Source organism: Littorina saxatilis, linkage group LG13 (assembly GCF_037325665.1).
Source record: "Littorina saxatilis isolate snail1 linkage group LG13, US_GU_Lsax_2.0, whole genome shotgun sequence".
Classification (NCBI taxonomy): Eukaryota; Metazoa; Mollusca; class Gastropoda; order Littorinimorpha; family Littorinidae; genus Littorina; species Littorina saxatilis.
The window spans coordinates 4,665,981-4,808,480 of NC_090257.1; the positions used below are offsets into that span (position 1 = coordinate 4,665,981).

Consider the following 142,500-nt stretch of genomic DNA (forward strand, 5'->3'; position numbering starts at 1 on the left):
TCCCTTCCTTCGTATGGTGCACTATAGTATGAGGGGGCATCTTCGGATATTCCCGGCGTTCTGTTACTATTTTTAGAAGGTCACCGCAGTGTCCAGAACGTAAATTGGACCCGTAAATTATCCTCACTGTAAAAGTGCAAAGGTCGAATCAATTTATAGCCACGCGAAAAATACACTGTCATCTATCTCTCTATATATACGGCTTCTCTGTGTTTGTGTGTGTGTGTGTGTATGTGTCTCTCTCTATGTGGGCAACACCTGTGGATTGTTCAGTTCTGTTTGTGATGTGGTCTGGCGGCTTTTGTGTATTTGTATGTACTGGCCTTCCTTTGAGAAGCCATAACAGTTCAAAAGGGCTTAGAGATAAGCTCTAAATTGCTCAATCCTGAGCAGTGAGAATGGTTATTTCCCTTTGACCAACGGGGGTGTTTTTCCTATCGGAGGAATTTCTTGTTATTATCATTATTACACCCCCGGTATAGGGGTGTGTATAGGTTTCGGTCGATGTGTTTGTTTGTTTGTGTGTTTGTTTGTTTGTTTGTTTGTGTGTTTGTTTGTTTGTTTGTTTGTTTGTTTGTTTGTGTGTTTGTTTGTTTGTTTGTTTGTGTGTTTGTTTGTGTTCGCAAGTAGATCTCAAGAATGAACGGACCGATCGTCACCAAACTTGGTGAACAGGTTCTATACATTCCTGAGACGGTCCTTACAAAAATTGGGACCAGTCAAACACACGGTTAGGGAGTTATTGGTGGATTTTGGTTTTTTGGGGGGATCAACTACGGCATAACTCTTCCTTATCTTCTCCATGTTTTCAGCGTTTACCTCCCTTCCTTCGTATGGTGCACTATAGTATGAGTGAATCTTCGGATATTCCCGGCGTTCTGTTACTATTTTTAGAAGGTCACCGCAGTGTCCAGAACGTAAATTGGACCCGTAAATTATCCTCACTGTAAAAGTGCAAAGGTCGAATCAATTTATAGCCACGCGAAAAATACACTCTCATCTATCTCTATATATTTATACAATAGATATAGATATATATATATATACGGCTTCTCTGTGTGTGTGTGTGTGTGTTTGAGTGTGTCTGTAGAAAACACCTGTGTATTGCACAGTTCTGTTTGTGATGTGGTACCTAGGGCGTCGTCTGTGTGTGTTCTTAATCTAAGACAAATGTCGCCAATGTTTTTACAGAGTGACGTTAAATAAACGATTTTATCATTTTTATCGACAAGTATGGGACTCGACATGATATGATCAGGAATGGCATTATGGCCCCTGAATCATGTTCGTGCTGTTACCATTCCACGAGTCTGGAAGGGACCTAAGCTTGACGGGTCCATGGTTCGAAGCCGGCGTACAGTGCGCCACTCAAGCCGGGTATTCGGCTCTACTTGCTACCCGGCGAAGCGGCAGATACACCCCGGACAAAATCTGGTCGATGAGATATTTCAATACCTGCTCTCAGCGCGCAGCGCAAACCGATTTTTTTTTTTTCGGGATCTTTTGTTTTCTGTATGCGGTCAGTAGGTGTTACAGAAAGAGTTATATTGATTTGTCTTTTTCTCCGCCTGTCTCTTTGTCCACTCAATCAACTTATTTTAACCACACTTGTTAGCAGTGCCTTCTCAGTTGGTGGCAGTGAGAATGGTAAGGACGGGGGTGTTTTTCCTACCTCGGAGGAATTTCTTGTTGATACAGTTATTTATCGGGGGCCAAACTCGTGCCAACGTTGTCGAAATGCGCAGCGAGAAACAAAGGTGGCAAAGATCTGCAGTAGAAAATCTTTGACGGTGGGTCAGACATACATTGACTTACAAGTGTTACTAAAACTGTACCCATAGGCGTGTATATATAAAGTTTGCAGACAGAGCAAAACCGAACAGCGGAGGAAATGGCGTGCTTGTAATTAGCATGTTGAGTAGCAACCAACTGGCTGAACAACAAACAACGCGTGTATAATATACGTTGATAGTGTCGTTCGTGTTGACCTTCGAGTCAAGGTCATCGCAGTGGCCCGAAGGAGCTTTTTCAGTCGATCTTTTCTCGCAAAGTACTCGGTGGAAGTTGAGAGTTTTGACTGGCTAATCTTGGTTGTTGATGTTGTTTCAGTGGTGGTGGCGGTGGTTGCATGACTACCTCGTCTTTTTACGTTTAGTCAATACATAACTGAATATATTGGGGCAGACTGGGAATAGACGGATTCCGGAAATAACTCTGTCGGGTTTGTATTGGTTGTGAAAGAGTGAGTGCTCTTGCTTTTGCTCGGAATTCTTCTTCTTCTGCGTTCGTGGGCTGAAACTCCCACGTACACTCGTGTTTTTTGGACGAGTGGAATTTTACGTGTATGACCGTTTTTTACCCCGCCATTTAGGCAGCCATACGCCGTTTTCGGAGGAAGCATGCTGGGTATTTTCGTGTTTCTATAACCCACCGAACTCTGACATGGATTACAGGATCTTTTTCGTGCGCACTTGGTCTTGTGCGTGTACACACGGGGGTGTTCGGACACCGAGGAGAGTCTGCACACAAAGTTGACTCTGAGAAATAAATCTCTCGCCGAACGTGGGGACGAACTCACGCTGACAGCGGCCAACTGGATACAAATCCAGCGCGCTACCGACTGAGCTACATCCGCGCCCCAGCTCGGACAAATATTGACATGTGCTTCCTGTACACATGTTTGAGACACACCCTCTCGCTAGTGACTGGCCTGTAATGTCACGTGAAAAACGTTTCCCCAGGTAACATTATCTCCCACGTGCCGAAGGGGTGTGTCTCAAACACGTGTACAGGAAGCACATTACAATAGTTGTCCGAGCAAAAGCAAGGGTACTCACCCTTTCACAACCAATACAAATCCGACAGAGTTATTTCCGAAAATCATATCTTGAGACTGTAGACGAGACGAAAGTGTGTGTGCGTGTGTGTGTGACTGTGTGTGTTAGTGTGTGTGTCAGTGTGTGTGTGTGTGTGTGTGTGCGGTGTCTGTCTGTCTGTCTGTTTGTGTCGGTTTTTGTTTATGTGTGTGTGTGTGTGTGTGTGTGTGTGTGTGTGTGTCCGTGTGTCTGTCTGTGTCTGTCTGTTTGTGTCGGTTTCTGTATATGTGTGTGTGTGTGTGTGTGTGTGTGTGTGTGTGTGTGTGTGTGTGTGTGTGTGTGTGTGTGTGCGTGTGTGTGTGTGTGTACGAGCGTGGGTGCGTGTACGAGCGTGGGTGCGTGCGTGTTTATGTGTGTGTGTGTGTGTGTGTGTGTGTGTGTGTGTGTCTGTCTGTTTGTGTCGGTTTCTGTTTGTGTGTGTGTGTGTGTGTGTGTGCGTGCGTGCGTGTATGTGTGTGTGTGCGTGCGTGCGTGCGTGTGTGTTTACGTGTGTGTGTGTGTGTGTGTGTGTGTGTCTGTCTGTCTGTCTGTCTGTTTGTGTCGATTTTTGTTTATATATATGTGTGTGTGTGTGTTTGTGTGTGTGTGTGTGTGTGTGTGTGTGTGTGTGTGTGCGCGTGTGTGTGTGTGTACGAGCGTGGGTGCGTGCGTGCGTGCATGCATGCGTGCGTGCATGCGTGCGTGCGTGCTCGCGTGTGTGTGTGTGTGTGTGTGTGTGTGTGTGTGTGTGTAGGTGTGTGTGCACGCGCACTTCAATCTCAGTTCACTTAGACCGACAGATTGACTAAAAATGTTGACATCGTCATGCGCGATCTGTCAAAGGTCTTTTCTCTAATATTATTGTTTCTTTCTAATTTTTCTGCAGCCGTGACTTGGACCAAGGACTAGAAACAGATCGAAAGGGACGCTTCATCACGATTTGAATTTTGGTTCAACTGTCATCATGTCGGACCTTCTGGCCACAGTGCGGGCCTCGTGTCGAGAGGCTCTCGTCACTGTGAAAGACGTTAGCCACAGAGCCCCGGGCTCCCCCACGACCCAAGCCTTGCTGGTGGGAGCCCTGGTGGGGTTCCTGGCCTACAAGGCAACCCAGAAACGCTACCGCCTGCCCCCCGGCCCCTTCGCCTTGCCGTTGCTAGGCAACGTCCTGTCCATGGCAGACGCCAAAGAAGCCTTCTACGTGAAGCTGCGACGCTGGGCGAAAGAGAAGTACGGGCCCGTCATCACGGTGTACTTGGGTCCCATCCTCTGCGTCTTTCTCAATGATGCCGACGTGGCCACAGAGGCCTTGGTAAAGAAGGGTGAGCCTCATGGTTTAAAAATATATATATATATACATAAATACCAAGACATGGAGTGCATGCTGTGATAAAAGAGCACAACATGATGCACGTATAAATGTGCTCTTAGAAACAAAAGAATAATGTAGATAATTGTGACCCTCCACCACGGAATGAGTCGCATGTCACCTTTGCATAATGTTCATATTTTTACATTTTCATAAAGAGTTGTTTATACTCTATCCAGTGGTGAAACCCGTTTTAGAAAAGAGCGAAAACTGTTTGAGTTATAAGCCTGTGACTAAGGTGACCTTCACACTGTTACCAGGCACCCCCCGGACTTATATTAAGCCTAGCGCAGAACCGCGCGAGGTGACATGCGACTCATTTCGTGGTGGAGGGTCACATATGTTAAGCATTAAAGAGCGAAGCAAGTAGAGGTTACATGCCGAGTCTCTGTGAATATTAAAAATAATGGTCGAAGTTAGCGGATCATGAAACATGCGAGCTTCAGCAAGCTTTTTCATGACCGCAAACTGATACCATTATTTTGTTATATTCACTGAGACGAGGTGTCTAACCAATTTATTCCTCTTTTATTCAAATTGTCAAAGAAAAACGGTGTATATGTGCCAGAGATTGATCTAGTCCTAATCACTCTGCTAGTGTAGATACCTACGCAAGTACGTGATTAATGCGCTGTTGAATAGTTCAGCGAAAATCATTCAATTCTGCCAACACTTTACAGTTTTGGGAGTGACGAAAAAAAGAACAGGTCGGAGTGCTATGTAAATTATGAGCAAATCTTCCAAATCCATTTAAAAAATATGATACTACCAGACTGTTTCCGCATATTGAGCCAGAATTTTTTGTTATGGCAAATCGATGTTGCAGTTCCGGAGCAAATGATCAAAATTTCTTTGCGAATTTGCGTTCAAACGTGTTTTTCCCATAATATAACAATGCACAGCTCGAAAATATGGCCAAGAACAAATCTACGGTACTTAGAAGAAAGAAGAATAACAACATTCTTGTCCATTACGACTTGCAATTTACCGTGTGCGCTGTTAAATCTCCCTACTTTCAAAGCAGACGAAAAGCAGACATCTTCATTTTCTTCCAAGGGAGAAATCGTTGGTCATAAAGTCTTGCAGGACCCAAACATACTTCTGCACGCTTTCTTTTCTTGTCAAATTCAGTTGCTTCGCAAAAATAAAATGTCATTGGTTTTCTCAACTTGTCAAATCAGTCTAAACGACCGCAGAACACAGAACTGGAAAATGACACTGATTGAAATACGAAAGACCTTCGATGACGAAAGTATAAATGACGTCATGTGGTCACACCTATCTCGAGAAGTAAGCGTCGCTCAGAACGAGCGAACTTCCATTATTTGTGAGATGGAGAGTCAGCTTCATGGGAATCGATTTTTGACTTTTTTGGTGTATATCATATGCGTTTCGTAAGAAACTTGTAAATCATTTTGTTTGATCAGATCCCCCGCGGGTTAGGGGGAAGAATTTACCCGATGCTCCCCAGCATGTCGTAAGAGGCGACTAACGGATTCTGTTTCTCCTTTTACCCTTGTTAAGTGTTTCTTGTATAGAATATAGTCAATTTTTGTAAAGATTTTAGTCAAGCAGTATGTAAGAAATGTTAAGTCCTTTGTACTGGAAACTTGCATTCTCCCAGTAAGGTCATATATTGTACTACGTTGCAAGCCCCTGGAGCAATTTTTTGATTAGTGCTTTTGTGAACAAGAAACAATTAACAAGTGGCTCTATCCCATCCCCCCCTTTCCCCGTCGCGATATAACCTTGAACGGTTGAAAACGACGTTAAACACCAAATAAAGAAAGAAAGATTTGTTTGATCAGAACGGTTGTTCGGTACCATTAGTAACCATTCACAGAACCATTACTGAATTCCACCTTACGTTCTTTTTTAGTTTCATCATTCTATCACCCTGAAGAAGCCTCCCGTGGGGGCGAAAATGTGGATCATCATTAATAAACATATTCTATATGCTACAGATCCTACCACAGATGCTACCGCCAAACTGGTCACTTCCACCATTCTCTCACGTCTTGACTATTGTAACTCTCTCTTGGCGGGTCTTCCCTCTTCTTCTATCTCTCGTCTCCAACGCATTCAAAATAGCTCTGCCCGTCTTGTCTTACGAAAGAAAAAGAGAGACCATATCACCCGGCCCCCTCCTAAATCAGCTCCACTGGTTGCCCGTTCCTGCCCGTATCACATACAAAATCAACACTCTCACCTACAAATGCCTCCATGGTCTCGCCCCTGCCTATCTCTCTGACTCTCTCTATATATATATGTCCCTTCACGAGCACTCAGATCATCTGCCGACTCCCTTAAAGCTCAACATCCCCCATACCAAACGCAAAACAGCAGGTCAACGCTCATTTTCTTTCCAAGCACCTAGCCAATGGAACACACTACCTCTCCCCCTCCGTCAACAACAGTCCCTCGAATCATTCAAATCTGCACTCAAGACATTCCTTTTTTCCAAATAATCCATGCATTCTACACTGCCCACCCCATCCCACCCTGAATAACTGTACATATTTAATGGTTGATGGTGTGTGTGTGTTAGTGACTTTAAGTCTCCGTGTGTGTGAATGAGTGTATGTGCGCCTTGAGTCGCCTGTTGGTGAGACGTGTGCGCGTTGCGAATGTTCGTATTATTATTGTTATTATATGCGTGTGCATGAGTTGTTGATGCGAAAGAATGTGTATGAGTGCGCCTTGAGTCGCCTTGTGGTGAGATATGTGCGCGTTATAAATTCTCGTATTATTATTATTATTATTATTATTATTATATTCATCACAACAACTTTTGAGGAGATTGTTTTTAAATATTTGCCTATTTTAAATATTTGCCTAGAGAGAGAGAGAGAGAGAGAGAGAGAGAGAGAGAGAGAGAGAGAGAGAGAAAGAGAGAGAGAGAGGGAGAGAGAGAGAGACAGAGAGACATAGAGAATACTACATGGCTTGCTGTGTCGTACCAGATTTACACGAGTTTTTTTTTTAAATATTGAACTGCGAGCGAAAGCGAGCTGTTCACTATTTGAAAAAGCAACGAGTGTAAATCTGGTACGGAACAGCAAGCCATGTAGTATTCTGTTTATCCTACATACTGTACTTACGTGTATTTTACTGAAAATGTCCTGCATTCGAGGCAGCTAAATTGAAGACGCTTGTTTTAGAACCTCGATCTCTTCTAAAGCCTCGTGCAATCTATTACGTCAAAGCAAAGAAACGTCACTCTGAAAGTGTGGCGTGACGTGTTAGTTCTAAAGATTCATCGAGGGTAATTAGCGAGCGCAATTTGTGTTTCTATAATGACGTTTGTCTCGGTGACTTTGGCATCATAAGCAGTGGAAAAACAGGTCCCTGCCAGACTTGCTTCACATGACCTCATTTACATGATATACACACGTGTGATTTGAACGATTATTATCTCACGGGTGTCTCTCTCACGTATGTAGGATAAAGTTGAAAATGCACGGCGCAACGTGACAAGAAAAAGGGATGGGGGTCGCAGAAGCCCGATGAAATGTAAGGCCTGGTAACACAACGACAAAGAGTGATTATGAGAGAGAGAGAGTGTGTGTGTGGTAATAGGCAGGTGAAGAATGAAACACTATTTGTATTGAGAATGGTCAGTATCAGGTAGTTGTCGATCAGCCGTGTTCAGATGGAGCGAGTATCAATGGAGAACGATCGAGGCCAAATGATAAAAAGAATAAACTCGAACTTTTCTTCTGTATATTTTTCTGTTGCCCATGCTTTTGTAGGTGACACTTTTGAGATTCCTGACTATGGTAGAGCGGCCAAATTGAGAAAATGCGCTTAGAAAAGTTACTTTAAGGCACCGGTTTTGTATACTCGATAACCACTGGTTTGTGTGTTTATTTTCTGCAGGTGAAGACTTCGCGGGCAGACCCTACATCCACTCCATGGACCAGATCACCGAGGGGTCCAAGAACATCGCCTTCGCCAACTACTCCCCGGTCTGGAAGCTGCAGCGGAAGATCGCCATGCAGGCCCTCAGGCATTACATGAGCGGCAAGTACCTGGAGAAGGTCGTACACCAAGTCATGGACATGGTGTCTGACAGAATGGCGGCTGAGCCGGGAGCCTTTGACCCGCATCTCTACAACTCTTCCCTCATGTTCCACATCATCGCCACCATTTGCTTTGGAGAGGTCAAGGCGTACGACGACCCGGAGCTCACCAGAATGAGGGAACTCTTTGACAAAACCAACTCTGAAATTGGTAACGGGTTGTTGGAGGACCTGTTTCCGCCTCTCAGGGCCTGGCCCACCAAGAAGTACACGAGAGTCATGGGCTACCTGCGAGAGTTTCTCGACTATCTCTACAAGAAGATCGACCAGCACCGTGCCTCCTTCTCCCCCGACAACATCCGGGACCTTACGGACAGCATCCTGCTGGCTCAGAACGAGGCTGCACGCCAGGAGAGTGCAGAGGCCATGGCCATGCTGACAGACAAGCACTACGGGCAGACGATCGGCGACATGTTCGGGGCAGGCGTGGACACGTCAAGGATGACGCTGGACTGGGCGTTGCTCTACATGGCCGGACACCCAGAGGTAAGCTTATTATATCAATTTTCTTTTTTATTCTTTTTTTTTTTTTTTATACGTAAGATTTTCACACACACACACACACACACACACACACACACACCACACACCACACACACCACACACCACACACACACACACACACACACACACACTGCTTCGATGATTCATGATTCTGGACGATGCTTAGCCAGGGTCTCGATTAGTCTGGACATTTATTGACCTTCTAATGCAGAACAACTGTGATTTCGATTCAAATTCAAAGACGTATATATATATACCCAATGGTTTTGTGAAAATCGCCGTGAGCTCAAGCGGGAACTGGAAGAGACGATTAAATACTGTTCATTATCATTATCATTATCCGTATTGTAGTGTTTGTTTTGAATTTATCTTTGTGTCACATTCTCCTTGTAAACTGTTCCGAACTTGGTTGTTTCAGATCCAGAAAAGAGCGCAGGAAGAGATAGACTCAGTCACAGGCTCACGGATGCCGGGAACTGGCGACAGGCACAAGCTACCCTTCACACAGGCCGTTCTGTACGAGACTCTGAGGCTGGGTGTCGTCGTTCCAACTGCCCTTCCTCACAAGACTCTCTGCGACACCACCGTCGGTGGATACGACATCCCTAAGGTAGTACACTCTTCAGCTTTCCACTTTTGAACACACTTTTTGTATCCAGCTGTGAACACTGTCAGCGGCTAAGACGTGTCCAAGGTAACTTGATCAAGGGGGTTCTGATTTGGCCTATATGGTCCGCTGGACCCAAAAAGCAACAACTAACTAACTAACTAACTTGAACAAGGAATGACTGTTTGTAAACTCTATACAGTCCTAAGACTTCCGCTGACAATCCCTGCGTTTTTACATTTAGTCAAGTTTTGACTAAATGTTTTAACATAGAGGGGGAATCGAGACGAAGGTCGTGGTCTGTGTGTGTGTGTGTGTGTGTGTGTGTGTGTGTGTGTGTGTGTGTGTGTGTGTGTGTGTGTGTGAGTGTGTGAGTGTGTGTGTGAGTGTGTGTGTGTGTAGAGCGATTCAGAGTAAACTTCTGGACCGATCTTTATGAAATTTGACTGGAGAGTTCCTGGGTATGATATCCCCAGATGTTTTTTTCTTTTTTCGATAAATGTCTTTGATGACGTCATATCCGCATTTTGGAAAAGTTGAGGCGGCACTGTCACACCCTCATTTTTCAATCAAATTGATTGAAATTTTGGCCAAGCAATCTTCGACGAATGCCGGACTTCGGTATTGCATTTCAGCTTGGTGGCTTAAAAATTAATTAATGACTTTGGTCTTTAAAAATCTGAAAATTTAAAAAAAAAAAATATATATAAAACGATCCTAATTTACGTTCATCTTATTCTTCATCATTTTCTGATTCCAAAAACATATAAATATGTTATATTTGGATTAAAAACAAGCTCTGAAAATTAAACAAATTAAAATTATGATCAGAATTAAATTTTCGAAATCAATTTAAAAACACTTTCACTTATTCCTTGTCGGTTCCTGATTCCAAAAACATATAGATATGATATGTTTGGATTAAAAACACGCTCAGAAAGTTAAAACGAAGAGAGGTACAGTAAAGCGTGCTATGAAGCACAGCGCAACCGCTACCGCGCCAAACAGGCTCGTCACTTTCACTGCCTTTTGCACTAGCGGCGGACTACGTTCAATTTCATTCTGTGAGTTCCACAGCTTGACTAAATGTAGTAATTTCGCCTTACGCGACTTGTGGTTTGTAAACACTGTACAGTCCTAAGTCTACCTGTAATAATCCCTGCGTTTGTAGGGTTTGTAAACTCTATACAGTCTTAAGTCTACCTGTAATTTAAATCTACCTGTAATAATCCCTGCGTTTGTAGGGTTTGTAAACTCTATACAGTCTTAAGTCTACCTGTAATAATTCCTGCGTTTGTAGGGTTTGTAAACTCTATACAGTCTTAAGTCTACCTGTAATAATCCCTGCGTTTGTAGGGTTTGTAAACTCAATACAGTCCTAAGACTACCTGTAATAATCCCTGCATCTGTAGCGTGGAGTATTTGTACTCGAGAATGTGCATGTATGGTTCGCCATAGAACTACGGCGCCTCATCCATGACGGGTCCTGGGTTTGTTTGTTTGTTTGTTTGTTTGCTTAACGCCCAGCCGACCACGAAGGGCCATATCGTGTACACTACATTGGGGTGTGCACGTTAAAGATCCCACGATTGACAAAAGGGTCTTTCCTGGCAAAATTGTATAGGCGTAGATAAAAATGTCCACCAAAATACCCGTGTGACCTGGAATAATAGGCCGTGAAAGGTGGATGCAGCGCCTAAAGGCAGTCGATCTACTGGCCGATGTGAATGCGTGATATATTGTGTAAAAAATTCCATCTCACACGGCATTAATAGGTAACATGCGCCTTGAGTCGCCTTGTGTGGTGAGATACGTGCGCGATATAAATCCTCGTAAATAAATAAAATAAATAAAATAAATAAATAAAATATCAGGGCGGTGGGTCCTGGTTTGAACAATACAGTGTACTAGATGATCGAACGTGTAGCAAAGACCTGTACGTGTAGATATTTCGTCACCCGTGACTCATTTTTTTCTCCAATGTTCCAAATGCATACGTTGTTTTGCTCCCACCAAGACTGAAGATCTTGGCAAACGCGTGACGTAAAAACTAGATTTGATGACGTTACCCGTACACGTTCCCGTACACGTCCTCAAAAGTGCCACATCTAGATCTTGCTAGTGAAGGATACAACCCAGCACATGGGCGTTTCACAGCGCAGTTAACATCTCCTCTCATCCCTCTCCCTGTGTCATCCACAATCTCTCACCCCCCCCCCCCCCCTTAGTCTTAGACTTACAACACATTCTTTGATTGACAGTGTTTGAATCGAACATACCAGGACTGTGTTGCACGAACCGAAATTAGGTAGGCCTATGTACCACCAAATCGGGACAGAACCGTGGGGTCTGTTTTGTTGAAATTTCGATTTATACCAATCCAACGCCGTGACTGGCTCCTGACATGACCGGTTGGTAACTTTCTCGTAGCTCCCATGGGGTCGCCTTCACGCGGCGGGAGTGTTTCCACAGAGCTACCCCACCCCTTTACTTCTCTTCTTTTGTCTTATTTCTGCCTTAACAGTCCTTTCACCTATATTTCCTTCCAAGAAAACTCTCCCTACTATTCCCTGCTGTTTTCCAATTCTTTTCTTGTTGTCTTATTTCTACCTGACTGGATCCATCACCTTTATTTCACTTACCAAAAGTCTTCTTTTCCACATCCTGATTTCTCTGCACCCCGCATGTCGTAAGAGGCGACTAACGGATTCTGTTTCTCCTTTTACCCTTGTTAAGTGGTTCTTGTATGGAATATAGTCAATGTTTGTAAAGATTTTAGTCAAGCAGTATGTAAGAAATGTTAAGTCCTTTGTACTGGAAACTTGCATTCTCCCAGTAAGGTCATATATTGTACTACGTTGCAAGCCCCTGGAGCAATTTTTTGATTAGTGCTTTTGTGAACAAGAAACAATTAACAAGTGGCTCTATCCCATCTCCCCCCTTTCCCCTATCCCATCTCCCCCCTTTCCCTCGTCGCGATATAACCTTCGTGGTTGAAAACGACGCTAAACACCAAATAAAGAAAGAAAGAACTTTCTCGCACACCTCAACCATGGACACGTCTTGGCATTATACTTGTGTTCCTTCTGTCACCGTCTTGTTACAGTTTCTGTGGTTGTCTGTTGTACATTTTCACTTTACTGAAAAATGTATGAGTTGCAGAGAGCGCCCACGGTGTAGATTTAATTGTTGGTATGGGACCACGTGGGGGGATGGTTGTGAGTTGCAGAGAGCACCCACGGTGTAGATTTAATTGTTGGTATGGGACCATGTGGGGGGATGGTTGTGAGTTGCAGAGAGCACCCACGGTGTAGATGTAATTGTTGGTATGGGACCACGTGGGGGGATGGTTGTGAGTTGCAGAGAGCACCCACGGTGTTGATATAATTGTTGGTATGGGACCACGTGGGGGGATGGTTGTGAGTTGCAGAGAGCACCCAGGGTGTTGATATAATTGTTGGTATGGGACCATGTGGAGGGATGGTTGTGAGTTGCAGAGAGCACCCACGGTGTTGATATAATTGTTGGTATGGGACCACGTGGGGGGATGGTTGTGAGTTGCAGAGAGCACCCAGGGTGTTGATATAATTGTTGGTATGGGACCATGTGGAGGGATGGTTGTGAGTTGCAGAGAGCACCCACGGTGTTGATATAATTGTTGGTATGGGACCACGTGGGGGGATGGTTGTGAGTTGCAGAGAGCACCCAGGGTGTTGATGTAATTGTTGATATGGGACCATGTGGAGGGATGGTTGTGAGTTGCAGAGAGCACCCACGGTGTTGATATAATTGTTGATATGGGACCATGTGGAGGGATGGTTGTGAGTTGCAGAGAGCACCCACGGTGTTGATATAATTGTTGGTATGGGACCATGTGGAGAGTTGGTTGTGAGTTGCAGAGAGCACCCACGGTGTTGATATAATTGTTGATATGGGACCATGTGGAGGGATGGTTGTGAGTTGCAGAGAGCACCCACGGTGTTGATATAATTGTTGGTATGGGACCATGTGGGGGGATGGTTGTGAGTTGCAGAGAGCACCCACGGTGTTGATATAATTGTTGGTATGGGACCATGTGGAGAGTTGGTTGTGAGTTGCAGGGAGCACCCACGGTGTTGATATAATTGTTGGTATGGGACCATGTGGAGGGATGGTTGTGAGTTGCAGGGAGCACCCACGGTGTTGATATAATTGTTGATATGGGACCATGTGGAGGGATGGTTGTGAGTTGCAGGGAGCACCCACGGTGTTGATATAATTGTTGATATGGGACCATGTAGAGGGATGGTTGTGAGTTGCAGAGAGCACCCAGGGTGTAGATGTAATTGTTGGTATGGGACCACGTGGGGGGATGGTTGTGAGTTGCAGAGAGCACCCAGGGTTTAGATGTAATTGTTGGTATGGGGCCATGTGGAGGGATGGTTGTGAGTTGCAGAGAGCACCCACGGTGTTGATATAATTGTTGATATGGGACCATGTAGAAGGATGGTTGTGAGTTGCAGAGAGCACCCAGGGTGTAGATGTAATTGTTGATATGGGACCACGTGGGGGATGGTTGTGAGTTGCAGAGAGCACCCACGGTGTAGATTTAATTGTTGATATGGGACCACGTGGGTGGATGGTTGTGAGTTGCAGAGAGCACCCAGGGTGTAGATGTAATTGTTGGTATGGGACCACGTGGGGGGATGGTTGTGAGTTGCAGAGAGCACCCAGGGTGTAGATGTAATTGTTGGTATGGGACCACGTGGGGGGATGGTTGTGAGTTGCAGAGAGCACCCAGGGTGTAGATGTAATTGTTGGTATGGGACCACGTGGGGGGATGGTTGTGAGTTGCAGAGAGCACCCAGGGTGTAGATGTAATTGTTGGTATGGGACCACGTGGGGGGATGGTTGTGAGTTGCAGAGAGCACCCAGGGTGTAGATGTAATTGTTGGTATGGGACCACGTGGGGGGATGGTTGTGAGTTGCAGAGAGCACCCAGGGTTTAGATGTAATTGTTGGTATGGGACCATGTGGAGGGATGGTTGTGAGTTGCAGAGAGCACCCAGGGTGTAGATTTAATTGTTGGTATGGGACCACGTGGGGGGATGGTTGTGAGTTGCAGAGAGCACCCAGGGTGTAGATGTAATTGTTGGTATGGGACCACGTGGGGGGATGGTTGTGAGTTGCAGAGAGCACCCAGGGTTTAGATGTAATTGTTGGTATGGGACCATGTGGAGGGATGGTTGTGAGTTGCAGAGAGCACCCAGGGTGTAGATGTAATTGTTGGTATGGGACCACGTGGGGGGATGGTTGTGAGTTGCAGAGAGCACCCAGGGTGTAGATGTAATTGTTGGTATGGGACCACGCGGAGGGATGGGTGTGAGTTGCAGAGAGCACCCACGGTGTAGATGTAATTGTTGGTATGGGACCATGTGGAGGGATGGTTGTGAGTTGCAGAGAGCACCCACGGTGTAGATGTAATTGTTGGTATGGGACCATGTGGAGGGATGGTTGTGAGTTGCAGAGAGCACCCACGGTGTAGATGTAATTGTTGGTATGGGACCATGTAGAGGGATGGTTGTGATTTGCAGGGAGCACCCACGGTGTAGATGTAATTGTTGGTATGGGACCATGTGGAGGGATGGTTGTGAGTTGCAGAGAGCACCCACGGTGTAGATGTAATTGTTGGTATGGGACCATGCGGAGGGATGGGTGTGAGTTGCAGAGAGCACCCACGGTGTAGATTTAATTGTTGATATGGGACCACGTGGGGGGATGGTTGTGAGTTGCAGAGAGCACCCAGGGTGTAGATGTAATTGTTGATATGGGACCACGCGGAGGGATGGTTGTGAGTTGCAGCTAGCACCCACGTTGTAGACTTAATGTTTGATGTTTGGTATGTGACCAAGCGGAGGGGTGGTTCTATCCCGTGTAACAGCCTGGCCAGATCTGAGATGACAAGCCAAAATGTTGTGACGGGAGGGAGTGTGCCATTTACATTGGTTTTTACATTTAGTCAAGTTTTGACTAAATGTTTTAACGTAGAGGGGGGAATCGAGACGAGGGTCGTGGTGTATATGTGTCTGTGTGTGTGTGCGTGTGTGTGTGTGTAGAGCGATTCAGAGTAAACTACTGGACCGATCTTTATGAAATTTGACATGAGTATGATATCCCCGGCCTTGTTTTTCAGTTTTTCGATAAATGTCTTTGATGACGTCATATCCGGCTTTTTGTAAAAGTTGAGGCGGCACTGTCACACCCTCATTTTTCAATCAAATTGATTGAAATTTTGGCCAAGCAATCTTCGACGAAGGCCGGACTTCGGTATTGCATGTCAGCTTGGTGGCTTAAAAAAAGTCATTAAAAATCTTAAAATTGTAAAAAAAAAAATAAAAAAAAATTTTTAAACGTTCCAAATTTACGTTCATCTTATTCTTCATTATTTTCTGATTCAAAAAACATATTAATATGTTATATTTGGATTAAAAACAAGCTCTGAAAGTTAAAAATATAAAAATTATGATCAAAATTAAATTTTCGAAATCAATTTAAAACCACTTTCATCTTATTCCTTGTCGGTTTCTGAATCCAAAAACATATAGATTGAAAACACGCTCAGAAAGTTAAAACGAAGAGAGGTACTGAAGCGTGCTATCCTTCTCAGCGCAACTACTACCCCGCTCTTCTTGTCAATTTCACTGCCTTTGCCACGAGCGGTGGACTGACCGTGCTACGAGTATGCGGTCTTGCTGAAAAATTGCATTGCGTTCAGTTTCATTCTGTGAGTTCGACAGCTTGACTAAATGTTGTATTTTCGCCTTACGCGACTTGTTTTCTCTCTCTTCACGACAGGATACGATGGTGTTTGTCAACCAGTGGGCGATTCTACACGACCCGAAGACATGGGATCAGCCTGAGGAATTCAGACCAGAACGATTTCTCGACGATCAAGGTAAATTTGTGCTGCCTATGTGTCCTTTCATGTGCGTTGTTAATTTGTATAGATTTGACGAACACGCATATCAACTTTTTTTTAACGTCAAACTGAGGAATTCAGGCCAGAACGATTTCTCGACGATCAAGGTAAACTTTGTGCGGCCTATGTGTCCTTTCATGTGCGTTGTTAATTTGTATAGATTTGACGAACACGCATATATATCAACTTTTTTTTTTAAACGTCAAACTGAGGAATTCAGGCCAGAGTGATTTCACAACGATCAAGGTCAATTTGTGCTGCCTATGTGTCCTTTCATGTGCGTTGTTAATTTGTATAGATTTGACGAACACGCATATCAACTTTTTTTTAAACGTCAAACTGAGGAATTCAGGCCAGAGTGATTTCACAACGATCAAGGTCAATTCTGTACGGCTGTATGTCCTGTCGTGACCGTTATCAATAGACAACAAAACGTAGCTTAGGCCAAAAAAAAATTGTCTGTTTCTGGTAACATGGCTAAAAACAATAGGGTCGGTAGGTAGCGATTTTTTTTTTTTTTTTTTTTTTTTACCCCAAATGTAGACCAATAAAACTAACTTTAAAAATCGCGCAAAGAGACTGGATTCACTATACATAGAGACACGACACTCAACACATTTACAAATCGTCAGCGGACTTTCGTTTTCACACGTTTTTGTTGTTCATTTTCTCACCCTGTCCTTTACCACCAAAAAAAAAAAAAAAAATTTGAGTTTGGAAAAAAAAAGTTTAGGGTCGGCGCCGAAATTTAGGGTCGGTCGGGTGACCAGAAACAGACAATTTTTTTTTTTTTTTGCCTTACCAACGGAATTTTAAAAAGTAAGCTAGATCTCATTGGAGATAGGTTTCAGTTTACGTGGGTTTCTTCTTGAAAGGAACCCGCGATTCTGTTGCTAATAAGAAACGTGAATAACCACACAGACACTAGAAGTATACGTATAACTCGCGATGCATTTTTGTCAATTGAGAAAACACACGAAGACCGGTTGCAGCATTGAACGACACAACTTTCGGTTCTGGAAGGCAGTCAGGCAAAACCTGGAGTTTTAACCGCGTAAGATTCAAGGCAATTCACCGCTAACTATATAGGGAATAGGCCAATTCCGAAAATAACTCCGTCGGGTTTGTATCTGTTGTGGGAGAGTGACCTTTTCTTGCAAAACCTCTGCCACTCATTCGAGGGGCCAAGTACTAGCGCACTAGCGACGCAAGTGTTGGTAGTAAGAAAAGGTCACTCTTCCACAATCCATACAAACCCGACGGAGTTATTTCCAAAACTCGTCTATTAATTGCTTTGCTTGCAAGCAACCTAAGGAAGATTCATATTGCTTGACGTTTGAGTGTGATTAAACATTTACGAGGGGTGTTGTTTATGCTTGCAGGCAACTTGAAGAAGATAGATTGCTGGACGCCGTTTTCCGCCGGACGCCGAGCGTGCCTGGGAGAGACCGTGGCCAAACCGGAACTGCTGCTTATCCTCGCCTGTCTGCTCAAGCGCTTCACAATCTCGCTACCAGAGGGCGCCGTCTATGACCCGGAATACAATGTGGAGACCGGTATAACTATTCACGCGCCCAAACCTTACAAAGTCGTCGTCCACAAGCGCTGAGACACCTTACAAAATCGTCGCCTACGAGCACTAAGAAACCTTACAAAATCGTCGTCTAGAAGCGCTTAGAAACCTTACAAAATCATCGTCCAGAAGCGCTGAGAAAACTTACAAAATCGTCGTCCAAAAGCAGTGAGAAATGTTTCCTTGGGAACAACTTCCGCAGCAATATTCAAGAACAATGGCGTTCACCTCCAACTGAGCCAGCTATTCATACTTCACTTTGTTGAGTATTCTCTCTACTTCGTAGTTCAGTGGTTGACATTAGTCATGTTTAAGGTTACAGACCCGTATTGTCAGTTAAAAAAGAAAAACCTATTCCCTTTTGAATAGGGGACTTACTTTGTACAAAGTAGACCATGGCCCGAGGGAGGCATCCCTTTCTTTGAGTAAAAGCACTTGATATAAAACCCAATTAATGACAAGACATAATTATGCTTATTCACAAAAAGCATCCGTTCATTTACAGCTGTGCAATGTTACACCCCCCGTGGGTTAGGGGGAAGAATTTACCCGATGCTTCCCAGCATGTCGTAAGAGGCGACTAACGGATTCTGTTTCTCCTTTTACCCTTGTTAAGTGTTTCTTGTATAGAATATAGTCAATTTTTGTAAAGATTTTAGTCAAGCAGTATGTAAGAACCCCCACCTGGTGCACTTACCTTGATCGTGGTGTGGGGGCTTGTGTGCCTTGACAACCTCCGGAGCTATGTCGGCGGGGACCTCGTGTCCCTGGTAGGTCCAACCATGCCGAACAGATCCGCGTGAGGTAGAGGCCAGACTAAAATGTGTACCCTGGTCCTCCAGGTTGGGGGTTCAGCTTAGGGCCAACAACTCTAACTGGTAAAACCGAGTGAGTTACAGAAACAGCGACAAAGGAAAACAACACTGATGTCGCTGCCCTACACGCCACCAGGCGTGAAAGGCAGTAAGTAAGTAAGTAAGTATGTAAGAAATGTTAAGTCCTTTGTACTGGAAACTTGCATTCTCCCAGTAAGGTCATATATTGTACTACGTTGCAAGCCCCTGGAGCAATTTTTTTATTAGTGCTTTTGTGAACAAGAAACAATTGACAAGTGGCTCTATCCCATCTCCCCCCTTTCCCTGTCGCGATATAACCTTCGTGGTTGAAAACGACGTTAAACACCAAATAAAGAAAGAAAGAAAGTGCAATGTTACCTTTAATGTCACACGAATTGTTCTATCGTCAAAAAGGGTTTGTGAATAAGATTTAAATGCCAAACTTTTTTTAAAGCTTTATTTCATTAAAAAAAAAAGCTTACATTGGAAGAAGTTCTTTAAGAAGTGAGTGACAAACATTGTGAAAATTAATTAACCCTTTTCACTAACATCTATACATACGGTCACACCACCTATCGATTATATTTTGTGGATAATCATTCAACAACATTTGAATCAAGAGGATTTATAACATGTACGACCGGCACGGTTGGCCTAGTGGTAAGGCGTCCGCCCCGTGATCGGGAGGTCGTGGGTTCGAACCCCGGCCGGGTCATACCTAAGACTTTAAAATTGGCAATCTAGTGGCTGCTCCGCCTGGCGTCTGGCATTATGGGGTTAGTGCTAGGACTGGTTGGTCCGGTGTCAGAATAATGTGACTGGGTGAGACATGAAGCCTGTGCTGCGACTTCTGTCTTGTGTGTGGCGCACGTTATATGTCAAAGCAGCACCGCCCTGATATGGCCCCTCGTGGTCGGCTGGGCGTTAAGCAAGCAAACAAACAAATAACATGTACGGGTTGTCGTCAAGATAAAAGGGTCAGAGAAGGAATAAAACACAACAAATCGATGTCTTAATTCATATACTTGTTCTCAATTGTTAAAAGTGTATAGAACAGACAAATCATGTCTAAAACACGATTTTTCAAAATAGTTTTGTATGTGTTTTTGTTGAAACGTTGTTCTTTTGAACTAAATTCTGGTTTTCTTGTCAACACTCGCCATCGACGTGTACGTCCAAGCGTATGTCCAGTGTTGGTAAATGGTTGGTTGGCTGTTGTTTGTTAAAGTCCCTTCAACTGATATGGCTTTGTTGGACCGATACAAGTTTTTTTCCTTTCTTAGTTCACATGGTTGTCTCAGTGTTTGAAATTATTTAACTCATTGTCTCCCAGGTACGGATATATCCGTCCCCGCTCATATGGCTATATCTGACCAGGTACGGATATATCCGCTCAGACTGTTAGCTTCAGTCGCTTCCTGTAACGTTGATCTAACGCCTGCATTCCAGCGTGTTGATACACAGTTACTACACAGTTGCTACAATTCCGAGTGACCTGCTGCAGCACAGCTGGTCTCGGCTAAAAAGACCTTGGTCAACATAGGTGGGGTAGAAAGTGTTAAGGCATATCACTGTAAAATAAAGAAGGTTCTGACTTGTAATATGAACTTTAAAACTTAATCTTTTCAAAGTTAAAACATCTGGCGCGAGGCGACATCCCGGTATAAACCGCTTGTTCGACAGAGGTTACCTAGCTTCACACAAATAAAGATCTAATGAGATGAACAACAGTAACGTCAGGAAACAGTTTCTTTTCCAGCGCGTCACGACTGACGGACGTCAGACTAGGTAAGGTCAGCAACAGGCGGCCGAACCTTGCTGTCATAACCGCCGCATTTGACGCGTTCTGAGTCGATGACGTCAGGGTTGACGACGACGTCACGCTGTTGTTTGCGGTGAGGCTTGATGACGTCAATGATGCCGAAGGGGGAGAATGCGCGTGCTGCGTGTAGTGCGCGAGAGCAAGCTGGGCTTGTTCCTGAAGCTGCTCCAGACGAGTGGTGTCGGCGTGGGCGTCGTGGTGCTCTGCAAATCAAACCGTATGAGTTAACAAGTCTCACTGCCCGGTGCCGAAAGTGTATTTTGCTTGTTGATTTTTTTTCTCCTTCGTTTTCCCTTCTACAGTTCCCAGTATCGTCCGCCAAACCAAATATCATATTGCTTTTAAGAGCACGGTTATACGCTTTGCTTGTTGTGCTCCATTTACTGATTGATTGTATGCGGCTTTGTTGTATGTCATTTTGCTGAATAAAATTGTTTAAACCAAAGAGGAAGAAGAAGAAGAAGAAGAAGAAGAAGAAGATGAAGATGAAGATGAAGATGATGAGGTGACACCAGGCTGGGACATGGATACCGTCTCTGAGTTTTCACATACAATTAACTCGTTTCCTATCCGGCCTAGATTCGAACCCACGACCCGAGGATCGCCAGCCAATTTCTCTACCTATTGAGCAACCAGGGCCCGCATGATAATGATGATGATGATGATGATTGATGATGATGATTGATGATGATGATGATGATGATGATGATGATGATGATGATGATGATGATGATGATGATGATGATGATGATGATGATGATGATGATGATGATGATGATGTCGATGACACGCCGAGCTAAAAGCAAGCATTTGAGATTTTGTTCTGTGTTTTCTCTCAGTCGGTGTCAAACCGATGGTGATTTCTGCAAATCGCCCTTTTAGCCTCATCAACAACCATATAACAGCTTGTGTGCGACTGAACCAGAACCAGAAGGAGTCAACTTTAGTCTTTTGCTTTCTTCCGGGACGGTTTATTTACTCGTTTCCATTAAGAGTATAAAAAAAAACTAAACATTTTTTAAATAATAAATAAAATCTGTTGTATAGCTCCTGAATTCTGACCTTGACGTAGCAAGACCAATGTTTCCAGAAAAGGCAGCTCTGTGACGTCAGCATGCAGAGAGTGGAACGTGCCGATCACCTTCTGTACTGACGTCAGCACTGTGTCGTCATCAGTTTCTGTGTTCTGGATCACAATGAAAAGCTTTGTCACAATTCATCGCAATTTCACTGGGAGAATTAAAAAGTATTATATAAAAACATTAATAGAATCAAGGCGCGCAGTATTGAAAACAGTTTACTGCTTAACAATACACGGTATCATCAAGGCGCGCAGTATTGGAAACAGTTTACTGCTTAACAATATACGGTATCATCAAGGCAGCCAACGTGACAAGGTAAAATAAGACGAGACTAGCAACAAAAGCAATGGAAACAGGACGACAACGTTAAGGGCAGAATCATCCTGCGCAGTTTCAGCGGCACAGACGACGCACTGCATAATTATTATTGATTAGATGAATACCCGCTTCGCCGGGTACGGCTTCGCCGGGAAGAAGTCGAACCGAATACCCGGCTGCGCCGGGGACCCGGCTTTGCCGGGTGTACGCCGGCTTTGCCGGCGCACCGCACGAAGGAAGGGAGATAAACGCGCAAAACACTGGAGAAGAGTAATACCCGGCTTCGCCGGGACAGTGACCTTCTAAAAATAGTATAACGGGAATATGGTTTGAGCGTTGTCGACAGTGACCTTCTAAAAATAGAAACGGGAATATGGATTGACGCCACACGAAGGAAGGGAGATAAACGCTGAAAACACTGGAGAAGATAAGGAAGAGTTACTGGGAATGGATCCAGAGAAAAACCAAAATCGGTTCAGCGCTGCGCGCTGAGAGCACGTGTTGAAATATCTCATCGACCGGGTTATGTCCAGGGTGTACCTGAATATGGCCACTAAATTTGAAACAGATCCATCCAGAACCTTGGGCGTGCATCGCGAACACACAGACACACACACACACACACACACACAGACACAAGTCGTATATATATATATATATATATATATATGCTGCGATAGGGATTATGACGAGTACTTGGCCTGTTTTCCTTTCACGCGGGCTGGGATAATCTGCAGTGCGTCGTCTGTCCTGTTGAAGTTACATAGGTGAGCGCCAGGCCTAACGTTGAGAAATCATAGTTGGCCTGACAGTCATGGTCTATATGACATCACATAATAATACAAAATAACACACACACACACACACACGCACGCACGCACACGCACGCACGCACACACACGCACGCACGCACGCACACACACGCACACACACACACACACTCATGTATATCAATATGCCAATATTAACCTGAACCTCATGCACAAAACAATACAAGATTCCGCAAACAAAACTCACGGATGCAGACATCCGGAGGACCCGCGCAATAATACAGGTGATGTCAACCGGCCAGTGCGCAGCTGCAAGAAGAAATATCTCGGCCCAGCGGCGTTCTAACTGCACTATTTGCTGTGGCGGACTTAGGGCTTTGAAGAAGTAGTTGTGCTGCGCCCTCCGTAGACAAGACAGAAGAATGTGCTGTGCTGTGCTGCGTAGGAATATCTTCAAGTCACGTGGTTCGTCGAAACGGCCTGAAAGTGAAAACAAAATGTGGACCCCACGCCAGCAATGCATTTTCAAAAGAAGTTTGATGGAAGACGAGAGTCGGTAAATGCATATCAAGAAACCTCTGAAGTACACTACTCGTCATACAAAAATGTACAGATGCGTTTGAGGGCAGATCTTTCTGATGAGGCCGTTTATCGTAAAACCAATTATATGACTGGAAAGACCGTTTATTCCCCTAACTTATTCAGAAAACAGATTGAGTTTACATGACGTGGTGTCGAAGCCGTTTTAGCGGGTAATGAGACAAAAAATGGTACAATTGAGTAACTCGCAAACGCATTGCCTTCAAACTATCGGAGATGTGTGCTAACACATGTTGTAAAGTACATACGGAATTTCAAGTCATTTGAGACATTAGGTTTGCTGTTATTTGTCATGTCAAAAAAAGTTCTTAAATTGACGGTAGGTTTTTGCTGACTCATTGAAAACATTTAATTTGTTGAAATCTTCAAGAACAATGACAGATGCGCCACATACTCAAATGTCATGTACATATTTTATCAGACATGGGTAATATGAGGATTTCAACGCGAAAGTAGTTTTTAAGAAGTTGACTCATTCAGAGCGCTGAGCGCAAATGTCGGCCTACGCCTGGCAAAGCTCACTGCCAACACGCTTAACTGATCAATGGCTCTTGAAAAAGCATTTTCCAAAAATGTTTGTGTGCGTTTAAACAAGTGCGCTGTGAACAGCCATTGTTGAAACTGTATTAAATGTAAGGGTAAATTGAAGCTTTCATTTTTCTAAATGCATGCTAATTTTTTTTTAAATTCTGTTCAATCGGACAGGGTACATCTTTATTTTTAAAACTCTTTCTGGCATGTCGCATAACAGCAGAACTAATATCACATGACTTGAGATTTCGTGTGTAGTTTACGACATGTGTTAGCACACATCTCCGAAAGTGTGAAGGCAATGCATTTGCGAGTTACTCAAATGTATCATTTTTTGTCTCATTACCCGCTAAAACGGCTTCAAAAACTGCCTTTTATGCCTGCTGAGAGAATTAACACCTACACCGTACAGCATGCCATAGCGTCCATGTTAGACATGATATGTGAACAAAACTGACTGATTTGGATGCAGATTTGATTGTTCTGTCTAAGGACATGCTAAACATGTTTCGATTTAGTTGTTCTGATTTTGTGTCGATTTTATCGCGGGAACCTTGATTTTGCGAATTTGATTTTGGGGGTGTCTGTGTTGTAGGTTCCACTGTATTGACACTACGTCATGTAAACTCAATCTGTTTTCTGAACAAGGTAGATGAATCAATGGCCTTTTCAGTGATATACTTGGTTTTACAATCAACAGCCTCATCAGAAAGATTTGCCCTCAAACGCATCTGTAAAGTTTTTTATGACGAGTAGTGTAGAATCAATCTTGCAATCGCTTTGATTGTTACTGCTCTGTTTTAACGGTTTATTCATGTTATGAAATTCATTGCTGACGTTTCATTATTACATCTGAATGACTGTATTGTTCGCTGAAAAAAATGACACACTTTTATGTAGTCAGATGTTGATCAACAACAAAAGCAAAGCGTACGCTTCCTGTCTTTTAATCAGTTTGAGCAAACCCCAACAGCCGATCATATACTTGACTGTACATACGACGGGCGCAATGGCGTGGCGGTAAGACGTCGGCTTCGTAATCGGGAGGTCGTGAGTTCGAATCCCGGTCGCTGCCGCCTGGTGGGTTAAGAGTGGAGATTTTTCCGATCTCCCAGGTCAACTTATGTGCAGACATGCTTGTGACTTAACCCCCTTCGTGTGTACACGCAAGCCAAGACCAAGTGCGCACGGAAAAGATCCTGTAATCCATGTCAGAGTTCTGTGGATTATGGAAACACGAAAATACCCAGCATGCCTACTCAACGAAAGCGGAGTGAAGCTGACTATGATCTCAGAGTATAGTTTGGGGAACCCAAATGGGCAAACGAGCTCACACGTAACCAGAAAATTCTGGAACGCTGAAGAAGAAGAAGAAGAAGAAGAAGAAGAAGAAGAAGAAGAAGAGACTGTACATACAATGCTTTAAGCCCCCATTAGGGGCCGTGACATTTTGGATTTTATCCATTTCCGATGTGTATTCCACGTTAAAGAAATAAAACACACACACAGGTCTTCAAAGCCCTAAGGAACTAAAACGGAAAAAACATTGATTTAAATCAGTAACCTTCCAACAAGGTCCATAAGGCATAACTTATTTGTTTAAGAACTCTTAACACTGACACTGGTCCTTGCATGATGAAAAACTGATTCAATTTATATATTACTCAGATCTGTTTAAATCAAATAACAATTCTGGATTTTTTTGTTTGTTTGACTGTGGAGTAAGTAAAAATGGGCAATGAAAAAAAAGTAACCTTCCAACAACAAAAATAATGCCTTACCTAAAGAGCCTCCACCACTTGAAGAAATCTCAGAAGCAGAAGCAGCTCCCACGTTGCCTAGCAACAGAGCCGGGAAGGCAGCAGGCATGGACCACGTCAACCACGGATGCAGCGAAGGCAAGGGAGGCAACAACCCGCCTCGTGGAGCCACGGGTCTGAACGCACTCATGCACGGGCTCCATGGCAACGTCGCTTCGTGCGCGTGCACCCCAGCCAGTCCAAGGGACGTGACTCTGTGCAAGGCCGGATGGTCAAGAGAGGCGACCCTGTGTGTGTTGGCGACGGAGGCAGGAGTGTGAAGGAGGGAGGGTGGATGGGGTTGGGAGGATCTCCTGAGAATGACGGAGGGTCTCCTGGTTCCTTTGTTCTTGCGCGGACCTCTTTCCTCCTGCACCGCTGGCGAAAAAAGAAAACAAATCCACGGGTATTCGGAGTGATGCATGTGAACTGATGGCCGATTTTCAACGGATTGTCAACCGACTTTTTTTTAATTTTTTTTTTAGCTCGAAGTCGCTTAGAATGTCAAATTACTATTAGTCGGGATAGTTAATTGTTATAGTTTTATGGTGGGTTTTTTTTCATTGGATATTTCACTACATTCTTCCGGCAGTAACGGGGTTCCAAAGAAATCCGTTCTTCTGACCGGTCAGACTGTTAAATGTTGGTATGTGTCCAGACAAAAGAATGATTTTATCCCATGTAACAGTCCGGACAGATTGAGCTATGCTGGGGGCCCGGTAGCTGAGTTGGTAGAGCACTGGACTTGTGATCGGTAGGTCGCAGGTTCGAATTCGGGCCGGGAGGGACACGGGTCAACTTTATGTGCAAAACCAGAGACGGAAGCCATGTCCCAACGCGGTGTCACCACGTAAAAGATCTTGGTCATTCTTCCATAAGTGCAGATGGCTGATACCACCTAAACACGCATACACGTGTGTATCTCGTCAAAAGCCGTGAGGGCGTAAAACTCGAATGATATATAACCCGTATCTTGTCCTTAAGAGGCGAAATATTTAGCCTGTAGGACAGACAGCATTCTCTCTTTCCCCTCTTTCTTTCTATGCTGATAGTAATGATCGCTTTTTACAGAAGAAGGACTGTGCCTTTAACCTTCACCGGATCACGCGTTGGACTACACAGTCTGGGTGATGTTGGTCGTGTACGACCCATACTTTAAAGTCAGGATTTGTTCTTTTTTTATTAAAATGTGATGTACTTGTATTCCCCAAACATACTGTGGATTTACGGTACGTGTGTGTGTGTGTTTGTGTGTGAATGTGTGTGTGTGTGTGTGTGTGTGTGTGTGTGTGTGTTTATGTGTGTATTCATGTGTTTGGTTGTGTGTGTGTGTGTGTATGTGTGCGTGTGCGTGCGTACGTTTGTTTCCCCCCCTCCCCTCCCCCCCTTTTTTTTCCCCCCTCTGTCCCCCCCCCCCCCCCTTTATGAATGTGTATCACTTTTAGTCTAGTATGCCTGTGCCCATGACATCATCCAACCACTTCTCTCCCCTTTCATTCATTTCCGTTCCTAGAGTTCCTTCCCTTTTTTGCGTGTTTCCCCTCCATTTTCTTTCAAACCTTGTTCGTTCCGTGTTGCGTCTGCTTTTTGTTATATTTAGTCAAGTTTTGACTAAATATTTTAACATCGAGGGGGAATCGAAACGAGGGTCGTGGTGTATGTGCGTCTGTCTGTCTGTGTGTGTGTGTAGAGCGATTCAGACTAAACTACTGGACCGATCTTTATGAAATTTGACATGAGAGTTCCTGGGTATGAAATCCCCGAACGTTTTTTTCATTTTTTTGATACATGTCTTTGATGACGTCATATCCGGCTTTTCGTGAAAGTTGAGGCGGCACTGTCACGCCCTCATTTTTCAACCAAATTGGTTGAAATTTTGGTCAAGTAATCTTCGACGAAGCCCGGACTTCGGTATTGCATTTCAGCTTGGTGGCTTAAAAATTAATTAATGACTTTGGTCATTAAAAATCTGAAAATTGTAAAAAAAAATTAAAATTTATAAAACGATCCAAATTTACGTTTATCTTATTCTCCATCATTTGCTGATTCCAAAAACATATAAATAAGTTATATTCGGATTAAAAACAAGCTCTGAAAATTAAATATATAAAAATTATTATCAAAATTAAATTGTCCAAATCAATTTAAAAACACTTTCATCTTATTCCTTGTCGGTTCCTGATTCCAAAAACATATAAATATGATATGTTTGGATTAAAAACACGCTCAGAAAGTTAAAACAAAGAGAGGTACAGAAAAGCGTGCTATCCTTCTTAGCGCAACTACTACCCCGCTCTTCTTGTCAATTTCACTGCCTTTGCCATGAGCGGTGGACTGACGATGCTACGAGTGTACGGTCTTGCTGAAAAATGGCATTGCGTTCAGTTTCATTCTGTGAGTTCGACAGCTACTTGACAAAATATTGTATTTTCGCCTTACGCGACTTGTTGTCTTTTGTGTTCTTGTTTTTCCTGATGAAGCTTCCATAAGCGAAAATTCGTACCGTCTTGTCTCGTTCTTGTATTGGTGAGTACAGTATTCCTTTGTTTTTTAACTTTTTTTTATTATTAAACTCTTTGCAGAATATAGGACGCACATGACCCACGCCATCCGAATAGGGATAAACATCGTAAATTCTTTCTCTCGTTCCATATAGGTCGCCCAAGACCCACATCATCCGGACTGTCCAGTTCAAATTACGTCATCCTTCACTTGTTTGTTTACGAAGATAATCCTTCTGAAAGTGGTCGATGGGAAGGTCCTATGGTGTTTAAGAATTACATGAAGTCTCAATAATAATAAAACGTCCAACGGTTTCACAGACACAGACACTTTTGTGAGGCTGTGGGTCGTCCACGACCCAGGAAGCACGGTGAAGGTTATATTAAAGGCACAGTAAGCCTCCCGTAAACCAACACAGATACGGTCATGCTTTTACACACAGTACAAACACACTTTCGTTTAAACACTCACCGCTTGAGAACATCCTAGGTGCCCTACGTAAAGAGCGAGCAATTTTCAAAGAAAATATTTTCGTGGACCGTCTGATCGGCAAATCAAGCGCCTCGTTTTGGCGCCAGAACTAACTGTTAAAATCTAGATAATAAATTGACAGCTTGTTACACAAACATTCTTAAATCATAAAAGAATTTTTTTTTTCATCAAGACAAGATCAGTAGGGGAAAGTCGCTAAACCTGGAACAGTTACGGAGAAACAGCCGTACCAGACAAAAAAAATGGATATTGCAAAGCGTACTTTATATTGTCACATACTAGACTCTATCAGTAAATAAACGAACCACATAAAATAAAATAAAAGTCACGCAACTCATCAGACTGATCATAATAAAAATGTCTGCATTTGTTCCAGGTTGGACGCATGGGTGTGTAAAGTGGAACACTGTGTTGTCAAACTCGGAACACATACAAACACACCCTAACTCTCTTTCAAGCTCTGTCTGTGTCTCACACACACACATATACACCCACACACTCTCATTCACACACAAACAAGCACACATTGCCACACACACAAGATAAATAAATACGTCATAACATTTTGATTAAGCCATTTTATGTAAATGTCTTTTTTTCAACATCATATTTTGATTTTTACCAAGAAAATAACAAATCGGATAACAATTTAAGCCTTAAATGTAAAACAAAAAGATAAATAAGGGCTAGGTCTAAAAAGGACTGAAAAACAAAACCTTGAAAAAAAAAAAAAAGAAATTCCTCCGAGGTAGGAAAAACACCCCCGTCAAAGGGAAATAACCTTCTCAGTTGGTGGCAGTGACTGAGTGAGAATGGTTATTTCCCTTTGACCATTCAGATGTCCCTCTATAAGTCCTTGTATAATTTTAATCCACCAATAACTCCCTAACCGTGTGTTTGACTGGTCCCAATTTTTGTAAGGACCGTCTCAGGAATGTATAGAACCTGTTCACCAAGTTTGGTGACGATCGGTCCGTTCATTCTTGAGATCTATATGCGAACACAAACAAACAAACAAACAAACAAACACATCGAGCGAAACCTATACACACCCCTATACCGGGGGTGTAATAAAGAGGAAACAAGTCGCGTAAGGCGAAAATACAACATTTAGTCAAGCTCAGTCGAACTCACAGAATGAAACTGAACGCATTGCATTTTTTCTGCAAAACCGTACACTCGTAGCATCGTCTGTCCATTGCTCGTGGCAAAGGCAGTGAAATTAACAATCCAGCAAAGCGCGGTAACGGTTGCGCTGAGGAGGATAGCACGCTTTTCTATATCTCTATTCTTTTTAACTCTCTGAACGTGTTTTTAATCCAAACATATCATATCTATATGTTTTTGGAATCAGGAACCGACAAGGAATAAGATGAAATTGTTTTTAAATCGATTTCGGAAATTTAATTTTAATCATAATTTTTATATTTTTTAATTTTCAGAGCTTGTTTTTAATCCAAATATAACATATTTATATGTTTTTTGAATCAGAAAATGATGAAGAATACGGTAAACGTAAATTTAAATCGTTTTATAAAAAAATAATTTTAATTACAATTTTTAGATTTTTAATGACCAAAGTCATTAATTAATCTTTAAACCTCCAAGCTGAAATGCAACACCAAAGTCCGACCTTCGTCGAAGATTGCTTGGCCAAAATTTCAATCAATTTTATTGAAAAATGAGGGTGTGACAATGCCGTCTCAACTTTTACAAAATGCCGGATATGACGTCATCAAAGACATTTATCGAAAAAATGAAAAAAACGTCTGGGGATATCATACCCAGGATCTCTCATGAAAAATTTCATAAAGATCGTTCCAGTAGTTTACTCTGAATCGCTCTACACACACACACACACACACACACACACACACACACACACTCATACACCACGACCCTCGTCTCGATTGCCCCCTCTATGTTAAAACATTTAGTCAAAACTTGATTAAATGTAAAAATAGGCAAAGAACCGATGTCGCAGACAATGTCCTTTGTCTTCTACTATCAGAGCAGTCATCGTGGGATTACTGTGTGCACTTCTGGCACTATAACATATTCTCAGGGGGGTTGGTGCCACACATGAAGCAGTACCACGAAATTTCGCAGCTTCATTTGTACCCCTCTTCTGTTGACAAATAGATATAAAAGGGCTACCTGCCCAATTGACTAAATGTAAAAAATCATTGCGCATAAAGTCTCAAAGCAAGTAACTAAGAACAGATTTAAGAACTGATTTTGCAGACACACAAAAATTGCTAAGTACAGATTTCGAAGTCCTTTTGTCCGCTGCTGTCAGCGCAGTCCTCGTGTGCACCTCTGGCACTGTATCATGTTCTCAGGGGAGTTGGTGCCACACATGAAGCAGTACCAAGTGCTTTCCCCCGGGATAGAACGCATCGTCGAGAAAGTTCTCCTTTTTTTCCTCTGATCAGAAGATATTCCCCTCTTGTTTCTCTGAGCAGAAGATTTTGTAGCTTCATTCTTTCCTCTTTTCTGTTGACCTGCACGCCTTATTTACAAGTGTAATCTCCAGCTTTTGCTTTTAAGGAGAAGATTGGTTTTTTTCGTGATGATCTCTTCGACGAGCTTGTGGTTGTGCGTTGCAGGACATCAGCAGCAGGTAAGCTTACATTTGCTGCTGACACCAAGCAATCATAATGACCAGAATCTCCATGTACAGTGTACAAAAAAAACGATGGGGGTGACGTTGGCAAATTTATTTCAGCTTCAAGAATGTTATTGATTAGTTCTTGTTCTATCTCTGGTGTTAATGTAGAAGGTCTTCTTGTGAACTTTACTTCTTCTTTTGCAAATTTCTTTGTTTCCTTCAAACTGACTCAAACCCATATCTCCGTTTTTCACTGCCGACAAAGCGCAGCCCATTTCTTCTGGTAACCACCGCCGTTCGGGTCTCATAATAGCCTACTGTCAAACAAATCAATCAATCATTCAATAAAACTTATATAAAGGAAAAACACTACAAAACCGAAAAGAGAATTGAATACGTGAATAAAACAGCAGTGTTCTGTTTATTGTTTGATGAGGGTAAGATGGAACAGAATGCTGCAAAGCTGGAACACTGTTCCATGTTTGCCTCTCTCATGTGTTCCATCATTGCCACATGCCACCTGCATGGATTTCGCGTTTTTCTGTTGGATACACGTGACGTTTCAAATCTTTTTTTCCGTTCAAGTTATTGCAAATCTATGAAGGTTTATCACAGAAATCAACATTTTACGTGAACGTACATAGATAAAGAGTAATAATACGAATTGTAGACGGTAGAAATAAGAAGAAGAAGGAAGAAAAGTTTTTAAAAAACGTACCTTTTTTTTTTTTTTTTTTTTGCCGCGGTAGTCATTTTTTTTTGCTGGAATAATATCAAGGAATGTCACTAGACATTTCTGCAAAACAATTGTTAATGAATTGTTCCCCGTTGATCGCATATTGAGGTGTTCCAAGTTGGCCGACTGTTCCGGGATTGGCGACTTTCCCTTACAATTCGAAGTTTTGAAAGTTTTAAAAAAGAAAAGCCCGGAAACGTGTCACACAAACCGTCTTTTTCGTAGCAGTCAATGGTAATGCCTATCGCCCGTTCCTCTGAACGGTCAACTGCCACCGCTCTATAGTTCGTGTGAATCGCAGCCGTTTGTTGCGTTTAGATGAGAGGTACACAATAACGTGCTATTGCAGATAAGCTTACAGCGAGTCGCATCGACATCACAAACTGACGACTACATTGTGAAAAAAAAAGAAACTGGATCACACGGGTTCGCGATGGCTCAGGGGTAAGATAAACCACGCAAAAATAAATTCTTTGAAAATTGCTCGCTCTTTACGGAGGGCACCTAGGATGTTCAAAAGCGGCGAGTGTTTAAATGAAAGGGTGTTTGTACTGTGTGTAAACGCATGGCAGTATCTGTGATGGTTTACGGGAGGCTTACTGTGCCTTTAAGCTTAGTGTTCCATAGCTCTGGCCGATTTATAAAGATACTAACCATTTCTGTTCATGTTGACGGCGAAGCATTTCTTCAGTCGACAGTACGGACACCAGTTCCGCCTTGCCTTGTCAATCACGCAGTTTCCTTTGCCTGTCAAATACAGCACAACATTAAACTTCGGTGTGTCTATATAGCTATCACGCTTACACGGGAGATTGTGTTCTCTTTCTAGAAAAAAAATCACTTTCAGTAAATAAATCTGCCGCAAAGAATTAGAGAAAAACATGTAGGAGAGAGAGAGAGAGAGAGAGAGAGAGAGAGAGAGAGAGAGAGAGAGAGAGAGAGAGAGAGAGAGAGAGAAGAGAGAGAAAAGAGAGAGAGAGAGAGAGAGAGAGAGAGAGAGAGAGAGAGAGTATACTTTTTCCACACACACATATCGCTTAAAGGAAATATATCGGCTGCGAAGAATAAGAGTAAGGCGTAAAAGTTATGGGGTGTTTTCTTTCCAGAACAAAATCCCTTTCAGTAAATAAATCTGCCGCAAAGAATTAGAGAAATATATGTAGGAGAGAGAGTGTATTCTTTCCACACAAAAATAAAACTTAAAGGAAATATATATCGGCTGCAAAGTATAAGAGTAAGACATGAAGGTTATGGGATGCTTTCTTTCCAGGAAAAAATGCTTTCAGTAAACATGTCTGCCGCAAAGAATAAGAGTGTGTGCATGTGTGTGTGAGAGAGAGAGAGAGAGAGAGAGAGAGAGAGAGAGAGAGAGAGAGAGAATGCACCGAGAGAGGGAATGAGAGACAGAGAGAGACAGTCAGGGATACAGAGAGAGAGAGAGAGAGAGAGAGAGAGAGAGAGAGAGAGAGAGAGAGAGAGAGAGAGAGAGAGAGAGTACTCAATCCAGTGAGAGAAAAAAGTTACATCCAGTAAACATAATTATCTACTTCAAAGAATAATTGTAAGGCATGGAGAGAAGAGAGTGTGTTCTTTCTAGAAAAAAAATCACTTTTAGTAAACATATCGGCTGCAAAGAAAAAGATTTTTTAAAAAAATGTATAGGGTACATAGTGTATTCTTTAAAAAAAAAATTCACTTTCACTAACAAATCTTCTGCAAAGAATAAAAGAAATACATGACAGGGAAGAGAGTGAATTCTCTCTAGAACAAACATTCCCCCCGCGGGTTAGGGGGAAGAACCCCCGCGATTTAGGGGGAAGAACCCCCCGCGGGTTAGGGGGAAGAATTTACCCGCTGCTCCCCAGCATGTTGTAAGAGGCGACTAACGGATTCTGTTTCTCCTTTTACCCTTGTTAAGTGTTTCTTGTATAGAATATAGTCAATGTTTGTAAAGATTTTAGTCAAGCAGTATGTAAGAAATGTTAAGTCCTTTGTACTGGAAACTTGCATTCTCCCAGTAAGGTCATATATTGTACTACGTTGCAAGCCCCTGGAGCAATTTTTTTATTAGTGCTTTTGTGAACAAGAAACAATTGACAAGTGGCTCTATCCCATCTCCCCCCCCCTTTCCCCGTCGCGATATAACCTTCGTGGTTGAAAACGACGTTAAACACCAAAGAAAGAAAGAAAGAACAAACATGTCACTTTCAGTAAACATAACTTGTGCAAAGACTAAGAGCAGGACGTGCAGGGGAGGGAGTGTATTCTTCATAAAAAATATAAAAATAAAAACATTTCCAGTAATTTTGTTTAGGCCAAATAAAAAATATATGTTGGTTTAGGGTAACGTGACCAAAAAGATAACGTCGGTCGGTCGGCTTTTTTTTTCTTTTTTTTTCTTAAATTTAGTTACTTCTTATAGTCTCGATATGGTTCACAAAATATGCCAAAAGTGTTGTTTTTCTGAGAAATGAAGAAAACGTTTTAGGGTCAGCGGGAAAAAAAATAGGGTCGGTCGGGTTACCCTAAACCAACGTTATATTTTTATTTGGCCTTATTGTTATTGTATAGATGAAGAGTACAAACACTTACCTATGCAGGTGTAAGCGATGTTTTTCCTGATGCTGCGTTTAAAGAAACAGCTACACCCGTCACAGCAATACACGCCGTAATGTTTCCCGTAACTCTTGTCGCCACACACCTCGCACGAAACTGGGACGGGCAGCGTTCGACCTGAACGAAGATGAAAATTAAGCTAATACCTCATTGCCAATGGAGATTAAAGAAAGATAAGTTAATTGAACGTTCAACTAAAAATACAACATATACAACATGAAAATACCAAACAATAATGTACGCACGTTTTACAAAGAAGACGAAGAAGAAGAAGTTCGATGCATGACAAGACAACACTACAGTTTTCGAGCAGTCGCCACTGTTCTTCAGTTAAACTATTAACACATTGAAGCAATATTGTCTCAACTAATATCTACAATTAAACGCCTTAAACGCTTTTCTTTCTTGTTGTTTTGCTGGAAAAGAAGTTGCACTTATTATTGTGATTTTGTGATAATTTAGGTGATGTTTTTATCCACACAAAAAAGAAGAAAAAAATGTGGATACTTTGCTGTACACATCTGGTTTGTGTTAATTGTATTGTCTCTATTATAACATCGTAACATAAGACTTTAAGAATATAACATTGTTAACAAAAAGTTGAGATTTAAAATAAAATCAAAATATGTATATTTGCAGATTACGTTCAGCTAAAGTCACATTTAGTTTGTGAATTAATTATATATATATTAAATATATAAATTCTTAGAGGAAGAAGAAATGACACACATGTAAAATGGGAAGTATGTTAGCTCGCATACATGACAATTAAAATGAAAAGAATATAGCGTGTACTAAACAGGAAGTAGTGAAAACAAATACATCAATACATGTCAATCCTAAACGAGATGACCAACAAAAAAGCTATAGAAAACAAAATATTACAAAAATCCAAAAAAGAAAAGCCAAAGATGTTATATTATGAACGGGGATAACGGGGGAATACTTCTTTTTACCTTTATATCGCACATAAAAAAAATATCATTTCTATTTATTATAAATCACATACAAGGTTACTCGCATATAAGCAGCTAATACGATCATACAACAATATGCTAAAATTCATAACAAAAATTAAATATTCAGCACGTACAATTAGAACATTTATTGACTAGAAAAAACTCAACAATTTGCAAACAACACAGATCTGTTAAACAATCAAAGGGTAAATAAATCTTTGCCCAAAGAAATGTCGTTTTTGTTAAATATGCACCCTGGTCTTCCGAGCAATAATTCAGCACGTACAATTAGAAAATTTGTTGACTAGAAAAAACTCACCCATTTGCAAACAACACAGATCTGTCAAACAAACAATGGGTAAATAAATCTTTGTCCAAAGAAATGTCGTTTTTGTCAAATATGCACCCTGGTCTTCAGAGTAATAATTCTGCACTGTAGTCATGTATGGCACAAGCTCATCCCACACCACATTTCAGTTCCAGAACTCACCAACCTTTGTCTGTGCAGCCTCCTCAACGTCTCTTTTTAAAGCAGGCTCGTTTTCCTGGCAGACGTCTTGTTTCAACTTCTTTAAAACAGGTGTTTCAATAGTTTCCCCGCTTAAACCGCCATTAGCGCGCGCTCCCAGCCCGACAAGTCGTGACGTCACACGTCAGAGAGCGTGCTCATCGGGGATTCTCTCCCTTGCCGGCCACTCTCTAACGCCCGAAGTCAATAAAAGACGGTGCGCGTGCCGCCTCTGCTCATCGATTGGCTCATGGGTCGATGACGACAGAGAGAGGGAGAGAGGGAGAGAGGAGATAGCTTGCTCCGCCCGTCGTTAATTTTAAAACGAGGATTGAGTGTTTCGTTATGGTTGTTAGCGTTTTTTGCGGCAACAAAATTCATGTTTTGTTGCTTTTATTGTAAGTGTTTTGCAAGCTCGTGAAAGTATGACCAGGGCTACAAAGTTTCAGACATTCGGTTACAGTATCTCAGCGAGCAGTCAGCAATGAAATAGTAGAGCTTGGAGATTGTACTCGTATGTTTTTACTTCTTAATTTGCTGTCATTATTATAACAGTTATTCCAAATTGGAGAGAAAAAAATCGAGTGCAAAAATAAAGAAGATTCTTGGCGGCAAAGCTTGTGTTTTTAATAAGTTTGCAATAACTGAAACCCTAACTTGTTCAGTGATAAAAAAAAAAAATCACCGTCTTGATTGGGCTTCCGTCCAACATAACTCGAAAAAAAACTAGGGGGGGGGGGGGAGTTAAATTAAATAAAGAGTAAATCATTAAATGTCTCCTTGAACAGACCGTCGACATAATGTTAAATATTGATAAAGTATCATTCTGTAAAAATGTCCTAAAATAGATCGTAAGCACGTTTTCGATATCGATGAAGGGCTTAAGTTGAAGCTGTAGTTTCGAAACATACGATTGTCAAAAACTTCTGAGGCTTAGTTTTTAAGCCGAATTTGACGCCCACAAAATAGAAACGCTTGGAAAAGTGTTATCCCCATAAATCGAATGTCGATACCTCTTTCAATCTAATAATTGATTACAACTTTCAAAACTTTAATCTTTAACCCGTCTGTTGAATACGAGAGTATTGTGATTCAATAAGGGCGTGCGTGTGTGTGTGTGTGTGTGTGTGTGTGTGTGTGTGTGTGTACACGTGAGGAGCCGTTTTGGAAAGTTTTCTCACGAAAATCTCTACCTGGAACGACTTCACGTCCCTAGTTTTCGTGTTATAAACTATCACTGGGTAACCTGAAAACCGACTACACGACCGAAGTGAATCGAGGACTTGCAGCAAGTAAACAGCACACTGAATCATTCCATCATTGTAGTTCTCCGGTGTTCTACCTAGAACGATTTCACGTTCCTAGTTTCCGTGTTAACTATCACTGGGTAACCTGAGGACCGACTACACGACGGAAGTGATTCCAGGACATTGCTGAACGATCCTAACCTTAAATAGACTGTGTTGTCCAAACGGAACTTTAAAGCTAAGTATCACTATTTTGTGTGTGTATATATATGTGTAATAGTCCAGAGTAATGTCTGTCTGTTCGTATTATTTGTAATTAAAGTTATTGTAAAATTAAAGGTAAAGTGGTGTCCATTTTTTTTGTTGAAAAAATAATGTGTTAAGAGAGTGCATTGAACCTTTCAAAGTTCAAGGGACATTCGCTGTGGTGTAATTTAGATACCCAAATAATAATTTGCTCGAATGTTATTTAATTACATGAATTTAAATCGGCGAGTGTTTATCGACGTAAGCTCTCCTGTATCCTGCATTCTCTTCGTCGTCATATTTTATTTATTTCTAATGGTTACACTTTCCTCGAATCAGATAAATACCCTTGTAAAATCTGTAGAAATATGTCTAGGCTTTTACATGGAATAAAAATATCCTTACACTTTGAGAGACGCATTAAACACATGGATGTGCACTTTAACCTTCAAACAAAACCAATCACCATGCGTGATACTCAAGCGCCAATCACGCCATTTTCAAATCACCATAATTCAGGAGTACCAAAATAGCATGATGAAGTATAGGCTACATTGTTTTGAAATAAAGTTCGACGGGCAAGTGAAAGCCTTTTTGTCTTCTTTTTTTTTGTTTGCAATTTCAAGATCTCATGCTTAATAACGCATTATCACTATGAGACGACAAACATTTTGATGTGGTCGGTACCCACTGATCAGCTGCTGTCGTGATCAATCACCTCCACCAGTACAAGCGATAATACCCGTTTAACGATGTTTTTCTCACTGTCTGACGCTCGACTCTTGAGGGTCTTTTAGCGCGGCAATTAAACCCGATTGTCTCCCTTTCCTCCTTGCTTGTCTTCCCTTTCTTCCCTGCTTGCTGCCCCTCGTTGTCAAACACCTGCTGCAGGTGGCGCTCTCTGGCCGGCGGATCAAGGGAGATAATGACCGAGGCCGGAGAAGGATGTCAGATCGAAGATGTTTTTGAGGCCAGGGCTGTATTGATGGAGTTATACTTCCTGCAGGGTATGTTACGTGCTACTTAAAGTCATTTGTCACTGTCATTAGGAGGGGGATACAAAGAGGAGGAATATTATCGAATTAATCCGTTCAGCTTATCGCGGTCAGTTTTACCATCAGTCAAAGACTTGGGCTTGATCACTGTGGGGGAACTCTCTCTCTCCCTCTCTCCCTCTCTCTCCCTCTCTCTCTCTCTCTCTCTCTCTGTCTCTCTGTGTCTCTCTGTGTCTCTTTCTCTCTTTCTCTCTCTCTCTCTCTCTCTCTCTCTCTGTCTCTCTCTCTCTCTCTCTCTCTCTCTCTCTCTCTCTCTCTCTCTCTCTCTCTCTCTCTCTCTCTCTCTCTCTCTCTTTTCATGCTACATGCTTCGGTTTCCAGCAAGCTTGCACTTCGATTTCGACTTTTTGTAGTATGTGTTGTGTTGCATTTTTCTTGGTTTGTATATGGGTCTGTGGCCTTAGTACAATAAACCGTTCTGAGTTCTGAGTTCTCTCTCCCTCTCCCTTCTTTGATTTTTTTTCTTTTTTTTTTTGCTCAACGCCCAGCCGACCACGAAGGGCAATATCAGGGCGGTGCTGCTTTGACATATATAACGTGCGCCACACACAAGACAGAAGTCGCAGCACAGGCTTCATGTCTCACCCAGTCACATTATTCTGACACCGGACCAACCAGTCCTAGCACTAACCCCATAATGCCAGACGCCAGGCGGAGCAGCCACGAGATTGCCAATTTTAAAGTCTTAGGTATGACCCGGCCGGGGTTCGAACCCACGACCTCCCGATCACGGGGCGGACGCCTTACCATTAGGCCAACCGTGCCGGTCCTTCTTTGATTGATATAATATTCGGTCTTACATGGCTTGATTCGGAATGATTCAGGCAGATTCAGTCAATTCGGCCGTTTTTGTGTGGAATAAAGATACACACACACACACACACACACACACACACACACACACACACACACACGCGAACACGCGCAACAGACAGAAACACACACACGCGAACAAATACACAGTAACACACACACGCGCGCGCGCGCACACCCACACACACACACACACACACGCACGCACATACACAATCACACACACACAATCACACACACATACATTAACACACACACACACCCACACACACACATACACACACACACACACATATGCAAGCAAGCACACGCTCGCACGCCGCAAGAACTCAGCACACGATCACGCGCTCAAAAAAGACAGGAACCAATAATACATTTAACCTTTTTTTTGTCAAATACCAAAAGTTAAACCGTTTTTCTTACAGAGTGTGTATTTGCATATGTTAGATATGAAAACCCCAATAGGAAATAAAAACAACAAAAAACAAAACCAAGACTCGTTAAAATTCCCTTCAACTGATTACATCTTGTGCAAATCAATCAAATCGGTGAATCAATAATTCAAGAAATCAATACAAAATACGCACAAAAACAACGATTCAGAAAATATCAATCTCACCCTCTTAACAACAACAACAACAACAACAAAACAAGAAAAAGAAAAACAAAGAACAACTTCAGAGTAGGATCTTCATGGTATATTTGAGAACATATTTCAGTTGTTAATTTCTGTCTCATGTGAAAACACCACCAGCAGAGTAGGAAGTAAAATTAACATTAATTTTAAAAGTGACACCTGTGTCAAATCTGCAAAATAAATTCAGCCCTCCAAATCCAGCTCTGCACAGAAGGCAGCCATACTTCTTCTTCTTCTTCGTTCATGGGCTTAGATTCCCACGTTCACTCATGTTTTAAGCACGAGTGGATTTTTACATGTATGACCGTTTTTACCCCACCATTCGGGCAGCATACGCCGATTTCGGGGGAGGCATGCTGGGTATTTTCGTGTTTCTATAACCCACCGAACTCTGACATGAATTACAGGATCGTTTCCGTGCGCACGTTGTCTTGTACTTGCGTGTACACACGAAGGGGGTTAAGTCACTAGCAGGTCTGCACATAAGTTGACCAGGGAGAGCGGAAAAATCTCCACTCTTAACCAATCAGGCGGAAGCGACCGGGATTCGAACTCACGACATCCCGATTAGGAGGCCGACGTCTTACTACCACGCCACTGCGCCCGTCGCAGCCATACTAATTTTTATTAATGAGTCCGAGTGAAAGGAAACTCTGTGGTAATGAATATGATCGTGTGCGTGGGGAGTGGGGAATATTTACCCAATTCCGGACAAACAAACCATCGTGAGTTTAGATCTTGCTTAATAGCTTTATGAGGGAAAATACTGTCAAATAGTTAAAAGACAAAAAACGGCATTGGACTGGGCGAACATGTTTAAACCCAAAACAGAGAGAGAGAGAGAGAGAGAGAGAGAGAGAGAGAGAGAGAGAGAGAGACAGACAGACAGACAGACAGAGACAGAGAGACAGAGAGAGACAGAGACAGAGACAGAGAGACAGACAGACAGAGAGAGACAGAGAGAGACAGAGACACAGAGGCAGTGAGACAGAGACAGGCAGACAGATAGAAACAGAGAGAGACTGGAAAGAGACAGAAAGACAGAGAGATACAAACAGATAGAGATAGAGACAGACAGACAGAAAGGGGGATAACAAGAAATCTTACTTGCAACAATAACATTTTCTTACCAAAAGCAAGGATATACGTACAAGATTAGCACCGTATAGTAAGCGAGGCAGTGAAACTAAAAGCCATAAGCAAACTGAAATAAAACACACAGCAAAAAGAGAGGAGTACGGTGATGGAACACGTCGAAACAATAGGCGACATTTCTGCGACAAAAAGTTTCTCCTGTGTTCTATGATCACACATACAAACCCCTGCATACGACGAACATGAACAATTGTTAACCACTGCCTACAGCAAACATGAAAACCTGTATACCCCGCATACAACGAACATGAACGCCTGTAAATCTCTGCCTACAACGAACATGGACACATTCATACCCCCGCATACAACGAACATGAAAACCTGTAAACCTCTGGATATAAAGAACATGAAACCTGTAAACCACTGCCTACAGCAAACATGAAAACCTGCATACCCCGCATACAACGAACATGAAAACCTGGAAACCCCTGGATACAAAGAACATGAAAACCTTCATACCCCCGCATACAACGAACATGAAAACCTGGAAACCCCTGGATACAAAGAACATGAAAACCTTCATACCCCCGCATACAACGAACATGGGCACCAGTATACCCCTGCCTACAGCGAACATGAACACCTTTAAACCCCCGCATACAACGAACATGAACATCTTTAAACCCCCGCATACAATGAACATGAACATCTTTAAACCCCCGCATACAATGAACATGAACATCTTTAAACCCCCGCATACAACGAACATGAACATCTTTAAACCCCCGCATACAATGAACATGAACATCTTTAAACCCCCGCATACAACGAACATGAACATCTTTAAACCCCCGCATACAGCGAATATGAACACTTTTAACCACTGCCTACAACGAACATGAAGCCTTCATACCCCCGCATACAGCGAACATGAACAACTGTTAACCACTGCTTACAGCGGCGAACATGAAAACCTGTATACCCCTGAATACAGCGAACAACCCCTGACTCAAATGTGAATTCGGGCGCTGTGGAAACCCCATTTTAAGAACTAAAATCAAACTGACAAAATCAGGTTTAAAAAATGAGGAAGTCGTAAAATAGCGATAAAGTTACATAGATTACAAACTTTCTTTCTTTCTTTATTTGGTGTTTAACGTCATTTTCAACCACGAAGGTTATATCGCGACGGGGAAAGGGGGGAGATGGGATAGAGCCACTTGTTAACTGTTTCTTGTTCACAAAAGCACTTATCAAAAAATTGCTCCAGGGGCTTGCAACGTAGTACAATATATTACCTTACTGGGAGAATGCAAGTTTTCAGTACAAAGGACTTAACATTTCTTACATACTGCTTGACTAAAATCTTTACAAAAATTGACTATATTCTATACAAGAAACACTCAACAAGGGTAAAAGGAGAAACAGAATCCGTTAGTCGCCTCTTACGACATGCTGGGGAGCATCGGGTAAATTCTTCCCCCTAACCCGCGGGGGGTAGTGGACCTTCAAAGAGAGGTACTAGTGTATCATAATAGCTAGCGAGAGAAATTAGTCACAGTGTTATGCATAGGGGAATTTATGACGTGACATATAATGCACACACAAAAAGACGCATTTCATGCAAAGAATAAAGACAAAACGACAGCAAACACCTCATGTTTCAACATTGATGTCTGCAACGGCAACAACAACAAAGTTTCAACATTGATGTCTGCAACGGCAACAACAACAACAACAAAGTTTCAACATTGATGTCTGCAACGGCAACAGCAACAACAACAAAGTTTCAACATTGATGTCTGCAACGGCAACAACAACAACAACAAAGTTTCAACATTGATGTCTGCAACGGCAACAACAACAACAACAAAGTTTCAACATTGATGTCTGCAACGGCAACAACAACAACAACAAAGTTTCAACATTGATGTCTGCAACGGCAACAACAACAACAACAAAGTTTCAACATTGATGTCTGCAACGGCAACAACAACAACAACAAAGTTTCAACATTGATGTCTGCAACGGCAACAACAACAACAACAAAGTTTCAACATTGATGTCTGCAACGGCAACAACAACAACAACAAAGTTTCAACATTGATGTCTGCAACGGCAACAACAACAACAACAAAGTTTCAACATTGATGTCTGCAACGGCAACAACAACAACAACAAAGTTTCAACATTGATGTCTGCAACGGCAACAGCAACAACAACAAAGTTTCAACATTGATGTCTGCAACGGCAACAACAACAACAACAAAGTTTCAACATTGATGTCTGCAACGGCAACAACAACAACAACAAAGTTTCAACATTGATGTCTGCAACGGCAACAACAACAACAACAAAGTTTCAACATTGATGTCTGCAACGGCAACAACAACAACAACAAAGTTTCAACATTGATGTCTGCAACGGCAACAACAACAACAACAAAGTTTCAACATTGATGTCTGCAACGGCAACAACAACAACAACAAAGTTTCAACATTGATGTCTGCAACGGCAACAACAACAACAACAAAGTTTCAACATTGATGTCTGCAACGGCAACAACAACAACAAAGTTTCAACATTGATGTCTGCAACGGCAACAACAACAACAAAGTTTCAACATTGATGTCTGCAACGGCAACAACAACAACAAAGTTTCAACATTGATGTCTGCAACGGCAACAACAACAACAAAGTTTCAACATTGATGTCTGCAACGGCAACAACAACAACAAAGTTTCAACATTGATGTCTGCAACGGCAACAACAACAAAGTTTCAAATAACCATACATTTCATGGTGCGGTCACGGGCATTCTTCAAGATCCACTAAAGCATTACAGAAAATGCCCAACAACAAATTCAGTCATTTTCTACGAAAGAACAAACTGAACCGCTTTCCAGGATGACCGAACCGAACGAGCCATCTATGAAATGCATGAACATTTTAAGGCATTCCCAGAAAGTTCTGACTGAAGCTGACTGAAGTAATGACGACAAAACGATAGACCGCAGGGCTCCCCATAGCGCGCGTCCCTGCGTCCTATACGCACTAGAAGCCGAAAACACGTACTAGAAATTCAGGGAGGGGGTCCCTGGACGCACTAGACCTTAAAAAGAGCGGGTCCTTGGACGCACTTATGGAGCGTGTGTGAGTGCGTGTGTGTGTGTGTGTTCCATTCATCAAGGTGTTGGATTGGCATGTCCACCTAGAATATTCCAATGAAAAAGACACTTCGCAGTACAGTATACGTGACCACAATGCTTTACAAGTACATTGGGACTTTTCGGCTTTTGGACCCTTGGGACCCTCTAAAAATTTTAAGTGGGGGTCCCGGGACGCACTAGGAGGGGCGTCCGTGGGAAGCCCTGAGACTACCTGATCGAATGAAAGTAGGAAGGTACGTGTTTGGTGTAGATCTGTGCAATGAGCCTCTTAATTAATATTAAAGCAAATAGAGGAATTCCGGAAATTTGTTTGTTTGTTTGTTTGTTTGCTTAACGCCCAGCCGAGCACGAAGGGCCATATCAGGGCGGTGCTGCTTTGACATTGAACGTGCGCCACACACAAGACAGAAGTCGCAGCACAGGCTTCATGTCTCACCCAGTCACATTATTCTGACACCGGACCAACCAGTCCTAGCAATAACCCCATAATGCCAGACGCCAGGCGGAGCAGCCACTAGATTGCCAATTATAAAGTCTTAGGTATGACCCAGCCGGGGTTCGAACCCACGACCACCGGATCACGGGGCGGACGCCTTACCACTAGGCCAACCGTGCCGGTTTCTGCGCACAGAGGGAACGCGATTGTAACGGCATTGAATAATAACATCGGATGCAATTCAACCCTTAGGTTCTTTTTCCATTACATATTTTTGATACTGCGACCACCAAGCCATGACCACCCCACCCCCCCCCCACCCTCACCCCCTGTGTGTTGTAATTGTCCCCTTGTCTATGTGATGTAATGTAATGTAAAGCCTATACATGTAAAACAAAACAAAAATACATTAAAAAAAAAGAAAAACCTCAAAACAAAATAAAAAAATAAAAATAAAATCTTTTCAAAAAATAACATCGGATGTTCATTCTTTCGAACGCACTATTGAGATAATAGCCTGACTGTATGCAACAAACAGCTTGATGTTACACGCGGGAGTGTCTATGCAACGGAATAAAAACCACAGTCACCCCAGAAACTCAAATAACACAAAACCAAAGTTCCGTTTGCCGAAATCGACCACACACAAAAATCCGAACAAGCAGTATATCATCCGTTTAAAGGTCAATGTGTATTACACAACAATTGAAATTTCAAACATGATCGCAATATTACTTTTTTTTGACGTGTCTGTATTTTCGAACACGTCAGGTTTCCCACGAACTCAGACATGAATGATGACGAAATGCGAGACAGAGCGAGAGGCCACATTCCAGATGTACTGTCTGTTCCATGCACCAAGGTCACGAAGTCTGCCTTGTTCTATCACATCCCGATCATTGCCAACATTCCTGTGTGCGCCGGCTTCTGCAAGGTTACTGACATACCCTGTTTCTGCTGATACTGCCATACCTGACATTTGTTCATCATTATTCGGCACCTGATTTTCTGCTTGGCCTTGCCTCTGACAATGGCCTTGACTTACATCGTTTCCATGTTTCTGATTGTGGCCTTGACTTCCATCTTGACCTTCGGTCTCACCTTGGGCTTGACCTTGTGTCCGACTTTGGCCTTGACACAGACCGTGCTGTTTATTCCAATCTTGGCACTGACCGTGATCAGAACCGCCTGGGCGGGAAGGTGTACGTGCACAATTGTGACGTGGGATCGCTGATGACGTCTTCCACTCTTCTTCAGTGATGCGCTTGATTTCTGGGACGAACACCACGATCTTGGCCTCCAGACCTTGCACCGCTCCTCCACCTGCAACAAGCAGTCATTCATTCTCCACAACATTGAATACTCTTTACCCCACCTATGTTGACCAAGTTGTTTTTTTAGCCGAGACCAGCTGTGCTGCAGCAGGTCACTCAGAATTGTAGTAACTGTGTAGAAACTGTGTATCAACACGCTGGAATGTAGGCGTTAGATCGGCATTACAGGAAGCGACTGAAGTGACTGTGTGTACAGATATATCTGTACCAGGTCAGCTAGAGCCATATGATATATCCGTACCTGGGAGACATGAGTTAAAACTAACAGAAAACAAAACTCAACGACATCAAGCATAACGTAGAGTTCCATGTTCTAATATATACAACTGGTCCAATAAAGTCTGAATCAGTGGAATGGAATTGTTTCCGGCCAACTTAGGCTAGCTGCTGTGTATGATGCCAACTTTTTTTTAAATGACTGCTACTGTGAAAAAGTCAATATGTAAATATATTTTATGATTACATTTAGCTTGATTTTAAAGTATAATTGCTCTCATAAGCATACATTATCGATATCAGATTTTTTTTTCCAAGCATACATTATCAGTTCTTGTTCCGAATACAGCAGGTGTTTTTTTTCTTCAAAAAAAAGCAACCACACAACGACAGATTGTATGCTTTAAGTCGTGCTTTTCTTTGATGATCAATTCAATAAATAAAGAAGGGGGATAAGTATGAGAATTGGGATGATGATCAAGATGTAAGGAGGAAACGTTCGATGACGATTACAAGAGAGATGTATAAACAAAGAAAAGAATGCTAAGAAAAACATAACAAGTCGCGTAAGGCGAAATAACAACATTTAGTCAATCTGTCGAACTCACAGAATGAAACTGAACGCACTGCCTTTTTCACCAAGACCGCAGGCTCGTAGTTTCGTCAGTCCACCGCTCTTGGCAAAGGCAGTGAAATCGACAAGCCAGAATAGTGCGGAAATGGTCGCGCTGAGCAGGATAACACGCTTTTTTGTATCTCTATTCTTTTTAGCTTACTGAGTTTGTTTTTAATCCAAACATATCATATCTATATGTTTTTGGAATCAGGGACCGACAAGGAATAAGATGAAATTGTTTTTAAATCGATTTCGGAAAATTAATTTTATTCATAATTTTTATATTTTTAATTTTCAGAGCTTGTTTTTAATCTGAATATAACATATGTATATGTTTTTCAAATCAGAAAATGATAAAGAATAAGATGCACGTAATTTTGGATCGTTTTATAAAAAATAATTTAATTACAATTTTCAGATGTTTAATGACCAAAGTAATCAATTAATTTTTAAGCCTCCAAGCTGAAATGCAATACCAAAGTCCGGCCTTTGTCGAAGATTGCTTGGGCAAATTTTCAATCAATTTGATTAAAAAATGAGGGTGTGACAGTGCCGCCTCAACTTTTACAAAAAGCCGGATATGACGTCATCAAAGACATTTATCCAAAAAATGAAAAATATGTCTGGGGATATCATACCCAGGAACTCTCATGTCAAATGTCATAAAGATCGGTCCAGTAGTTTACTCTGAATCGCTCTACACACACATACAGACAGACATACACACACACACACACACACACACAAGCACACACACACACACACACAGACACACATACACCACGACCCTCGTCTCGATTCCCCCTCTATGTTAAAACATTTAGTCAAAACTTGACTAAATGTAAAAAGTAGGAACAGGGTGGGAGGGGAGGGGAGGGGTGTAAGGGGGCTGTGGGGATGGTGGGGGTGGGCTGGGAATCTAGAGACACGAATACAAATTTATCATACCAACAACGAAGGCTTTGTCGATGTATGGTGGCGGTTCCGTCAAGTCCTGACTCTCGTACTGTAGAGTTATTCCTCCTGCCGTCAACTCCTTCACGAAGGCGCAGTCTGGTTGGTGAATTGGACTGCCGCAGATGATGACGTCATGCAAGTAAAGCTGCGATTGTTTGTCTTCGACTTTTCGCTTTTTGACTGTATGAAAAAAATGCACAACTTCATTGTACACTCATATTCACAATCATATTGAACGTTTAAAACTTAGGCCAGTAAATCTGGGACTGCTGATATACTCCTTTAATTCTTTTCTGAACGAACGAGAAAAAAATGCAAAACTCTACTAACACTAACAGCAACAATAATATTTCATGGTCACAAACATAATCATAAAGGTTGTTGTTGTTGTTGTTGTTGTTGTTGTTGTTGTTGTTGTTCTTCTTCTTCTTCTTCTTCTTCTTCTTCTTCTTTTCCTTCTGGCTGCTGCTGGCATTGCCATTGCTTTGTGACAGTCTAATTTCTAATACAGGTGATGGAAGTATAACAATACAAACAAGAAATTCCTACGAGGTAGGAAAAACACCCCCGTCAAAGGGAAATAACCTTCTCAGTTGGTGGCAGTGACTGAGTGAGAATGGTTATTTCCCTTTGACCATTAAGATGTTCCTCTATAAGTCCTTGTATAATTTTAATCCACCAATAACTCCCTAACCGTGTGTTTGACTGGTCCCAATTTTTGTAAGGACCGTCTCAGGAATGTATAGAACCTGTTCACCAAGTTTGGTGACGATCGGTCCGTTCATTCTTGAGATCTATATGCGAACACAAACAAACAAACAAACAAACAAACAAACACATCGAGCGAAACCTATACACACCCCTATACCGGGGGTGTAAAAAAGGTGTTCACCTTTCTCTCGCATTTCATCAGCCGACGTCCGGATGCCCAGAGTGTGGAGCAGATAGTCAGCCAGAGCTTCACCACACAAAGGGCAGTCATTCACTTCTCTGTATGACGTCATGTGAGGGGCGTGGTCAAGCCACGTCACTGGAGGACCGTCTGACGGAAGTGGTGGATTGACGTCACAGCCACGTGTTATGTACTTGTACTCTCCGGAAAACTGGTACAACATTGTAAACATAACATAATAGGCATTTAATTTGTAAAATAAAGAAAACGGTAGTAGAAGAAATATAGAAACAACTCCCAAAATACTAATGTGCCAATATTTTTGTCACAATGTTCAGCTAACAACCTAGCAGTTTGACTATTACTCACAGAAATGGTAAAACTGTATTCATCGGTTGTCGCTTACTCAAGTTGTAGCCGGAATAAACAAACCTAATTCGCGCAGAGAAAAGACCTTTAGACCCGCAAAAGTAAAACTCACACACAGTGACACACACACACCCACACACAAAACCAAATAAACAACACACGAAAAATGCTACAAATTATCCAAAAAATTTCACACACACACAAATGTTGAAAGTAAAATAAAACACCGACCTTAACGTTGGTTGCTGTCCATTGTAGAATTCTCTGTACAGTGGGTGGGCATCTGATACAGTCAGTCAATGCCACTCGTTCAAAACCATCCGGATTGTACCCTTGGAAGATGGAGGCAGCCCACACAGATACACTGTGATTATCGTCTTGTGCCTTGCCCATGCACGTTGGCACACTGTCTAGTCCCGACATCCTTTTGGCGTGTTCAAGGTCATGGCTCCCTGACGCTGGTAGACACTTTTGTTCTGACGCCCGTGTGTACTGGGGCACGTTCTCTGATAAAGACTCTCGACTCCGTAAGCATGTCGGCTTTTGTGCCTCCAACACTTCCGTTGACAATAAAACAATCTGATTTTCTGAAGCTGCTTCACAATTCTGTTCTGACGAATTTGAGGTTCTTGTCGCGCTGTTTGCCTCTGACACACCTTCGGTTTGCTCAAAGCTTTGATCTTGTCCGGATGGCAGATCGTGTTGTTCTGACACGCTTTTTGTTTGTGACACGCTCTGTTTCTGCGATGCTGATGGAAAATTCTGCTCTGACAAATTTGAGGATTGTGTCACATTTTGTGCTTCAGGCAAAGCGTGTTGCTGCAATGAGGAATTGGTTTCACGTGCACTGGCGGTGATGACAGCGAAGAACTGGAAGAGCTGCAGTGAGTTGACAGAATTGTAAGCAAGGAACAAGTCACCCATCACTTTCACCATGAGGTCGTCCATTTTTTTCAGCCTGGCTAGAACGTAGTAAAGAAAATAAAACGAATCTTGATTAGGAAACATAATATGGACCAGAACATTTGTTGGTGGAGAAAACGTATTTCGATTTATAAGCAGTATGTGGATTTATCATGCAGTGTTTAAGTTTCTTCCCTCATATTTTACTATAATAATTCGAACAACTTTTGCAAAGACTGCGTTGGCGAAACAAACAGAAAAACAAACAATACTGATACATTGGTATTCATGTCTGTTTACGTGCAAAATTCATCACAAAACGTAGTACAACTGCGAAAATGCGGAGCATGACCGACAAATAAAGGTTTCACGCCCAGTTTTGCAGTATTTTGAATATATACCATACCACGCTCTATCGGAGAGAGAGAGAGAGAGAGAGAGAGAGAGAGAGAGAGAGAGAGAGAGAGAGAGAGAGAGAGAGAAATAAGAGTGAGTACGAGAGAGAGAGAGAGAGAGAGAGAGAGAGAGAGAGAGAGAGAGAGAGAGAGAGAGAGAGAGAGAGAGAGAGAGAGAGAGAGAAAAGAGTAACAGAGAGAGAGAAGAGTGGATAACAGGGAGAGAGAGATACCGACAGAAAGACAGTGAAAGAAAGAGAAGTCTGAAGTCTGAAGTCTGAATGTTTTAATGAGTAGGCCTTGGGCCCTTTTCATGGAGATGAGCACATCTCAAGCACCAGCATACAAATGCACACAGTGAACAAAAACAAGAACATCCTATTAGTATCGCCCTGTTTCGTTTACGGATTATGGATTACGAATGGAAAGCGCCTTCATGACAAATGTAGAAAAACGTAGCAATAGCGGCTTACTAGTGTTTGAAAACAGCATGGTTAATTTAAACAATGATGGGATGGTGAAAGAAAGAGAGAGAGAGAGAGAGAGAGAGAGAGAGAGAGAGAGAGAGAGAGAGAGAGAGAGAGAGAGAGAGAGAGAGAGAGAGAGAGAGAGGGCACAACGCAAGCAAAGCCAAATATATTTTTTGTATCTACAATGCTCACCAGTGTCCCCACAAGCGAAAGAAGCAGGCAATTCACGGATTCCACAAGCAGCCTTTGTGTTCAGTTCCTTGACAGCCTCAAAAGTTGCGCACAGCAAGTCCAGGACTTTGTGCCACTTGGCCGACCTCATGATTGGAGGACCCCCGGAAGTTGCGTCACGAAGCATCTGAAACCGGTCGTCCAGCTTCTTCTTTCTGTGTTCCATTGTGGGGAAGTAGCCTTCTGGTGCCCAGAGCTTTGTGAAGATATTCGAGTCTTTTTCTTCACGTTCTACTCCAGTACTCCAGGTTTTCTTGCCATCTTGTCTTGAATGGCCATCTCTTTGTCTTCGGAGATTAACGTCTCGTGATTTTCCTGCACCAGGGTTCGATTCCTGTTGAGAGTGTAGACATGGCTGAGCATCATTTTTCGGAACTCGGACTGAATTGATGAATTCGTTGTACAGAGTTTTCATCTGTTCCAGGTTATCGTGTGCGTCAGAACATTTTTTGAACAAAAATTCTTCGTCGCATTTGTCCAAGCATTCGTCAACAATGATTCGAAGCTTTCGACCCTTGTATTTAGTCAGCAGTTGGTGGACGAACGATTCCATGTCTGTGTTGGCTGTGATGAACTCCCGGTGTAGGTTGTCCACTGTGATATCACCGAAGTCAATTCTAGCACTGTAACCAGGACTCGACTTGCCTGAACTCGGACTGCCCACTTCACAGTTTCCTGGTTGAACATTTTCTTTTCCTTTGGGATCGCCATTCAAGGAACTGGTCGACACGGAGCAAGTAGAAATGCTTGCTTGGGGTGCGTCTTTCGCAGAGATTTTAAGACTCTCCTCCGACTCGGCTATTGTCTTTTCGCCAGCAGCAGCAGCTTTTTCGTCTTCACTGCTAACACTCAGCGATCTCTTCCTGGCCTCCTTCAGTTTGTGTTGTCGTACTGTCTCCAACACACGGTCGTACAGTGTCCACGAAACCAGACTACCTGTGTTGACTCCCTTTGAACACAGCACGACCACCTCGTGTCCTCTCACTGTCCACTCTGCTGCCTTGAGCCCCAGAATGAGTGTCTTCCCTGAACCGGGTGGCCCGCTAATGAACAGAAAGGGCTTTTCGGCTTTCAGAACCTGAAGCTGGTCGCCTCGGAGAATGCTTTGTCCGAAAGCCACACCTGCCAGGTGGACACATTCTGCGACAGTCCGGCTTGGCACTCGGGAGTAAGGCCCGCAGAACCTGGAGGGTGAGACAAAGACCAGTGACCACCAAGCCATGACCACCCTGTGTGTTGTAAATTGTCCCCTTGTTTATGTGATGTAATGTAATGTAAAGCCTATACATGTAAAAAAAAAAAAAAAAAAAAAAAAAAAAAAATAAAAATAAAAAAAATATAAACAAATTTTCAAAACATATTTTAACAAAATAAAAAAAAAATTAAAAAAATATTTGAAAAAAGAACAGTGTAGAATATCAGCATGGTAACTGTAAGAAAAGGCCTAAAACTGTATCCTTGTAAAATGTAAAATAAAGTTCAGTCTCAGTCTCAGTCTCAGTCTCAGTCTATACTCTTTACTTTCTTACCTTGCTTTTGTTTTTAAGTTCGGATAGTTTTATTGCTACTGAACAAGGTCTTAATATATTTCTAAATCTATTAATAAAGCGCATACCTTGTGCTTAGTCTATGAAGAAATAAAAGACCTAAACAGTCAAATTAACTACACAAATGTACTGTACAATAGATACAAGTCATTCTCGATTTACCTTCCCTTTAACAGAAACAAAAATGTTTGCATGCAAAGTTACCTTGAGACGATCTCTTCAAAGACATCAGCCGAAAACACAACATTCCTATCTTCCTCAGCTTTTTCCCCTCTTTCTTCCTCCGTCCCGTGTCTATCATTATCGTCCGTTGTCGCAGTGGCATCTCCCTCCACAGCCTGTGTTTTACCCCGTGCAGGTATTCCTGCAACTAAGGCCCGCCACCATTGCAGTCCTGGCGAAGGTTTTTCACGAGTTGCTTCCCTTCCTCTGGTCTCTTGGCGTGACTTGTGTTGCTCTGCGGTTTGGTAACGTCGCTGAGACGTGATGAGGTCGGACGTGATGCATTGTGACAAAGCTTCTTCGAGCGTCTGTGTTTCCAAAACGCTGCAACAATACTAAATACAAAAGATAATTGTTAATAACGACAACACGACACTGGCAGGTAAGTTTTTTTGTATGGTATGTTCGATTGACAGTGTGCATGCCGATGTGGCATGCAGTCACCTACTTTTGTTGTAATTACGTTTGCTCAAGCCATTGCACGATGTAAAAAGAAGTAAACCGTGTTTTTATTGTGGCACCTTGTTGTGACCCGTTTTGTGGAGCGTTAATATTTTTACGTGAGATTCACGTGCTCCTTGTTCAGTTGTTGTGACCTGGTTTTGGTCGGAGCGTCACAAACTGCGTCGTTTAGTCTTAGAACACCGTGAGATTCACGTGCTATTTTCCGTGTTTTGATTTTGAGGTGAGCCCTGCGAATCTGCGTTGCAAGTTTTAGAATACGTGTGACTCACGTGTTTTTAGCTTTGTGATGTCAGCTAGTTCCTTGATGTTCTTTCTGTTAAATATACCGTTTTAAGTTTTGAGCATGCACGGAGTGCGTGATCGGTTACTGATTGGTTGTAAAATAGTAGTTTCACCCGATTCTGTCTTAGGAATGTTGTTGGTTGGTCAATCCGGTGACCTTTGACTTTTGAATAACTATTCCATGTTAGGTTTTTGTTTCCATAAATACCGCTGCTTGACTCCTGTCTCGTCAGTCGATCTGAGGGTTTTAGGAAGCGTTTGGTTTTGATGTAAACGTATGAAGGTTATCAAGTGAACCAACGGAGTGTTTCTTATGTTTTAACGTCAACGTAATGTTCTTGGAGACAGTTGTTTCTCAAGTGTGAATCGTTTTGTGCCCTTCGTTTGTGAGGCAACACGTTTTGGTACTGCTGGTCAACCCACACAGCGCATAAGGTAATTTTGTTGTTACTTGTTTGTGTTGTGTTTTGGTCGCCATTTTGTAATGAATTCGTGAGTTGTTTATGTATAACGTGAGTTGAAAGTCTGATTTGTTGTAGTGTTTCTTTATTGTGTGTTCAACTGTTCTAGTGTTGTGAACGTACAGCAATGTTTTGTAGACGCTAGAAAGTCGCTAATGTTTATAATGATAACTTGTGTTTTCTGTGGTTAACGAAGTTCGAAGTGAAACGTTTTCTCCGACTTTTTCAGCCTTACGTTAAAAGAATTTAGGTAAAAGAAGCTTGCGGTCTGTGGTGATCGTTTGTAAACGGGCTTATTTCTTGTAACGTTATTGAGGGAAAGTGGATGAGTAAATATCTTGTTTGTGACTTTGATTAACGCAGGAACGTTGTCGTTAGACTTTTTTGGTATGACAGTTTGCTTTGTATTCCTGGCCTGATGAGTCAACGTTTTTGTATTTTTCTGAAAGTAGCCATTTTGGTTTTAAACGTATGTATGCTAAGTTTCTTGAGTATTCTTAGTGCTTATGGTATTGTTGAACGTACGGAACGTAATTCTTTATTGTTGTTGAACGTACAGAACGTAACTCTTTATTGTTGTTGAAGGACTAACCAACGAGTGTTTGGTAATTGTAACTTTCGTGTCTGTTTGTCTTCGCCTGTCTTGTGATTGTTTATTTTTCTTGTATTTACTTCTCGTGTCTTGTTCATGCATTTTAATACCTTTTGCCATGTCTAATAATTTGTTTTCTTTTCTCTTTTTCTTTCTGTCCATAAGTTTTTTACCGCAATAAGTAGTATCGCAATACGTAGTATCGCAATACGTAGTACTGTAACTATATATATGCATTACTGATACCTAGTGTCAGATGTAAAATAATAAACCAGTACTTTTGCGCGTTATCGCTTGTAACCTGTGTTTGTCATTTCGTATGAACAATATGTAGTACCAGCCTCGCTCACGAAGGCGCGCACAGTAAAAAACTTTAGTTGCTGTCGCCCAGTAAAAAAAACTTAGCTGCTGACGCCCAGTGAAAGAACGTTAGCTAAAGTAAACAAACTTAGCTGCTGACGCCCAGTAAAGAACTTTTGTTATTGACGCTCAATGAACGTAAACGTAGCTGTTGATAACCAGCAAAAGACTTTATTGTTACCTGTCACTGTGTTAGTAAACCATAGTTTGACATAGATCAACTTGTCGGTTAGAGATCTTCCTACTCTGTATCCGGCGCATTTTTTGTGACTTTTGTGTATTATCCCAAACGACCCTCAGATCGACTCATTTTACTTTATAACCAGATAAACCTTATGTATGTTTTAAGTGCTTTTGAATAAGCGAACATTGTAATGGAGAAGATTCCAGCAGATAAACCATTGGAAGCTTCAGGTTATGACATTAACGGCGATGAAGATGAACTTTCTCAAAGGCCTAGGCGTGACATTAAGCCTACTGAACAAGGTAGAGACTACCAGATTGAGATCAAAACTAGAAACTTTGTAAGACAACGAATATTCTTGGAACGAGCAATCGATGAGATAGTAACAGAGCTTAAACAAGAAACTCCTAATAAAGAGTCAGTAACCAGTCAAAAAAAGGTTATTTTGAGCATGTACAAGGATCTTGGTGACATTGAGAAAGTTCTTTGTATGATTGGTAGCGGTGAAATCGTTCAGGACAGCTGGGAGGATGTTCAAAGGGCAGTTCAGAACATTATGTTTTACATTGATCAAGCTCTTGTCAGACAAACGACTAGTGTGCAGGTGGCTAAGGAGCCTACTTCCAGGCATAGCAGTGTTACACCTAGCGTTGGGTCATCCACCCACAAGTCAGCCAGTGGTAAGACTGCCAGCCTTAAAGCAGCTAGCGTTACGTCAGCCATCCACAAGTCAGCTAGCCACAAGTCAGGTAGCAGGAGATCAGGTAGCCAAGTAGCTTCTCGCGCCGAGTCTCTCCGCTCTAAAAGTGTTAGCTCTGAAGACACTAAATTGGCTCTTAAACTAGAGGCTGCATCCCTGGCCATAAAAGTGGAAGGTGACGCAATAAAGGAAGCTCAGTTTAGTGAACTGGATCTCTTACAACAACAATATGCTGAGAGAACAGCAGCTAGGCAGACTGAGGAAGCTGAGAGAACTGCAGCTAGGCAGACTGAGGAAGCTAAGAGAAATGCAGCTAGGCAGACTGAGGAAGCTGAGAGAAATGCAGCTAGGCTGATCGAAGAAACTGCTAGGCAGGCTAAGGAAGCTGAGAGAATAGCAGCTAGGCAGGCCGAAGACGCAGCTGAAGCAGCTCTTGAAGAGATTAAACAGAAGAAGGCTTTGAGACAAATTCAGTCCACCGAATTGAAAATTAGCTTAAGAGAACAACAAGCTATGTTACAAGTATTGGAACAAGGTGAATCCGTTCAGCAGGATCTCCCTGATCTACCGTCAGTTGATTTGTTGAACTCTAGGTTCCACCCTCGTCCTTTCGTTCCCTTGTACAGTCTTGTAGCCCCTCCTCTAAACAATGAACAAACAGCGATAGGAATAGGGACAGGTGCTGCCGTCATTGCTGATCAAGGGACACACCAGCCAGCCTTGGACGTCACGTCTGTTCCTGTCTGCAACGCCGCCAGCACCCATGACATCTCGACTGTCAACGTCAACGCTGCTGTCACCAACTTCGTCGCAGGAACCACAACGACTGAGCCACAACAGCACGCGTTACCTGTCGTGGACCTCGTCGTTGGAGTCAGCGCCTCGACACGCGCCGCTACTACCAACAACGCCACATATGAGGCGTACGGACCTCAACGTAGAGAGGATGTCAACGCCCCCCATCACGTCGGAACGAGCGCTCCTTTCGTCCATCAGGAGCCCTTCACACCCAACTACACGACGGCTGCAACTACATCCTCCATGCGGCCTACAGCGCTGCTGACCACACTGCAGCACCCTCTCGGTGCATACACTGGTCAGCCGCCTCTGCACAACGTTGGACACTCAACGACAAGCGTCACAGGCTCTCGCCCGCCTGATCTCGACCACACAGGTTGGTCCTATCACCTACCAGAGACAAGGGAAGGTGATGAGACGCAAGAACGACACACCTACTTCCCAGAAGAACGTCACCAACGCATGGACCACAGACGTTTTCAAGTTACCCCACCCTGTTTCCCCTATGATACCCACCTACATCCCAAACCAGAGCCTTTCGTGCCCACATTCCTGGACCCACATCAGACCACCCCCAAAGTTATCTGGGGAAACGAAAACGCAAGGCCCCCTGCGTACATGAACTTTGACAAGGAATGTCATGCAGATCGTCCATTTGCCTCCTACCCCCCGTCTGCGTACTACCAACGTCCACTTGCTACTCCTGCCAAGCAGGACACTCCTATGGACTCTCTCGCCAAAACCCTATCAGACGCTCTGATGATCAACCGTTTGCCGATGCAGGAGCCGTGCATTTTTGTTGGTGACCCTCTCCAATATCCAATTTGGAGGTCGTCGTTTTCGTTCCTCATCGAGAGACAAAACATAACCAGCAGTGAGAAGTTATTGTATCTGCAACGGTACATCGGAGGTCAAGCAAAGGAGGCCGTGACCGGCTTCTTTCTGCTAAGAGAAGGTGATGCCTACGAGAGAGCCATGGAAGTGCTGGAAAATCGGTTCGGCAACTCATACGTCGTTTCGCAAGCTTTCCGGACCAAGCTGGACGAATGGACCCCAGTCAAAAGCAAGGATCCCAAGGGACTCAGAAGTCTGGCCGATTTCTTGCAGCAATGTTCCGTTGCTGCCCAGGAAGTTGGTGGACTGAGCATCCTGGATGATGCCCAGTACTTACGGAAGATCGTCGGAAAGCTCCCAGACTGGATGAGTCACAGATGGTCTAGAACAGTTGCTCGAACCAAGGTTGAAAAGAAGAGGTATCCTCTGTTCCATGAACTCGTGTCGTTCATTACCCTCGAAGCAGACATTTCTAACGACCCTGTTTTCGGCTTGACAAGTGCATCGGGGACACCAAGAAAGTTCACAACGAACCTGTCAACCCTGACAGAGGATGTCACCGCATGTCTGCACTGTCAACTTCCGGACCATGACGCTGGAACATGTAAGGAACTCATAGTGAAGCCTCTGGTTGAGATACGAGATTTTCTGTTCAAGAACCGTATCTGCTACGGATGTCTGAGAAGCAAGGATCACCAGAGCCGTCAATGTAAGCAGAAACAGACGTGCAAGAAGTGCAAGAAGGCTCATCCCACTTGTCTTCATGATGACAATTTCAAGTATCAGAACAGTATGAGTGAAAACAAAGGGGCGAGTGAACACAAGAACAATTACCGTACCTCTGCTGCTGACGTTCAAGAGCCACTGTCATCGTCGACCCCTACAGTGTCTGCTCTTAAGGCCAGCGAGGAAAACAGCATCGGTTTCACGTCTATGATCGTTCCCGTTCTCGTTTCCAGTGACTCTAACCCCAACGTAGAAGTGCTGACGTACGCACTACTGGACACTATGTCCAACGCCACTTTTGTAGTGCAGTCAGTGGCTGAAGAAGTTAAAGCCAAATCGCAGCCGACTACACTCAGGGTCTCCACACTGACTGAGGACAATGCTGTGGTCTCCGGCAGGAAGTACTCTGGATTGCGTGTCCGCTCTCCTACCTCCAGTGAGTTTGTCAGGCTCCCTTCTGCCATCTCACGACCTTATCTGACCGTTGACCCCACTCATATCCCCACCTCAGAGACTGTCAAAGCTTACCCACATCTCCAACACCTGTCTCCTAAACTGCCCCCCTTGTACCCTGACTGCGAAGCAGGCCTCCTCATTGGCTACGACTGCGCTGAAGCCCTCATGCCCCTAAACGTTGTCCAAGGACTGCCATTCGCAGTAGAGACTAAGTTAGGTTGGAGCATCGTCGGCAAGGCACCGCATTCCGTCGCCTTTGATGGCATAGCCTCGTCCATGCGCGTCATCGTCAAGCCAGGATCGAGGGAAGAAGAACGTGTAGCTCACGTCTACAAGGTACAGGTGGACGAAGTCTCGTGTACTGACCCATTACATGTTATGGAAAGAGACTTTGCAAGTGACTCAGGATCCATGTCCCAGGACGATGTAAAGTTTGCGAAGATCGTGAAGGAAAACGTGAAGATCAACGAAGCTGGTCACTACGAGATGCCCTTACCATTTCGACCAGAGAAACCGTCCCTCCCCGACAACAGAGGTGCCGCAGTCAAGCATCTGAAGGGCCTGAAACGCCAGAAAAAACAAGGGTACCGTGATGACTGCGTCAAGTTCATGACATTAATCTTGTACGGACTGATCGTGACGTGTTTTGCCTCTAGGGCAATCCACATTGAAACCCTGGATGACATGTCAAGTGATTCCTTCATCAACGCCCTACGCATTGTTGTCTTGCATGACCAGAACTTGTGCAGATCAGAGTGGTGCATGGCTCGTGTAATCGAGGTGATGCCTGGATCTGATGGACTGGTCAGACGAGTGAAAGTACATGTTGGAACAAAGGCTCTAGACAATCACGGCCGTCCCACTGGTGATAGTCGCATATTAGAGCGACCTATTCACAAAATGACTGTGTTAGTAGATCGTGAAAATCACAAAGACAAAGCTGTGTAAGCGAACTGAAAGAACATTGAACTTTGGAGTGTTTTTCCAATTTGACAGTTGTAGATTGTTGCAGTTTGTTTTTATACCAGATGATGTAACAGACATTTATGGTTTAAGTGGTGCGGTTTTTTTTTTATGCCGTCGAGTAATGACTAACGGCATTTAGTTGAAACGAGATGTGTTGAAACACTGAAAATGATTGAACCGTAATATTGCTGTGTAAACGTTTTGCAACACAATGGTTTTGAGTTGTAAATTTGAAATGTCTAAATCTGCGTTATTCTTCTTTTGATATAAGGAATGTGTTTGTACAAAGGTTTTTTGAAGTAAATTATATTAATATAATTTCCGGTGGGAGTGTGCATGCCGATGTGGCATGCAGTCACCTACTTTTGTTGTAATTACGTTTGCTCAAGCCATTGCACGATGTAAAAAGAAGTAAACCGTGTTTTTATTGTGGCACCTTGTTGTGACCCGTTTTGTGGAGCGTTAATATTTTTACGTGAGATTCACGTGCTCCTTGTTCAGTTGTTGTGACCTGGTTTTGGTCGGAGCGTCACAAACTGCGTCGTTTAGTCTTAGAACACCGTGAGATTCACGTGCTATTTTCCGTGTTTTGATTTTGAGGTGAGCCCTGCGAATCTGCGTTGCAAGTTTTAGAATACGTGTGACTCACGTGTTTTTAGCTTTGTGATGTCAGCTAGTTCCTTGATGTTCTTTCTGTTAAATATACCGTTTTAAGTTTTGAGCATGCACGGAGTGCGTGATCGGTTACTGATTGGTTGTAAAATAGTAGTTTCACCCGATTCTGTCTTAGGAATGTTGTTGGTTGGTCAATCCGGTGACCTTTGACTTTTGAATAACTATTCCATGTTAGGTTTTTGTTTCCATAAATACCGCTGCTTGACTCCTGTCTCGTCAGTCGATCTGAGGGTTTTAGGAAGCGTTTGGTTTTGATGTAAACGTATGAAGGTTATCAAGTGAACCAACGGAGTGTTTCTTATGTTTTAACGTCAACGTAATGTTCTTGGAGACAGTTGTTTCTCAAGTGTGAATCGTTTTGTGCCCTTCGTTTGTGAGGCAACACGTTTTGGTACTGCTGGTCAACCCACACAGCGCATAAGGTAATTTTGTTGTTACTTGTTTGTGTTGTGTTTTGGTCGCCATTTTGTAATGAATTCGTGAGTTGTTTATGTATAACGTGAGTTGAAAGTCTGATTTGTTGTAGTGTTTCTTTATTGTGTGTTCAACTGTTCTAGTGTTGTGAACGTACAGCAATGTTTTGTAGACGCTAGAAAGTCGCTAATGTTTATAATGATAACTTGTGTTTTCTGTGGTTAACGAAGTTCGAAGTGAAACGTTTTCTCCGACTTTTTCAGCCTTACGTTAAAAGAATTTAGGTAAAAGAAGCTTGCGGTCTGTGGTGATCGTTTGTAAACGGGCTTATTTCTTGTAACGTTATTGAGGGAAAGTGGATGAGTAAATATCTTGTTTGTGACTTTGATTAACGCAGGAACGTTGTCGTTAGACTTTTTTGGTATGACAGTTTGCTTTGTATTCCTGGCCTGATGAGTCAACGTTTTTGTATTTTTCTGAAAGTAGCCATTTTGGTTTTAAACGTATGTATGCTAAGTTTCTTGAGTATTCTTAGTGCTTATGGTATTGTTGAACGTACGGAACGTAATTCTTTATTGTTGTTGAACGTACAGAACGTAACTCTTTATTGTTGTTGAAGGACTAACCAACGAGTGTTTGGTAATTGTAACTTTCGTGTCTGTTTGTCTTCGCCTGTCTTGTGATTGTTTATTTTTCTTGTATTTACTTCTCGTGTCTTGTTCATGCATTTTAATACCTTTTGCCATGTCTAATAATTTGTTTTCTTTTCTCTTTTTCTTTCTGTCCATAAGTTTTTTACCGCAATAAGTAGTATCGCAATACGTAGTATCGCAATACGTAGTACTGTAACTATATATATGCATTACTGATACCTAGTGTCAGATGTAAAATAATAAACCAGTACTTTTGCGCGTTATCGCTTGTAACCTGTGTTTGTCATTTCGTATGAACAATATGTAGTACCAGCCTCGCTCACGAAGGCGCGCACAGACAGCATTTTATCCACATGACATTTAACAAACAAAAAGAGAAAAAAGCTCTTGACATCTATTAAACAAGGGGCAATGAAGGTTTGTTTTGAAAAGCAGGGCCGAGGGAGAGGATAAGGATGGGAGTTGGGAGGGGGGGGGGACTACTAATCATGGAGCAAACCATCGCGGTTCACACGGATAAACTGCCCCAGGTGATTTTCCTAACAGAACAAAAGTGGCCTAGCGGTGTGTGTTTTTTTTTTAATCATTCAAAGAAACTTTACAAATTCAAAATTGAATATCTTGTTTCCCCGTGGGCGATGGTATGTCACTTTACCTGGCCAAGGGAAGGTTCCTCCAGCAGACGTCTCAAGTCGGCGGCGGAAGTGTGGGGTAGAGCCAGGACTTTGGTGATTGGTGGATCAGTCACCAGGTCGGAGGTCATATGGCGTAACACTGTTTCAGCTTTCTGAAGCTGGTCCAGACTCTTCCGGATTTTCTTTCGGAAAGCTTCACCCTGGTTCCCGGTGCTTCGAGCTGGTGAAGAAGGCAGCATGGAATTTGGAGAGTCTGCTTCCTGAGATTCTTCTTGAGCTTCTTGTTCTTTGAACTGAGACAGCATGTCTTTCTGATGAGAATCCTTGAATTGGTATTCCATGGAGTGGGTTTGTTCTTCAGACTGAGATTGCAATTCTTTGGGTTGGGAATCCTTGAATTGGTATTCCATGGAGTGGGTTTGTTCTTCAGACTGAGGCTGCAAGTCTTTGGGTTGGGAATCCTTGCACTGGTATTCTGTGGAGGGAAGGTCGCTGGTCTGGTGCCTTCTGCGCAGATGTTCTTTTGATTGGGATTCAAAGAACAGAATGTCTTCGGACTGAATATTATTTTCCTCTGGAGATGCATCAGCTTTGTAATTGTGGGTGTTCTTTTCCAATGGATATTCGGCAGTTTTGAGTTTTTTCTGTGCATTGGTTTCATGATCACTCGGATGGAAAGTCGTACTCCTCAGTATTGAAACTTCGTCATCGTGCGGTGGTTTTTCTGCCTTTGAGGTGTTGCTGTTCTCGCCCCGCTCAGGGTCATCCCGTTCAGATGATGTCTCCAGTTGTCTTGCTTTTTCTTGAAAACTGAACTCAGAACCATGTTGGGAAGTCTCTTGGTTCCTGTGGATCAGTTCTGAGCCTCTTACGTCTTCAGATGATGTCTCCAGTTGTCTTGCTTTTTCTTGCAAACTGAGCTCAGAACCATGTTGGGTAGTCTCTTGGTTCCTGTGGATCAGTTCTGAGCCTCTTACGTCTGTCTGTGTCCCTCCGTTCTCTGCTTCAGCGCCACGCAATGTCTTGGCTTCAATGACAACAAATGCGTATCTGGAGGAAATGATGAGATTGTCAAAGTCTCCCCTGTTCAAGTTGGTGCTTAGGTCAAGTGGTGTAGGAAAAGGACCATGCGAACGGGGGCTCTTTTTAGAGACGACTGTCTGGGAGGAAGTGCAAGCATCCACAATGCTGTGCTCTGGCAGGTGGTCTGTTTCTGGAAGTGTTGGGTCCATGTCAGTTGGACTCGTTATGCCAGAGGAATTGCTGGACAGTCTCTGCAGCAATGGATCTTCAGTATTCATTTCTTGTGAGTTTGTCTGCGACACACTTCTGCTAGTATTGTCATGCCTGAGATGAAACAGGTAGTCATGAAACTGATAATTTGACAGATGGAAGATCGGCTCATCAAGCATCTCTATGATTCCAGCGACCCATCCCGTGATGGTGTCTTCCGTCTGGTAACCTCGCAACGTTGCATCCTGCATCATTTCCTGCTCCTTGACGTCATGGCTATGTATAGACAATTTGTCAATCTTCCGGTAGTTTAACGATTTCAGAATCCGGAGGGGAGGCACAGTGCACGGTTGATGGTGCATGTCGGGAAACTTGTTCAGTATGTACTGCCTCATCTTCGCTTGAAGTTCCTAGGAAAAGAAAATCAACATGTTTAATTGGGGCGGGGATGTAGCTCAGTCAGGGCGGGGATGTAGCTCAGTCAGGGCGGGGATGTAGCTCAGTCAGGGCGGGGATGTAGCTCAGTCGGTAGCGCGCTGGGTTTGTATTCAGTTGGCCGCTGTCAGCGTGAGTTCCATCCCAGGTTCGGCGGAAATTTATTTCACAGAGTCAACTTTGTGTGCAGACTCTCTTCGGTGTCCGAACCTCCCCCCGTTTACACTACATTGGGTGTGCACGTTAAAGATCCCACGATTGACAAAAGGGTCTTTCCTGGCAAAATTGCTTAGGCACAGTTAATAATTGTCTACCTATACCCGTGTGACTTGGAATAATAGGCCGTGAAAGGTAAATATGCGCCGAAATGGCTGCAATCTACTGGCCGTATAAAATTTCATCACACACGGCATCACTGCAGAGCGCCTAGAACTGTACCCACGGAATATGCGCGATATAAGACTCATTGATTGAATTGACATAATCACGAACTAAGTGGGGAACATTTAAATATCATTCAAAGCACTGACATGACAAACTTGATATGTTTGATATGCTGTTCAACTTGTACAAGAGAAAACCACATTATTTTGTTTTCTATATTTGCCTATTTATGTTCAATCGATTGAAACGCCGAAGTGAAGTCGTAAAAAGTATTTACTTAAAATACAGACACGTTCAACTGACACTCAAGGTGTCAATCAAAAACTGTAACAGGTGTAAACAACTATCGCTCCTTCTTCAATACCTGTAATTATTTAGATTGGTTTACAGCATACTATCTACAGGCTTTTAATTGATAGAGTTAAATTCACAGGCATTTCTCTATATTTGTCTTTTAAGAGACACACACACATGATAGGCAGAAATAAAATCAGAGACACTTACCCCCTTCTGAAATCCTGTGTCCTTCGATTTGTCTTTTTTGTTCGTGTTTGGTGCACCCACAGGATTAGTTCCGAGATTTCCATTCTTCCCACCACATTTCTGTTTTCTACTTCCTCGTGACTTTGACCCTATGACATCCTTTGAAAGGGGTGATGCTTTTGCTTCGGAATGTGGGTCCCGGATGATTGAAGGTGATGCATCAGGTCGATTATCCTGAAGCTCATATCTGCGACTTGTACCCCCCTTGTGAGCCAGCAAAGCTTGAATCTTCTGCTGTTGAATGTGATGGTCATGTTCGGATAGCCCTGCGTGCATCTGCAGTTGCCGTTGCCCTTGTTCTGCTAGATACTGTTCCCGTTGTTGCTGCTTCTGCTGTTCCTCTTCTGGTGAATTTAGACGTCGAGGAAGACAAGGCCGATCTTGTCGTTGTGGATGCGGCCTCTGCTGAATTTGCTGTTGATGTTGAAAAGCAAAGGTAGACAATTCGTGGTCCTGATGTTGGAAGGACTGTGTTTGCCCATTTTTGATCAAAGAAGTCTGATGTTTTGTTCCCTGTGTTCGCACCTCGCCTGATGGTGCGTGACGAAATGTTGGTTGATGTAAATACTGGTTTACATGAGGGTCTCTACGACTTACTAAGTTTTCGTTAGGAGCGGGGTCGGACACACCTCGCTGAAGATCCTGTTTTCCGCACAGGTCATGAGATGAAAAGACGACAGGCCTTGAAGCTGGAGATAACAAGCTTGAATCTGGATGAAAACCCAAAAAACGAGAAGGGTCGTTGTAAGGAGAGGGTGGGGAGGCATAAGGCAACAAAAAGCTCGCCTGGTTGTTGTAGGGATTGGGGCTACTGTGGAATGGCTGCATAGGATTAGGGCATGCGGCAACACTGCTGCCTGCGTGTGATGAACAAAACGGTGAAACAGGTATTCCGCCTCTGTGTTGGCCATATTGGTTGCTGAGACGTGGGCTGTCTTGGTGCGCGTGTTGCAGGCGTGGTGGTACCTCAGATCTGATCACCGCACCACGGTTGTGGACTTGCTGGCGGATCGTTAATGGTGGCTGATGATCTTGTCTTCGTGGCTGATGTGCATCCTGCTGCTGATGATGTCCGTAGTAGTGAGGATTCCACTGCTGCTGAATGTGATGACTGTGTTGCTGATGGTGTGGGTGCTGTTGCCCATGAGGTTGTTGGCCATGAGGTTGTTGGCCATGAGGTTGTTGCCCATGAGGTTGTTGCCCATGAGGTTGTTGGCCATATTGTTGATGTTGTTGTCGATAAATGTGGGACTGTCGTGGAAAGGGATGGGGCGTGTTGGCAAGGGGGCTGTTGAAAGGGTTAAACACGCCTGGTGGGGGCCGCCCAGACATCGAGACGACGTCACAGTCGCATGATCATGTGGAAAAATAACCGATGACGTTACAATCACACGATAACATCACACATTGCTGAGGTGATGTCAGAGTCACATGACTGGGTCTGAAGTAATCAATTCATGTTTTTATTAGGTTTGTTAATTTCTGTTTTTTGTGCAAACACCAACTCCATGACAACGTCCTTGTATTATCCATTTCCTCCAACATGGCTCACTGGGTATGGATATGACACACGTGTAGTGAGGCCCTGGCTTGAGGCTCGATTCAGCATTTCTGTCATGTTGTTGCCTGGTCTGCCATGCTGCTGTAAATCTGTTCACTCTGGCCTGTTCAAACAAAGAGGGAAATAAAGCGATACAGAATAAATACTAAGAAGCAACAGTCAACTATACTCTGAAATACATAATACATCCGGTGTCTGTACTGACTAACGAGGGAAACACCTAGCTCTCTCTCTCTCCCTCCCCTCTCTCTCTCTCTCTCTCTCTCTCTCTCTCTCTCTCTCTCTCTCTCTCCCTCTCTCTCTTAGTGCAGACCAGCAAACGCCAGTTTACACATAGTTACACGCGCTAAGCTTCTCTGCTTCTGGACTGCAACTGTTTCGAAGTTTAACACCATGCACTCGGCCACTGCACCGACCTGGAAGACAAATGTTCTCAAGAAGTCACGGAATGGCAAATACAACCGCAGTAACTCACATTATGTCGGCCTGCAAGAAAAGACCAAGAGCATCACTGAAAGTGAAACACGCGAGAGGCCCAAGTTGGCTCAATGGGTGGTGGAGCAACACTTCCTTTCACTGTAGAATTATAACTTTAGCAGGCATACACTGAAGTGGGTTATTCCCTGCAACTTCCTCTTTTTGAAAGTGACTGGAAAAGCTGCGTCATGAGGACCTCTTCGGCTGGTAAAGTGAAGTAAAATGAGTGCCTGTCTATACGCACTCGACTCAAGTGTCATCTGACTATAGTGTGTGTGTGTGTGTGTGTGTGCGTGCGTGCGTGCGTGTTCGTGTGTGTCTGTATGCTTCTGTCTGTGTGTGTGCTTGTTCGCCTTCAAGTCGCAGCCAAAACATGCCTATACATCTATATGTATATATGTCTGTACTTGTGCCTACGGTGTGTCTATTCGACACACATACACGCACACACACACACACACACACACACACACACACACACACACACATAATACACACACACATAATACACACACGCTCGCGCGCACTTATTCAGTCGAGGGCCAATAGCAATACATGTGGTTGTCAAGGTGATACAAGGATTCATTCGGTTTTAGGCCCATAGGGCGTTGAAAGCTAACACAATCCACAGCTAAATCACACACACAAAACACACGCACGTCGTTTGACTGTGCACAGCTGGGGGAAAGCACAACAAAGGCTCAGTGTCGTTGCTGAGTCAGGCCAGCTGCTTGTGTCAGTATTACAGCTTTGGTCCACTGTCCGCACGGATCAGGGCCGAGATACACGAGAAAGTTACCAACCGTGTGGGAGCCAGAGGGGGTCGGATTGGTTGAAATTGAGCGGCTTTGTGGTGATTTCAACGAATCAGACCCCGGAGTTTATTCTCACCCGGTTGGGTGGCACCCACTTTTGGTTCGTGAACCTCAGCTTAGGGCCGCGGTGCACGACTGAGAAAGTTACCAACATTGTTGGAGCCCGCGGATTTGGGATGGGATTGGGTTGAAATTGAGATTTATTGTGATTTCAACGAATCAGACTTTGTTCTCTCCCGTTTGGGTGACACCCACTTTCGGTTCGTGCATATCATCCCTGTTCGATCTTTGCAGGGCTGGGCATGATTTGTGGCATTGTTTGCCGCGACACATCATGCAGTCCGATTTTGAGAGAAATTGCGTTAGCGGGTTTGCGACAAATTACGATATCCCATGCAGAAAGTCAGTGATTGCGCATGTGACACTCTATATACCAGAAACTGCGACAGACACTGACATGGTCTGTGACTAACCTTGTTGGAAGGCGTTGCCAAAGCCCACTTCAGGCAGGATCAAGCAGCGAGTCAGTGTAGCCTACTTGGCAGTTTTAAGGCCCTGATTCATGTTGATGGCAATGCCACGCTAGTAGCTAATCGACGAGTACTATAAAGCAATAGTATTGAGTAGTTCTCTCAAGCATCAAACGCTATCACAACTTCAAGCACCAACGAAAAACAATGCAAGGAAACGTTGGTAGAAGAATCCCACCTCCACCCCTCCCCCCCCCCCCTCTCTCTCTCTCTCTCCCTCTCGCTTCCTCATACTCTCGCTATCTCTCTCAATATGTATCTTCCAAACTCTCTCTCTCTCTCTCTCTCTCTCTCTCTCTCTCTCTCTCTCTCTCTCTCTCTCTCTCTCTCTCTCTCTCTGTCCGTCACTCACTGCACACACACACACACGCATACACAAACACACACACACACAAAACCGCAACACACACACTTCCACACGAACGCACACACTAATACACACAAACACACACACACCGGCACACACACATCCACACACACCCACACACACACACTGACACACACACACACACACACACACTCAAACCCGCAACACACACACTTCCATACGCACGCACACACTAATTAATACATACACACACACACACACACACACGCGCGCGCGCGCGCGCGCGCGCGCACAAACACACACACACAAACACACACACAAACACACAAAAACGCAACACACACATTGACACACACACACACACACACACACTGGCACACACACACACACACACACACACACACACACACACTCGCGATGTGATCCCTACGTTTGCACCAGGTCATCAGAGGACAAGGTGGCTAACCAATTTGGTTGGGAGCTACTTTCCCTTTGTACATCTTTTAGTATGCATATTTTAAACGGTAACTGCACTCCTGATTTATCAGAACACTTTACATATGTTTCTGTACATGGAAATAGCGTCATTGACTACTTTGTTGTCTCTGATGAATTATCGTCACGTTCTAAACGTCTAGCCGTAGATGAGAGAGTTGAGTCATCGCATATGCCCCTCTGGTTTACGTTTAGCGTCGATTGTGCCCATGTCCGTCCTCCCATCAGTGAAGCAACACAGCCACCTACAAAAAGACTCATATGGGACAGAGAAAAAGAGCAAGAGGTCAAAACTTTGATCCAGTCTGAAAGCTTTGTGAACAAACTGGCCGCTGCTACAGCTATGATCAAAGAGGACGCAGAGGGGTCAGTGGAGTTGTTTACGTGTGCTTTGAAAGACGCTGCTAAACCAATGGAAAGGGTGTTTAAAAATGACTCACCTTTAATCTCCGAAAACAACAAGTGGTTCGATTCTGAATGCCGAAAATTAAAAAGACAAACACGCAAGGCATTTCGGATGTACAAAAAGGAAAAGACAGGACAAGAGAAAGACAGGTTAAAGATGTTATACCTAACGGAGAGAAAGTCATACTCCAAAGTGCTCAAACAGAAAAAAGACAGTCATAAACAAAATAGAGTGAATAGCCTGCTGTTGAATATTTCTGACTCTCATGCATTTTGGAAGGAGATAAAGAAATTCAGGAGGAAACGTAAACCCGCAGGAACTATTGACAATCAGGCATGGTATGATCATTTTAAGAAAGTACTTAACGAGGATGATGATAGAAGGCATGTTCAAGAACATGACCATACTGACACTGAAGAAGAAAACGAACTTGACTGCGACATTCTCAACAGTGATATTACCGAAGAAGAAGTGAGGACTGCTTTAAGTGGCTTAAAAAAAGGGAAAGCAGCGGGACCAGATGGCGTTTTAAATGATCTCTTAAAAACCACAGGTGACACAATCGTCCCCTATCTTTTGACGTTGTTTAACGACCTTTTTAGGACTGGTGACTACCCTTCAGATTGGGCAAAGGCTATCATTCAACCAATATTTAAGAAAGGTGATGATGAGAACCCTGACAATTATAGAGGCGTCTCTTTGTTAAGTTGTGTGAGCAAGTTGTATACCAGTATTATGAATGCCCGTTTGACAGCGTGGGCTGAGGAAAACAACATTCTCTCTGAGTCACAGGCGGGTTTTAGAAAAAATTACTCCACAATTGACCACATGTTCACTCTTTATGCAGCAGTTACCAAGCAGCTTCAACTAAAAAAGAAGTTATATGTTGCTTTTGTGGACTTTCAAAAGGCGTTTGACACCGTTAAAAGGGATGTTTTGTGGAATGTTTTATTAAAGATTGGTGTAAAAGGAAGAATGTTTAACATGCTTAGGTCAATGTACTCATCTGTTCTCTCTTGCGTCCGATGTAACTCTGGCAATACTGATTATTTTGAATGCCTACAAGGCCTGAAGCAGGGCTGTCTAGCGAGCCCAACGCTTTTTTCGTTTCTTATAAACGAACTTGCCTCGGAAATAATATGTAAGGGCAGACACGGAATTCAAATGCTTCCCGGCGAGATCGAACTGTTTCTTTTGATGTTCGCTGACGACATTGCACTGCTATCATCGTCCATAGTGGGTTTGCAAAATCAACTGAACATCTTACATAACGTTTCAAAGCGTCTTGGGTTAAGGCTAAACATGAATAAAACCAATGTCGTTGTTTTTCGAAACGGTGGTCATTTAGCCAAAAGTGAGAAATGGTTCTACGGAAACGCGCAAGTATCAAGTGCTAGCTCTTACAAGTATCTCGGTCTGACATTCACAACCCAAGCCCGTTTGAATCTCTCTTTCAATGACGCAATCACCAGAGCCAAACAAGGTGTCATTGAGATTTTTAAAGTCTTATGGAATATAGGATGCCACGACATGGACATATTTTTCAAATTATTTGATGCGCAAATTGCTCCCATCTTGCTCTATGGCTCAGAACTATGGGGATGTTTTGACTGTTCACAGATTGAAAAGGTTCACATGTATGCCTGTAAAAGATTACTCGGGATCTCGTCAAACAGTCCAAACCAGATGGTGTATGGGGAACTTGGAAGATGCACTTTGTCAATCCTAGCAAATATCCGAAGCGTAAAGTACTGGTTGAGACTTAACTGTATGCCGGATTCGAGATATGCAAAGATGTCATACATCATGTTAAAAAACGCAGTTGAAAGGGGAAAACAGAATTGGGTCTCACAAGTTAAATGCCTCCTTTGCATGAATGGATTTGGAGATGTGTGGTTGAACGGGTCTGTAGGTAGGGAATGTGCGTTTATTAGAACATTACAGCAACGTCTGCAAGACTGCTTTGAGCAAAACTGGCACTGTAAACTTGATACAAGTGTGAGATTTGATGTATACAGGATGTTTAAAGGAGAACTTGAAAAAGAAAAGTATCTGGGTGTCATTGAAAACCAGTACATACGCAAAATGTTCACAAAGTTCAGACTGGGCATTACACCATTGAAGGTAAATAAACTGCGCTATAATCCCGAGTGCGCTGAATCCAGAAATTGTACATTTTGTAAATCAACTGAAGAAAATGAAAACCACTTCCTGTTTAAATGCCCAGCTTACAATGCAATCCGTCAAAAGTACATTGGTGCTTGTTTTGACCTTGACCAGTTCTCCAACTCATCGTTGTGTATTTTACAGACTGACAACAAATTACGACTGATTGCATTGTCAAATTATGTGTTCTACGCGTTTAGACAAAGAGAAAATCAATTGTGAAATAGACCGGTATGATCGTACAACCCAAAATCCTTGTCTTCATCTTACTGTATTTTTTTTCTTCTCTGTTTTTACTTCTTGTGCTAGGTGTTGATTTTAAGTTGCCTTGCTTCCGGACGGTCAAGTCCACTGTGTTCACATGCTAACTATTTCTCCCCCTTGTACATACACATTGTGTTTGATGCAATAAAAAATCGCCTTCACCTTCGCCTTCTCTCTCTCTCTCTCCTTCTCTCTCTCTCTCTGTCCGTCACTCACTGCACACACACACACACACACAAAACCGCAACACACACACTTCCACACGAACGCACACACTAATACACACAAACACACACACACCGGCACACACAGTCACACACACATCCACACACACCCACACACACACACTGACACACACACACACTCAAACCCGCAACACACACACTTCCATACGCACGCACACACTAATTAATACATACACACACACACACACACACACGCGCGCGCGCGCGCGCGCGCGCACAAACACACACACACAAACACACACACAAACACACAAACACACAAAAACGCAACACACACATTGACACACACACACACACACACACACACACACACACACACACACACACACACACACACACTCACACACACTGTATACTCAAACATGCAAGTCACAACAGACTGTACAATACGGCGGATCAGACAGGACAGCCTTCCTCTAGCTCTTTCTCACGATTTGTATCTTCAGGATCTAATGGTTATTTCCGGCCATTGTCACTGACGTCAAACAATAAGCAGGAAGGAGATGAACGCATATCCTGATATCAATCTTCTCAACTTTTCTGTCACGAGTTGTCAAGGGAACAAAACCAGAGTTGTTAACTCGTGATTTGTAAAAATGTAAAAACGTTTTACAAATTACGTCGAACCTAAGACCGCGATTTGTAAAAAATGTAAAAATGTAAAAATATCGCATTCCACAAAGTAATACATGCCTTTTATTATTATTAATATTTGTTGTTTAGAGCCTCTATGCTGGGAGGTGGGGGGTGATTTGGGCCGGATAGGTAAAATATTACGATTTTTAGCATAACAAAGAAGAAGAACAATTCTATCAGATCCCTTGACTCTGTTGCTGCTAGTTTTCCACTGGGAGGAAGCGACCCGAATTCCCCAGCGATGGGACAATAAAGTAATGATTTTTTTTTTAATAGATCCCTTGACTTTGGAGATGACAAGAAAATATCGGGCGCATTTACGTGATTTGTAAAACATTTTACAAATCACGGGTTAACAAGAGTGCCAAAACATGTCAAGGGTATTTTTTTCGACACACGCTTTCAAGCCGGCGTTGGCAACAAAAGGATTTGGAACATGTTTTTCAGTTGGCTAATACTGCAATTCTTATACTTATAGGAATAGGGCATGAACATATATACATTTCATTTTTGCGAGAGAATAAAATATGAGTATCGAGTGTGTGTGTATGTGTGTGTGTACGTGTGTGTGTGTGTGTGTGTGTGTGTGTGTGTGTGTGTGTGTGTGTGTGTGTGTGAGTGTGTGTGTGTGTGTGTGTGATTGTGTGTGTATATATGTGAGTGTGTGTGTATTTTGTAAAAGTTCAAAAATATGTAGCATACCTGGCATTGCTGTGTACAAATCAGAAGGAAGCTCCGCTGTGTTGCGCCACCACCCTATGCTTACAGGTGAACAGAAACTAGCGGAAAAACCCTGATGCTATTTATAAATGTCCTTGCGGTACAGTCGCCCACAAAAGTCTTAAGGTAATCAGGCATGCGTGAAACCGACTCAGCGGAGGTTTTGAATGACGGCATGTACAGTGGAACCCAACTGTTAAGACCCCCCCCCCCCCACCACCACCACCACCACCACCACCACCACCACCACCACCACCCCCAATCTAAGACTCTCCGTTCTCACACGCCATTCGGACAAGGCAGGCAGGTGTGCGAAGCTCCGGTCAAAAACAGGTTATCAACCGTTTTTACGGCGAGCTCAGAGGCGCTTTATCCATATGAAGTGCTAGCAAGTTGCCTACCCCCGGAGGAGTGGACCCAGGAACGCTAGAAATGACAAAGAGGGCTCCTTAACATAGAATGAATCGATGACCGAAGATCAACTCACTCCGCACCGGTCGCCATTGTGAGATGAGATGACGAGAAAGAAAGGGCAAAAACGACGACAGAACAACAGCTCAGACAAATCCAGCCCCGGTGTCGGCAGCTCTACTACAGACCCGGAGAAAGCCAGTAAGAAAAAGGCAAGAGTAGTCGAGGCAGGCTCTCCTATAGATATTCCTGTTTTCGAAACAGATTCTGACGAATTCGATATGAGTGACACTAACAAGAGAGGTAAGCAAGTCGGTTCATCAGAAGTCGGAGACGCAGCGGTTACTTCCCTTGATGCTTACAGTCGCACCGTCTCTAATGAAGATCTGCTCAATGAGATCTGTTCAAACCGTAAGGTTATGGAATCTATGAAGGACACACTTGACCAACTAAGAGGTGAGGTCTTTGAACTAAAAACAGAGAATGACAAACTGCAGAAAGAAGTCAGTGAATCAAAGAAGAGAGAAGAGCACATGAAGAGTGAACTGGGAGAAACAAGAACTCTTGCTCATCACACAGAAGAGAGACTGAATGAGCTTGAGCTTTATGTCCGCCGGAACAATCTGAGGGTCTATGGACTCAGTGAGGGAGTGGAGTCCGGTGGTCCAAATGGCGGTTCCAATCCATCTGAGCAGACGAGGCAGGGCAGTGGCAGGCAGGAGAACAGAGACGGGCAACAGCCGGAACAACAGTCGGAATGCGAGGAGAAGGTACTGGCGCTGTTCGACAAGCTGAACGTGAAGGTGTCCCCAGATGACATTGAGGCAGTCCATCGCCTAGGCAGACTTCAGCGAGACAGGAACACCCCGCGAGGAACCATTGTGCGATTTGTCTCTCGCAGAATAAGGGACCAAATCCTGTATAACAGGAGGGGGTTGAAAGGGTCAGGTGTCGTGATTGTGGAAGACCTAACCCAGACGACACAGTACCTCTTCCACAAGGTCAAAGAGGATGCTACCTGTGAAAAAGCATGGACAAAGAACGGTAAAGTGATGATGAAAACCAAAAAAGGAAAAGTTGTCTCTATCAGATCCCTATCTGAACTCAATGACCCCACCAGAAGACAGTCGGAATGGAGTAGTCATGCTTCTGAGCGTTGAAGGGTAGTTTTTCTGTTTCTTTGGGGGGTGCTAGGTTGTGCTAGGTTGTGTAAATATAATCATAACCACCAACAAGATTGTTGTCCAGCCGTATGTCAGAGATCTTGAGTCTACCTTTTACAGGCTACCAAACACACAACAAATATCCGAGTATCTGTCTGTTTTTGTTCTATGATAAACAAGGTATGTTTTTTATCATTGAATTTTGACAACTAGACAAGTAGAAAGCACATGGCAGTGTTGTGACCACGTGATGTTTTGTTTTGGTTTGCCTAGCTCCTCCACCGGTACAGACGTTGGTTTCCTTTTACGATCCCGGTTTCTCCCCAACCTTTAACGAGAGAGTGTTCCGTCACTTGTTTTCATTCTATATCAAATGTGCTGTCATCCAGCCATGTTATTAAGCCGTACATAATACATACTGAGAGTAGTATCGGTGAAAATATTTCCAGTCGCCCCACGAAAAACCACGTGATCGGTGCAATCCAAAATGGCGTCAATCGATCGACTACAACTGTGTACTTTTAAGTACTTGGATAAAGTTCAATAAAGTTCCTGGAAACATACTCCTTCGTCCTATAGCCCAGTGGCAAGATCCGAAGGTATGTGTTACTTGTATTCATGTCTGTCTACTATTTCTTGTTGTACCCTTTCTTGTTGTAACTTTTGTTCCGTTTTTGCTTGTTCTCTCTGTTGTTTGGTATTCGTGTCATTCGTGTCGTGTTGTTTGCCCCCCCTTCGTGCCCCTGTTAGTGTGTTGAGCTGGTGGTCGCGTTTCTATGCTGTGTCTATTATCATCACTATGCTGGATGTATGGTTCTATTTTTCTCATGCCTGTGTCGATTATGGGTAATGGTTCTGTTTGCTCGCTGATGTATTGTCCAGAGTTTGGTTGTATCACTACTGCCTTTGTGGGCTGTCTCCCAATGTTTGCAATTTTTGTTAAAAAACTCCTGGTCCTAGTGTTATCGCTTTTACTGCCTCGACCTGTTGCTGTGCTCTTCTGCTCGATTTGTGAGAAATGGCTGCGTACATGCATATATATTTGTGTATTTGTGTTGAATGTGGTCAGGGCTGCTTACATGCAAATATATTTGTGTTGAATGTGGATGGTCTACAATACACTTTTTGCGCTTGATCAATATAGTTATTTGGATGAAAAAGTATAATGGTTTTTGTGTTTGATCACAATGGTAGTCCATGAAGAGTTAAAAATTTGTTCCTTTAATGTAAATGGACTTGGAGACTTCAAGAAAAAGAAAGATGTGTTTGACTTTTTAAGACAGCAGAATGGAAATGTTTTCTTGCTACAAGAAACGCACTGGAAAAGTCACCAAGAAAATTGGATTAGGTCACAGTGGGGCTATGAATGTATTGTTGCTGGTAATGATTCTGCAAGTAGAGGTGTTGCTGTATTGTTTAAAAATAATTTTGATTATAAGATTCATAATATTGTCAAAGATGATGATGGAAGGTATATTTTGATTGATATTGAGATTTTGAAAAAACGTCTGACCCTTGCAAATGTTTATGGCCCAAGTAATGCTGACTGTCCTGTTTTTTTTGACAAACTGTTTGAGAGAATTGTGCAGATGGATAATGAGTTAATTATTATCGGAGGTGATTGGAATGTTGTTATAAACCCCAATGTTGATACAAACTACCCGGCCAAATCTTATAAAGTCAATAGTAGGAGAAAAGTTGTTGATTTTATGGAGCAGTATGATCTCATTGACATATATAGAGCCTTACATGCTAATGTGAGACAGTATACATGGAGGCGGTTTCATAGTTCACAGCGAAGCAGACTTGATTATTTCCTTGTGTCAGAGCAGTTAGGTTTTGAGATTGTGAAAGCGGATATTACACCAGGTTACTACTCTGACCACTCAATTGTTGGAGTAAGTTTTAGAACTGATGTTGTTAAACGTGATAGACCCTTTTGGAAGTTTAATAATTCACTGTTGACAGACATGGAATTTGTAAATATAGTGAAGAAGGTTATTGTTGATGTAAAGATACAATATGCTTTACCTGTTTATAATGTGGACAATATTGACTTGATTGACGATGATGATCTACAGCTATTGATTGATGATCAGTTGTTTTTTGAGATGTTGTTGATGGAAATAAGAGGTAGATGCATTTCATATTCCTCATATAAAAAAAAGGAAAGTAACAGAAAAGAAAAAGATCTTCTTTCTCAAATATACACTTTGGAAAGTAACTTGACAGAGCATAATATTCAACTTTTAGAGCAAACACAACAGGAGTTAAGTCAAATAAGGCAGAAAAAAGTGGATGGTATGATAATTAGATCCCGTGCGAAGTGGATTGGAGAAGGGGAAAAAAATACAAAATATTTTTGTAATTTGGAGAAAAGACAGTTTGTCCAGAAGTCCATGTGTTTTCTGCAGAAAGATGATGGTGAAATTATTCATGATAATGCTTTAATTGTTAAGGAAGCACAGACTTTTTATGAGGAATTATATACTTCAAGAGAAGCCGAACTGGTAAATCAAGAGATTGATGAAAACCTGGCTCATCCTGTATTAACAGATGCTGAGAGTAAACAATTGGAAGGTAGACTTACTCAATGTGAGCTACTCAAAGCTGTGAAAAAATTAAACAACGACAAAAGCCCAGGATCAGACGGGTACACTGCGGAATTCTTCAAGTTTTTCTATTCTGACTTAGGAAAGTTTATGTTACGGTCTATAAATTGTGGATTTGAGAAAGGAGAAATGTCAGTGACTCAGAGACAGGGCGTTATAGTATGTATTCCAAAGGAAGGGAAAAATAAAACACTTTTGAAAAATTGGAGACCAATTACTCTGTTAAATACGGTCTATAAGATTGCATCAACGTGCATTGCAGAACGGTTTAAACGTGTTTTGCCAAATCTGATTCATGATGATCAAAAAGGCTTCTTGAAAGGAAGATATATTGGTGAAAACGTCAGATTAATATATGATACCCTGTTCTACTCAAATAAACATAATATACCTGGCCTACTTTTGATGGTCGACTTTGAAAAGGCTTTCGACAGTGTTGCCTGGTCATTTATTGAAAAATCTTTGAGCAAATTTAACTTTGGAAATGACATGAAACGATGGATTTTTACTTTTTATTGCAAAATTAAGTCCTGTGTTTCAGTCAATGGTCGGTATTCAGCATGGTTTAATGTAGGTCGAGGCACCCGGCAAGGGGATCCGCTGTCACCTTATCTATTTTTGATTTGTGCTGAAATATTGTCTCTTATGGTACGCCAGAACAAAAAGATTGGTGGTATGAATATTCTTGGCGAAAATATTTTATTGTCACAATTCGCTGATGATACCAGTCTGTTTCTTGATGGTACAGAGCAATCTTTTTGCGAAAGTATAAAAGTGTTACAACATTTTGCATCACTGTCAGGTCTGAGAATGAACTATGATAAAACAATTGTAGTTTGGTTAGGACCTTTAAAGTTTAGCAAAAGAAGATTTTTGCCTGATATGAATTTTACCTGGAACCCGGATAATTTTAAAGCACTTGGCGTTATTTTTTCGGTGAATATATCCGAGGTTGTTTTTCTTAACTATAGAAATAAGTTAAAGGAAATTCAAAAACTTCTGAATTCATGGACCAGAAGGAACCTGACACCTTTTGGTAAAATAACAGTCCTAAAAACCTTGGCTATTTCCAAATTGACACATTTGTTTACTAATTTACCTGATCCAGACGAACAGTTTATGATGGAGTTAAATAATATTTTTTTCAAATTTCTTTGGGATGGAAAAAGAGATAAAATTAAAAGAAGTACGGTCACCCAACCCTATGAAGATGGAGGATTAAAGATGGTTGACGTGAAAAGTTTTCTGTCATCTCTAAAAATCGTTTGGTTAAAAAGAGTTGATGGCCTTACTGGATTAATATCAAGATTATTGTTTAAAGCATGTCCATCTGTTACAACAATTAATATGAGAGGAGAGGAATTTGCAAATGTTTTGATGCAGAGAATGGAAAACCCGTTTTGGACCAATGTTTTTAAACATTATAAGAAACTACATGGAAAATGTGACCCTATAACCTTTAACGATTTTGTATCAGAATGTTTACATTATAATGTTAATATTCGGAGAGATAAAAAGACAGTGTACATTCAAAATTGGATCGACAATGGAATAGCTCAGATTGGTCATATTTTGGGACAAAATGGATACTTATCCTATAATGCGTTTAAAATCAAATATCCAAATGTGCGAGGCGATTTTGTATTGTATCAAGGTGTAATCCAGGCTGTTAAGAAATATCAGAGAAAAATCGGCTTAGAATTTGATAAACATTTTATTATGACAGAGCCCATTGTGTGGAAATGTATTTGTAAAGGTAAGACACAACTTATTTACAAAAAACTGATTGAACATACTACGGTCCCAAAATGTATCGAAAAATGGTCTGAATCTTTAGACTGTTTGTTAGATAAGAAGGCTATTTTTCAACATGTTTTTAAAACAACAAAAGACACTTGTCTGAGATGGTTCCAGTACCGATTATTGTACAGAATTTTGCCCACAGAAAGGTTTCTATTTTTGCGAAAAATTGTGGATACGTCATTGTGTACATTTTGTGGTAGAAATGAAGAAACCCTTTTACATATGTTTTGGGAGTGTGATAAAGTGCAGACTTTTTGGATAGAATTTGTAAATTGGCTAAAGGCGAACTGCACCCATTGCAACAATTTAAAACTGTCTAAAGAACTGGTTCTTCTTGGAGTGGCGAACAATGTAGTCACCGATAAAGCTTTTGATGTGTTATTAATCTGTGCCAAACACCATGTATATATTTCCAAAATGAACAAAAAGACCCCTCATTTTCAGACATTTAGTAGAAACTTTAAGCAAAGATTTATTTGTGAAAAGTATAACGCAGTTGTGAATAATACAGTAGATAAATTCTACAAGGATTGGCGCCTGTATATGCACGTTTTGATGTAACCCTTAGGTTTTTTCGTTCCTAAAACCTTTTGATAATGCGACCACCAAACCACTGAACATCCCCCCCTCCCCATTCCATCCTCCCACCCCATGTATGTTGTAATTGTCCAAGTGTGTTTTTCTGTTATATGTTTCTGTCCTTTCGGTTAGGTGATGTCCTGTAATGTACAGCATATATACATGTAAAAAAAAAAAAAAAAATGTACAAAAAGAGAATAAAAAAAAAAAAAAAAAAAAAAAGACTCTCCGTTCTCAGATGTTCTCAGTGTTCTTTGGCTCTGTAACTGTATCTCCATTCAAAAGACTTCCCCTCTTTCAGGGTCCGGTTTTCTTTAGGCCTAAAATAAAAAAATGGGTGTGGTTACGGTAACCCGACCTACCCTATTTTTAGGGGCCGACCCTATAACTTTTTATTACATTTGTCAAAACAAAAACAAAAAAACAAAAAACGAGTGCAGAAAACGCAATGAAAGCAAAATCGCCCGAGTCGCACACTTATTTCCCTGTCAAGTAGGTTTAATTTGTACACATTAGAAAAAAAAGTAAAAAAAAAGTGATTGCCTACCTTCCTACCCTATTTATTTTTGGCTATGTTACCGTAACCACACCTATTATGTTTTTTTTTTTTTTGCCTTAGATTTTTTGAAGGTCGTAAAAGGTGAGCTCCACTGACTAAAAAAGCTAGCGAAATCGTGAGAGGAAAAAACAAAGTCCAGTTATATCATTAAAACGCTTTTATATTCCGTTCACTGTCCTCAATGTTTCCTCCTGTCAGTCCGAGTCCTCTAACCAATGGCATAATTATGCCACTTAGGGGATGGGATGGGATGGCCCAGGGGGAATTCTTTCTTTTGTCTGTAGTTTTATGTTATGCAACGGTTAGGCAAAAAAAAGTTGTATGTTTCTGGTAACATGGCTACAAAAAATAGGGTAGGTAGGTAGGGATTATTTATTTATTTTTTTTTTCAGGGTATAAGACTATACAGTGACGCAAAGAGACTGGACTTACTATACAAAGAGGAAGACAACACATTACAAAACAAATGAGACAAAAGGGATGCGGGGTTATCCCCCTTGTGTCGTCTGCCGTCTGTTACTTTCGTTTTGACGCTTTTTTTTTCTTTTCTTTTTTTACAAATGCAATGAAAAAAAGTCTAGTGTCGGCGGGAAAAAAATAGGTAGGGTCGGGTGACCAGAAACATACAACATTTTTTTTTTCTTAATACAGCTCAACCCCACCGCATACCGACTTTCACTCCCACACTAACACCCACCCCCATCCCCCATCCAGCCTCCGGTCCCGCCCCCTCCCCCTCCCTCCCTACCCACCACTAACCCCCCCCCCCCCCTCACCCCCCTCCCGACAGGTCGTGTGCCTGTGGTCTGTCGCTCAAACACTCTGCTCCTCAGCTCAGATTTCAACTGTGGCCCCACAATCTCTTCTTGCCTAATACCCCGGTCACACAGAGACGCCGCTTCTACTCCGTCAGTTGTACAATTGTCGGAGAGCGTGGCCAATCGTGGGCCAAACGTGGCAGGATCTGCATGAGCGTTGTTTGGTCGGGGTGGGATCTGCTAGGTCGCGAACCTGCACGCTCTCCCTACGCTTATTAATTTTGAACTGCACAAAACAAGCGTATCGGGTCTGGGCGCAGTATAGTCGTGATGTAGATTTTTTTGTGGCCCCCGTCACACGGCTCTACGTTTTTACGACGACCATGCCGATCACTCCGATCTGAAAAAGTTATCAAGTCGGGGCTCGCCGTCAAAATCCAGCACATGGCGAATAACAAAAAACTACATCACGACCGTACTGCGCCCTGACCCGGCTACGCTTGTTTTGTGCAGTTCAAAATAGGCGTAGGGAGAGCGTGCAGCTTCGCGACCTAGCAGGTCCCACCCCGACTAAACCACGCTCATGGAGATTTTCCACGTTTGGCCCACGATTGGCCAATGCTTTCGGACACTTTTCCGTCGTAGCAGAAGCGGCGTCTATATTATGTGACTAGGGTACTAGTGCCATGTGCTGGATTTTGACGGCGATATGCCCCGATTTAATAACTTTTCAGATCGGAGTGATCGGCATGGTCGTCGTAAAAACGTAGAGCCGTGTGACGGGGGCCACAAAAAAATCTACATCACAGCAGCGAACAGGAAGTTGTTGGTGGGGGTGCGGAGGGCATGGTCGTGATAGGCATGGTCGTGGTAAGGACGCAGCGCTGTGTGACCGGGCCCTAAGTACTACGATGACCTGCCTTCCGCAAAAAGCCTGGAGCAAAGAACACGACTGACTAGATCGATTGTACTGCTGTTCAATCACTGGTGGTAATAACATTTTGCTGGCCACTCTCTGTTGAAATTAGATTCGCTGGGAACGTACGACAGTGATCTAGCTGCTTAAACCAAAGGCAATCGAGACTTGCTTTTACAATGGCAATATTTTTCAGCCACTGGTGATAATTATGAGACCGGTGTAACACGAAATTTTTACTCCACGAAAAATTTACTCCGGAGTAAATATTTCGGACGAAATTCTTACTCCGAGTACACTTTTCGTACGAGAAAAGAACTCCCCAAGGCACGAAAAAATTACTCCCTCCACGAAATTTTTACTCCCCATTTTTTTTACTTCCAGTAAAAATCTCGTACGCAAAAATGGGATGCGGGCGAAGGGATAATGCCAATAAGTGATCTCGCGCACACGAATGTCGCGCTACCCTCCTTCCACCCCTTCCACCACCAAGACTAACAGGGGACAAGGGAGTAAAAATTTCGTACACCTGGCATGGGAAGTTAAATTGCTTGTGTTTGGGTGAAGTAATTTATTCGTTATTTATTCGTCATGGGAGTAACATTTTTGTACGAAATGTTTACTCGGAACTCACCTGTCTTGGGGAGTAATTTTCTCGTGCAATGGGGGAGTGCTTTTTTCGTAAAGGGAGTAACTTTTTCGTACGAAATGTTTACTCCGGAGTAAAAATCTCGTGGGAGTAATTTTCTCGTGTTACACCGGCCTTTGTGGAGTTGGATTTCGTGAGAATCTAGTGTCGTAAACTATCATGGGTGCCAGATTCAATCCAGCAGCGAACAGGAAGTTGTTGGTCGGGGTGCGGAGGACAAATTCTGACAACACAATATGAAGGTAGGAGTATCTGAATATTCCGTAGGTTATACTTTTTTGACTTCCTATAACGTTACCCGTTATTCCGTCCATATGTGTACATTTATACAAGCAGTGACACTAAGAGAAAAGGGAAGATGACAGGGATTTATAAGCTGACTGTACTTGCGTTGCGTTGGGACAGTCCTGAATAACAAAGTAAGTAAGGCACAACCTGTTCCTCCGGAATATTGAGAAATGAGGCTTACTTCTCTTGTCAGTTTGATCAAAGTCTCATCTGTCGAATGATTCATGTTTATATTTGCTTTCAATCTGCTTGGGTTTACCTGTAGGCTGTTGGTTAAAGTTTAGTGATTTGTTTGCCTTATTGCATTAGACTGATATGACTGTTTGCTGTGTGTGTGTGTGTGGTGTGTGTGTGTGTGTGTTCGTGTGTGTGTGTGTGTGCGTGCGGGCGTGCGTGCGCGCGTGCGTGCGTGCGTGCGTGCGTGTGTGTATGTGTGCCAGTGTGTGTGTGTGTGTGTGTGTTTCACGTGTTGTTGTTGTTGTTGTTGTTGTTGTTGTTGTTGATAATTTCACACCGTGAAAGTCAAAAATATAACTGTTCGGTTTGTATAGGTTGTGAAAGAGTCAGTAGGCTACTCTTGTAATCATTGGGGCGAGCTGTCCCGTGTGACATAGGCCAATCACGGCGTGTGTCCATCTTGTAATCATTGGGGCGAGCTGTCCCGAGTGACATAGGCCAATCACGGCGTGTGTCCATCTTGTAATCATTGGGGCGAGCTGTCCCGTGTGACATAGGCCAATCACGGCGTGTGTCCATCTTGTAATCATTGGGGCGAGCTGTCCCGAGTGACATAGGCCAATCACGGCGTGTGTCCATCTTGTAATCATTGGGGCGAGCTGTCCCGAGTGAAATAGGCCAATCACGGCGTGTGTCCATCTTGTAATCATTGGGGCGAGCTGTCCCGTGTGACATAGGCCAATCACGGCGTGTGTCCATCTTGTAATCATTGGGGCGAGCTGTCCCGTGTGACATAGGCCAATCACGGCGTGTGTCCATCTTGTAATCATTGGGGCGAGCTGTCCCGTGTGACCGCATAGACCAATCACGACGTGTCTCCAAACGTGGACAAGGAATTCGTCAAGTGCAGCCGGAAAAAAGACTGCATCAGTGACGCAACCCGGCGCACACAGGACACACAAATGACACCTCAAATACAGACGATCACCCGTTTACTGTATCAACTGGATCCTGTTCACGCGCTTCACACTGAACAGAACCACATGGTTGACCAAAACCCCTTGCGTGCATAAGTGCGACATTTAAAGAATCCTTTTGATCTGACCGTTTTGGAGGAGTGTCTGGCGAATGTGACTAATTTGAATAGTTTGGGGAATACATTGTACGGTCATTTGGACGCACATGTCACGCGATTTGCTCGAAAAAGCACACACACACAAAATGCTCATTAATTACAATGAAGAGAGTGAATGAGTATCACGCGCTGCTCCTCTCGAATGCTGGAATTTGAATGCGGCTAACCCGGTGAACATCAGTTGTGCCACTAGGGACCCAGTGGCCCTGGTAACTGACAACATCGAGTCGAATGGTTCAGGGAAATAGCCAATTTCTCACACAAGAGTACACTTTCCATTCCATTTTACGAAAACCTTTGTTCTTGCGATATACTCGATTTTGCAAAGTGAACACTGTCTCCTACTATAACTTCAAACCCTGAATCTCAACGCATAACTTTCAAAGCAATCTAAGAGCGGTTTTGTTTTCTTAGATAGTATTCCTTTAACATGCACCCTCGTAAGCTCATCGATGATAACACACACACTTGAGATACGGAAACTACAAGAAAAACCCTTGAGTCCAATCTGATAAAGGCAAGATGTTACAAACTGCATAGAGTCAACATCAAGAGTAATAGCCGCGTAGTTTGTATTGCTTCGGAGATAATCAGCAATCAAAACTTCAAAATGCCGACGTCAATTACATGGCCAAGAAGATGAGGAAAAGAATGGGAGAGGGTGTTAAAGGCACACCCCTTCTCATAAAAACAGCTTGGCTCACCTTCTCATGCCTGAAAGTGGCGAGTATTTTACTCGCCATGTCTGGAAGAAACATGTAAATGGTGAGTAGAAATGTTAATCATGCGAGTAAAGTTGCTGAAACAAGACAGTGGTTGGTTTGGCGAGGAAAACAAATACAATTTGCTCTCTGGCTAGTAAATTATGAGAAGTACTAGCGCAAGGCCAGTGAACCATTTCGTGGATTTTCAGCGCTGCCTTCTCCTATCTGGCCAGACTTCTACATGTGATTAGACCAAGTGTCCACTTGGACACATAGCGACCATCAACAGTCTGGCTGTTCTTTTAGCAGAGTGTATCAAATAACTAAAGGGAAGTAATCGCTCTTTATGCATACGACATGTGTAATAGAGTAAGCGAGAGTTGTACGGAACCTTTTCTCCTGGCACCTGAGAGAATAACAAGCATTGAAATGAACAAGCCACTTTCATTCATTCCTTTTAGCAGAGTGGATTTATTTGATACTTTTTGCCTTGAATCAATTTCGTTAAATCCTCCTGTGACTTTTCAAGAATTAGATGCTTGTAATATGTATACAGAAATCCAACTCTTAAGACATTAGGATGCAATGATCGGTATGGAGCTGTGTCACAGGCTGAGTGTTAAAAGTTATGACTGATGCGCCTTTGCTCAACTGTATATTCTCTTCTCTAAAATAAGAATTCAAAGTTTATCGTACTACAATGATTATGATTTACTGATTATTTTATTCGGTGCCGGTATTATTTCTGCTCTTTCGCTTTGACTCTCTCTCTCTCTCTCTCTCTCTCTCTCTCTCTCTCTCTCTCTCTCTCTCTCTCTCTCTCTCTCTCTCTCTCTCTCTCTCTCTCTCTCTCTCTCCCTCCCTCTATCTCTCTATCTCACTCTCTCTCTCTCTCCCTCTCTCTCTCTCTCCCTCTCTCCCTCTGTCCCTCCCTCCCTCCCTCCCTCCCTCTCTCTCTCTCTCTCTCTCTCTCTCAATATGTATCTTCCATACTCTCTCTCTCTCTCTCTCACACACACACATACACACACACACACTCACACTACACACATACACACACAAACACACACAAACACACACACACACACACACACACACACACACTCTCTCTCTCTCACTCTCTCTCACTCTTTCTCTCTCACTCTCTTTCTCTCTGTCTCTCTCTCTCTCTCTCTCTCTCTCTCTGTCTCTCTCTCCTCTCTCTCTCTCTGTCTCTCTCTCTCTCTCTCTCTCTCTCTCTCTCTCTCTCTCTCTCTCTCTCTCTCTCTCTCTCCGGCTCAGATTCTGTCTCTTTCACACACACACACACACACACACACACACACACACACACACACACACACACACACACACACACACATACACACACACACACACAAACATGCACACATACACATCATTAGCACACAAACACACACACGCAAACAAACACACACACACACACACATACATACATACACACCACACTCTCTCTCTCTCTCTCTCTCTCTCTCTCTCTCTCTCTCTCTCTCTCTCTCTCTCTCTCTCTCTCTCACACACACACAGTCACACACGTAAAACATCTCCACTCAGTCTTCAATTGTCCTTTTTGAAAACCGTGCGCCTGTGGTTTGTCACGCCGTAGACTTTCACAATAGAGAGTCAACGTTGAATACCCTATAACGGAACATAAGTGACACCAACCGCTCTAGTGAAATGCAGCAACGCTAACGCTGCGCCTACCACTAACCCGCCCACAGGGGTGCAAATTACATATATAAAACAGCTATGCAGATTAACGAGAGTGGAAAATACTTACCTCATACTGTGGCAATATGTAGGACTACTCCTTGGGCAATATGTAGGACGCCCGCAAAACAACTGCGTCTGTGATGAAAGCGAACCATATCCGGATTGTTTGGGAAACCGCAGTTTTTGAGAACACAGAGTGCATGGAGGGAAAGGCTGCTCAGTGAATAAGTGACAGTCGGAGGAAACGAGTGTGTGAACCAAGTAGGCTTCACATTGTACAGTGGTTTGGAATACTTCGCTCACTTGTGTGTGTGTTGTGTGGGTTGTGATCACAACTGCACATTTCACTTCCGTGTTGCATCTATATCATCATGCATGTGTAAGGTAACGGTAGATTGCAGAGAGTTTGTGTTGCATCTATATCATCATGCATGTGTAAGGTAACGGTAGATTGCAGAGAGTTTGTGTAGGCTAATTGTGTATCCTTTGAAATGTTTGTCGTGTGTGTGTGGGGGGGGGGGGGGTTGTGTGGGTGTGGGTGTCAGTATGTGTTTGTGTGTGTGTGTTTGTGTGTGTGTGTATGTGAGTGTGTGTTTGTGTATGTGCGTGTGTGTGTTTGTGTGTGTGTGTGTTTGTGAGTGTGTAAGCGTTTGCTTGTTTGTTTGTGTGGTTGTTTGTGTGTGTGTGTGTGTGTGTGTGTGTTTGTGTGTGTGTGTGTGTGTTTGTGAGTGTGTAAGCGTTTGCTTGTTTGTTTGTGTGGTTGTTTGTGTGTGTGTGTGTGTGTGTGTGTGTGTGTGTGTGTGTGTGTAAGGGGAGAGAGAGAGAGAGTCTGTCTGTCTGTTTGTGTGAATATATTTATGTTTGTGTGTCTGTGTTTGCTGTGCCTGTATTCATGTGTGTTTAGTAACGTGAAAGTCTTTCGGGCTGCGTCGGTATTTGCCTGTCTGACTCAATGTGTCTGTGTCTGTCTGTCGGGATTGTTTCAGCCAGTCAAACGGCAAAGCCGCGTACATGTCTGTCCGTGTCAAGTTGCTTATGTTTGTACAGGTATACTTTTCTACACCGTGTATATATTGCGTCCTTATTCCTCAGTAACATGCACAGAGCTATGTGTGACCACTTGCCTAGGTTTTGCTCTCGGAATGCTTTGTCCTCGGAAATTGTAGAACAGGCTTATTGTCCCCCTACCCGCGGCCTCGTTGTTTGCAAGTTTCAAGTTTCAAGTTTTATTAGTAATCCTTCAATTGCAGCCGCATGGGTTTCGTGTGTTGATATGTAGAACTGTAGCTGCCAAGTTTTATTCCAACGTTCGTTCAGTTTCTTAACCAACGATCCTGCTTCTTGAGATCTGTGTTATCTATGCTTTCTTTCTGATATGTTACACTAATTTAAATCTTGTGTGCGTGTCCGTATGCGCGCCCGCGCGTGTGTGTATGTGTGTGTGTATGTGTGTGTGTGTGTGTGTGTGTGTGCCGGTCACGTGTGTATGTGAGGGGGGGGGGGAGGGGTTGAGTGAAATATCGACGCTGTAATTCACAAACCTCGTATCTCAATTATTGAGGTTTTGGAACTAAAACAATAGTAAGCTCCCTTATTATGTTGCCCCTGTGGTGATTACATCTCGTAGCTCCAACTGCTTTCTAAATGGGTTGTGAATTACAGCAACGACATATTCATGTGTTTTGATGTTATTAATTGTTTATTGTCTTTGATGAGGAAGTGCAGACAATAGAAAGGGTTCACACTATTGCAATAAAACGGTTTTTTAACGGTTCCTTTGCATTCTTCAAGCAAACTTTTTGTATGGAGAAACTGGTCGATATTCACTGTTTATCAGAACAATTGTGAAATGCGTCAAATACTGGATTAGTTGACCAGGCTGCCTACGACACGTATTAGCAGACAGGCGTATGAAATGTTACTGATACAGTCAGAAACAGGTCGAGAAAAAAAGGACAACAAAGGTGAAGACAATATTGATTGTTGAGAATGGCTTTGGTTTTGCTTGGTTACATCAAGGAGTTGGAATGGAGAGGCAGTTTATTAATCAGTTTAAGGACAGACTAATTTGTTGTTATAAACAGAGCTGGCATCTAGGTGCCCTCCGTAAAGAGCAAGCAATTTTCAAAGAATTTATTTTTGCGTGGTTTATCTTATCCCTGAGCCATTGTGAACCCGTGTGATCCAGTTTGCTTTTTTTTCACAGTTTAGTCGTCAGTTTGTGATTTCAATGCGACTCGCTGTAAGCTTATCTGCAATAGCACGTTATTGTGTACCTCTGAATTTAAAACGCAACAAACGGCTGCGAGTCACACGAACTAGAGCGGTGGCGGTTGACCGTTCAGAGGAACTGGCGCTATGCAGAACCGTCGTCATCTTGAACACGCGGCCAGTACAACTGGCCTTGACACGGAACGATTCAAGGGGGGCAATCTCAGTCATCTGAAAGAGGGAAATCCAAACGCAATCCGCCTTGTTCGATTTTATGGGCTTGGACGATAGAGAAAAATAAGAAAAGCAAAAGCTGGAGTCCAGTCTGGACGAAACTGCTATCAAGAACGCAGAATTGATTTTTTCTGAGTTTTTTTAGCCGTAAGCGCCATGTTTATCGGAGCAGGAAACTCTTCCAGAGTGAGGCCCCTTTGTTGGTTTCACTGCGGTGAACAGCAGTTATGAGAAATTCGAAATGAGAAATGGCGCTTACGGCTAAAAAAAAAACTCAGAAAAAAATCAATTCTGCGTTCTTGATAGCAGTTTCGTCCAGACTGGACTCCAGCTTTTGCTTTTCTTATTTTTCTCTATCGTCCAAGCCCATAAAATCGAACAAGGCGGATTGCGTTTGGATTTCCCTCTTTCAGATGACTGAGATTGCCCCCCTTGAATCGTTCCGTGTCAAGGCCAGTTGTACTGGCCGCGTGTTCAAGATGAACCGTCGTCTGCTACGAGAAAGACGTTTTGCGTGACACGTTTCCGGGCTTTTCTTTTTTCAAATTTTCAAAACTTCAAATGGTACTGATCTTGTCTTGATGAAAAAAGAATTCTTTTATGATTTAAGAATGTTTGTGTAACACGCTTTCAATTTATTATTTAGATTTTAAAAGTTAGGTCTAGCGCCAAAACGAGCCGTCCGATTGTGATGCTGAACAATCCGGCTGGCCACGCAAAAATTAATTCTTTGAAAATTGCTCGCTCTTTACGTAGGGCACCTAAGATGTTCCCAAGCGGTGAGTGTGTAAAAGAAAGGGAGTTTGTACTGTGTGTAAAAGCCTGGCAGTGTCTGTTACCAGAAACTGATGGTTTACGTAAAGCTGCAAGTGTGCCTGTAAACTGTCAGATATGTAGAGAATACTTCATGGTTTGCTGTGTCATACCAGATTTACACAAGTTGCTTTTTTAAACATCGAAATGCGAGCGGAAAGCGACGTTTCTTAAAAAGGAACGAGTGTAAATCTGGTACGATACAGCCATGTAGTATTATGTTTATTCTTCATACTGTACCAGCATGTCTTTTGCGCAAAACGTCCCGCAGTCTAGGCGCCCAAATTGAAAATCTTATGAGCAGTGGAAAATGTCGGTCCCTGCCAGACTAGTTTGACGCGACCTCCTTTACATGATATACTAACGTGTGAGTGTATGGTTATGTTATGTAGCCTAATGGATGGTCTCTCTCACGAATGTAGGATGAAATAGGGTAAAGTTTAGAACTGACTTGCGGCGATTGTGGCAAGAGTGGTGCACGCAGACTTGAAAAAACCCTTCTACTGCAAGTGCTTACAAACAGCACTTGTACTGGGCAGAATATACCTGCGCAGTTTCAGCAGCACAGACGACGCACTGCCTATTATGTATGCCGCGATAGGGATTATGACGAGTACTTGGCCTGTTTTCCTTTCATGCAACGTGTAGCGGGCTGGGATAATCTGCAGTGCGTCGTCGGTCCTGTTGAAGTTACATAATTATGTGAGCGGAGCCCCTAATAACGCTTTCTGGTCGTGTTGCTGGGTCATGTATCACTTGGGTGATGTTTTTATTCCGTTTTTCATTATGCAAACTTTGTGTGATTTTATCAACAGACCACAAGGAAAACTGATAGCCTATTCAAGGAAAATATTTGACCGAATGACTGGTTTATCGATAGGGCAGGCAGATCGAGGGGTCGTCTGTGTGAGTGGCTTGCGTTTTGACATGACTCATCCATTTTGTTAACTGGTTTTGTTTGTGTTAAGTTCCTTGGTAGATTTATGGATGGATGGATGCATCCGTAGACGGAGGAACGGTGGGCTGAGTGAATAAATGGATGAGCCGTTGGATGGCTACTTTACTAATTCCACATTTTTGTGTCTTAGGCCCACAAAAAAATAGTCTGTTTACGGTAACCCGACCGACCCTATTTTTTTCGCGCGACCCTAGACTTTTTTTGGGCATTTGGGGGGGGGGAAAAATCTTTTTTTTTTGTGTGTGCAAAATAACGTAAAAATATGGGTTTTTTGGAGGAAAAAAAAATCCCGACCTACCGACCCTATTTTTTTGGCCTATGTTACCGTAAACAGACCTCTTTTTTTTTTCCTTACTAATTCCACATTTTTGTGTCTTACCTTTTTGACAAAAGATGCGCAGATCACAATGCAAGCGGATTTCCAGCAGCACTTGAAGTCAGAAATGAAGAAGAAGTAGAAGGAACGCGTCAACTGCCACGATGAATCCAAACAACCGTTTTCCATTCCATTCCCCCGGTCGCCCGCCTCATCGTGGTTATCCACATCCGTCACAACAACCATTCAATCCACCTCCAGCGTTCCAGCAACATCAACAGTATCATCAACATCAGCAGCCGCCACCATCACCTTTTCAGCATCCAATATTTCAGCCAGGAAGTCGTGTTCCGCATCAGAGTCCTGACCACACTGACCAGCATCAACAGCGATACCATTCACCACAGCAGCGTCCACAAGGGTTTGAAGCACCTCGCCAGCAATTTCACCACCATCCTCAGCCGCAACAGTATCAGGAGCAACATGCATATCAGACCCAGTCTCCGTGGCAGCAACAAGGTCATAGTCCGCAACCGAGACAAGGTCAAGGTCAGCACCCAGGCCAAGGTCAAGGTCAGCACCGGGGTCAAGGTCAGCAACAACAGCAAGCTCAGAAAGGTCATTTACTTAACCAGGAAAGAAGCAACCAGCATAAAGGATCAGCAGTTGACTCTACAAAACCTGCAGACAAGTCAGGCGCAAGTTCCGCAGAGTCCTCCAAGCATGACGCCCTGGCTATTGATCGTATTAAGGGCGTAGTCAAGCCACGTGAGGGTGCTGCCGACTCCAAGAGAAGGAAAAAGCAGAAACAACCCAAGTCCGCAGCTTCTGATGAGGTGGTTGCTGCTGGGGGTGACAACACGGGTGTCAGCAGGAAGGAGCACAAGAAACAACTCGCCAAGGAGGTGAACATTTTATTACACGTATGATTGACTTTTGGGGGGTGGAAGAATGCTCTGCACGACTAGACTGATTGTTTAATTTGTTGTTTTGACGACTAATTCGTCAACTCTAGTTTAATTTACTTTTATTGAAACTTTAATTCAAAACGTAGTACATAGACTATAGTGCAGGGTGACCCCAAAACAATTCAACCCTCAATAATGGTAATCACTTTTACATCTGTGGACCGCCTCACTTTTTATTTGGGGGACATACACTACAGCCTATGCATGACCCTTCCACAAAGTGGCCATTTTGTAGATCAAATGGTCTGTCTTTTGTGCAATTTCAAAACAAGTTTCCAAATTCGGCGATCGACTCAACAGAACGAGGTTTGACATTGAGCGGTAGCAATACTTACCTTATTTAAATCCTCCACACCTTTACCTTTTGGATTATCTGAATGTGTGAGTATAAACAAACACCCCCTTCACCCCCTAGATCATCGGTGTCTGGCAGAAAGCAGTTACAGCTAAGTTCAAGGCAATCCTTAGGCCTAAAAAAAAAAAATAGGTGTGGTTACGGTAACCCGACCTACCCTATTTTTAGGGGCCGATCCTATAACTTTTTATTACATTTGTCAACAACAACAACAACAAAAAAACGAGTGCAAAAAACGCAATGAAAGCGAAAGCGCCCGTGTCGCACACTTATTTCCCTGTCAAGTAGGTTTAATTTGTACACATTAGAAAAAAAGTTTTTTAAAAAAAAGTGATTGCCTACCTACCCTATTTTTTTTTTGTTGTTGTTGTTGCTATGTTACCGTAACCACACCTATTTTTTTTTTTGTGGCCTTAGACTGGAAACCTTTCATGCCATTGACAATTTCGGAGGTGTACTTTGGAACATATTTTGGAGAAAAGGTCAATGTCGGACCATTATACCTGTAGACTCAAAACCGGCTTTGTAGAATGGTCGTGGACGAACTGTAGTTCATGCACAACAACTATGAAAATATGTGCTAAACTCAAATGACTGGAAAAAAGTAACCCCTTCGTTGTAAAGTTACACTTGCGCAATGTCGCGCAAAATTAATCAATGACATGAACGCGCTCATCCCTGGGAAGTGCCCTGATCCTGCCTGTAGTTGCTGTAAATATTCAAGTCACTGATTGTCTAATGTTGATTAAGGAATACAATGTCATTTGAATTACCCCAAAGGTAACAATCTGGAGGGCTTAAATCGGGTGAATTTAGCTACCGCTCAATTTCAAACCTCGTACTGTTGAGTCGATCCCCGAATTTGGACTTTTGTTTTGAAATTGCGACCATTTGATCTATATAATCGTCACTTTGAGGAATAGCCATGCATAGGCTGACGTTTATGTCCCCTAAACATGGAGTGATTCTGTCAGATGTAGAATCTATTCACTTTTTGTGGGTTGCATTGTTTTTGGGTCACCCTGTACAAAGCATGTTTACATCATGTTTTTGATTAAATGGTCTTCCTTTGCTTGGGCCAAAAAAAAAAGGTCTGTTTACGGTAACATAGGCCAAAAAAATAGGGTCGGTAGGTCGGGATTTTTGTTTTTGTTTTTGTTTTTGTTTTTCCAAAAAACCATATTTTTACGTTATTTTGCCAAAAAAAACAAGATTTTTTTTTTCTTTTCCCCAAATGCCAAAAAAAAGTCTAGGGTCGCGCGAAAAAACTAGGGTCGGTCGGGTTACCGTAAACAGACCTATTTTTTTTTTTGGCCTTAATGGTCTCTTGTTAGAGCCATTATTCTAGTTGTAAACACAGCATTTTTATAAAATATTTTAAAGCAAAATGTTACATAAACAATCCTTTCCTATTTCATCGTAATGAGTGTCACATGGTCTTTGTAACATCATTTGAAGGTAAAGTTTCCGCTTGTTTCCGGTAAGTTCTGCCATTTTGCTGACTTCCGGTGCCAGACGACATCCATGATGTTTCGTTTTGTCAATGATACAACGTTCTTTAAATTAACCGGCAGGCATCTTTGTTTTGCAGCTTTATGACGAGGACATGCACATAGAGTTGAAAGAAAAGCTGGGCTCTGAACTGTTCACCACCATTTTCTTTCCTCCGCAATCCTTCTACAGCGCCCACACTGTTCAAGAACACGAATCCTTACCCGTATACGTGCAAAAAGAACTGAAGATCAACGACTCCAACCTTGCTTGTGATCGATCTGAACGTGATGTTCAACTTTGCTTGAAAGTCATCACGGAAGTCACGGGTGAGAAGCTGTGTGTCATCTTCAACTACCCTTTTGACAACTACTTGTCGAAATCTCCATCCAAAAAGAAACAGGACTCACGACAGAAGGATAAGTCTGGAAATCTTGGATCTGTGGCCAGAGGAGAAGAGACTGGTGACTTAGTTCCTACTGCTGCTGAAGAACGAGACTCACAGCTGTCCACATCAACTCCACTCGAGAGTTCTAAAGATCTCTCCGATCAGTTGCCTCACAGTCATCATCTGAAGTTCGACCCTAGAAAGCAATTCCCAAAACTGAAGGACATTTTCCCAACCCCTCAGGACCTGGACAAACTCTCGAAACGCGGCGACTTTGACGTTCTCATCATCAGTCAAAATCAAGGTTGCATCGTCATGGAAACCAAAGCAGTTGGCTACAACCAGCCAGTTCACCTGGACAAGGTCAAGGAGAAGGTGAAGCAAGCAGTAGGTCAGTTGATGAAGGAAGAACTTGTCCTTCGCCACATGTTCTCTGACTTGGTGTCCGATCTTCCCGTGAAAAAGGTGATGGCTTTCCCCAATGTCAGCAGAGCGGATTTGATCAGTGCCTGTTCTTCAAGTGACCTTGAAAAGGTAAGTTTCTTGTAGCTGTCTGTGTTGTACGTCTCCATGGTGCTTTTTACATTTAGTCAAGTTTTGACTAAATGTTTTAACATAGAAGGGGGAATCGAGACGAGGGTCGTGGTGTATGTGTGTGTGTGTGTCTGTGTGTGTGTGTGTGTCTGTGTGTGTCTGTGTGTTTCTGTGTGTGTCTGTGTGTGTGTGTAGAGCGATTCACAGTAAACTACTGGACCGATCTTTATGAAATTTTACATGAGAGTTCCTGGGAATGATATCCCTGGATGGTTTTTTTCTTTTTTTCGATAAATACTTTTGATAACATCATATCCGGCTTTTTGTAAAAGTTGAGGCGGCACTGTCACACCCTCATTTTTCAATCAAATTGATTGAAATTTTTGTAAAGCAATCTTCGACGAAGGCCGGACTTCGGTATTGCATTTCAGCTTGGTGGCTTAAAAATTAATTAATGAGTTTGGTCATTAAAACTCGGAAACTTGTAATTAAAATTATTTTTTATTAAACGATCCAAAAACAATTTCATCTTATTCTTCGTCATTTTCTGATTCCAAAAACATATACATATGTTATATTTGGATTACAAACAAGCTCTGAAAATTAAAAATATGAAAACTATGATTAAATTTAATTTTCGGAAATCGATTTAAAAACAATTTCATCTTATTCCTTGTCGGTCCCTGATTCCACAGACAAACTCAGTAAGCTAAAAAGAATAGAGATACAGAAAAACGTGTTATCCTGCTGAGCGCGACCACTACCGCACGATTCTGGCTTGTCGATTTCACTGCCTTTGCGGTGGACTGACGAAACTACGAGTATGCGGTCTTGGTGAAAAAAGCAGTGCGTTCAGTTTCATTCTGTGAGTTCGACAGCTTGACTAAGAAGAAAGGATTTTATATGACTGCTTTTATGTTCTTTTCAGGTACGAACGCGTATACAAATTAATCCCTACTTCATTTGTGACAAAGTGACGTGATTCGAAATTTCAGTGAATTCTTGTGTTCCATAAAAGCATTTGTGCACGTCACCAATATCTCTATCATATTTCTGCTACAGGAGCTGTGTTCCTGTTTATCTGCCAAAAGCTTGGAGGAAGCTACCAGTAAAGTGCTATGTGCAGACGTGTGGTCTGGAGAAAGGGAGCTAACGCCGTCACACGACGTCCTGCTTCAGTGGTGGGAAAATGTCACCAAGGAAGACAACTCATGGTGCGGTTCAGAAGGAGGGGAAGAGGCAGGAGTTACTGAACCTGGACCAAAACTTCAGCAAGCTGTTTATGAGCAAATCCTTGCAAGGTAACTCAGCTGCACAGCTGAAACAGCTAGAGTATTTTTATTTTTATTTTTTTAATATTTTATTGTATTGCCTCATTGTGCTTTGTGTAGTTATCTCTGCATTTTAAAATGCAAATCAAACACGCAGGAGTCCGCACCTTTTCTGCTGTGGGTATTGATCAGTGTTCTCTTGTACTGAATAGCCAAACTTATTTACTTTTCTGTCATTTTCTTTCCCAGACTAGCCGGTCCCTACTCAAAGATGACGGTTGAAAGCAAAAAGATGGCAGCAGAAGCCAGGACTGTCGCAGACTGCGTGCATCTTACAGGCCTTCGTTACGGTCGTCATATCCTGAATGAAGACCAGCTGGAGATCCTAGACAGCAAGGATCAGTTTGTCTACCTCACTGGACCTCCAGGATCAGGGAAGACGCTAATGCTGGGTTTGAAGGGGATTGACTGGGCGAAGAAAGGAGACCATGTGATTGTCTTCATTCCCAAAGGTATTAGGAGATATATGTACTCTTCAGAGGCTGGTTATTCTTGTGCTTGGTAAAGTAACGTGATATGTAAGAGGTTACAGTTGTATCATGCATTGATCTGAATTGTCTAATGATAACCCTTGCGACATGCACAATGCAGTTATCTATATATGACTACCTATAATTTGAAGTATCTGAGCCTTGCTAAGCAAATAGTTGAAAAAGTTGTCCATGACAATTTCACGGGCAGTCTGCCTGTTTAATTTCCTGTCTGCATGCGCCTGTGTGTGGGGTGGGGTGTATGTGTGTGTGTGTGCGTGCGTGCGTGCGTGTGTGCGTGCGTGTGTGTGTGTGTTGTGTGTGTGTTGTGTGTGTGTGTGTGCTTGCAAGTGTATGTGTGTGTGAGTGTTTATGTGCGTGCGTGTGTCTGATGTCTGTCGGTGTCTGTCTGTGTCTGTCGGTGTCTGTCGGTGTCTGTCTGTGTCTGCGTTCATGTGTTATTTCCTTTCTTCTTACCTTCTTGCATTAGGAAGATTTCAGATTGTATCGTCTGGGTCACAGATGCTTTACGTCTGTGGTTTTTAAGCCTCGTGTTTTGTGTGTTGTCATGTATTAAGGTCATTATTCTGGTGATTATTTTTTTTACAGGTGTTGGTTGGGGCAGCCTCGTATCACAAACACTGTACCAGCGTATAAAAGAGTATGCGAGTGAAGTCTCGCCACCATCAAACGCTGGGGACGTTATTCCAGAGTCGGCACATTTGACAGTAGCATCGGAGGGCGCATTACCAGTTAACGCAGAAGATGTAACAACGGGCACATCAAGTGTGGATTTCATGATCAATCCGCAGCAAGAATCGTCAAAAAAGGCAGCTTTATCCGCAGATCAGTTGCAGTTGGACTCAGACCTACGACAATCTCTTTCAAGTCGCAGTACAATCCACCGTTCAGAAGATGTTGACGGACCATCGGATCACATGTCCCAGTCTGGTAAATGTCACACAACTACAAAGGACGTCATAGAAGACAAAGGAGTGAACATCCACGCAGTTGAAGAGGCTGCAAGCTTCCCAGTGAACGTCAATACAGGGACCATCCAGAAAACAGACGGATCTGCAGAAGACTGCATCCATGCCGAGCCTGACAAACCAGAAGGCGTCCAAGAGAATGTCCACAAAGCAACAGTACAAAAGACTGAGGACACAGCAAAGTTTGTGAAAGACCTCCTGGACCAATACAGCGACCGGCCAGTGAGAATCATTGTGGATGAAGGACCAACCAAAGTTGATGTTGAGCACCAGCACAGGATCCTTGAGGGAGCGAAAACCAGGATGGAGGATTCACGGAAGGAGTTGCAGAAACTGTTGGAAGACATGCACAACGGTGAGGGTTCTGTGTCTTCAAAAGGAGAGGACACAGTGCCTGCTTTGTCTGAGAGCAAAGTTGAAGAAGGCAGGAAGAAAGATAACGAAGTCAAGGTAAGGTACTAAGTATTTACTTTGAAAACTTGATGTATACATACATGTGTAGATCTGTTTTTGTTTAAATGTATTTCCCCTGATATCGACGTTGGTAGAGTTTCTTGCTGTTTTAACTCTCCTTGTTGTCCATCGAAATTGCAGGTGAACAATGTATGATAGTACAGAAATGTTGCGAATGACGGTGCAACTGGTGAAGGTTTTGTGGCGACTGTTCTTTCCCTAAATCGAACTCTGATAAGTATATATATATATGCATGAGCATAATTGAGAACACACAGAAGGTACAGATACAAAATTTGCCTCTTTCAGGCTCTTCTGGACAAGATTCGACACCATCTTCACACCAGCAGCGATAGACTTAAGGTGCTAAACCCCTCACACGGCAGACCACTGGTCACCCAATCAGCCATCTGGCAATCCCACGTCACTGTCATTGTGTCTGCTCACCGAGACATTTCGGACCTTTTGACCCTCGTGGACAGACATGTGACGACAGGATGTGACTCTTTCACTGCAAACCGCACTCTTGTGACTTCGGCGAACTCAGATGCAGGGGAAAACACCAGCGAAGTTTCCGAGACTTCTGGACCCCAAGGAACAGCAAACACACGTATTGTGCTGGACAGACTCGTAGGGGAGATGCTGGATGTGTCTGGTAGACTCTACAACGTGGAGACTAGCTTGGACTTTTTCGTCATCAGTGACGTCTTCTCGCTGCTGGTGAAGGAGAGAAGAAGGAGGGAGGTGTCGGTGTGGAGTTCAGGGGTGTCCTCCTTCTACCAGCCTCCGGATTTTGAGCACAAGAAGTTGACCCGTTGCTTGCGCTGCCCTCCAACGGTGCAGCAAGTCTTGGACATGGTGGAGAAAGACATGGCCGTAAGTTTGTTCTATTTCTTTAACTGGGCGTAAGTTATCATTCTTCTTCTTTTTCTTCGTTCATGGGCTGAAACTCCCACATTCACTCATGTTTTTGCACGAGTGGTTTTTTTTACGTGTATGACCGTTTTTACCCCGCCATTCAGGCAGCCATACGCCGCTTTCGGGGGATCGGAAACATGCTGGGTATTTTCGTGTTTTTATAACCCACCGAACTCTGACATGGATTACAGGATCTTTTCCGTGCGAAATTTGCTCTTGTTCTTGCGTGTACACACGAAGGGGGATAAGGCACTAGCAGGTCTGCACATAAGTTGACCTGGGAGATCGAACAAATCTCCACCCTTAACCAACCAGGCGGCCGCGGCCGGGATTCGAACTCACGACCTTCCGATTAGGAGGCCGATGTCATATCCACCAGGCCACTGCGCCCGTCAAGTTATCATTCAAAAAGGAAAACAGACTGACAAAATAAAATATTTTCGCAGAAAAGGAGAGACAGAACAAAATGGAAGCAAACAGTCAACAGACGAATCCCGAAAATAACTCTGTCGGGTTCGAATGGGTTGTGAAAGAGACAAACATTAGGCAACAAAAAAAAAAGTCTGTTTACGGTAACATAGGCACACAAAAAATAGGGTCGGTAGGTCGGGATTTTTTATTTTTATTTTTTTTCCCAAAACCATATTTGTAAGTTATTTTGCCAAAAAACACAGACTTTTTTTCTTCTTTTTTTCCCCCCAAATGCCAAAAAAAAGTCTAGGGTCGCGCAAAAAAAATAGGGTCGGTCGGATACTGTAAACAGACTATTTTTTTTTTTTTTTTTTTTTTTTGGGGGGGGGGGGCCTTAGATTACCTAATTACTAGCAAGCACCTGGACAGGAGCATGTGTGAATTCATTTGTTAGAGGAAAAGCTGTTAGAGGAAAAGCTGTCAGAGGAAAAGCTGTTAGAGGAAAAGCTGTTAGAGGAAAAGCTGTTAGAGGAAAAGCTGTTAGAGGAAAAGCTGTTAGAGGAAAAGCTGTTAGAGGAAAGGCTGTTAGAGGAAAAGCTGTTAGAGGAAAAGCTGTTAGAGGAAAAGCTGTTAGAGGAAAAGCTGTTAGAGGAAAAGCTGTTAGAGGAAAAGCTGTTAGAGGAAAAGCTGTTAGAGGAAAAGCTGTCAGAGGAAAAGCAAGGGTATTCACACTTCCACAACCCAAACCCGACGGAGTTATTTCAGAAAATCCTCTATGACGAACATGAAAGAGAGAAATTGAAATGTCGCTTTGTGATTATAGACTGCTGTAGAATTTTGATCGGTTTTGTTCAAGAAGACTCACCCAAAAACACTCGGATACCTAATTATTTTTCCAGTTTCAGTTGTTATCTAAAACATTAGCACATCAGGCCCCATTACGTTTACGTTTGTCACTTTTACAAGGGGTAGTCTCCAGCCTTAAGAATGTATGTAATGTAGCTCTCTTTGCTGTATGAATAATCCGTTCTGAATTTGTTTTTAATAACAGGTGTGGTGGGTTGGGACGCTTGATTTGAGATTGAGATTGATTTGAGATTATTCTGTATACTTTGAAAATCATCTTACATTAATTTTGCGATCAGGACTGTCCGGACTACCGTTACCAAGTCAACAGTCTCCATGACGACAGATTCCCACTACCCACTGATGGACCGGAAGTGAAACTGCTGAACCACGGCAGTCACGTGACCCAGGTGAAGGACATTCTAGACTGCCAACAGTGTGGGGACGATTTGGCTGACTACCTCGTCAATAGGCTGCGTGTTGGTGAGTCTGATCCACACCATAATCTAGATTTTATATCACCAAAAATTGCAATTACAGAAATTCCTTTTAACTAAATCAGTCACTTGGCAAAACTGTAGTTACATACCTCTTTACATCACAAGAACGTTACCAAATAGGGTGCCTGCATCCCCCCCCCCCCCATCCCCCCCCCCCCTTTTTTTATCGTTTTTTTTTTTTTTAGGGTGGAGGGAGGTATATAGTGACCTGCGCTTACTACAATCGCATCAATTGCAACAAATATGAATTAAATCAAATTTCTTGCGTTGATTTCTGACTCTCATCGAGCAATCTTTTGAATCTACAAGAATCGTGTTCACTTAAGAAAAAGAAAAAAGGCAATGTTTCACTTTTTTTAAATTTGAACAAAGGAGTCAGCTTGCAGGAAAATCTATGAACAAAAATTAGAACGCCTTAACATGATTTCGATACTCACATTCAGAGTTCGAATTTTTGTGTCAAAGCTTTTGAATTGTAAGTTTTTTAGTGTCAAGTTTGTGAAGTTTTAGCAGCCCTATAAAATCAATTTCCCTCCCAATCTTGCAGGGAGTAATGGTGGTCTGCAACCGGATGACGTCATAATTAGTGGCAGTCTGGACATCGACAATCTTAGAGGGAGACCATTTTTGCAGGCGTTGGAGGCAAAGGGGATACAACTCCAAGGCGAACACAAAGAGCTCACATCCCCTCCTCCTTATCCTGGAAAAGCCTTTGTCATAGGTTAGTGTGTAAGGTTCAGGGGTGATCGAAACAAAGCACACACCAGCATTTTCATTTTCATTTTTCTCATTTCATTTTCATTTTCATTACTTTATTGTCCCATCGCTGGGAAATTCGGGTCGCTTCCTCCCAGTGGAAAGCTAACAGCAACGGAGTCGCGCTACCCAGGTGTCTGCGTGTTTATGTGTATTCAGCCACCTGCACTTATGGCAGAATGACCAAGGTCTTTTACGTGCCATTGTGATGACACGGGGGTGGGACATGGCTTCCGTCTCTGGGTCTGCACATAAAGTTGACCCGTGTCCGTCCCGGCCCGAATTCGAACCTGCGACCTTCCGATCACAAGTCCAGTGCTCTACCAACTGAGCTACCGGGCCCCCACTCACACACACACACACACACACACACATACACACACGTACACACACGTACATACTCACACAAACACACATGTACATACACAAACACACACACACACACACACATACACACACACACGAACACACACACACACACACACACACACACACATACAAACACGCATTGGAACGCACGCATATCCATCTCCGTAACATAGTCGTTCGCGCCGATTTGTTAGGTGCCTAATTTCTTTCTGTCTGCCTGTATGCCTGTCTATTGGGTTATCTTGAACTTTAGCGTGTTAAATTCATTGCTCAGAATCCAGTGACATTCTTTACTTAGTTTTGATACAAGTCCATGTAAGCAAGCCGAAGAACATTTGTGAAATTAATTGACGGATTGAGCTCCAAATTTAAGCATAATTGATTAATTTGGTTGTTCAATCGACGAAAATGCACCAAACATGGCGTACGTTATCAACCATGGGACATCATTTACACGAAAGAGTTGTCTCCCTTGTCCGCTCATACGGATAATTCCTTCTTTGACCCATGTAAACGAAATGCATTCGTACAGTTCATCGGAGTTCATTCCGTAACTTCAAAGGGATCTAAAATGACTTGTCATGATTACAAGTGCAGGTTCTACAAATTTGGAGACTTAAATGCCTCTGAATTCTGAGCTATGAATTTAACACGCTAAAGTTCAAGATTGCCGTCTATTGTTCCGGTTTTAACGTGCATGTCTTCACATTTTCCCCATGTTTGTACAGGGGGTTGCCCAGTCCAAGGCCTGGAGAGTGCGGTCGTTGTCTTCATCCCTGATGTCAGCCGCGTTTCAAAAAACACCAAAGACCTGAAACAGTTCAGGCCCGGCCTGCCTGATTGGTTGAAACACATGGGCCGTTGGAACCGGTGTCACCTCTGGTTTGTTGCCTCTCGCTGTCTCTCTCAGCTGATAGTCTTCCATGTTTGAAAAAGGCAGTGGTAAAAATGGAGGATTCCAGCCAAGCTCATGACATCGTCATAATGTCGAACCGAAAACAACGCAGAGAGTTAGAAAGAGAAACAGACGGACAAACAGAGACAGAGACAGAGACAGCGAAAGAGCAAACGAAAGAACTAACGAGCAAACTAATTAATTAATTGTCAAGTTTCTAAGCTGAAATAAAATGTAATAGTCCGGACTGATTCAAAAATTGTTTGACCAAAATTGTAATCAATATTGGTTGAAAAATGAGGTCGTCCCAGTGCCGCCTCAACTTTCACTATAAGCCGGATATGACGTCATCAAAACCTTTTATCGAAAAGACAGTGTCAGGGGGTATCCTTTTGAAGAATTTGTACGTAACGTTTCCTGAAAATCAGTCGGTTAGTTTTTTTTCAGAATCACTCTACAAACAAACAAACACACACACACACACACACACACACACACACACACACACACACAACACAACACACACACATATACATACACACACACACACACACACACACACACACACACACACACACACACACACACACATACACAGATACTCCGTCACCTTAATCTCGATTCCTGGTTCTTTCTGAAAACATTTGATCAAAATTGACTAAATGTAAAAAGCGATGTCGTGTTTGTTTTATTATCCCTTGATATCTGGACAACTAAGTTTGTGATTTGTTTGACGTTGAAACCGTAGACATCTCTTTTTTGTATTAATGTTTGTTATTGTGTTTTATTGTAATGATATAAGCTTTGGCTGTGTTACACGCCATCATTTTATATTTTGAGGACAGTGTACATACATTAACCAACTGTGCACACGTAATTAAGTGCGAGCAATTATTCAGACTCAATAAGATTGTATTGCCACTGTTTATTTACGCTTCTGCCTTGTAAGTATGCTATCCATAATTTCCTTATGAAAATTACAATTCAACTATTTATTTATTTCCTTTTTTTTTGGGGGGGGGAATCTTTATTAAGATTTTTTTTTTACTACATTAGGTTTTGCTCATTCGTCTGTTTGCTTGCCATCTTCTTAGTATGTAATTACAGCATTCAAATGTAAAGATGAACAGAAATGAATCGGTTTGATATCATGTTCGTTCGACTGAACACAATGTCGCAGTCATGCCACAGTCCAGTCAATTCGTTCGGTATCAACAAATGTGTAGACGGGCGAAGTGGCGTGGTGGTAAGACATCGGCCTCCTAATCGGGAGGTCGTGAGTTCGAATCCCGGTCGCTGCTGCCTGGTGGGTTAAGAGTGGAGATTTTTCCGATCTCCCAGGTCAACTTATGTGCAGACCTGCTAGTGACTTAACCCCCTTCGTGTGTACACGCAAGCACAAGACCAAGTGCGCACGAAAAAGATCCTGTAATCCATGTCAGAGTTCGGTGGGTTATAGAAACACGAAAAAATACCCAGCATGCCTCCCCCGAAATCGGCGTATGCTGCCTAAATGGCGGGGTAAAAACGGTCATACACGTAATACACCAGAATCTTCCATAATTATGCTGAAGGCGGGTGTGAACAAGAAGCAGAAGCAGACTATTCTTCTACGCCTCTCCCGCATTTTCCTCTTCTTTCAAACACACTGTATTACTCGTTTAATTAGAGTTTACTTTCTTACATACATATAAATATTTTCTATATTTTGTGTTTAACGTCGTTTTCAACCGTTCAAGGTTATATCGCGACGGATTACATACATATGGATGAAAGGATTAAAAGACAAAGACAAGACAAATATACTATTTAAACATTTTAAAAGATTTTGTACATAGTTTCCAAACTCACGAAAAAGAACATCTGAAACAGCGGAAAGAGGGGTTGGAAAACTTCTAAAATATTTTCAGTAACAGGTTTGCTATTCATATTATTTTATTTTTTATTTTTTTTTATTCTATTTTTATTTTTGGATTTTGTTAAAAATTTTTTTACATGTATAATATATGCTGTACATTACAGGACATCACCTAAACAAGGGGACAAAAACATAAAACAGAAACACACTTGGACAATAATTTATTACAACACACATGGGGTGGGTGGGGGGGGGAGGGGATCAGGGCTTGGTGATCGCAGTATCAAAAGTATGTAAAAAAAAAAAATAAATAAATTAAAAAAAATGAGGGTTACATCAAAACATTCATATACAAGCGGCAGTCCTTGTAAAATTTATCTAATGTATTATTCATAACTGCGTTATACTTTCACAAATGAATCTTTGCTTAATATTTCTACAAAGTGTCTAAAAATGAGGGATCTTTTTGTTCATTTTGGAAATATAAATGTGGTATTTGGCACAAATTAGTAACACATCAAAAACTTAATCGGTAACTACATTGCTCGCCACTCCAAAAAGAAGCAGTTCTTTAGAAACTTTTAAATTGTCACAATGGGTGCAGTTCGCCTTTAACCAATTTACAAATTCTATCCAAAAAGTCTGTACTTTATCACACTCCCAAAACATATGTATAAGGGTTTCTTCATTTCTACCGCAAAATGTACACAATGACGTACCCACAATTTTTCAAAAAAATAGAAACCGTTCTGTCGGCAGAATTCTGTACAATAGTCGGTACTGGAACCATCTCAGACAAGTATCTTTTGTTGTTTTAAAAACATGTTGAAAAATAACCTTCTTATCTAACAAACAGTTTAAAGATTCAGACCATTTTTCGATACATTTTGGGACCGTAACATGTTCAGTCAATTGTTGGTAAATAAGTTCTGTCTTACCTTGACAAATAGATTTCCACACAATGGGCTCTGTCATAATAAAATGTTTATCAAATTCTAAACCGATTTTTCTCTGATATTTTTTAACAGCCTGGATTACACCTTCATACATTCATATTATTGCTTGGTTCCTATTCATGTATCTGCCGAGGTTTTGAATATTAATTTTAATGCCAGTTGCAACCAGCATGGCCATGGCAGACGAAGCAACTGTTACTGACGTGTCTCTGAATGACGTAAACATGTTTTGTCGAAAGGAGAACATCCGACTGCTTTCATTCACAAAACCCAATTTATTTTGTTCATTTATCAAATTCACATAGGATGATGTTGTGTTTATATTGTTTTGTGAGTGGTGTGGTGTTAAAAATATGGTTCTGTACACAGCACAATGTATTTCAATCCTGACAAAATAAATAATTACATTTTTTTAAATGGGTAAATTGTGTGTGTGTGTGTGTGTGTGTGTGTGTGTGTGTGTGTGTGTGTGTGTGTGTGTGTGTGTGTGTGTGTGTGTGTGTGTGCGTGCGTATGTGCGTGCGTGCGTGCGCGCGTGCGAATTGTGTCCATATCTATGTGTTCTTGCGTGCGTGTGTATGTATTCATTTCGTTCATTTCTGAAAGTCTGTCGATCTGCTTCTTTTTTGCTGTCCGTCTGTGGTTTCCATGCATTAAAGAAAAGTCACAAACTCTGACACGCCTATTCATGACACAGTTTTAACAAAAACTAAAAATTCTTAAAAAGATCAACCAGAAGACAACCAGAAGACAACCAGAAGACAACCAGAGGACAACCAGAAGAGTCTCAAACATCAACCAAAAGTTCTGATATTCACATCACAATTGCCGTCTTTCTTTCTTTCTTTCTTTTTTTGGTGTTTAACGTCGTTTTCAACCACGAAGGTTATATCGCGACGGGGAAAGGGGGGGGGGAGATGGGATAGAGCCACTTGTCAATTGTTTCTTGTTCACAAAAGCACTCATCAAAAAATTGCTCCAGGGGCTTGCAACGTAGTACAATATATGACTTTACTGGGAGAATGCAAGTTTCCAGTACATTTCTTACATACTGCTTGACTAAAATCTTTACAAACATTGACTATATTCTATACAAGAAACACTTAACAAGGGTAAAAGGAGAAACAGAATCCGTTAGTCGCCTCTTGCGACATGCTGGGGAGCATCGGGTAAATTCTTCCCCCTAACCCGCGGGGGGAACAATTGCCGTATAAGACGTCTCCCTGGCAGGAAGAAGAGTAAGGACCGCGTGCCTTATCAAATATCTTGGCTGGTAAATATTCGGGCCAATGTTCTTTACACGTGTTGTTGGATTCACTCAATACGTTTTATCCTTAATCAAGAAAAACAATAAGTGACACTGACATGTTAGAAAGACGTCTAAAATATATGTTGCTTTGAGTGACATATTTTGAAAAACGGGGATGTTAGAAAGACGTCTAAAATATATTACTTTCAGTGGCATATTTTTGTGACCCTGAGATGTTAGAAAGAAGTCTAAAATATTACTTTCAATCACATAGTTTTGGGTCTAATTACATGCTGTTGGTATTATTCTCTTATTCTGTATATTTGCCTAGGTTTTGAACGTCGATTCAATCTTGGTTTCCACAATTATTGCTATAGTTATCGACAGGGACTAATAATGACATGTTAGTATAAATAATGTTAAAATATATTCAAAAAGTAGAACCGAACATACTTTTCACCTCTGAACTGATGAAAAGAATTTATGTCACTTTACCTTGAATTTGACTAGATGTCAATTTTTGGTAACATTTTACAGTTTTAGGTTTAGATATTCCCAAAAGGCTACCATCATATCTGAAACAGTTACGAAAATTGTGAGAAAAAAATTAGGAGTTTGCACCGTTTGGATTAAACAAGTGCTTTATTCATTGTTACTCCCACACAATCTTCGCACACAAACACAGTACAACATAAAGAGTAACTTAATGCTTATAAACACGTTATTTAGATCTGCAGTAGTTATAGCTGTGTTCACAATACGACAGGCAGACGATTCACAGTTTAATCTGAAGTTTGACTTGTCCTTATCAGGAGACTGTCTGTTCCATGATATTATGCGAATATGTCATGCAAAGTTCAATGAAATGTTCAAGACAGTGTCGTCAAGGTTCTAAATATAGTGGCTAAGAAACTGTGTCGAGGTCACGTAGTCAGTTAATGTTAAAGCGATGTGTGGCACTAAAATTAAACTTGGAGAATACATGGAATAACCTAGTTTTCTTGGTAGTTATTGAATTGACTTATAACAATGAATGAAAAATGTGTAAATATTAATGGACACAGATCGCCGTTGCTATGGAAACATATTGGATTTCTATGAAACGGTTTTACAGCGACATCATACATCAGAAATGCATAAAATTTGGCACACAGATACACCTGATTTTTATCTACAATCATATAGAACGATTTTTTTAGAAAAGACTACTGTTCAAATTATATTAATTTTTGAAATAAGGATTAATGAATATGCAGTTAGAAATTCATTCATCCTTATTACAAAAATTAATATAAAATCAACTGTAGTCTTTAGTACAAATATCGTTCTATATTATTGTAGATAAAATTCATGCGTATTTGTGTGCCAAATATTAAGCCTTTATGATGTTGCTGTAAAACCGTTTCCTAGAAATCCAATACGGCGCTGTTTAAGCCAGTTTCCATAGCAACGGCAGTCTATGTTCAATAGTATTCACATATATTTCATTTCTTTTCACAAGTCACTTCAATAACTACCCAAAAAATTAAGTTATTCCATGTAGTCTCCACGTTTAATTTTGGTGATTTTAGTGCCTCACATTGCCTTAACAAATTGGTCCCGACCGTTCAGCGTAAAGGGTCACTTGATCTCAACTAAAGACTCACTTGTACATATTTTTACGGTTGATCAATTTTACAACTTACGTCTGCCTGTCTTTCTTTCTATATTTCTGTCTTTCTTCCTTTCTTTCTCACAACTTATCTTTTCTGTTAATGGTAAAGTCCTTCCTGCGTTTTAAAAAAAATAAAAAATAAATCACCATCTCAGATCTGGCCAGCCTTGCATATGGGATAAGAGCAGACTAGCACTTGCACTGACACCAACAATGAACTGCTTGGCTTCTTGCTTCGAATTGTGGGAGAGTTTTGCTGAATTAATTGTACAGATTAACGTGGTCGTAATATGCTAAACTAATTCATAAAACTCATTCATTCATTTCTCATTCAGCACAGGGGGCAACTAGCAGCTGGGTATTTTTGATGATTGTTGTTGTTGTTGTTGTTGTTGTTGTTGTTGTTGTTGTTGTTGTTGTTGTTTGTGTTGTTGTTTTTGTTGTTGTTGTTGTTGTTGTTGTTTGTGTTGTTGTTGTTGTTGTTGTTGTTGTTTTTGTTGTTGTTGTTTCGTTTTTGTATATGACAAAGTTGAATGATGCCCTTAATGAATGTCAAACGGCCTATTTGGATTTGAGCCGGTGTGCATAAATCAGTGTTTGCGAGAGAAGACAGATACCTTTAAACAAATTGATGTATGAATTTTGTTTGGTTGTTTCTTTCTTTCTTTGTCTTTCTTATGGCGAAAAGGAAAAGGTCAACAAAAAAGGTAAGCACGATGTTTAACCATTTCTATCAAAAGAAATGAAGTTCGGAACTTTTGAGTTTCTTAATGGTCGAATGAAACTTAGAAAAGCTGCGTGAAAAATAATAATCGGTTAAATTGTCACAATTCTTTATCTCCCTCTCCCCTTCCTCTAACGCAATTCTCTTCGTCGTGTTGAAAGACTGAATCTTTTCTTGCAGAACGTAAGCCTAGCGCAGAACCGCGCGAGGTGACATGCGACTCATTTCGTGGTGGAGGGTCACAATAGCAATCTCCCTCGCAGGCTAAATTTTGGTCTCAAGGGGAGACAATCGTGTTAGTACAGCTGCTGTTACGAGACATAGCCGATGGTTGCGGTTTGCTCCCCTCCTTTGCTGGCCTCACCAGAGAAATCGGGTGGAGGTAAAGCAAACTGATGTTTGTTTGTTTGTTTGTTTGCTTAACGCCCAGCCGACCACGAAGGGCCATATCAGGGCGGTGCTGCTTTGACATATAACGTGCGCCACACACAAGACAGAAGTCGCAGCACAGGCTTCATGTCTCACCCAGTCACATTATTCTGACACCGGACCCAACCAGTCCTAGCACTAACCCCATAATGCCAGACGCCAGGCGGAGCAGCCACTAGATTGCCAATTTTAAAGTCTTAGGTATGACCCGGCCGGGGTTCGAACCCACGACCTCCCGATCACGGGGCGGACGCCTTACCACTAGGCCAACCGTGCCGGTCTGCAAACTGATGTAACAGTAACAGTTTGCAGTTGTAGTAGATATCTACATAAGGATTGTAACCAAACTGTTGCGGTGTTACCCTCCTCACTGCCAGGTTCCAATTAATCACAGGATTGGGAGGGGGAACCCCTACAGAAAACCTAGACGGAGGTATGGAGCCTGCATGGCGCTTCTCGAACAAACCACTGTACCACGCATTATCTGCCATCATGACAGACGAACGACAAAAAGGAGAAGATCACAGTATTGACCTAAATCGGAAAATACTAATTTGACCCCTCCTTCCCTCCCCCTCTTACGCCCCCGCCTCCACCGTCACCACCACCTCAAAATCATCCTAGTTCCGTTCAGGCTTTTACGTAAGATACGCGGAACATCTCTGAACTTGGACACACAAAATCCACAGCATGGCTGTTCTCTGCGTAAAGTGGGGATTTTATGAATTGATTTCGAAACTGACACATATGTGACCCTCCACCACGGAATGAGTCGCATGTCACCTTTGCATGATTTTCTTATTTTTTACATTTTCCTAAAGAGTTTTTGTATGCTCTATTCAGTGGTGAAACCCGTTTTAGAAAAGAGCGAAAACTGTTTGAGTTATAAGCCTGTGACGAAGGTGACCCTCACACTTACTAGACACTCCCCGGACTTATATTGAGCCCAGCGCAGAACCGTGACCGCGCGAGGTGACATGCAACTCATTTCGTGGTGGAGGGTCACATAATTATGTCCATCACCGAAATAAATTCAGCAAAAGAAAAGAACAAAATACTCTGCAGAGAAAGCTGTTAATAGCTTTTTACATGCATTCAGGTGGAAGATGCTGTTATTCCATGTAAAAGCCTGGTAGCGTCTGAAGTGGTTCATATGATCGTTTACACAATAAGGAATTAAGGTATCTTTGAGTGCTTGGTGTTCAGTTTCATAGATTAAATAACCAAAGGGAAGTAAGCGCTCTAAATGCATACGACATGCGTTATGGAGTAAGCGAGAGTTATACGGAACCAAGCTCCTGGCACCTGAGAGAATAAATAGCAAGCATTGGAATGAACAAGCGACTCGCATGAAAAAGAGGATGACAGTCGCTTGTTTGTTAAATTTTAATGTCTAATGTCTAATGTTTGTCAAATCTTAATGTCTAATGTAAAGCGCCATGAGACTGCCATTTGGCGGTGAACAGCGCTATAAAAGAATGTTTTATTATTACTATTATTATTATTTGTTCAGCTTAATATATCTTTCTCTCTCTCTCTCGTATCAGGTTTGCACGTGAAAAAAAACATTCTACTGAGTGGCACTCCGTTCGGTTGACCTCTCTGAGAAGTACACACCAAGACTTGCTCGCTTTCTCTCGCGGCTCTCTCGTTCTCTCATTTGCTCTCTCTCTCTCTCTCTCTCTCTCTCTCTCTCTCTCTCTCTCTCTCTCTCTCTCTCTCTCTCTCTCTCTCTCTCTCTCTCTCTCTCTCTCTCTCTCGCTCTCGCTCTCGCTCTCGCTCTCTCTCTCTCGCTCTCGCTCTCTCTCCTTCTCTCTCTCCCCCTCTCTCTCACTCTGTCTCTCTCCCTCTCTCTCTCAGTCTCTCTCTCTCTCTCTCTCTCTCTCTCTCTCTCTCTCTCTCTCTCTCACTCTCTCTCTCTCTCTCTCTCTCTCTCTCTCTCTCTCTCTCTCTCTCTCTCTCTCTCTCTCTCTCTCTCTCTCTCTCTCTCTCTTCTTTCTCTGTTATCTCACCATCTCTCCCCTTTCCCTCGTCCCCCCCCTTTTTTTTTCTTACTGCCAAATGTCTAGTCCATCCCAAACCTCCCTTTTTTTCTTTTTTTCTTTTATCGCCTTAGGGGGCACTCACCCACTGTTGTTTTATCGCTGATGCGGAGATCAATCCATTTAAACGGCAATTAAATTACACAGGGGGTACGCTTCGTGACGTCATTCCGTGCGATACGTAATAGGGGAGAGTTACTGATTGCGCACCTGTGATGAGGGCCCCAAAGGGTTTAAAATCGTGATCGTGATTGGCGTTTTTTGACCTTTCTGTGACCGTGATTGCCGAAATTTCCATTTCTGTGATCGTGATGGGACTTTGCCCGTGATCCGTGATGACAAAAAAATCAAGTCTCGTGATCGTGATCGTCATTTGTTTTCGTGATCGTGATGGGCATTATTGCAAAGCATTTTATTTTCAACGTACATTTTTCACAGCTGTATCACTCTATGATCCTCTATTTCTGTCTTCCTCTGTCTTCCTCTGTCTTCCTCTATCTTCCTCTATCTTCCTCTGTCTTCCTCTGTCTTCCTCTGTCTTCCTCTGTCTTCCTCTGTCTTCCTCTATCTTCCTCTATCTTCCTCTATCTTCTTCTGTCTTCCTCTGTCTTCCTCTATCTTCCTCTATCTTCTTCTGTCTTCCTCTGTCTTCCTCTATCTTCCTCTGTCTTCTTCTGTCTTCCTCTGTCTTCCTCTGTCTTCCTCTGTCTTCCTCTATCTTCCTCTATCTTCCTCTGTCTTCCTCTATCTTCCTCTGTCTTCCTCTGTCTTCCTCTATCTTCCTCTGTCTTCCTCTGTCTTCCTCTGTCTTCCTCTATCTTCCTCTATCTTCCTCTATCTTCCTCTATCTTCCTCTATCTTCCTCTATCTTCCTCTGTCTTCCTCTATCTTCCTCTATCTTCCTCTATCTTCTTCTGTCTTCCTCTGTCTTCCTCTATCTTCCTCTGTCTTCCTCTGTCTTCCTCTATCTTCCTCTATCTTCCTCTGTCTTCCTCTGTCTTCCTCTGTCTTCCTCTGTCTTCCTCTATCTTCCTCTATCTTCCTCTGTCTTCCTCTGTCTTCCTCTGTCTTCCTCTATCTTCCTCTATCTTCCTCTGTCTTCCTCTGTCTTCCTCTGTCTTCCTCTGTCTTCCTCTATCTTCCTCTGTCTTCCTCTGTCTTCCTCTATCTTCCTCTGTCTTCCTCTGTCTTCCTCTGTCTTCCTCTATCTTCCTCTATCTTCCTCTATCTTCCTCTATCTTCCTCTATCTTCCTCTATCTTCCTCTGTCTTCCTCTGTCTTCCTCTGTCTTCCTCTGTCTTCCTCTATCTTCCTCTATCTTCCTCTATCTTCCTCTATCTTCCTCTGTCTTCCAAGACCAAGTGCGCACGGAAAAGATCCTGTAATTCATGTCAGAGTTCGATGGGTTATAGAAACACACAAATATTCAGCATGCTTCCCCAAAAAGCTGCCTGAACGGCGGGGTAAAAACTGTCATACACGTAAAACCCCACTCATTCGTGCAAAAAAAACACGAGTGTACGTGGGAGTTTCAGCCCATGAACGCAGCAGAAGAAGAAAAAATGAAGAAATGATTCCTCTACTGTCGTTCGTCACACGATGATGGTCAACCGCCCCGTGCAACACACAATTGGTTCTCAGAAATGGATACAAAAGACATTTTTTGTAATTATAGAATGTTTAAAGATAGTTTTGTGTGTGAAGACTATATTAAATCCTTGTCGTTCCAAAAAGTCGTTACACTCATGAAATTTAGAACTACAAATAACAACCTGCCAGTACAGAAAGAAAGATACCTTAATATACCTAGAGCGAATCGCATTTGCAGAAAATGTACATCAGAAGATATATGAGATGAGTATCATTATTCGTTTGTTTGTGACTTTTTCAATGAAAAAAGAGCAGAACTTATTCCACCATTCTACTGGAAAAAACCAAATTCACTTAAATACAAAAAACTGTTCGTATCAAGAAATAAGAAATTGTTGACGAAACTCTTGGAATTTATAAAATTAATTAGTAGCAATTTTTCATAGTGCTGGGATTTGTTAACCGTATTTTCGTTTTGTGTCCCCCATTGCCAGGAATCAATGTGTGTGTGTGTGTTTGCATTTTCTGTACTATAATATTTTGTGTTCACTGTTTGTGTATTTTTGTTTTCCAAATATTTATTTTATTTTTCTTTTCTTATCTTCTATTTTTCTTTTTGTTCACTTGGTACTTTGTGCATTTTTGAATTTGCGAATATTGTTTATAATGCCCCTGGGTAATGAACAATAAAACTTGACTTGACTTGACACAAGCGATCAGGAGATTGTGGCTTGTCTGTTGTGCCTCTCGGGGGTTTTTGCGGTTAAACTGGTTCGCAATTGCTACTACGCTGTGCATTGTATCTGATCATTTTAATGGATGTACGATGTGTTTTCTTTATTGGATTGGCACGTGACTGACTCATCGCGGCCAGTTGTTATATACTCGCCAGGAGACTCTCGTTAAGTCTATTACATTTTGTAGTTTTTGTCTCGATTAAGTGTTCATTAATTTGTAGCGCCTTTTTAAGTGAAACGACTGGGGGAAAACAAGTTGTTGTTTGAGAGACTCTGTGGTATTCGTGTTTGTATACAAAACCGATTATAATTATATAATAATTCCAATGATTAGTATTAGGGGATGAAAGATGGGTGTAGGGTGAAGGGTTATGTTGGGCAGGGGATGCTTGCCGTTAAAAGATAACAACAAAGCCATGTAAAGATGCTTATCTATAAGTTTAACCTTCGTTAATAAAAACAAATTAATAAAAAAAAAAAGTCTCTTGTCTTCTCTTTTCTTGCCTTGCCTTGCCTTGTCTTGTCTTGCCTTGCCTTGTCTTGCCTTGCCTTGCCTTGCCTTGCCTTGTCTTGTCTTGCCTTGTCTTGTCTTGTCTTGCCTTGCCTTGCCTTGTCTTGTCTTGCATTGCCTTGTCTTTTCTTGCTTTGTCTTGTCTTGTCTTGTCTTGCTTTGTCTTGTCTTGTCTTGTCTTGCCTTGCCTTGTCTTGTCTTGCCTTGTCTTGTCTTGTCTTGCCTTGTCTTGTCTTGCTTTGTCTTGCCTTGCCTTGCCTTGCCTTGCCTTGCCTTGCCTTGTCTTGCCTTGCCTTGCCTTGTCTTGTCTTGCCTTGCCTTGCCTTGTCTTGCTTCGCCCTGCCCTGCCCTGCCTTGCCTTGCCTTGCCTTGCCTTGTCTTGTCTTGTCTTTATGCCCCTCTTGCTGTCGATCCGTCCCTGTCTGCCTGTCTTTCAGTCCTTTTAGTCCTTAACGCTCTTATGTCTGTACCTAACTTTTGTCTGTCTGTCTAGTGTCTGTCTGTCTGTCTGTCTGTCTGTCTGTCTGTCTAACTATCTGCCTGTCTACCTGTCTGTCTGCCGTTTATTGACAAACGAGTTATATGACTAGAAAGGTCATTCATTCTCCTACCAATTTCAGCAAACAAATTGATTTTTTATTGGTGGTGTCATTAATTTACAGTGAAACAGACAACACAGAAACACACGAAAAAATCAATTTTGCAAAATCAAGGTTCCAGCGTTAAAATCGACAAAAAATGAGAAACAGCCAAACCATTTCCCTTACACTGGTGCAATTCTGTAACACATGTTACATAGCCACTGGTGAATTAACAATAACAGAGAGAAAAATAACAAAAAACGGTCATATAGGTTTTCGCAGCCATGGGAGGTAATCGGAACCGACCAAACAGACTGAGCCAGTAGCGCGACATATGTTGTGACAACCAGGTGACATGACAACCAGGTGACAGTATACATAAAGTAGCGCGACATATGTCGCGACAACCAGCCTAAGGGTTAATTGTATATCAGTGAAAATAAAACAATCAATTTGTTGTCCAAAAAAAGTCAGTTTTGTTGACATATCTTGTCTATCAATAACGCAGTGGCATACTAAACGTTGTGAGTGCCATTATTCTCACAAGCCGGTTTTAAAGCCATTTTAGTGGGTAAGGAGACACGCAAAAATACACAATACATTCAGTTCAGAACGAGACACAAAGCTTACGTCATTTGAGACATTAGTTATATACTGTCTATCCGCGATCAAGTTCTACACACTGAACCCTTGTGGTTGTTTTTTATTCCTATCTGTTGGTGTGTGGCCCATGTGTCCGTATGTGGTTTGGTTTAAACAAGATTTTATTAAAGAAATACAGGGTGGCATGTATATGCGATACAGACTAGACATTTGTGACCACACAACAAGCTAAGCTTATATTAAGTGTGGTTATAAATATGTACATCTAAATAGGAAATATTATTTCACGTGATGTCGAGGTCAGAGAATTGCTCATACCCTTGTTAGAAATGTAAAACAGACAAGATACATTTTTTACAATAAAAAAGAAGAAAAAATATAACAACAAAAGTATCGGGGAGATATGAGTCGGTAAGGTGGGTATACAGGGGAGGGGGGGGGGTCAGAGAGACGATGACTGTCACAGACTTGCCAATTAAATGTTTCTGCAGCAGCAATAATTTCGTCCAAAGTGTTGTCCAAACTAATTAAGCTGAGGTTAGTCATGTGAATACACAGAAAAACCTTAAGCAAGATTCACTCAATCTTGACTTTCAGTAAAATCGTTAAACAACATGACCTACCAATAATCAGATACTGGATCATTAACATGGTAACCACTGGGTAATCAAAATCTATCACTTAACCTTATAAAACTATGTGGTTTGTGTCTGTCTGTCACGTGTGAAGCACGTGCGCTGGTCTACATGGTTTTGAATTACCGCCCCTTAAAACGATGCCTTCGAGCGCTATTTTGCACTGTTACTTATTTCTTATTCTACTTATATACGTATACTATATTTTTTATAGTCCTCACGTGTTGTTGAGCGTTTAGTTTATTTTTGTTTGCTCAGTACTTCATTGCATTAAACGAAGCAGTTATCCTCACGATGAGCTCGGAGCTTCCTGAATATTTGTTGTTTGGCTGCTTACTTTTTAGTATAAATTAACTTTATATGGATGTATTATTGCTCACGTGTTGTTGAGTGTTTATTTTCGTTTTGTTGTGTTTTTTGTGCGTGTTTTTGTGTATGCATATATCAAATTTATGTTATCCCACATATGTGAGAGAGACCACTCATGTGATAACTAAACCTGTCTGTATATCATGTAAATGAGGCTGGGTCAAACTACAATCTGGCAGGGGCCTCAGAAGTAATTTTCCACCATTAATGATGACCAGATAACCGAGAAAAACTTTGTTGTTTTCTTTGTACAGGCGAACCCCCAAAAATGCCACCCATTAGAATACTAATGACTCCCAAATTGCATCCGCGATTTACTTCATAATCGGTTTACATTGGCTTGACATATGGGATGATAAGTTCACGTATTTTCAAGTGTGTACGTTAAATGGTCCGACTTGTATGCTCTTTCAAAACAAATCCAAATTCTGGGATTGACTCAGAAGTACGAGATTTGGCACTGAGTGGTGGTCATACAAACCCGATTTTACTACTCAAGTGTGTGTGTGTGTGCGTGCGTGCGCGAGCGCGTGCGTGCGTTTTTGTGTATGTATGTGTGCGTGTATTCATTCGTGCGTGCGTTCATGCCGCTCGCGAACGTAAGTGTGTGCGTGCGTCTGTGTCTGTTTTTTCTGCTCGGTTTTTTAATTCGGGCTACTTTGGTTTGGGTGGTTTCTTTTTGTAGTTTGTTCCTCTCTGTGTCTCTGTCTCTGTGTCTCTGTCTCTGTCTCTCTCTGTCTCTGTCTCTATCTCTGTCTCTCTGTCTCTGTCTCTCTCTCTCTCTTTCTCTCTCTCTCTCTCTCTCTCTCTCTCTCTCTCTCTCTCTCTCTCTCTCTCCAGTCCAACGTGTTTTATCTCTTTCCATCCATCTCCTCACAGCGAAGAATGGCTGGAAAATTAAATGGACTGGCTACTCCTCACGCGCCGGCCCTCTAGCGGTGAAACCAAACACTACAGAGAATATGCTACAGTCTCCAATGAAACGCTACCAGCGAGTTCAAATGCGGTCTTCGAGCGCATTACGATCAACGGATGATGATAAGGTGGTTTCCCGGCTATTGCCGATATGTGACAAATCGCTTCATTTGTGCGACATAATGATCGCTGGATGAGTCAATTAGTTCGTTTTAAAGTGAAGATGTCCGACTCGAAACAGCGCCCATGAACCTTGATAAATATCTTATGTACTAAATTCAGTACAGGAAGCGGGGTTGTCTGTTTTTATCATGATGATAAATAATTTTAAGGGGCTTATTGTCCGTCAGGTCTTAATTGCCTATATTGGACATGAATTGGTTTATACGATTCGAGTTTTACGCCCTCACGGCTTTTTGATGTTTGCGTGTTTAGGTGGTATCAGCCATCTGCACTTATGGTAGAATGACCAAGATCTTTAACGTGCCATTGTGGTGACACGGGGGTGGGAGATGGATACCGTCTCTGGGTCTGCACATAAAGTTGACCCGTGTCCGTCCCGGCCCGGATTCGAACCAGCGACCTCTCGATCACAAGTCCAGTGCTCTACCACCTGAGCTACCCGGGCCCCCCGAATCATTATTTTAATGGTCAAAGGTAGTTATTGTGATCTCTTCATAGTGCAGATCAGGTGTGTGTCGGACAGCAGTCTGGCGGTCTTCAAAGTTTAACAAACTTTGACAACAAGCCCATGGTGGGCCGTGTTAAATTGATGTGTTTTGTTCTGCTTTAAAAATCTAAGTTCAAACAGACTTTGACCATTTGACTGCCATAATGTGTATCAGATGCATACTTTGCTATCATACAAAATGTCTATACTCTGATAAGGGACATAATTTCTGAAATGCAGAGGATGATTGCCTCCCCTGAATACCATTTTCTCAATGTTGGTTGAATTGTTACACCTTGTTTGTTATGTTGGGTTGTTCTTTTTTGGCAAACGTTTTTTTCTTCCCTCTTTACGAAGTTTATTTATCTGGCACAAGTAAATCCAAACAATTTTGCCCCCGCTTTTTTTTTTTTTTTTTTTTTTTGGCATTGATTTTTTTTTTTTTTTTTTTTTGGCATTGATTTTTTTTTAACCAATTTCTTCCAGAAGTCAAGGGGTTTATTGAACAATCTCATTGCGTGGTCTTGTTGAGGTGCTGGCTGGCACAAATGGAAGCTTCAAGCTGTTGTCATGTCATACCCCCTATCCCGCACTGCCATATCTCTTTTGTTGACAGACTCGGCTCTTGTCTTTTTAAAACGAAAATCACTGAAGATTCATGACATTTTGCGGAAGAAACCATTGATAAAACAATATTGGGGTGATTGTTGAGTATTCTTCATTTAAGCACCTGCTGATCTGTTTATGATAGCGCCGTCGTCGAAGTATATTTGATAGGCGTGGTACCTGCTCGTGTGCTCCTGATCATGATTGCTGGATCAGTCAATTAGTGCAGCGAAAGATCGTGAGTGGTGAGGTAGTTGATAGAACAGAAGCGGGGAAGGGGGGATTCTGAACTGACTCTTTTTTTTTTTCTTTTTTTTTTTTACGAAGGTTTCTTTTTTTCTCTTAAAATTTCTTTTCTTTTATGTCTGTTTGTTTGTATGTGTGTGTGTGTGTGTGTGTGTGTGTGTGTGTGTGTGTGTGTGTGTGTGTGTGTGTGTGTGTGTGTGTGTGTGTGTGTGTGTGTGTGTGTGTGTGTGTGTGTGTGTGTGTGTGTGTGTGTGTGGGCGTGTACATCTATACAAATGAGGAAAAAATCTGTACACACTTGGTAACAAATGGAGAATTTGAAAAAAAATGGGGATGCCAAAAAATTCCCCATTTTTTTCAACTATATTTCCTGAAAGTACATGCCTCAATTTGACGGAAAGAATGTCATAACAATGTTCAAAATGACATTCTTTCCGTCCTCTATAGGCGACGAAATAGGTCAAATTTTGTGCCTTTTTTAGTGTAAAATTCGTCGATGCCGGAGCGAGTACTGCACTCAGTGCCGTTGTAGTGCAAGTGCACTACAAAGGCACTGCGCCCAGTGCCGTTGTAGTGCAAGTGCACTACAAACGCACTATCCGTTGTGTGAATGTGTGTATTAGCAAGTCCTCATTTGTGACCTTATACACGTATGTGTGTGTGTGTGTGTGTGTGTGTGTCTGCCGTGTGAGATGGAATTTTTTACACAATATATCACGCATTCACATCGGCCAGCAAACCTCAAGCCTATATTAGGGCGAGCATTCACCTTTCACGGCCTTTATTCCAAGTCACACGGGTATTTGGTGGACATTTTTATCTATGCCAATACAATTTTGCCAGGAAAGACCCTTTTGTCAATCGTGGGATCTTTAACGTGCACACCCCAATGTAGTGTACACGAAGGGACCTCGGTTTTTCGTCTCATCCGAAAGACTAGCACTTGAACCCACCACCTAGGTTAGGAAAGGGGGGAGAAAATTGCTAACGCCCTGACCCACGGTCGAACTCGCAACCTCTCGTATGTGTGTGTGTGGGTGTGTGTGTTCGCCATGTTTTGGTTAGGCCTTTGAGGGAAAGACAAAATATGTGACAGTCAAAAGTTAATAATGTAAATACAATCTCATGAAAGCGACAACAAAGGAAATGCGACATTAAAGGAAAAAGACTGAAGCTGAGGTTGAACGCGCGCCATGCACAGAGAGAGATTGATATCCCGAGGGGCGTGAGGCAAGGGACCAATTTTTGTCCAATACAAAGCATATAAACAAGAACAAACAAAATAACAAAAAGCAAACTGTACTCACAAGAAACATGGACATTATTTTAAACATGAACACGAACATGGACCGGTTTTGACACTTAGGTCTTCGTCAGAAAATAAAAGGAGAGATACCCCCCGCGGGTTAGGGGGGAAGAATTTACCCGATGCTTACTAGGCATAGTAAGAGGCGACTAACGGATTCTGTTTCTCTTTTTACCCTTGTTAAGTGTTTCTTGTATAGAATATAGTCAATTTTTGTAAAGATTTTAGTCAAGCAGTATGTAAGAAATGTTAAGTCCTTTGTACTTGAAACTTGCATTCTCCCAGTGAGGTCATACATTGTACGACGTTGCAAGCCCCTGGAGCATTATTTTTTTATTAGTGCTTTTGTGAACAAGAAACAATTGACAAGTGGCTCTATTCCATCTCCCCCCTTTCCCCGTCGCGATATAACCTTCGTGGTTGAAAACGACGTTAAACACCAAATAAATAGATAGATAAAAGGAGAGATGCCAGAAAGATACACAAGAACATCAGCAAAGAACAGGACCACACTAAACGTTCAACTAAAAAAAACATTAAACGGAAAATTAAAAAAAACAAAAACAATGACATGGTACTGTCTGTCCTAATTTTCTAATGTCTCCTTTTGTCATCTCTCCCTTTTGGTTTGCTGAAGAAGCCGTAAGTGTCGAAACCAGTCAATGTTCGTATTCATGATTAAATGTCCATCTTTCTGGTGAGTGCATTTTCATTGTTATTTTGTTCCATAGTTCTTCTCGCCTGCAGTCGTTTGTGTCCTATTCTTCATATAATCAAATAACAATAAAAGATGTGCGTGAGAGTTAATCATTAGAACTAGGAAAACAGTGATAGACCAGCATGCACAGAAAAGCAAGCGCAGCATAAAGTTCAAAAGAAGAAGAAAACTACACTTAGGTAATTTGAAAACAAAAGCGGTTGATAATTATTTTTGTAAACATCATAAAGTAGGAAATGAAGCAAAAGGGATAATGACAAATATAATCAGCATATGTAATATGCATTAAACAAATGAAACACGTCAAGGGCTAAAAAAAAAAAAGTTACATTTCAATATCATTAAATGATTGCCAATAGACGCGCGTAGAACACAAAAAGGACAGCACTGTAATCAATGTGACAAGTAAAACACATCCAAAAACAAAAAGACTGCCAACGTTCCAAAAATTCAGAATAAAAAAACAAGAAAGGTAGGTTGTTGGAACGTTTGTTATTGACAAAACATTACATTCACAAGTATATCGACCCAAAAACAGCTCAAAAACGACTTTAAAAATCATTGTATCACCCATCTCCGTCTGTCTCCGTTTGTCTGTCTGTCTGTCTGTCTGTCTGTCTGTCTGTCTGTCTGTCTGTCTGTCTGTCTGTCTGTCTGTCTCTCTCTCTCTCTCTTTCTTTCTCTGTCTCTCTTTTTCTTTCTCTGTCTCTCTCTCCCCCCCGCCCCACCTCCTTCCCTCTCTCATAGCTTTTTACTGTCTGTTATAATAAATCGAAGAACATTTTCTCTTTCTCTTGTCTTTCAGCTTTTCCTTTCTCCTCCATTTATCGACATGAGTATTTGCGCATTTCACTGCAAGGGGCACGGTACTTAAAGCAATTGGATCATCAATAATTCACTCTAATTGTTTCTGGCGGCCGGAGGGCACCAAAGTTCAATTCACTGATGACTGGTACTACCTTAGATTGGCGTCAAGCGCCAAGCTGCTCCAATCGAAGGGTGATCTGGTCATTTCCTTGAACACGTTTTAATGTCAATAAACTGTCGACTTGTACGTCAAAAGTCATCTCAGTGGAATCGTAAAAGGTTAGAGGAAGAATACATTAGGAGGGAAGGAGGTAGGGGAGCAGGGGGGGGGGGGGGGGGAGGGTAAGACGCAGAGAAAAAATAGAGGGAGATAAGAGAGAGAGAGGAAGAGAGAGAATGCGAGATACAGAGATAGAGAGAAAGAGAACGTGGTGAGAGAAAGGATAAAAAGAGTTAGATAGTGATAGAAAGAGAAGAGTGAGAGAGAGAGAGAGAGAGAGAGAGAGAGAGAGGGAGAGAGAGAGAGGGAGAGAGAGAGAGGGAGAGAGAGAGAGGGAGAGAGAGAGAGGGAGAGAGAGAGAGTGAGAGAGAGAGAGGGAGAGAGAGAGAGAGAACGAGCTATATTTAAAGAAAGAGAGAGCGCTCAGAGAGAGAGAGAGAGAGAGAGAGAGAGAGAGAGAGAGAGAGAGAGAGAGAGAGAGAGAGAGAGAGAGAGTTTGAGAGAAAAAAGTGAGAGACAGACATATGTATGTAGACAAAGACATAACGAGGCAGTTAAAGAGAAACTGATCGGTAAAAAAGCATGTAGACAAGCACATGATGAGAGACAGGTAAACAAACCCTCAGTTAATTGTTACTGTTCGCCTGAGGGCACCAAAGTTCAATTCTCTGATGACCCGGCAGTACCCCCAAAGATCTGCGTCAAGCTCCGATCGAATACATTTTAATTTCAATAAATGAAACTGTCGGCTCAGCAGAATCGTGAAAGTTTAAGTGAAAAGTAGCAAGAGGGGTTGGGGGGGGGGGTGACAGCGACAGGGAGAGAGAGCGAGATGAAAGAAAGAGATAAAAGAAAAAGACAAAACAAGTGCATATTTGACAGTAAGAGATCACTGCTTTGCAATGCAAGAGAGAGTGAGAGAGAGAAATAGAAAAAGGGAGAGAGAGGGAGGGAGAGAGAGACACACACACAGACACACAGACAGATACTCAAACACACATACAGACACACACACAGAGAGAGAGAGAGAGAGAGAGAGAGAGAGAGAGAGAGAGAGAGAGAGAGAGAGAGAGAAACAGATACTGAAACAGAGATTAGACAGAGACAGAGATGCAGACAGAGACAAAGACGCACACACAATAAACACAGCGATTTCAACGACTGACAGAACGGGTTTGTTTGTTTGTTTGTTTGCTTAACGCCCAGCCGACCACGAAGGGCCATATCAGGGCGGTGCTGCTTTGACATATAACGTGCGCCACACACAAGACAGAAGTCGCAGCACAGGCTTCATGTCTCATCCAGTCACATTATTCTGACACCGGACCAACCAGTCCTAGCACTAACCCCATAATGCCAGACGCCAGGCGGAGCAGCCACTAGATTGCCAATTTTAAAGTCTTAGGTATTGTGTACCAAAAAGAAATAAAAACGTGTAAAAAAAAAAAAAAGTCTTAGGTATGACCCGGCCGGGGTTCGAACCCACGACCTCCCGATCACGGGGCGGACGCCTTACCACTAGGCCAACCGTGCCGGTAACAGAACGGGTGCAAACCTACTGACTGACAAGCAGACGCAAAACACACTCACTTTGAGGGGACAACTTGAGTATTCATTTCAATGGCATCAAACTTGCGTGGAAATGTCTGGAACATTTTAATGGATGCAGCGCAAAATTTAAAGAAAAAAAAACATTTTGCAGGATAAGCCCGCGCGTTCACGCCTTGACAGAGAATGATAAGCGCCGAGGGTAATCATGTCAAAAATATTTGTAGATATCAGTATAAACTTGAATCTTAAGTTGCCAAACAGCACATTTTCTTCAGGGTTCATGTTTGTCAGACACAGTGGGGTTTCAAACATTTTTGAATCACATTTGCCTCGTGTCACAGGCTGACAAATACCCACATCCATTTTAATGTAATATTGTGATTGACAATAAAGTGTTGCTACTATTATACTTATTGTTATTGTTAGGGTTATTCTTCGACGCTGTCTTGGCCTATGTTTGGAAAACAAAGGAGTTCGCTGGGCCATGTTCACAATGAGCGCTTTTAGGGTGATAACGCGAGACAACTCATGTGGTCTTGCCGCGAGGTGGCGCCAGTTACCAGCCGAAAGAAAGAAGGGGCATAACCTCACCAGAACAGAAAATTGTCTGTTTACCGTAGTAAAATGCACGACTTACACACGAACTGTTACCAAACCGATATGCTATTTGGAACCAATGCAAGTTTGTTTTTTTCCTTTCTCGTGTGATCTTTCCCGAGGTGGCGCCAGTTACCAGTCGAAAGAAAGAGGGGGCATAACCTCACCAGAACCGCCCATTGTCACCGTGACATGTGTGCTTTATACATTATGTCTCCAAGGCATGGGGGGTTTGCCATTACACTAGTTATGCCTACAAGAGCGTAACGAGAAAACTAAGACAAATATAAACTTTGATAGTGATCGAAGGCAAGCTGCGGTTATTACAAAGGGAAAGCTAATATGGCGTCGATCTTTGGCTCCCGGCGTGAGAACCATAGCAGCGGACTCTCATTGCTTCCACCCTGTCGTGAACCCTCCATAGCCAGCCCTCATCATCTAGCCCCAAGACCCCCCTCCAACCCCCATCCGGCCACCCCCCGCCACCCCCACCACCACCACCACCATCCCCTCTGCCTCACTCACTGTCAGGCCATAATGGAGCGATTCACCCACAATTACAGCCATAAACAGTAAGCGCCGGCCGCATAAACTACACTCTATTAAGGCTCAATTTTGATGCGATTAATTATTTACCCCTCCATTATCCCCCCTCGTTCGTCAATAGACGGCGCTGGCACTTGTCGCCGCGCAAGCGCAACCGTGAGTGTGTGATATTCAATATTTTTCAATTACCGCTCCGGGCCCAAATCCCGCGCCCCGTGAGAACGCGCGAGAAAAGGAGCAGTTGGTGGCTCTTGTAGCGGAAATTGTGTCAAAGCGAAGTGGGCGGAGGGCATTCTGGGAAGACACAAGAGGGAGCCATTGAGACAGACAAAAAGAACCACAAGCCCAGAAACAAAACTGGCAGCAGGCCATGGGTAGAAGCGAAGGGAGAGAAGAGAGAGCAGAGAGAGTGGGTTTTCTCCCTTTCCCCACTGACGCTGAGGCAACTGTACGGTTTCTCTTGCTTTTTGAGATCCGACCACAAAAACCTTTGAGTTTAAAAAAACTGAAGAAGAGGGAAATTGAATGATCCATTTTAAACTACGTTGTTTCACTTTTTGTCTTATTGATCACATCAATAATCAACTGAACATTCCAATCGTTTAATTCATAATTGTATGAAGGTCAGTTGTTATGACTCATACCGTGCATACGGTAAGTACTTTAACATAACTGTAAGCATCAACATCATAGTAATCGCATGTACTCTTTTAGTGATGGCCCGAGTTGACTTACTGGCGCAAATACAAAACTCATACATAAGTGAAACAAAAGTGCGTGGATGATGGGGCACTGAGCAAGATAAAAAGAACAGATAGGATGATTGGTTGGTTGTTATTGTTTATTATCCAACAGACAAGAACATACACACGTACTCACACACACACACGTACTCACACACAAGCACAAGCACACACACACGTACACACACACAAACGCGCGCACGCGCACACCCCCACACACACACACAAACACACGTATACACACACATACAGAAACGCATGCGCTCACACACCCACCAACACACACACACACACACACACACACACACACACACATACACACACACACACACACACACACCATCCCTCTCCCCAATTCGCACACTGAATTCTATACACACACCCCTGTCGAATACAACCAACCATAGCACAGAAACCCAGAGCTAATTCCTCACGGTTCCCCATCGACCCTCGAAAAGGGGGATAATATGGATCCGACAGGGGACAGAAGCGTTACCAAAAGACCCATAAAGGGCGACAACAGCGCAGCAGGGGGACATAATTGAGTTAAGCGGGTTTACTCTCTTCCCCTCACCACACTAAGACCGCTTAATACATTGAACTCTCTCACTCAGTCATTGTTCCCCCTCAAGCACAATTTTCGGAAGGAGGGGAACACAGAAAAAAGAACAGAAAAAAAAGAAGAGGGAGAAGGAAAAAAAAAAGCTGTGTGAATTTTCTGTGTGCGCTTTTTCATTTTCATATTAGCCCCGCTCTTCATCAATTTGCTGGTCTGGAAAGAAGTATTTCACAATTTTACACTCTGGCTCTTTTTTTTCTTCTTTTTGTTGAAGGGTGCGATTTTGGAATTCACCATACTGTTTGCTTCCTCAAGCGTTGGATTTTGCAACTTTGTCCAGTTTGCTCAGCTAGGCGTGTGTCTGTAGAATCCTCTTAGTCCTGGGGCTTTTAAACTGAGATCAGTAAACTTGAAGACCAAAACGCCTCTGTTTGTGTCGTTGCCTTGTCATGTTCATGTAATTTATGCGTAAGAGTATATGAGTGTGCTTGAGTTGTTCATGCGAAAGAATGTGTATGAGTGCGCCTTGAGTCGCCTTGTGGTGAGATATGTGCGCGTTATAAATAATTATTCTCGTATTATTATTATCTATCCTTACACAGAATTACTCAGACTTCCCCTCGTTGATACAGATATGCCTTTGTATTTCATTTCTCTGGAATATTAAAGGCACACTCCTTCCTGTGTGAACAGTCCTTCTCACCATCTCAGACTATGTTTGTTTGTTTGTTTGTTTGTTTGTTTGCTTTAACGCCCAGCCGACCACGAAAGACCACATCAGGGCGGTGCTGCTTTGACATATAACGTGCGCCACACACAAGACAGAAGTCGCAAGCACAGGCTTCATGTCTCACCCAGTCACATTATTCTGACACCGGACCAACCAGTCCTGGCACTATAACCCCATAATGCCAGACGCCAGGCGGAGCAGCCACTAAATTGCCAATTTTAAAGTCTTAGGTATGACCCGGCCGGGGTTCGAACCCACGACCTCCCGATCACGGGGCGGACGCCTTACCACTAGGCCAACCGCGCCGGTTCCTCTCAGACTATGATCTGACCAGGTTTTTACATGAGATAAGACAATCCCTCCACTTTGGACACACGTTCACAGTCAACACCCTGACTGCATGCTTGCTGTGGTGAGTTGAATTTTTTATGATTTTATTTCCTCCAAAATAAATATTTTACGAAATTATTTCATTAAAAAAAAACTATGGTGCACAGAGAGTACCCACGTTTTTCATTTTTGGTAAATGTCCAAGTGGAGGGATTGTCTTATTTCCCATGTATAAAGCCTGGCAGGATCATAGCCTGTGATGGTGAACCAAACTGATGTCACGGAAAAGAGTGTGCCTGCAAGGCTAGATAGAAAATGTTGGCCTGCCGAAGCAAGTTCTACTGATGTCAGAGACTAAAACTTAGGACAACGCAAAAGAAAACAAAACATACAAGTATAATGTCTGTATATATGATGACTGCCTTCATTAAAACACCGTTAAAAATTGGAGTAAGTTAACGTTGAAACATTACTCTTAAGGTGTTAGTGCTGTAAAATGTCTCTGTTCCAACCACAAATCGAATTGTGTACCCTTTGAAATGATTTGAGAAGTTTTAAGAAAGACTATACGATCAGACCTAATCCCACCACCCCAAAGCAAAATCGATTTGCAAGCATAATGATTTACATTTTGAAAATGTGCAGTCCAAACACTTATTATGGTAAACATGAAAAGAAGAAAAAAAAGAGCAGAGCAGTATTTATTTCGTTTTATTCCATCCAATTTGCCTTGCCCCCAACCCCCCCCCACCCCCTTTCATTTTTTTCTTCCATCTTTATGAAGTTATCTATCTGGCAAAGTAAACCCAACCATAGGCCAAATAGCCTGGACCGCCAACTCATCACGTGACCCTTCGAGGTTACGACGCTCGACTTTCAGGGGCGCTTAGCGTCCGGTTTGAAAGGCCAGCGATTCGAAGACAGTGAAAAGAAAGCACGCTCCAGTTATTTGTGACAATGGGAGGTGACAATGAACTGGATTTTCCAAAACTCCAAACTAAACTTAACAAAACTCATCGAAAAACATGTTCCATAATTATGCACTTTAGCTGAGTTTATTTTAGCATTTTCAGAACTTACCTCGGCAACTTCGTCCATGTTTACAATCGACACCGGATATGACATCCCCCTGATTTCTGAAAGGTCATGTAAGCGTAGGTTCCTAAATGCGAGAGGCCGCTACCTCGTAATAGATCAGAGAAAGAGCGGAGAGAGAGCTAGTTGGCGGTCCAGGATAAATGGTCTAGGACCCAACCCACACAAAATTGTTATCGCTCCACTACTTCTATCAGTTTTCTCAGGCTTCTGCATCAGAGGGGATTGTCCCCCTTGTGAACGGAAGCATTGTCTTTCCCTGGTAGCGGAAGCAGAACCGCGACGCAGAGGAAATGTTTTATTGTCGGGCATGTGTTTTCAGAGCTGCACCCAAGCAGACCAATCACTACCGACGTTGCATTTCAAAGAAACGTGACGTTCACCCGTCGCCCAATGATCGCAGGCTTTACTTTTTCTGGCTGGAACGTGACGTTGCTGGTTCCTGAGTCAGCGGCCATTTGCACAGAACGGAACTGACAGAGTGAAGCGGAAAGTGAAATTAATAATGTATTCTGCTGCGGAGTGATTTTACCGAACGAGAGAAAATGTAGTGTATTGTTTACAAATCTCAAGCGGTATTGAGCGGCGATTGCTCTAATTGAAATCCATTTTGAAATGCCCCTTGATGGTTTCTATTGAACCTTGTGTTAAAATGGACAGAATGGAACACTGTGCAAACTGTTAAATGGTTCAGGCGTTTTGAATGCTGTGGGCCCATTTACGTTTTGTCGGTTTTGTGCGGCACTGTCAACACGATTAAATTGCCGTTAAAATGGCTGGTTGTTTTTCTGGGGGGATAATTGATCACCGCTAAACCAGTCGATGGGTTAAAAGGTGCGTGGCTGGTGCTTACTGAGGAGACAATGTTTAGACTTTATTTAGCACTTACCTGTAGATAATGGGAGACAATGAGCTCTCAGCCCACTGGTGTTCAAGGGGTGTTTGTCAACTTTTTAAAAAAGAAAATGAAACTTATGGAATAAGCTTCGCAAAACACTTACGCACACCCACTTACGCACACACACGTGGCACACACACACGTACGCATACACACAATCAATCTCTCTCTCTCTCTCTCTCTCTCTCTCTCTCTCTCTCTCTCTCTCTCTCTCTCTCTCTCTCTCTCTCTCTCTCTCTCTCTCTCTCTCTCTCTCTTTTCCGAGAGAAAGTAGAGGTGTAAACAGGACAAAGTCTTTTACACTTTTGCCAACAGACACGGGCGGGCAGTAGCGTCTATATTTTCATCGATGAAATAGATGTAATCAGCCAGTAAAACTTGTAAGATTTTTATAAATACCGTTTAAGATAATACACACAAGAGATAAACAATGATCTAGTGAGTATCTTTCGAAGAAAATGCTTGTACATGCATTATTCAAGCAGACACAAAAGGGATCTGTGGAACTGGAAGATTTCACTAACGATACACAAATAATTTGTAAGGCTCTTTATCTTACGTTTTCGCCGAGAACACACAAAGAACTGCAGCACAAAAATCTGCCAGGTTTTTCTTCTACTCTGAATTCACACAACACGACTGAAACGTAAAAAAAATGTAAACTTCGCAAAAGATACAATTTCGGATTTAAAAAAAGAAACAAACAAATTCGAAAGACTGCTATCGAACGAATTATGTTTTCTAGAGGGTATTAGTATTAAACAATGACAGACGGGGGAATAAAACAAGTTTTGAAAACATAACATTTTGTCATGTACTGGCATTGACTCAATCTCAGTTTCTGCAGGCTAATCGGATAGAAAAATAGACTCGCAGGAGTCTGACTTCACACATGCTCGCATGCTTTTCGCCTTCCAACATTCTCACAATCCATCACAATCTAATTAGCACACGGTACACGAATCCGAAGAAAGCTGTTAGTCTGCACAGCTGCCTTATCTTCAATCGTTCTGGTTTCTTCAAAGAAAATGGCGGCCGCGTCTTCCTCCTCCGGGACTGTCCCGCGGTGAATGGCGAAGATTGCTGTGATTGGTCGATTACTCCGGACTTCCTTTCTCTTTGCAATTATCAACGAGTGATCGCAGCAGTACCACGACTGTTGTATGGAAGGTTAAGCCGCAGATTAGGACGAAGACGACGTGCAAGTGAACTTGTTAGGCGATAAAATCAACCATCGAGAAGCCATTCGAGATTAGTGATTGAGCATACCTGTACAATGCTTGGAATTCTAAGTTGTTAGCGATTGGCAGTCTTCTGCACTGAGGCTATATTTGCTATCATTACTGTAATCGCTGGGACCTTGTTGATCACTGTTTGTTTGTTATTGTTGTTGTTGTTGTTGTTGTTGTTTTTGTTGTTGTTGTTGTTGTTGTTGTTGTTGTTGTTGTTGTTGTTGTTGTTGGTTATTACCTTGTGGCAGCAACTTTTCTTTTCTGTTTGTACCTGAGGTGTGAATCACAGGTTAAAACAGTCATTTGTAAGATGCACCTCTGCCTTCAAAAGAAAAGAAGAAAGAAAGAAAGAAAGAAAAAATAAAAGAAAACAAAAGAAAGAAATGAAAACAAGTCGCGTAAGGCGAAATTACTACATTTAGTCAAGCTGTCGAACTCACGGAATGAAACTGAACGCACTGTATTTTTTCACCAAGACAGTACAGCTTCGTCAATCCCCGCGTGAAGGAAATCGCCCACCTCCCACGTGCAAAGCGTAGTGATATTGACACGCAAGATTAGCGCGGTAGCGTATTGTGCTAAGCAGGAAAGCGCGCTTTTCTGTCCTCTTGTTAACTTTCTGAGCTTGTTTTGAATACAACCTATCATATCTATATGTTTTTGGAATCAGGAAATGATAAAAAATAAGATGAAATCATTTTTGGATCGATTTCTTAAATTTTAATCGTAAGACTAACTAATCTATTTTCGTTAATTGTGATCACATTTTAAGAGTAAACATGACATATGTATATATTTTTAGATTCAGAATGTGATGAAGAATACGATGCAATCAATTTTAAATCTGTTTGCGAAAAATCGATTTTAATGACAACTTTAATGAGCAAACTCATGAATTAATTGTTAAGCCTCGACGCTGAAATGCAATACCAAAGTCCGGGCTTTGTCGAAGATTCCTTGACCAAAATTTCAACCAATTTGGTTGAAAAATGAGAGCGTGACAGTGCCGCCTCAACTTTCACGAAAAGCCGGATATGACGTCATCAAAGACATTTATCCAAAACAATGAAAACAATTGTCTGGAGATACCATACTCAGGATCTCTCATGTCAAGTTTCATGAAGATCGGTCCAGTAGTTTTCTCTGAATCGCTCTACACACACACACACACACCCCCACACACACACACACACACACACACACACACACACATACACCACGACCCTCGTCTCGATTCCCCCCCCCCCCCTCTACGTTAAAACATTTGACTAAATGTAAAAAAGAAAAGAATGAGAGGAAGGAAGGAAGGAAGCAAGCAAGGAAGGAAGCAAGGAAGGAAGGAAGGAATGAAGGAAAGAAAGAAGGAAGGAAGGAAGGAAGGACGGAGCCTGCACAAAAATAAATCATCATTCAGAATGTGAACTTTTGTCACCCACAACAGATGACCCCAGGTCAAAAACGAAAACTGAAAATTAAAAACTATTTGTTTTAGGATTATGTCCCGGACCCCCCTCTCACAGCTGCAAAACGAAAGAGGTATAACGTGAGAAAGTGCGAGATGAGAGGTGACGAGAAGGGATTAGGCGTGTTTGCCGAGACAATAAACAATGGGTTGTCTCCCCCTCATCACAGAGACTTGTCTCATTGTCCGCCAGAGGGCAGTGTTTGGCGACAAGTGATGGACACACACGGTAGCGCCAGGAATCAAGTCATTCCAGCGCTGGTCGCCATCTTGGGTTTCGCACCGCGAGACTCTGGCGCCCTCTGGTGTGTTGTTCAACGGGGTGGCGTAGATGATTAAGTGACTCGTGATGTTCCTTCTTCGCTTTGAAAATACTTACCTTTTCTTTTATACTTACCATTTTTACTTTATCGTTAAATTATTATTACATAAAATACTTACAATTCATTAATCATTGTCTCGCTTGTGTCTTCCAAACGAGCGAATTTGTCAGATAAGTTTATTTTTTGTATTGTAAATGTTCGTCTGTGTGTCAACTGAAAAGACCTCTGGGTCGAAGATCAGTGACCGTAACGTTTTGTTATGTCACAATTAAACGTTCCTGTTTCATAAAAAAAAAGTACTTCATTTTGTGTGTGATCACTTACCTACCAATTTTTTTTTTATCTACAGGTTTTTTTTCGGGGTTTTTGGTGGGGTTTTTTGGTCTGTCTTTATGCATTTCTTTTGGAATGAGGGGGATATATCATGAGTCTGGTCACGACCATTGAAAATATGCGCAGTTATTTTGTCTTTCTCAAATGTTCACACATAAACGTCTGATGTTTTCTTGATGGCATAATTATGTGGTGACCCTCCAAGAAAACGGGACTGGAGTGGGTGTAGGGGACGGGGGGGGGGGGGGGGGGGGCATTGGAGGGAAGGGGAGGGTGAAGGTCAATAAGAACAAACGTCAAAGCTTTCTTTTCTAGCACTGTCTCGAAACTAACGCGATAGTCGGACAGACTTGCCCCCCTGGAACGGCAGGTAGTTCCGGTTTGTGTTTGCAAAATGGAACCGCATGACAATCCGCCCTTCAACGTCTTTACCCGCGTAGTTTGAACAGCAGACACAGTAACGTTTCCATCCACCACTTATCTTCTTCTCTCGTTCAGCCATTTTGGACGTAAACAAAACAACCGGAACTACCCGCCGACAGTGCCGCTGGCTATGTCAGGGACGGACAACTCTTATCACTTTCGTTTTGAGACAATGCTCTACAACGTGTGACAGTCTCATACTCTGATCGTTTCGTACAGCAGTAAGAATCATTCTTCTTCTTGGAAAGAGAGAATGCTTTATGTCCTACAGGCTAAATATTTCGCCTCTTAAAGACAGGATATGGGTTATATGATTCGAGTTTTACGCCCTCACGGCTTTTGACGAGATACACAAGTGTATGCGTGTTTGGGTGGTATCAGCCATCTGCACTCATGTCAGAATGACCGAGGTCTTTAACGTGCCATTGTGGTGACACGGGAGTGGGACATGGCTTCCGTCTCTGGGTCTTCACATAAAGTTGACCCGTGTCCGTCCCGGTCCGAATTCGAACCTGCGACTTTCCGATCACGAGTCCAGTGCTCTACCAACTGAACTACCGGGCCCCCTGATCGTTTCGTACAGCAGTAAGAATCATTCTTCTTCTTCTTGACAATCATACTTCTTATAATGTCAGCAAGACGAATGATGCCGTCTGCTCCAGGTCTTCCTTTCCGTCGTACAGCTTGCAAATGATATTGTCAGTAATAATCATTGAAAGTGAGGTCGCTACAATGCAACCTCCGCTTTCTTCAAGTAGGATATAAGGCCATCAACGGCTTTTTTTTTTAAATGATGATGATGATACTGATGCTGATGTTGATGCTGATGCTGCTACAGATGCTGCTAATGATGATGATGATGATGATGATGATGATGATGATGATGATGATGATGATGATGATGATGATGATGATGATGATGATGATGATGAAAAAGAAAAGAGGAAAAAGGCAAATCACAGTTTCGCTTCGTCAACGCTTTTTAGACTAAAATGTTTTTCGTGTCAGAGGACAGAATCCCGACAAAACAAATCACGCCGGATATAGTATGTTGCACATTTAGCAGCAAACAGTTAACGAGATTGCTCTCCCCTGGCCATTGTGGCCGCCTAATTCTTCAGCACAAAATGATATTATCCTGCCAACTGCCTCGCCATTTTTTTCTCACAAGAAAAAGCCGCGCATTGGAAGGCAAAGTATGGGACGTATGATCGCCCTGTTAAGACGTCATTTGATTGCTTAATTTTTTCACACCCTAAAATTCGGGGAGAGGAAACGAAAATAGAAACAGTTTTCAAACTGAATTGTCATTGTTTCAGTTCACGGGAACTCATGTGTGTGTTGTGTGGCTGGAGGTGGGAGATGGGGGGAGAGAACGAGAGAGAGAGAGAGAGAGAGAGAGAGAGAGAGAGAGAGAGAGAGAGAGAGAGAGAGATGAAATGACGATTTAATGAACTAACGAGAAAGAGAGAGGGGATGGGGGAGGGAGAGGAAAGAGAGAGAAACGTTTTTATGTATGTGCGTGTGTGTGTGTGTGCGTGCGTGTGTGTGCGTGCCTTCGTACGTGCCTGCGTGCCTCTGTGTGTGTGTGTGTGTGTGTGTGTGCGTGCGTCTGTGCGTGCGTGCCTTCGTACGTGCGTGCGTGCGTGCCATGTGTGTGTATGTGTGTATGTGTGTGTGTGAGTCCCGCCCAAGCCAGAGTGACATGGAAAACGTACTTCAGAAGACGTTTACTCAATTACTGCAAAAAAATTATTTTCGAAAAAATAACATTCAATCAAGTTCGTTCAATCCCGTACGTTTTCCACACACATTGGTAAGACATTGTACAGCTTGGATATTTCGGGGTTATTCTGGCTCTAATGCGTGCTTATGGCTCTCTTGACAACTGTTTCTCGTTGTCTTTCTGTTGAAAATGTGACCTCGTGAAATATCTATATATGTCACACGCTTTCCTTCTTTGCCACTACTAAAGCAAACGTGTGCAAGATTGTATGTTACACGCTTTGGAGCATGTGCAAGAACGGATTCAAACTCGAAATCGTCCCTCCAAAAGCCCCAAAATGCACACACGACTTTTATTTCTCCTGCTGTTATCGTTTCCTCTCTTTACAAATTCTTCAACGCTGAGAATACTGAAAACGGCATTCCAGACGACAGAACTGTTTCCATACGTGAATTTAGCTGCCCTTGGAAAGTGGTTCGCTCACGAGGCTTGTTAGTCTGAATCTAGAAGGACAGAGTTATGAACATAGATGACAAAGATCCCGGAAAGAACAAACATTTCGCGGATGCAGACACAGAAAGACGTCATGAAGATTGCGATGCTTCAAAAGATACAGACTGTGACGATGACTGTGACGTCATTCACATATACCGAGACGTCATTCATAGTTGTTCGGTCACTTTCGTCAAAAAGTAGATCTCTCCACAATGGCTGCTCCTGTGTTTAGGTTTATCAAGCCTGAGTACGCAAAACGTGTTTGTTCTCTCCTCTGTTGAAGCTGTGAGACATAAATGCTATTCCGACTTGGTCGTGTGACAGAGTTTTCTTCCACACTCCATTAGCTGATGTCTAACTCAGCCTGACGGCTTCGTTAGACAATCAACGTAATCTCGTGTGGAAGATAACGTCTGTCACACGACCAAGTCTGAATAGCAGGTAATATATACGACTTGTGTCTGTGTGTTTGTGTGTCTGTGTGTGTGTGTGTTCGCGATGCACGGCCAAAGTTCTCGATGGATCTGCTTCAAATTTGGTGGGCATATTCAGGTAGACCCCGGACACAACCTGGTCGATGAGAATTTTCAACACGTGCTCTCAGCGCGCAGCGCTGAACCGATTTTGGTTTTTCTGTTCATCTTCCCAGATCCATTCCCAGTAACTCTTCCTTATCTTCTCCAGTGTTTTGCGTTTATCTCCCTTCCTTCGTGTGGCGTCAATCCATATTCCCGTTACTATTTTTAGAACACAACGCTCAATCCATATTCCCGTTACTATTTTTAGAAGGTCACTGTCCCGGCGAAGCCGGGTATTACTCTTCCTTATCTTCTCCAGTGTTTTGCGCGTTTATCTCCCTTCCTTCGTACGGTGCGCCGGCAAAGCCGGCGTATACCCGGTCCCCGGCGAAGCCGGGTATTCGGCTCTACTTCTTCCCGGCGAAGCCGTACCCGGCGAAGCGGGTATTCATCTAGTCCTACATATTTGACTGGACATATCAACTCTGCTGGTTGATTATCATAACCTGTCGTCTCAATAAGACAGAACGTGGCCGGCTACATTGATCCAACCATAATCTCTGCAGGGGTCACGTGACCACCGTATGTCAGTGAGTGTTCCCATCACGTGACTGTGTGAACATCTTAGTAGGTGTCGTGTGCCAAGAGGTGAAACTGACGTGGTAGTTATTTGTTCCGTGTTCGTCATTTTAACGTGAGTACAGTGCTTTTGGGTCTTTCTGTTGTTCGCTCTCACGTGCAGTCACCATTGTTTATTTGCTTGTGTGTCAAGCGTTCACAAACTGGGTGGCCGAGTGGTAACGCACTTGCGCTCGGAAGCGAGAGGTTGCGAGTTCGACCCTGGGTCAGGGCGTTAGCAATTTTCTCCCCCCTTTCCTAACCTAGGTGGTGGGTTCAAGTGCTAGTCTTTCGGATGGGACGAAAAACCGAGGTCCCTTCGTGTACACTACATTGGGGTGTGCACGTTAAAGATCCCACGATTGACAAAAGGGTCTTTCCTGGCAAAATTGTATAGGCATAGATAAAAATGTCCACCAAAATACCCGTGTGACTTGGAATAATAGGCCGTGAAAAGTAGGATATGCGCCGAAATGGCTGCGATCTGCTGGTCGATGTGAATGCGTGATGTATTGTGTAAAAAATTCCATCTCACACGGCATAAATAGATCCCTGCGCCTTGAGTCCGAGTCTGGAGATACGCGCGCGATATAAGACTTCATATAACAAACAAGACTCACAGCCTCAAGGAACGTTCATATTCGGTTTCCTTATCTAGTAAACAACTAACTGGCAATAACAACTCAATGTGGTAGGCCATGCCTAGTCCCGGGAGAGCTAGTGGTGGGCGGAAACGCTGTTGCCCATGCGTGTGCACTCACGTGACCGACCGCGCGCGAAACGATTCGGGCGAGCTCGATTGATACGATCCCGAGAACTACCGAATACCGTCACAGTAGTCTTGGTGTGCTTATGGGCATACACGTGCCGTGACATTATTAGCTTCATTTCGCGGTGCTCGTGCTTTGAGAATATCAGATCATTTGCTGAACTGAAAGAACAATGATAGTAGAACTCCCCAGAATCTGTTGCTTTATCGTCTTACCATCGTGGTGGTGGGTTCAAGTGCTAGTCTTTCGGATGAGACAAAAAACCGAGGTCCCTTCGTGTACACTACATTGGGGTGTGCACGTTAAAGATCCCACGATTGACAAAAGGGTCTTTCCTGGCAAAATTGTATAGGCATAGATAAAAAAATGTCCACCAAATACCCGTGTGACTTGGAATAATAGGCCGTGAAAGGTGAATGCTCGCCCTAATAGGCTTGAGGTTTGCTGGCCGATGTGAATGCGTGATATATTGTGTACAAAATTCCATCTCACACGGCATAAATAAATCCCCGCGCCTTGAATCCGTGGTTGAGATATGTGCGCGATATAAATTGCATAAAATAAAATTAATTAATTAATTAATTAATTGTTGTGATCCTTGGGGGAATCAAGTTATTTCCGGAGACGCAGGCATATGTAGCATCTTGAACACGCGGCCAGTACAACTGGCCTTGACACGGAACGATTCAAGGGGGGCAATCTCAGTCATCTGAAAGAGGGAAATCCAAACGCAATCCGCCTTGTTCGATTTTATAGGCTTGGACGATAGAGAAAAATAAGAAAAGCAAAAGCTGGAGTCCAGTCTGGACGAAACTGCTATCAAGAACGCAGAATTGATTTTTTCTGAGGTTTTTTTTTTAGCCGTAAGCGCCATTTCTCATTTCGAATTTCTCATAACTGCTGTTCACCGTAGTGAAACCAACAAAGGGGCCTCACTCTGGAAGAGTTTCCTGCTCCGATAAACATGGCGCTTACGGCTAAAAAAAACTGGCCGCGTGTTCAAGATGGCATATGTAGGCGTTGCGTCGAAACTGTTGACTATTGATATCTACACAAATATGACAAAGGACGTTGATCAGAAATTGTATCACGGTCAGAAACTTACCACACCTCTGCTAGGTCAATGTTCCCTCTCACAATGATTTGAGAATTCAATCATCTATCGCCAGTAGTAGAATTCGAGTTCCGTACCTTCCGAGAGTGTTTTAAACCATCCTATTTTTCCCAGTATAGAATTAACTCTTCAGAGTTACTTACATAATCATACGCCTGAAGCAAACGTAAGCCACGTGTATTGAGTAAAAACAATGTCCATCTACGTACATGCATCTTTGTTAACTTGCGTACACAGATTCAAAGAGACATTTATAAAAAAAATTAAAAAAACACAAAGAAAGACTCAAGTTAACCTGGAACGAGATGATTCACTGAGTGTAATAGTATGAAACTGTGACGCCCTGCAACGGTGTTTGGTTGAAAACCTATAAAGTAAAAAGAACACCAAGAATGTCACAGGAACCAGCTAGTTGATAGAACGTTGTAGGCCTAATCACTGACAAAACGAAAACTTCGATCTATCGATTTTAACCGTGAACAAATAAAAAATACACAACAGACAAATACAACCGAACCTGCCCTTGCCTCCCCTCTCAATAACGACCATCTGCCTAAACGACCACCCAAAATGGATCCCCACGAATGTTTTGCTTTATGTTTTAGTTTTCTACAGCGACCACCTAGTATAAATACCACCTAGTATAAATACCACCTAGTATAACGACCACCTAGTATACGACCACCTAGTATAACGACCACCTATTATAACGACCACCTAGTATAACGACCACCTATTATAACGACCACCTAGTATAAAGACCACCTAGTATAACGACCACCTAGTATAACGACCACCTAGTATAACGACCACCTAGTATAACGACCACTTTAGGTCAGATCCTTAAGTGGTCGCTATAGACAGGTTCGACTGTAATAACAATGAAAAGATTAACACTTAGCATCTGTAGGATGACCCCCCACCCACCCACCCACCCACCCCCACCCCCCCCCCCCACCCCCCACCCACCCACCCCCAAAAAAGCAAAACAAAAACAAAAATCATATTTTCGTCTTTAAGACCAACATCGGCGCGCGGCAGATGTAGCTCTAGTTTCTTGTGCTGGCAACGCTAAAATTAGCTCTGTGGCCTTCTACTATAGCAAGGCTTGGTCTCCTGGAGACGGATGTTCGCCTTCAAGAATACAAAATAAAAACGATTATATTTTATGGAACGTTGAATCGTCGAGAAAACTAAACATTCACGGGTACGTCGACCGAATGGTCTTTGCAATGGACAGACATACACATAATTATGAAACAAAAGAAAAGAAACTTAGCTGAGTGGGCATTGTATTGGATTTATATATCAATATGGCGAAAGTCGAAAGGAACGCCGAAAGGGAGTTTTGTTTTGGGTTTCTTGGTGGTGGTGCGCGTAGTTACAGTTGTGGGATATTGCTTCTTCTTCTTCTTCTTCTTCTTCTTCTTCTTCTTCTTCTTCTTCTTCTTCTTCTTCTTCTTCTTCTTGTAATAATAATAATAACTGGACATTTTTAAGTGCCTAACCTATGGCTCTAGGCCCTTACAAAAGAACATATACATAATAGAACACCTAACCCGAACCCTAACCCTACATTAAACAACTAACCATACGGACAAAAATCACCACATGTACTGTTCACACAATATTTATATATGCTATACACACTATATATACACACATACCCAGCGAACACTTCTTCTTCTTTTTTTTCTTCTTCTTCTTCTTCTTCTTCTTTTTCTTCTTTTTTCTTTTTTTTTCTTTCTTTCTGTTGACAGGCGCAATGGCCTAGTGGTCAGGACGTCGGCCTTCGATGCGGAAGGTTCAGAGTTCCAAACCCAGTTGCGCCTGATTGAGGTAGAATGTCCTGATCTCCCACATCAACTTATTAGCAGACCCGATGGTGCCGAATGCCCCTTCGGTAACACAAGCAAGCAAGAAAAGATCCTGTAATTCTTGTCCGAGTTGGGTGGGTTATTGAAACACAAAAACACCCACCATGCTAACCCCGGAAAACGCAATGTGATTACCTAAACGATAGGAAACAAACACGCTAAACAACAAGAATGTATAGCTTCTCTTACGCATTTTATGCAATGAATCCCAATAATGGCCGGTAGCATCAATTCGAATGGCCAGTAGCACTTTTTACCTCACGTGTTTGTGACGCAGTTTCCATGCAATCTCTCATCGACATAATTAAATGAAGTGACGATTTTTATCAAAGCTATTGACAACCACGGCATGACATTCGCAAAGCTAAGCGGTCTATTAGTTCATCCAATTGGTGACGCAAACTAGGGGAGACCGGGGCTAGTCCGCCTACTTTTATGCTTTTGGTATCATAACTGGCGAGTTTGATGAACTAGAAGACTGTTTTTTTTATTTTACATCAAGACAAATGTGTAGCTGATATCAATGTGCAGACAGTGTTTATGTGCGCATGAACATTTGTTGTACATACTGCTTTAAGTAGACCTACCCTAACGTAGGCGAACTTGCCCCAAGACGGGATAAGTCCGCCTACATGGTGGGGCAAGTCCGCCTCTCTCATCCCATAGTATACTACAAGACTAGTAGTGGGCAAGCTTTAATGGAAAAGCTTTTTTAATTCCCTTCAATATTCAGGTTCAAAAATGCCAATGACAAAATACGAAAGAATGTAACACAAAATTACGTTAGGGGAGACCGGGGCTAGTCCGCCTACTTTTATGCTTTTGGTAGCATAACTGGCGAGGAGACCGGGGCTAGTCCGCCTACTTTTATGCTTTTGGAAGCATAACTGGCGAGTTTGATGAACTAGAAGACTGATTTTTTATTTTACATCAAGACAAATGTGTAGCTGATATCAATGTGCAGACAGTTTTTATGTTCGCATGAACATGTGTTGTCCATACTGCTCACGGCGGACATGCCCCATGACAAATAGGCGGACTTGCCCCCGCACGGGCAGGCAACTGTAGTGCCAGATAGCGAGCACAACATGGGAAGGAAGAAGCAAAACTTTCGTCAGAACTCGACCTTAATTAACGCACTTTCACTCGAAACCAAGACTAAGTATTTGTTCTCAGAGGTAATGCATCAAAACCTAATTCAACTCCAATGCATTCATGTTACAAAAATGAAGAAAAACACTTTTTGTGATCTGTACTCACGATATATGGGCGTGCAACCTCTGAACTTCTGCAGGATATGGCGGGAAGAAGGGACACAACTCTCACATGGTGTGAATGACTAAAAGGTGGCAAACATAAGAATAAACAGACAAAGACGGATGTGCCCCGGGGGCGGACTAGCCCCGGTCTCCCCTACCCAAGTTTAAAGGTTTCGTATCTCAAGGCATGTAGATAAGTGGGAAAAAATTTAGACTTTGAGTTTTACACGTGTGTTGTACGCAAAGGGGTTTGGGCGTACACACACACACACACACACACACATACACACATACACACACACACACACACACACACACACACACACACACACACACACACACACACGCACGCACACACGTATGCACGCACACACACACACACACACATACACACACACACACACACATACACACACACACACACACACACACACACAAACACACACACACACGTACACACACACACACACACACACATATACATACACACACACTTACCCCAACACACACACACCATCAAAACAACTCCAACCCCAACCCCCAATCTCCCCCCCCCCCCCCCAAAAAAAAAAAAAGTAAATAAAGAAGAAAGACAAAACCCTCAAGCAGATAGCTATAGCTATACCTCAAGCCTCACTGTGCCAAATTCGATTTTCTCAATCTATCAAGCCTAACACTTTAGCGCACGCGGCCAATCTGCTCTAGCCCAGCGACAAACAAGGCGGCTCTCAAGCGGCCCTCTGGCCAAACAAGGCGCCGCACGC

The 142,500-nt window shown here is 42.6% G+C and overlaps 4 protein-coding genes and 1 long non-coding RNA gene across 8 annotated transcripts in view; 2 read left to right on the top strand and 3 right to left on the bottom strand.

The window, feature by feature from the left end:
- Positions 1-19,151, top strand: part of LOC138945960 (steroid 17-alpha-hydroxylase/17,20 lyase-like) — a 19,807-nt gene extending 656 nt beyond the window's left edge. Inside the window, exons 2-6 of the mRNA XM_070317498.1 lie at positions 3,742-4,177; positions 8,104-8,792; positions 9,229-9,420; positions 16,252-16,351; positions 17,758-19,151. Of these exons, the coding sequence (XP_070173599.1) occupies positions 3,820-4,177; positions 8,104-8,792; positions 9,229-9,420; positions 16,252-16,351; positions 17,758-17,984 (1,566 nt within the window). The 5' untranslated portion in view covers positions 3,742-3,819 and the 3' untranslated portion in view covers positions 17,985-19,151. The remainder of the gene's footprint in view (positions 1-3,741; positions 4,178-8,103; positions 8,793-9,228; positions 9,421-16,251; positions 16,352-17,757) is intronic.
- Positions 19,152-20,480: 1,329 nt separating this feature from the next.
- Positions 20,481-35,184, bottom strand: LOC138946161 (nuclear receptor subfamily 2 group F member 6-like). Its single transcript, XM_070317673.1, has 8 exons — positions 35,181-35,184; positions 34,640-34,780; positions 32,702-32,794; positions 25,584-26,084; positions 22,904-23,364; positions 21,669-21,810; positions 20,714-20,809; positions 20,481-20,605 (listed from the first exon to the last, which is right to left on the bottom strand). Exons 1-8 carry the CDS (start codon positions 35,182-35,184, stop codon positions 20,481-20,483), a joined length of 1,563 nt encoding a protein of 520 aa, XP_070173774.1.
- Positions 35,185-39,862: 4,678 nt separating this feature from the next.
- LOC138946342 (uncharacterized) lies at positions 39,863-43,055 on the bottom strand. The gene is made up of 2 exons (XR_011449239.1): positions 41,605-43,055; positions 39,863-41,538 (listed from the first exon to the last, which is right to left on the bottom strand). It is a non-coding gene; the product is annotated as an uncharacterized lncRNA (long non-coding RNA).
- An 826-nt stretch (positions 43,056-43,881) lies between these two features.
- LOC138946343 (serine-rich adhesin for platelets-like) lies at positions 43,882-87,073 on the bottom strand. Of its 2 annotated transcripts, none has more exons than XM_070317899.1 (9): positions 86,973-87,073; positions 64,739-66,441; positions 62,203-63,825; positions 52,964-53,316; positions 51,174-52,396; positions 49,445-50,175; positions 48,845-49,055; positions 47,944-48,132; positions 43,882-46,152 (listed from the first exon to the last, which is right to left on the bottom strand). In XM_070317899.1, exons 2-9 carry the CDS (start codon positions 66,107-66,109, stop codon positions 45,614-45,616), a joined length of 6,240 nt encoding a protein of 2,079 aa, XP_070174000.1. In that variant the 5' UTR covers positions 66,110-66,441; positions 86,973-87,073; the 3' UTR covers positions 43,882-45,613. The 2 variants fall into 2 exon arrangements, with proteins under 2 accessions (XP_070174000.1, XP_070174001.1); XM_070317900.1 differs by lacking the exon at positions 86,973-87,073 and adding an exon at positions 66,814-67,065.
- On the top strand, positions 83,017-103,612 carry LOC138946344 (uncharacterized). Of its 3 annotated transcripts, none has more exons than XM_070317904.1 (10): positions 83,017-83,112; positions 91,515-92,342; positions 94,352-95,173; positions 96,236-96,474; positions 96,694-96,956; positions 97,584-98,413; positions 98,726-99,292; positions 100,891-101,074; positions 101,639-101,812; positions 102,945-103,612. In XM_070317904.1, the coding sequence occupies exons 2-10, from the start codon at positions 91,602-91,604 to the stop codon at positions 103,145-103,147; spliced, it is 4,023 nt and encodes a 1,340-aa protein (XP_070174005.1). In that variant the 5' UTR covers positions 83,017-83,112; positions 91,515-91,601; the 3' UTR covers positions 103,148-103,612. The 3 variants fall into 3 exon arrangements, with proteins under 3 accessions (XP_070174005.1, XP_070174003.1, XP_070174004.1); XM_070317902.1 differs by lacking the exon at positions 83,017-83,112 and adding an exon at positions 86,849-87,289; XM_070317903.1 differs by lacking the exon at positions 83,017-83,112 and adding an exon at positions 86,849-87,284.
- The last annotated feature ends 38,888 nt before the right edge of the window (positions 103,613-142,500 follow it).

Bases quoted from the DNA above. Each gene is read 5' to 3' on its own strand.
- LOC138946161 (XM_070317673.1), bottom strand. The intron at 21,811-22,903 runs GTGTGCGTGCGT...ATTGTGACAAAG, and splicing joins GTGCGTGCGTGCGTGCGTGT to CTTTTCATTGTGATCCAGAA. The intron at 20,606-20,713 runs CCCCTTCGGCAT...CGGCGGTTATGA, and splicing joins CACGCAGCACGCGCATTCTC to CAGCAAGGTTCGGCCGCCTG.
- LOC138946343 (XM_070317899.1), bottom strand. From the start codon at position 66,109: ATGTCTGGGCGGCCCCCACCAGGCGTGTTTAACCCTTTCAACAGCCCC. The intron at 52,397-52,963 runs GTAACTTTGCAT...CTCACCCTCCAG, and splicing joins TTTGAAGAGATCGTCTCAAG to GTTCTGCGGGCCTTACTCCC. The intron at 48,133-48,844 runs GTGAACACCTTT...TTTTTCATACAG, and splicing joins TGATGAAATGCGAGAGAAAG to TCAAAAAGCGAAAAGTCGAA.
- LOC138946344 (XM_070317904.1), top strand. From the start codon at position 91,602: ATGAATCCAAACAACCGTTTTCCATTCCATTCCCCCGGTCGCCCGCCT. The intron at 95,174-96,235 runs GTAAGTTTCTTG...TTTCTGCTACAG, and splicing joins CTTCAAGTGACCTTGAAAAG to GAGCTGTGTTCCTGTTTATC. The intron at 99,293-100,890 runs GTAAGTTTGTTC...TTTTGCGATCAG, and splicing joins TGGTGGAGAAAGACATGGCC to GACTGTCCGGACTACCGTTA.